This window comes from Haemorhous mexicanus, chromosome 20 (genome assembly GCF_027477595.1).
Source record: "Haemorhous mexicanus isolate bHaeMex1 chromosome 20, bHaeMex1.pri, whole genome shotgun sequence".
In the NCBI taxonomy this organism is placed as follows: Eukaryota; Metazoa; Chordata; class Aves; order Passeriformes; family Fringillidae; genus Haemorhous; species Haemorhous mexicanus.
The window spans coordinates 3,813,117-3,955,837 of record NC_082360.1 but is presented as its reverse complement, the minus strand read 5'-3'; the positions used below and the strand labels follow the sequence as shown (position 1 = coordinate 3,955,837).

Here is a 142,721-nt window from a genome sequence, read left to right as displayed (position 1 = left end):
TGCCTCTCACATCCAGCCCCACTGATCCATCAGCATCCCTGTTCCCCTGTCTGCTCCTGGCTCTCCTCCCTTCCCTTTCCCCACTCATACCCTGAAGCCAGGACAGCAAGGTCCAGATTTGGGGTTTTCATGTCTACAGCAGCATCAGCCAGAGAGCCCAGAGCCTCCTGTCCCTGCCTGCACTGATCTGATCTCAGTGGCTGAGGGTGAATGGGGGGGTGCAGCACTGCCTTGGGGCTCAGGGTTCAATCCCATGTGGAGAAGGTTCAATCCCAGGTGAAGGAGGCTCAGGGTTCAATCCCAGGTGGAGGAGGCTCAGTCTGGCTTGGAGCAGCAGGCAGAAAATCACCTAAGACTGGCTGTCCATGTACCTGGTAACACCCCATCAGTCTTTACTGGCCCTCCAAACAGATCAGCACTAATATTTAGCCTTATCTTGTGTCTAGAGGGGCTCAGGAACCTGCCAGGTCTGGGCTTCTCTCCTCAATGAGAAGAGAGAAGGTTCTCCTCTCTCCTTCTCCACTGCAGTGGGCAAAGCCGGGCAGAGCCAGGCACTGGGGCCAGTGCAGCATGCTGCAGAACGGGCTGCTCTGGGGCTCTGCTCCCCCTTGGCACCCCAGGGCTGCAGGAGACCTTGGCATCACACATTTCATCCCCTGATGGCCTGAGAGCTCTGCTGTGTCACCCCATGTCACCCAAGGAAAAGCCGTGCTGGTGGCCTGAAGAGAGGTGAGCTCTTTCCTCCAGCCAATAATCCAGCCAGAGCAAGATAAGAGATGTTATAGAAACTCCTCTGAGCCTGAGAACAGCTACACTAAATCCCTTTAGTCCCTGGTGAGATATTTGTTTACGGGGAGCCTGGGTTTTGTTACCCGAGGTGGTTCAGTACAGGCTGTCCGTGGTTCCTGCCCTCCCCCGGGGGCTGGGACAGAGAGTGGGGGTCAGGGAAGGGTTCCAAAGCCCGGATGGTCTCTTTGGCATGGAAGAGGTCATCTGGAGGAGGGATGAGGGGCAGAGCACCCTGCCAGGGTCAGCTCACAGTGCCCCTATGCCTAAAACTGGGTGCCCCAGCTGTGACCCCGGGGCTGAGTTTCTGTGCTGGTGGCATCACAGGTGACACTGCTTTCCATGAGCACATCAGCAGGATGTGCCATGAGGATTCCGTGATACCAGCAGGGATGTCCTCCCACACCTCTCTTCAGGGAGGACCCCAAACCCAGCCCCACTCTCCTCCATCCCCACTGACTCCAGCCCGGGGCTCTGGGCAAACCTTAGCCCTCACCTCTCACAACCAGCTCCTCTGAGCCCAGCTGGCCCTGGGGGTCACCAGACAGGAGTTTGTGTGACCCTCTGCAGGACCAGCACCCCGGGTACCCCCGAGCGGGGCTGTGCCCCTCGGAGTGGCAGGTGGCCCTTGGTGGCCTCAGCGGAGCCGGGAACAGGATCCGGGCTGTTCCAGGAGCAGCACGTATGGCTGATCCATCTATGCATCCCCTCGAGGGGGGGTGGCTGCTATAGGGCTCGGGTTTCTCCTCTCACCTGCCGCTGAATCAAAGGCCATTTGGATTTAATCTCCGGAGAGGCAGGTTTAACCCTCTCGGGTGCAGCTTGTCCCCACACCGGGGAGGACCTGCCTCGCTGACCCTGTCCCCTCCTGTGCCTCACACAGCCCAGGCTGGCCCTTTGCTGTCCCACACCAGGCAGCGGCTTCTCCTCCCTCTCCTGTTTCACCTGGGCTCCCTTCCAGGGCTCACTCCAGGTGGGAGAGGCCATGATCCACCCCCGAGGCTGCTGCCTGGCCCCTGCCCGCGGTGAGGGGCAGCAGCTGGGGCACAGCTGGCAGTGCAGGTGGGCTCCCAGTCCTGCCACTTCCTTCCCAGCACCTCAGCTGGGAAACCCAGCTGGAAACACAGCCAGCCTCACATCCACCGTGGAGTTATGGCTGGTGAGGGGCCTGGAGCACAAACCCTGTGAGGAATGACTGAGGGAGCTGGGGGTGCTCAGCCTGGAGAAAAGGAGACTCAGGGGGGCCCTCCTCACTCTCACAGCTCCTGACAGGTGCCTGTGCCCACCTGGGGCTGGGCTCTTTCTCCAGGCAGCACTGGCAGAACCAGAGCACACAGCCTCCAACTGCACCAAGGGAAATACAGGCTGGATATCAGGGAAAACTGTGTCACAGAAAGGTGATAAAGTTCTGGAATGGCTGCCCAGGGAGGTGGTGGAGTCCCCATCCCTGGGTGTGTTTAACAAAGCCTGGGTGTGGCACTGGGGGCCAGGGTTTGGTTGAGGTGTTGGGGCTGGGTTGGACTGGATGGTCTTGAAGGTCTCTTCCAACCCAGTGATTCTGTGAATTCTGTGAATTATCCAAGGGGAGAAGCAGAGGCAGGGGCAGGAGTGGGTGGGGTGGGAGCATCCACCCAGGCTGTGCTCACTGTCAGTGTCTTGCTGTGGGGTGCAAAGGCTGCTGAGGCACTGGGTGCCCATTGCAGGACTCAGCAGCAGCTCCAGCAGCTGGCTCAGGCTCCTGGGAACGCCCCACAGTGCTGCAGCCTGCTCACCAGCACACCCACAGTGATGCTTCACTGCCTGTGAGCAATGGGCCAGGCCCAGGGCTCCGTCACCCCGTGTGTGACCAGCAGTGCTGATCTGGGGCACCGTGTCCAGGGCTGGACCAGTGCCCAGCACCAGCAGCTCTGGTGCTGAGAACATCAGAGCTGCTGTTCCCTCTGAGCCAGGACAGCCGAGCACCGAGGCAGGAGCTCCCCAAAGCACATCCAGGCACAGCACAGGCTGTTCCTGAAGGTGCAAATTGCTTTTCTCCCATCTGGGAGCAGCAGCAGAGCTGGGGAGCACTTGGCCAGTGGGAAGGGCTGCTGTGCTCTGCTGGCTTTCCCCTCACTCAGTCACTTTCAGGCACCAGACAGAAGCTTAAAGGCAAAACAAAAATTAATGTTTGTAAAAGATGTCACAAACCTTGTCAGGACATCAGGGTGTTTTTGGGGAGAGCTTCACTCACACTCCTCCAGCAGTGGAGCTCTGAGGGCTGGTCCAGGGACAGAAGAGGCACCACACAGTTCCACATTCCCACTGGCAAACAGCCCCATGAGGGGAGCAGATCCCAGGGTTTCTGCTGTGCTGAGTGCTGTTGGCTTTTCCCAGGAGCAGGGCTCAGCCCCTTCCTCTGTCCCCGTGCTCCCTGGCCCCTGCACCAGCTCACAGTGGGAAGCAGCAGCCCAAACACCATTTCCCAGCATTCTGACCCAAACTGCCCTCTCCTGACTGCCAAAGGCTGCCCAGCCCATGGGGGCTTTGCTCAGGCAGGGACCATCCAGCACCCCAGGCTGGGCTGATGGCTCTGCCTGAGCCCTGGCACTGACTGGGACCCTGGGGACCATCCTCTCCTCCCACGGGGTACCCCCTGCTCTGTCAGCCCTGCAGAGGGTTGGCTTTGGGGTAAGGGTGACCATGAACTTCTCCAAGCTTGCTCCAGACCTGCCTGTGAACATTGGGGGTGTGACTGCACCTGCCCCAAACCCACCCCACATCTCACCCCTGCTCCATCCCAGCTCCTGCCCAACACTGCTGTCATCCCTTCACCCTTCCCCACACTGCCTGCCCTCCTCCCTGCCCTGCTCAGGGCTCCTTCCCTGATCCCTCTGTCCCTGGGGTGTCACAGTGCCCTCTCCCCTGGGGACAGCCCAGGGCACGCTGTGGCTCAGCACTGGCAGAGGCTTTGCCCTGCCATGCTCCAGTTCCTGTGGGTGCAGGATGTGCCCTGGCTGCGGGATCCAAACTCCACCTGGATTTCCAAACCCCACAGATGGATCCTGGGCACTCCCATGAGCCATCTCAGCCCCACTGGGCAGGACACAGGGCTTTTCTGTAGGGCTCATCCATCACTGTCCCCATCTCCAATTGCCCATAAAGGCCCTGTGAGTCTTTCCCTGAGGGAAGCACAGACTGAAATAATTTATTTTTTTTGGGTAATACCTGACCCAAACTGGCCAGCCTTGAAAAATTCAGAATTTAGGGACTTTACTGTGAGCACAAAGGGCTGCAGTGGAAAACAAGTCACTGTGTTCATCCTTCCCTGCTCAGTCCCCCGTGCTTTGCTTTTCCTGCTGTCAGGGGCCATAAGCTCATAGGGAACTGAGCTATCCATGCAAAAGGCCTTTGGAAATATTCATTGCTCATCTCCTAACAAGATTACCCTGAAATCCTCCATTGCTCTGAGGGAGATTTAAAACCTCTCAGGCTCTCGGTAACCATAGCAGCACAGATGTGAGAACTGAGGGGAGACAAGTGATGTGAAGAACCGTGGGGGCTGCAGAGCCTGGCTCTGTGAGGCTGTGTGTGACTCTGGGTGTGACTGTGCCCACAGCTCTTTGTGCACAGCCCAGGCTGGCCCTTCGCCCTGCCCACACCTGGCACGACACTTCCACCTCTGCAGGAGTGACCCAGACCAAGGACAGTGGTCGTGATGTGACCCAGTCCTGGCTCCCACAGCACCAGGGTCCCTTCCCAAGACCTCCATGGATGGCATTACTGCTCGGCACACTCCTTCCCTGGGTGCCAGCAATAAAGGGGAGGTTTAGAGCCAGGATGGGGTGCTTGGAGCCAGGGATTCCCATTCCCTCCTGGGGTTCCCATTCCCTCCTTCACTCTGGGCCTCATTTCTGCACCTGTCAGAGAAACGCTGGGTGTTGTGAGATTGAACAGATCCATGGCTTTAGTTCCTTTGGAATGAAATGCTGGGAAAACGAGCAGCAGCAAGGGCACCACAGCCCCCCAGCACATCCTGAGAGCCTGCAGAGTTCTGCTGCAGCAGCTGGGAGGGACTGTGGGAAACCCTTTCCATCTCTCTTGAAAACCAAACACAAAGAGGCATTAACCAAATTCTTTCCTATTAAAAAAAAATAGAGGTTTGGCTTAAAACAGTTTCCAAGGGCTGGCTTGAGATTACTTGTCCTGCCTTGCTGCCTTCAGTTCCTCAATTGCACTGGCACCAAACCCCCATCACTGCTTCCTTCATGCACCCTCTGCTCATCCACCCCTTCTCCTGGCTTTTAGCTTGCCATCAAATCTTCTCCCCAGCTCCTTCCAGCTCCCACAGCTCAGTCCTTGACATTTGGGATCTCCTCATGGCTCAGGAAGCGTCCCCAGAAAGAGCTTCATGTTGGTGAGGGAAAATGCAACACCAGGTGATGCTGTGGGGCACTGGACACCAGTCCCACTGTCAGTCCTGCTGGGGACCCAACCTTTCCCTTCTCCCAGGACAGGCTGATACCAGGACAGGACCCTGCTCATCCTGATACAATCTCTTGGCTCTCCTGATAATAAGATTAGCTGGGAAAGCTCCTAACATGGCTAAAATGTACAATAACTGGAGAATAATTCCAGTGGAAAGGGTTTTGGAATCAACAGAACAAATTCATCCAGAACTAAATTCTGGAACTGGTACTTGGCTATGGAAAGAAAACCTGCGTCAAAGCTCCAAAAAATCACACATCCACAAATTTAGGTTAGAGACTTATTTGAACTTCTGTGCAAGGTCCCTTTGTGTTTGCACTTTGCATGAATCAGCTTCTGGGACAGCTCCAGCATGGGATGGGAGGTGAGTGCTGAGCAAACACACCTGGATGGGGGAGCTTGCACCTCCCGAGCAACCCCACTGCTGGGTCAGGGCCGTGGCTCCCCGGCGTCCGCTCCCGGAGAGCGCCGCGCGCCGTCTTCATGGAGATTTTATTTCCCCCTCTGGTTAAATATTTCACAAAAATCACCGGTAGCTGACAGCTGAATGAGGAGGTTATGACAGACGGGAGAGCTTATTTTCCCCCTCCAGCCAAAGATTTCATCGCTTCACTGGAGATTGGCCACGTTCACAGCAACCCTGTCTGCAGACAAGTGCCCAGCCCCGGGCAGGCGCAGGAAACGCCGCGGGTGCCACTGTCCAGCCCTGGCCACCAGCCACTCCAGGGGTGGGGATGGTCACTGAGTGTCCCCCTGCCAGCGAGCCCACGCCAGGCAGCTCCCATGGCTCCGTGGGGAGCTGGCGGTGCCGCGGTGCTGCCGGCTCCCCGCGCTACCGGCGGCGATGCAGCGCTGCTGCTGCACTCCAGGGCCGCAGCGGCTTCCCAGGACTGAACTCTGCGGATTGGCCCGCAGCACCCCGCTCTCCTCCCTCCCTGCCCTCCCTCCTCCAGCACCCACAACCCACGGAGATTGGACAGCTTGGTGCCACATGGCAGAGAGGGACCAGGATAAAAAAATGAGCCGGGCTCGGGGGTTGTAGAGTCCGCGGCAAAGCAGGCGGGAGAAGTTCGCGGAGCGGTGGCACCAACATTCCCTGGCTGCGCTGAGTCAGTGCAGGGAGGACGGACAGACGGACGCACCGGGGCTGCAGCCACCCAGGGACACCTGCAGGGTGAGCACCGGCTGCAGAGCATCCTGTCCCCTCCGTGCCAGCCATGTCCCTGGTGGCGAAGGAGAAGAACCACGTCCGGTTGGTTTTCCTGGGAGCCGCCGGCGTGGGCAAGACCTCGCTGATCCGCCGCTTCCTGCTGGACACCTTTGAGCCCAAGCACCGGCGCACGGTGGAGGAGCTGCACAGCAAGGAGTACGAGGTGTGCGGGGCCACGGTCAAGGTGGAGATCCTGGACACCAGCGGCAGCTACTCCTTCCCGGCCATGAGGAAGCTCTCGATCCAGAACAGCGACGCCTTCGCCCTGGTCTACGCCGTGGACGACGCCGAATCCTTCGAGAGCGTCAAGAGCCTGCGGGAGGAGATCCTGGAGGTGAAGGAGGACAAGTTCCCTCCCATCGTGGTGGTGGGCAACAAGGCGGAGAGCGGCGGCGAGCGGCAGGTGCCGGTGGAGGAGGCGCTGTCGCTGGTGGAGCTGGACTGGAACAGCCGCTTCGTGGAGGCGTCGGCCAAGGACAACGAGAACGTCCTGGAGGTGTTCAGGGAGCTGCTGCAGCAGGCCAACCTGCCCAGCAGGCTCAGCCCCGCGCTCTGCAAGAGAAGGGAGACGCTGCCCAAGGAGCAGGCGCTCAGGCCGCCCATGAACAAGACCAACAGCTGCTCCGTGTGCTGAGCTGGCCGCCCGGGGCAGGCGCCGGCACCGGCTGGAAACTCAGGTGGGCTGGGTGGGAGAGGCACTGCCTCAGCCAAAACCTCCCCTGCTGCCTCCCACCCCTTCCCTCCTCTTCCCCACCCAGCCCACAGGAGCAGAGAGGGTGGGAGGTGACAAGAAGGTGGGATGCTGGTTGCTGGATGGGTGTGGGGAATTCCCAAAAAAGCAGGGGGCTCACCTGGGGAGCAGCCGTGGGTCAACCAGGGCACTGAGGGGGGACTGGCAGGATGGGCAGGGGGGAGAAATGCCAGGGCTCTGGCAGATGTGGGCACCTGCAGCTGCATCAGCCCAACCAGCACTGCTGTCCCAGGGCACTCAGGTCTCATGTCACCTCGTCCCAAGCACCTCCAACCTCCTGGCATGGCTCTGGCACCCACAGCACATCCTGAGTCTGTACCCGGTGTAGAGCATGTGTTAGGGTGGTCTGTGCTTCAGTTTGGTTTTCTCTATTCTCTTTCTGTTTGGTTTTTTTTTTAAGTATTCCAAATAAATAAATTGTTGCAAAGTGGAGCTGGAAAACGTCTCGGTTTCTTTCTCTGGTATTTCAGGTGCTGCAGTGCCTGCTATCAGTGTTTTATGCTCTTATCACTGCATTCTGCCTTCCCTCCTCTACGCTCCAGCCTCATGTGGAGTGTCCTGGCACTGGAGGAGCCTCCCCTGGCAGTGCCAGGACATTCAGAGTTATATTTTTTCTAATAATTTACCTACACTGAAGTTTTTATCAAGCAGCAGAGACCAACAGTAAAACACCTTCTCACCTCTGAGCACAGAAAATAACACCCAGCCATTAAAAGACAGCTGATCCACTGAAATAAAAACACAAACATGTTAAAAGGAGATAATAAATGGCACAGGGGGAGGCACAGAAGAGCTGTGTTTGCTGTGTTGAGTGTGCCCTGAACTGATTTACTCTCCCCTCACACAGCCCAGCCTGGCTGTAATGAGCACTTCACCTGCTCAGCAGCCCCACAGACACACCAGAAATAGAGATATCAAAGCTTGATGGATAAAGAGTCACCCCCCAGACCCAGACCCCCGGGGGATGGGCAGTTTGGGGTCTGCAGCTTTCAGAAGCACAGCCCTACAGGAGGGTGGGTCCCTGATCAGCTGGGGAGGCACCTGGGGATTCCAGCCCCTTCCCAGGGGAGCAGGTGCCAGCAGGGAGAGCCCAGAGCCTCCCCATGGGCATCACTTGCTGGGACACCCTGCTGCCACCTCCCCCGTGGGCACTGGAGCCACAACAGCGACCTCCAGACAGGCAAAACCCTCCTCCTGGAGTATGGTGTGGGATGAGGCTGGGGAGAGCCAGTGGAGGGGACAGGTGGTGGGGACAGGCAGCACAGGGGACAGGCAGGTGCCACCTGCTCTGGTGGCTCAGGTTGCCCTCACCTCTGTCTCACAGCCCTGTACCTTGTGCTGCCACCCTGACACCTTGCCCAGGTGTGTGGCTGTCCCTCACCCAGAGCCTCGGGGACACACAGAGCTGCTCAGGATGGAGCCTTTCCTGGGGAAAGGGAATTCCCTGCAGGGAAGGACCAGGAACAGCTCACTTTGGGCAGCTGACCAAACGTGGTGCCCCCTGCCCGCAGCGGGGCCGGGTGTGATGGATGCAGGCACAGGGATGTGCCCACCAGGGGACACCTGCCAGGGCTGTCCCTGCCCACACCCAGCCCGGCCAGGGGCGCCCCAGCCATGCAGTGACCCCACCTCTCACGAGCAGCCGGCCCTGCAGCAGTCCCACACCTCCCAGGGCGGGTTTTGGTTTGGGGGATGCAGAATCAGGAGCCCCAGGCCCTTTGGTTCACAGCACCGTGCTAAAAACAGAAGGAAAATCTCTCTGCAGTGTGAAAAGAGGAAGCTGGGATGGGCAAGGCTGGCTGTGATCCATGGCCAAGGCCTGCAAACAGCCCCTCTTGGGGGTCCCAGTGGCCTCCCCAGGCTCAGAGCCCGCCGAGCTTCTCCCCTGTGCCCCATCTCTGCCTTCCCTGGGGAGAGCAGGAACCCCCGGGGGCTCCAGGACCCCAAACCCCACCCAGCCCAGCCCAAGACCTGCGGGGTGCAGCAGCCACTGCTCTGCAGATGCATCCTGACCGAGCTGCTGCAACTGCAACAGATGCAGGAACAGGGACGCTGGAGGTGCAGGAGATGCACAGGGAGGTGCTGGAGGCGTCGGAGCTGCAGGAGGAGGTGATGGAGCTGCTGATGAAGGCGCAGGAGCTGCAAAGGGACGTGCAGGAGATGCAGAGGGAGGTGCAGGAGGTGCAGAGGAACATGCACGAGGTGCTGGAGCTTCGCACGCAGGCACGGGACCCTGGGCACAGACCCACCTCCTGCCCCTACAGCGCCGGGCTCCAGCAAAGAGCGGAGCCATTGGAGGAGCTCTCCAGCACCCATCGCCCCTCGCCCAATGCCTGCCAGCCTTGTACAGCCCCTCCCGCCCGCTCCCGGCCCCCCCGGGGCCGCCCCCAGCCCCACTTCCCCCGGCCGGGCAGGGCAGGGGCTCGGGGCGGAGACACAGGGGGAATGGGACACAGGGATGGAGCAGGGACATGGGGATGGTGTAGGGACACAGGGATGGTGTAGGGGTACAGGGATGGTGTAGGGGTACGGGGATGGTGTAGGGATAAAGGGATGGTGTAGGGACACAGGGATGGAGCAGGGACACGGGGATGGTGTAGGGACACAGGGATGGTGTAGGGATACAGGGATGGTGTAGGGACACAGGGATGGTGTAGGGACACAGGGATGGTGTAGGGGTACGGGGATGGTGTAGGGATAAAGGGATGGTGTAGGGATAAAGGGATGGTGTAGGGACACAGGGATGGTGTAGGGACACAGAGATGGAGCAGGGACACGGGGATGGTGTAGGGACACAGGGATGGTGTAGGGGTACAGGGATGGAGCAGGGACATGGGGATGGTGTTGGGATACAGGGATGGTGTAGGGTGCAGGGGGAATGGGCTGCAGGGGTGGTGTAGGGGTACAGGGATGGTGCAGGGATAAAGGGATGGAGTAGGACTGCAGGGATGGTGCAGGAACACAAGGATGGTGCAGGGGTACAGGGATGGTCCATGGCTGCTGTAAGGACACAGGAATGGTGCAGGAATAAAGGGATGGTGTAAGGAACACAGGGATAGTGTAGGGATACAGGGAGAATGGGGCACAGAGATGCAGGGATGGTGGAGGGACACGGGGTGATGTAGGGACATAGGGATGGTGCAGGGATGCTGTAGGGATAAAGGGATGGTGTAGGGATGCAGGGATGGTCTAGGGGTACATGGATGGTGTAGGGCTGCAGGGGGAACGGGGTGCAGGGACCCCCAGCCCTTCAGCCCCTACCTTCACCCTCCCCTCTGGGCACTGTGGGTTTGGGAGGGGGCGTTTCATGGCTCCCATGAAATGCTGAGGCTGGGGTGGCTCTGCTGGGGTTGCAGTCACCTTGTTGGACCTTGGGTCAGGCAGCTGTGGCTGTGCAGGGTGTGGTGTGGGGCTGGGGCTGGCCATGGCAGGGCAGGAGCCTCGGGATGCCTCATCCCCAGGGCTCTGTGCTGGGCTGGGCTGCAGGGGGCTTGGAGAGCAGCTCCAGTAGCACAGTGCCCCCAGAGCAGTGCCTGGGGCCTGTCCCAGGGGGTCTGTGTCAGGCTCAGTGAGTGTCAGCCCTGTCCCAGTCTCTGCCTGTGCCCATCTCACTGCTGGAGCTCCTCTTGGCCAGAGCAGGGCAGGAGGTGGCCCTGGGGTTAAAACCAGGCAGGCCTGAGAGGTCTGTGTGGGACCTGTGCTCAGCCCCAGCTTTAGCAGGGAAGTGCAGCTCAGGGGTGACAGAGTCCCACAGGGGGGGTAGAGCCCCTCTCTGGGCTGTGGAGCCAGCTGTGTCTGTGCTCTGGGGTTTGCTGGAGGGCTGAACACCTGCAGCTCCTTTCCACAGGTGGCACCAGGTGAAATGGCTTTTCCTTCCCAGACACGGAGCCCAGCACAGCTGGGGTGGTGGCTGAGCCCTGCACACAGGGGTGCCTCTGCTGTCCCTGCAGACATCACACAGCCACAGGCCTCAGAGAGCAGCAATCTTTGTCCTTCTGCTCGCCCTGCCAGGAGGAGAGTGTTGCTGTAAGACGTGAAATAACACGACGTGGACATGCTGCTGTTCTTAAGGTAAAAAAGGGGAGTTTATTTTCTGACTGTAACATTTATAAATTTCTAAAAGTGACAGTGGATTGGAGGGTGACAGTGCCACCTCTCCAATGATACAGGACAAACCAACAGTCCATCAAATTTCTCCTCTTTCATAAAAGAATGCAAAACAATGAGTTATTTACAGAAAGTGTGCGAGAAAGTTCCTTACAAGAATGTAAACATCAGAAGGCTTAGAAAACCTTAAAAAATCATGGTGACCTCAGAGGGCAGCTGGGATTCCAGGGGAGAGCCTGGGGAGAGCAGGACAAACTCAGACATCCATCCAGGTTTCCCTGGCTCAGCTCTGCCCTGCAGCACTGGGCTGTCCAGAGGAGTTATCTGTGACCCTGGGTACTCACAGCTCCTGTGGCTCAGGGGAGCAGCAGGTGCAGGAGCTCTGGCTTCAGAGCAGCTGCTCAAGGAGATGCAGCCCACAGCCAGCCTCCAGCCCCCAGATCCAGCCCTGCTGGAGGCCCCCAGCCACAGGAGATGCAGCGTGGGGAGGGGAAGGCTCCCTGGGCAGCCAGGGCTGCTGCAGTGTCCAGGGGCAAGGAATCCAGGGAAAATCTGTCTGCAGTGAGCCCTGTGCAGGCACCACCAGCTGTCCTGGCAGCAGTGGCTGCTCTGTGATCCCATCCCTGGGGCTGGGGGGGTTTCATTGCCTGGCTCCCAGTGATCAGCTGAGGTTAAAGGTGGAGCTGGTTTTCCCTGGGAGGGCTGGTGTGATGTCCCTGTGTAGAGGGATGGGAAATGTTCTGCAGGGGACAAAGGCACAGTGGGACAAAGGCTCTGCCTCTGCGGGGTGACTGTGGCTGTTGCTGAACCTGCTCTGGGGTGCTCTGGAAATCCCAGAGCACTGAGGGATGTGCCAGACACACCCAGCTCCCAGTGCTGCCCTGGCTGGAGCTCAGGTCTCTGGTGCTGTTTTCTCTACAAAAAACATCCCAGTGAACTCTCAGAACCCAGGGCTGCTCTTCCCATTCTCAAAACACCAGAGAGATCTGGGACACCTTCCCACTGTCCCTCTCCTCCCCCCAGCTGCTCCACTTGACTCCAGACTCACCTCCCTGTCCCCACACAGCCCAGGAGAAGAGCTCTGTGTGATCCCTCCTGTTCTGTTCCACATTGTCAGGAAATTAACCCACAAACACCAGAGCTTTCTGTCCAGAAAGGAGACAGAGGAGTCCTTTTACCTTATTCCAATAAAGGGAGAGGCCATGGGGCAATCAGGAGGAGGAGGATGGAGGATTCAGCCTCCTTTTGATCCCAATTTCCCACATCTCCCTCTGTCTTTTCCATTTCTGAGGTACTTGAGAGGTTCAGACTTCCTGAAATTCCTGATACCAGAGATTCCCCTCTAATGTACAACCCTCATTTTTAATTCTTACAGAATTTATGTTTTTTCCCCCATAGTTTCTTTCATCTTTCAATATCCAATTTAATTTATCAGCAAACCTACAAACAAACTATTTGTAAAGGCAAATATATTGTTTTTTTCCAATCATCAGTCAGTGGAATCCTTTCCATCGCTTCTTTTATGCTTTCATCCACCAGCAGACCCACAGCTTGTTGGTGAGGACAAACCCGCCGTTCCTCTCAGCATCCTGTGGCACATCCCCCGAGCGGCCGCGAGGTGCTCGAGCTTCATTTGTGAGCACAAACAGCCGGGGAAGGGGAAGGGGCTGGGCAGGGAGCAGCTCTGCTTAATTGGCTCTGCCTAATTGGCTCTGGCTGCTGCTCTGGGCTCAGGCCCTCGGTGCTGTGAAAAACACCAATCACTTGGTTTTAAATTTTTAAAAGTTTAATAGTAATAGAATAGTTATAAAAATAGCAATATAATTAGAGTAGTAATAATTTGGGCAATTTGAATTAGGACAATATGAGACAATCAAACAAAGAGTTAGGGACAGTGTGGGTATCTCTTTCTGGGCAAAATAAGCCCGAAAAAGGACCCACGTTAACAGAGGATTAATCCTTAAAAGCAACAGCCTGTTGCATATTCATACATCTCATACATGATGCATAAATTCCATTCAAGCACAGGATTCTGTCTGGTCAACTTCTTCCTCTGAATCCTGACAGCTCCTTCATAGCTGAGCGAGGTGGGAAGAACTCGATAATGGGGCAATAAATTCTTTTTCTCTGAAAGATTTAGGTGTCCTGTGGCTGCTATCTGGTGTGAGTCCTCTCTTTAAAAAAGTCTCTTACACAGCATACTTTCTATTTTATTTTAACATTACGTTATAACCCAAAACTACATTTAACACGCTACTTAGAAAATGAATACAGCATGACTTTCTAACATGACACATAAAATACTCATTTCAATATTTGCCAAAAGCCACTCATAAAATACACATTTTTCACAGGCACGAACACCCACGCCAAGGACACCCGACGGCGGCAGAGCAAAACATTCTGAACCCCGGAGCGGCACTCAGGCGTTGAGGGGCAATTAAAGGTGTTTGTCTTTAGGAGCTTTGGCCGAGCGAGGCGCAGCGCCGGGGAAACGCTGAGTGCTCTGCAGAGAACAAACCTCATCACATGAGCCCCATTAGGGCTCTCCCGGCGGGCTGCGATTCGGGGAATCGCGGGGTTGTTGAGGTTGGAAAAGGCCTGGAAGGTCGCCGAGTTCCCTGTGCTGAGAGAGGGCAGCGGGAGCATCCTCAGGGCTGCAGCCCGGGCACGCAGCTCCCTCCCGGCTGCTGCCTGAGAAACGCCCCAAAAGAGGCTGGGGCTGGGAAATCGGTCTCTTCTCCCAGGTGGATGGGAGGGAACGGCCTCAAGTTTCTCCAGGGGAGGTTTAGATGGGATATTGGGGGAAAATTTCTTCTCCAAAAGGTTTGTCCAGCCCTGGCACAGCTGGGCAGGGCAGTGGTGGAGTCACCGTGGCTGGGGGGATTCAAAGGACGAGTGGATGTGGCACTTGGGGACATGGGTTACAGGTGGGCTTGGCAGGGTTGGGATGACCATTGGACTTGTTGGCCTTGGAGGTTTTTTCCAGCCCTGGTGATTCCATGGCTGGATCCAAGCACAGCCCACGGTCCTGGCTTCACCCTCTGCTCGCCGTGGAACCAGCCCCGTGCAGCGCGGCCCCAGCACCCCCTGCTCTGCAGAGCAGCCTCCAGCACACGGAACTCCCCCGACAGCAGCCCGGGACACAAAACCCCCCTGGAATTGGGTCCAAGCAAAGAATTTTATAAAGAAACAAAAAATAACCGGGCCGGGGCTCGGAGCGGCTCCCTGGCGCCACCGTGTGGGGACATCGGGAATTGCAGCCGGGGACAGGGGCGGGACTCGGTGACCCCCGCGACCCTCGCGACAGTGGGATCCTGTGACCAGTGTCCCCTGAGACAATGGGATCCTGTGACCTCTGACCCCTGCGACAGTGGGATCCTGTGACCAGTGTCCCCTGCGACAATGGGATCCTGTGACCTCTGACCCCTGCGACAGTGGGATCCTGTGACCAGTGTCCCCTGAGACAATGGGATCCTGTGACCTCTGACCCCTGAGACAGTGGGATCCTGTGACCACTGACCCCTGTGACAATGGGATCCTGTGACCTCTGACCCCTGCGACAATGGGATCCTGTGACCTCTGACCCCTGTGACCACTGATCCCTGTGACCACTGACCCTGTGACCGCTGACCCTGTGAGCACTGACCCCTCTGACCACTGACCCCTGTGACCTCTGACCCCTGTGACCGCTGACCCCTGTGAGCACTGACCCTGTGACCACTGACCCCTCTGACCACTGACCCCTGTGAGCACTGATCCCTGTGACCACTGACCCCTGTGACCACTGACCCTGTGACCACTGACCCCTGTGAGCACTGATCCCTGTGACCACTGACCTCTGTGACCACTGACCCTGTGACCACTGACCCCTGTGAGCACTGATCCCTGTGACCACTGACCCCTGTGACCACTGACCCTGTGACCACTGACCCTGTGACCGCTGACCCCTGTGAACACCAGCCCAGCTGCCTTAGGCATGGGGCCACTGCAGATTTCTTCCCTGGACAGAACAGATTGCAGGAGCTCAGAGAACCACCCACTGCAGGGCTCCAGTGTTTGCAAAGAGGATTTACAGCCCTTTGCCTTTTAATTGAGCATGCTGAGCTTTGCTTGACACAAAGGCTTTTCAAAATCAGGGGCTCCAATGAGGAGCCCCAGCTGCTCTGCAAACACCTGGTTCATGGCCTGCATCCTTCAGAGTATCCTGGCAGCCCTCAGGAGAGCTCTGACCCTGCAGGCTCATGGCTGTGCCTTCCTAGAACAAGGCTGCTGCAGAAAAAGAGAGGAAAAGTGGGGTTTGTTCCCCTGGCACAAAGCTGAGCCCTGGAAGGGCAGTGCCCCCCTGAGCCTCGGAGGGCAGAGTGGCTCCTGGGGCTGGGCAACCCCACCATGAGCACAGGAATCTCCTCTCCAAGCAGTGACTGCCCAGATTCCACTGCAGAGCTGATCATCCCCATCCTGGCTCTGGCCTTAATCCCAGGGCAGCAGAATCCAGCGTTGTCTGTGCTCTAGAAACCCTGGTGTCCCTCGTGCTGCAGTCTTGGAACCCACAGGGACATGCCAAGGTGCTGGTAACCAGCTCTCGTTTTGCAGACCATGAACTTTCAGAGATTTCTGTGATAAATATGTCAAAGAAAAGGGAAAAAAAAGGTAAATGACTCAATAAATCCTCTGATATGGTATTTCTGCTCTCAGGTCCTGCATAGGGCAGCAGCTGGACACACAGCTGAGCCCTCTGTGGTGACAATGAAACCAGCAGAGCACTTTTAAGAACTTTGCATCAACTCTTGCTATGCCAGGGGAATGCTGCACTTTAGATGTCCGGTATTGGCCAGAACTCTAGGAATAACCCCATCTGAAAAATGTGATATTTGGCCTCCTAACTTTGTTGAAGGTCCAGGTAGAAAAGGAGACTTCAACCAATTCCCTTTGGACTCACTTCAGAAAGTTTTCCTTTCTCATCTAAAGACGGTGCCCACAGTGGGTTCCCATGTCCTAGAATACCTGAATTCTCTAAATCAGATCAAAAATCAGTGTTTGAGCTGCAGGGGCATAAGGATCACTGTCTCTGCTCTGAGATGTCTGCACTAGATGACACAACCTCCCATCTTTCTACTGGGTCCTGTTATTTTTTAACACTGTGCTTTTCTTTCTGCCCTGCCACAATAAAGAAGCAAAAATTTCCTACACTGTGTCTTAAATTTTGTATTATGAGGGTTTAGTATTTTGTGCTTAACTCACACTAAATAACAAAAAATACTTTTGTGCTGCAGACAGAGTTTTGAAGCTTTATTCTCCATTAAACCCAATTTGAGTCTCTGAATGTCTGTGCCCAAAAGCAGCACCAAGGGGTGTCCAAAGACTTGTCCTAGGCTGTGTCACTGGGTTCCTTTGCTGGTCCCAAGTGCCCAACTTTTTGTTTTCTGTTTCAGAAGAGCCCCCAGAAAAGGGATTTATCCAAGAAAGGTGCTGAAGCAGCCTGGGGAAATGATTTTGAAACTTCTCCCAGCTGTGCTCCCAGCCAGGTTAGTGTGGAACCCATAATTCACAAACCAAGAGGCACAGAAAGCTGAGGAGCAGGAAATAAAGGATGTGAGTCCAACACAGTGAGCTGGACACAGCTCCAGAACCACCTCACTGCACACTCCTGTTTACACAGTGCTGCTGTAGAGAAATGCATCGCTGAGCCAACAGGGAAAACAATTTCTTGGTTTTGTTGTGGCCTCTCCTCTCCCTCTCCTCTCCTCTCCTCTCCTCTCCTCTCCTCTCCTCTCCTCTCCTCTCCTCTCCTCTCCCTCTCCTCTCCTCTCCTCTCCTCTCCTCTCCTCTCCTCTCCTCTCCTCTCCTCTCCTCTCCTCTCCTCTCCTCTCCTCTCCTCTCCTCTCCTCTCCTCTCCTCTCCTCTCCTCTCCTCTCCTCTCCTCTCCTCTCCTCTCCTCTCCTCTCCTCTCCTCTCCTCTCCTCTCCTCTCCTCTCCTCTCCTCTCCTCTCCTCTCCTCTCCTCTCCTCTCCTCTCCTCTCCTCTCCTCTCCTCTCCTCTCCTCTCCTCTCCTCTCCTCTCCTCTCCTCTCCTCTCCTCTCCTCTCCTCTCCTCTCCTCTCCTCTCCTCTCCTCTCCTCTCCTCTCCTCTCCTCTCCTCTCCTCTCCTCTCCTCTCCTCTCCTCTCCTCTCCTCTCCTCTCCTCTCCTCTCCTCTCCTCTCCTCTCCTCTCCTCTCCTCTCCTCTCCTCTCCTCTCTCTCCTCTCTCCTCTCTTTTCTATTCCTTTCCTTTTTTCTTTGTTTTATTTTCCCTTTTAATGTAGTTTTTGGTTCTTTCAGCAGTGAGACTCCCCTGTCAATCAGGCAATCCTGTGCAATTCCCTCCAGCCCTGTCCCTGGGCTCTCCACCCACAGCAGCTCCATCCCCCTTGGATGCTGCAGGCTTGGGCAGCTGGGGAAGTGTGCTGGGAAACAATCCTGGCAGCTTTTGGGAAAATACTCATCAAGAAAGGCATCACAGGGTGATCAGAGCTATTTGCAATCTTTTCCTTCAGGATTTGTGATTATCCCAGCACAGACCCGAGGGCTGCTGAGCTGTGGGGGCTGAGGTCTGTCCCCTCCTCTGTCTTTCAGGTATTTTCTGCTTCTGCTCAATCTCCCACTGGGATTGCTGCTCTAATTAGGCAACTTCCAGACTTCACACAGGCAGCAGCTGCCATTCTTTACCTGTGGAATAATCACCTCCTCTGCCTTTATCAGAAGTTCCCTGGCATCTGTAGGTAGGGAAGAGATGGGAGGGACAGAGACAAGTGACAGAAAAAGGCAAAAAAAGTGGGTCCTGCTTGAAATGGGATAAAATAATGAAAAACCATGAGCTTTTCCTGCTCTTGTGGGGTATTCCTGTGAGTAAAACATCATTGTAAAGCCTGAATATTACAACCAAAACAAGGAGGCCTACTGCAAAAATGGAAATAGGATTTGGTCTTTTCCAACACCACCAGTCACACAAATCTGCAGCCTGCCTGAACATGTTTTTAGTAAAAAGGAAGAATAAATTCAGATAAATTAAGAAGTGGGCGAAGGATCCAGGAGGTGGAACAACAGAAAAATGATAGAGGAATCTGCCACAGTTGTGAATATTATCAAGACCGTGCCTTGAACAAAATGAACATTTTAAATGTTAATGTATTAACTCGGGACAGACAGATGGGACACACACAGAGCTCTCCCAGGAGTCAGCAGCCCCACAGGTGGGGCAAGCCAAACCCCCTTTACTAACAACATTTATTGGCAGCAAAGCAGCTCGTTGTGTCAGACACCACTTTAATAACCCTGAGATCAGGACTGCACTGGCACCACGATTTCATTCACAAGTGCATGGGATGGTAAAAAACGAACCCGGGGGACACACACAGCACAAAAATCATCCAAAAATCATCCAGAAGTCATCCAAAAATCATCTCCTCTTGGTGGAACACCCTCCTGGGAGAGCAGGGGCAGAGTGGGCACTGCCTGTGCTGCGGGCACAGGAGAGGGCACAGGAGCTGGAACAGGAGAGGGCACAGGAGCTGGAACAGGAGAGGGCACAGGAGATGGCACAGGAGATGGCACAGGAGATGGCACAGGAGCTGGAACAGGAGAGGGCACAGGAGATGGCACAGGAGATGGCACAGGAGCTGGAACAGGAGAGGGCACAGGAGATGGCACAGGAGCTGGAACAGGAGAGGGCACAGGAGCTGGCACAGGAGATGGCACAGGAGCTGGCACAGGAGAGGGCACAGGAGATGGCACAGGAGATGGCACAGGAGAGGGCACAGGAGAGGGCACAGGAGATGGCACAGGAGCTGGAACAGGAGATGGCACAGGAGAGGGCACAGGAGAGGGCACAGGAGATGGCACAGGAGATGGCACAGGAGAGGGCACAGGAGATGGCACAGGAGCTGGAACAGGGGCTGGCACAGGAGCTGGCACAGGAGCTGGAACAGGAACCTGAGCGATGGGTGCGGGCTAGCAGGGCACCGGGAGCCCGCCGGCGCAGGGGCTGAGTCCGTCCTTCCCCGGGAGAGCCGCGCTGGGGGTGCCGGGGTCTGTCCCGGACTGCGGCACACGGAGGGCAGGGGGAGCTGAGGGCACAGCGCAGCCCCCGCCGCTGAGGTGAGTTTCACCGAGGTGACACAAGGACCTGGGGGTGACAGTCCCGGCTCCCGCAGCTGAGGTGAGTTTCACCGAGGTGACACAAGGACCTGGGGGTGACAGTCCCGGCTCCCGCAGCTGAGGTGAGTTTCACCGAGGTGGCACAAGGACCTGGGGGTGACAGTCCCGGCTCCCGCAGCTGAGGTGCGTTTCACCGAGGTGACACAAGGACCTGGGGGTGACAGTCCCGGCTCCCGCAGCTGAGGTGCGTTTCACCGAGGTGACACAAGGACCTGGGGGTGACAGTCCCGGCTCCCGCAGGAGCTCCCGGAGCCGCGGGCGCTCCCCGCGCTGCCGGAGCCGCGGTGGCCCCGGGCTCGGTGGCACCGTGCGGGTGACACCGGCAGGTCCCGGAGCTCCGCTCTGCAGAGCTGCCCGGCCCCGAGCGGCTCCGCAGGACGCGGGCTTGGACCTCCGGAGCAGCACAGCAGATCGGGTGCGACATCGGGGGATGCTCGGCTCACCTCGGGTCCTCCACGCTGTGGCTGCCCACAACCCAAATCCTAAAATGTTTTCCAATTCCATTTCCAGACTCTTCCAACTCAAGTAATTCTTAACATATACAGATAGCCATATACTTTTTTTTTGTTGTTGTTGTTTTTAATTAAAAAGCTCCTTCACATACACAATCATATATTGAATTAGCAAGAACAACAATATATTTCTGGAAGAATAGCAAAACATCTGCTCTGCCAGTGCCACCCACAAACTAGACAAAGAACTAAGAAATCTGACAGTTTCAGACCACTTAGGAAAGAGAAATTCTCCTGGCCTAAAGACAGGGAGCCATGCAGTGAAGGTGTCATGGAGAGTACAGCAAATGCAATATACAGAAAAACACAAAGTGTTAAAAATGTTTTCTTGTAAAGATTCTGCAGCCAGAGGGTGAATCCAGATCATCAGGAGCTTTCTTTACAATTTAAGAAATCCTGGACAGCATTGAAGCAGAAGAATGACACTGAAAAAAATATAGAGGTGCAAATACTGAAAGATTGATTTTGGCCAGAAGCTGAAATTTCCTTTAATGTATCACGGGAGTGGGGGGTGTTTCTGAATTTTAAGAGTGCATCTGGTTTACAAAAAGTTAAAACATCTGACTTTGTAAGGGACCTCAATGTCTTGGCAACAAAGCCCAGAGACACCAAAACTGAAAGCCCTCCTTGCCAAGGAGAAAATGCCCAACAAACACAAACCCAGGAAAGAGAGAAGGAAAAGAAAAGGCAACTCTCTTTTTAAGTTTCATTACAAAGACCTGGAAAAAAAGAAATGGAGGTGGGAGGTGAAGCAGCTTCCAGTAAAAAACAGCTGTGTGATTTTGGGGCCAGATCAATCAAATTGGCAGAAGAGGCTCCAGACTGGGAGTTTTTGCTGTTTCTATAACAGAAGCTACCCCCAAAGCTGAATTTGGGTATTTTAACTGTTTCATATCTGCCAGAACAACTCAGACCCAACTGCCACTGGGTCTTTCCTGGGAATTCTGGCTCATGGACAATCCCAGTCACTGTGTGGGTGGTGCTTCAGGGCAGGAACAACCCTCAATATCCCAGCTGTTCATGCCAGATTCTCCTTCCCAAATGGATGGGGGGAACGAGCTCCTCTGGACCAACTCACACCCCTGAGACCTGGGGCCAGCCCTGCTGAGCATCACCCCCAGCACCAGTGGGGACTCAGGGACTGGTTTGGGAGAGGCAGGAATACCCAGGGAATGGAGCAAGGCTGGGCTGTCCCCATGAACCCCCAGCCCTGCATTGGCATCTTCGGGGTAAAAGAACCTCCAAGTGGTGAACATCTTCCTAAACTCAAACCCTGCAAGGCTGAACATGAAAACATTTTGCTGTTTCTCCCCTTTTTAGGGGCTATTGCTCACCTCAAAAAGATCAGTGAACTGGCACTTAGGAGACATCCAGGGCAAGAAACTGGGGAGGAGCTGGGGGAGCCCCCAGCCTGGCTGGAGGGGGTAACAAACTCACCTAGTGTGTTATTGGAGACATGGATAAATGAGAAAAAACAGAATCTGAAGGCAAAAATGGGTTCTGCTGCTCCTGGATGAGACGTGCAAAGCGCTGATGGAAAAGCTCATGAGTGCCACCAGCAGAGAGCAGAGGGGTGACCACAACAGGGGGGGGGGGGGGGCGGGTTGCCTGCCTGTACACAGCATTCTCCATCAAAATTAACTCCTTCCATGAAATACCTTCACAGATTTAACAATATATTTATATTTAGTATCCCCTGCATGAAAGAAAAGTACACATTGTTTCAACAGCCAAGAAAAAACTGCAATTTATTAAGTTTCAAAGAATCTTCGTACTCTTGAAAGCAACTTTCGGTGCATGTTCTTTTAACAATCACATTCTATGAGGAGAATAAACATTAAAAGCCACAATTGTTGGTTTTCTTTTTAATCTCAGAGTTACAGACATCTTTAATTCAAAAGGAAAGGCAAAAAAAAAAAAAAAAAAAGCCCCTAAAAACAAAACCCACCCATTCCCCCCCCAACCCCACCAACAGAAATTTTCATTCCCAATTTGAAAATATCAGGAGTTTTTCTACAACTCAATGCTAAACTTCAGCATGGAAAACTGTATGTAAACACGCACATACACACATACATATTTTATATAAGTGTGTGTGTGTATATATATGTATATATAAAATATATATGTAGGAGGCGTGTAATGGCAATGAGATGCAATTACTCTGAGGAAAGGTTATTATTCAGCTAAATACACTACTGAAACTTGAGGAAAAAAAAAACAAGTCTTGAACCCAGTTTGTGCATAGTTCATGATCCTCTATAAAACCAGCTTTTGTTAATTTGCAATCTTGCAGGACCCTTTAAATCTGATAAAACCATTAAAAAGCTAATCTTCCAAAAAAAAAAAAAAAAATGTAATGCACAAGTTTCCTGATCCAAGCAGGCAGGGAGCACAATGTTCATATAATTTTTAAAACATACTTGAAGTGTATGTTATTCCATTGTCTTTCTTCCTTTCAAAACAATCAAAAACATTGATCTTTTTTTAAACATAAAGCGATTTTTTAATATATAAAGCACTCTTCAAACATCTATTTCTTTTGAGTCCATTATTTGGTAAATATGTAACTGCTACACATTAGATTAGGTATTTTTCTTCTTTCTTACTGTCTTTTTTTTTTTTATTTTATTTTGTTTTTTAATAATATCTTCAGTGCTAGGAGTTGGGTTTTAAAAATACATGAAATGGTGTGGAGTTGCTCCTCGGGAAACCCGGCTTTCCTGAGACATCTTCCACCATGTGCAAGATAGTGATCACAAAGTTTTCGCCACTTTGACGAAGAGGAGGAAAACAACAACAAAAATAGTACACAGCAATGGCCAAAGAAAAGGATAATACAACAACACTGTTCAATCCCAGAGCTCTGAAGTAGCATATCTTCATTCTGAAAATAGTTTTCTTTACGATGGAAGTCTTTTTTTTGTTTTGTTTTTTCTCTTTTTTTTTTTTTTTTTTAATTCCTTTTTTTATTTTAAAGTTTGAAGGAGAAAAAAAGGTCTGTAAACAGGTGGGAGCCAAAACTCCTGGCTCCTCCAAAAGCAGTCAAAACGTATGTCCAAGTGCTTGTTTCTGTTCCTGCTTGCAAGGGAACTATCAACTCTTTACAATTATCTATGGCCACAGTTCAACAAGAGTATTTTTTTTTTTAAACTTTATATTCCGAATGGAAAAATGGTGCAATACTCCGGTAATAATTTTCTTGCATTAGTCCACAATAAAAAGCCGCTAAAGGTAGATATACATATTATTCTCCAGAGATACACACTGTAATTTTAAAATGCAATAAGAGTCCTTGAGTAAACATTTACACGTGAATTGTCGCCGGCCCCTTCTATCAGTTTCTTTCCTTTTTTTTTTTAATTTCCTTTTTTTTTTCTTTTTTTGTTTTTTGTGTGTTTTTACCATTACAGGATTAGCTACAAGAAGGGCTGCGGACACTCAGTGCAAAGTTAGAAGCTAATAACAATTAAACATTTGACCAATGAGCAAATAGAAAGCATATACTGAACCAAAGGAAAAAACTTCACACGTTGAGTTAAACCCCACGTGGGCACACGCACACACACGCACACACTCTCACATCTGTCCCAACAAAAACATAGAGTCTGAACTTTTAAAAAACAAAATTCTTAGAGCCTGTTTTTTGTGTACTGATGCTGACCTGGAAGTGTAATAATTCAACTCAGAAAGTGTTCACATTTTGTTATTGGCCTGCTGGATTCAAGTATTTGCATGTTGATATGGTTTGTTGCTTTTTTTTTTTTAAGTATTTTTTTCTTTCTTTGTTGATTTTTTTCTTCTTTTTTTTTTTTTTACTTTTTATATTTTTTGGGATTAAAAAATGACATGAAAAAGTAATGAAACAAGGGTAATGTGCATAGGCAGATCCATGGGAGTAGTGGACACGGAGATACCCCAACCCTGCCCTCCCTCCCCCCCTCTCAACCTGTACAGTCCAGAGTTGCCACTGGGAATCGTCACTTTTCTGTACCAATGGTAAAATATCACACTTCACCCTTTCTGATTATTGGGTCCGCCTCTGTAATGTGCATAATAGTCACAGGCTCATTTAAATAGGCTTTCATTTCCCCTTCCCACCCCCCCCCCCAGTTGATAAAATAACCCTTTCCAGCCCAAATTCTGAAAAGTGCCCTTCATGATAGACCTATTCTAAGCAGCTTTTATACTTGGTTTTGAAAAATCACCATACAAACATAAAAAGACGACATAAACCAAACCAAAACAAAACAAAAAGCCATGAAAAAAGTAAAACCTGTCAATAGCATGTGACACTGACCAAAGGAGCCCATACTGTTTCAGGAACAGTTCACAAGGACTTCTGCAGTTTCAGATTCAATATTGGACAGAGGTACTAAGGAGGGCTGCCAGTCTCATGGGTTAAAGCTGGATTCTTCATCAAGCCCGGGACTGGAAAGGGTTACCATTTTTTCTTTTTTTTTTTTTTTTTCTTTTTTTTTTTTTTAATTCTCTGTTCTCCTTTAGTGCTGATGATTGTTACTTCCACTGCTCTCCTAGATGGACTCCCCGCTGAGCAGATCCCCCGGCAGGAGGGTGTTGAGGGGCGTGGGGCTCCCGATGACTCGGCCGTCGTCGGCGCTGGGGGGTCCCCAAAGGCTGCTGGAGTACTGGGGCACCCCCCCCCAGAGCAGGTCACTGCTGCCCTTGCCCCCCAGGCACGGGGGGTTCCAGTGGCCGGCGTCAGGGCGCACCAGCCCGTGGGAGCTGCCCGAGGAGCCCAGGCGGCCGGGCGTGGATCCAGTGTTGGACTGCCAGCTGGAGGTGGGCGGCAGCGCCTGCCCCTGCGCCAGGAAGCGGTTCACCTCCTCCTCACCAGCAAACTCCGCCAGGATGGTGGTGTTGCCCAGGACACACCTGAGGGCACGAGGAGCAAGATGTGAGGTGTGGGGGGTATAGGGTGCTTTCTGTCAGGAATGGCTGAGAGAATTGGGATTGGCTTCCAGTGCCTCCAGGGAACATGGAGAGAGACTACGGGGAGCAGGGTTACATGGGGTATGGGGAAAATAGTCTTCCCTGTGAGGGTGGGCAGGCCCTGGCACAGGGTGTCCAGAGAGGCTGCCCCGGGATCCCTGGAATGTCCAAGGCCAGGCTGGATGGGGCTTGGAGCACCATGGGATGGTGGGAGGTGTCCCTGCCCATGGCAGGAGCATCCTGGGATAGTGGGATAGTTCCTGCCCATGGCAGGGGTGGGACTGGGTGAGCTTTCATGTCCCTCCCAACCCAAACAATTCTGTGACAGGGATCCACCTCCCCCCAAGCTGCAATCAAGGGGAAAACTTCCACCATATCCACTCACTTTCAGCAATTCCCATCCCTTCAAACAAGCCTGCTCTGTCCTGTTTTCCACCTTCCTACATCCACAAACACCCAAATCCACACATGTGGAGACCACCTCCTCTAACTGACACATCCTGGAGACTCAATTCTCTTCAGGAATAAGGACAGAAGCTCTCCAGCCAAATGATGTTCCCACTGCCTCAGTACTTTCTATAACCTTTTGATAAAGGGAATTGCTTTCCAACTCTAAATACCCAAGTAAGTCTCCTGAAACATCACTCTCTGTATTCTTCATCCTGCCCAATGGCACTGATTTTACCACTTATGCCCTTATGCCAATTAGTCCCAGTGATTTTAAAACTCCTAAAAAGCAGATTTTGTTGTCATACACTTCTCTTATAACTCCTTTAAAAAAAAGGTGTCCACCATGAACACATTCCTTATTTAGCATTGTTTTACCCTCTCTGTTTCTCTCTAAAGCTAAAACCTTGTCCTGTGCTCTCCCTGAGCTTCCTTTGGAATCCTCATCACATCCTACAACTTCTTTGTGGCCTTACAGGTGACAAGTCCTAACTGAGGATATTACTGTTGTACTGTGTTTTCTTTATTTGCCATATTAACTGTTTAATCTGTGGTTTTGCAATCACTCTGTATTGTCCTCCTCCTGTCTTTGGAGTGGCACAAGCCCCCCATTTTGTATATTATGTTTCTAAAATTAAGACTTGCTCCCTCATTGTTATTCTGTTAAGTGTTGGTTTTTCTGTTTGTTACCTGGCCACTCCCTGCAAGTTTCAAACCCTTTCCCCAGAACCTTCTTTACTCCTCCTTCCATTAAATGTCAATCCCTCCTTGAACTTGTCCTTCTCTTTAAAAACTTCCCTGTCAGTTTTGTATCCTTCAAAACCCCATTGGTTTACTTAACCTGTTTTCCTCCCTTGAAATCCCCCATTGGTTTACACATTGTTTTCCCTGTCTTGTGTTCCACCCCCAGCTCTCCCAATCAGTTAAAGATTGTATCCTCCCCTGAGACCTCCCCAGTTTATAAAATGTTGTCTGCTCTCAGTTTGGGGTCCTGGGACCCTGGACTTGGGGAGTTTTGCCAATTGAATAAAGTTACCCCAGTTCCACTGATGCTGCCTTTTTGTTCCTGCACCAAACCTCCCCTGGCAGCTGGGATTCTGCAGAGCTCGAAAGGGGGATCTGCCACACCCCTGATCTCACCCAGCTGGGACTTAGGGTGCACCACGACAATTATTTATGCTGAATAAAGTTTTCTTACACCCTCTCATTCAGTATCTACCCCCAGTTAACTTTTTCCTCTCTCATTAGGTAATCTTGAAAACCAAGACTGAAGTAACTAGTGATCAGTTTCGCCCAAGAAAATCTTTTCTGACTAGAACTGGCTTTGTTACCAAAGAAAGAGGGAGCAGGAACATACATGTGCAGAGACTTCTGGGCCTTGGCTGCTTCCTCCTTGGAACTGTATCGGACCACAGCATTGCCTTGGGTCAGGTTCAAGTGGAATGTGATGAGAGGGCCGTGCTGCAAACACAGCGTGCGCAGCGTGGAGCCATCGATCTGCAGGGACAAGGGCACAAAGGTCACTGCAGCTCCTGCCCTCTCCTCTGCTCCTCTTAAGGGTGGGATGGAAGGCTTTGAGAGGGTGCTTTGTGTTTAGACTTAGATGGTTATTGGTTTTTATCCATGCTATAAGTTGTGAGTTCTGGCGTATTTTACTAATAAGTTACAAATTTTACTTATATTGCTAATAAGTTACTGTAAGTTACCTTATATTTTTCTATATAAGGTTTTTAACTAAAAATTATCTCATTAGGAAATTATACTTAAATTACTTTTACTTTTAACTCAATAACTAATCCTTCAAAGTCCACAATGCAGACTTTTCTGTCTAATTACAAAATATTACCCAAACCTATGGAGAAGGTGAAGAAGAAGGATTAGTTACTATCCTAAAACTTCTATTTTGTTTTATATATATATAACTATATATATATATTATACTGTTTATTTATCTATATTTACATATATATTTACATATACATATATATTTTATTTATATATTTTGTTTATATATAAAAAAATATATAAACTTCAAGGTTTTAAACTTTAAGTTTTTAAACTTTAGGTTTTGTTGTTTAATATTTTTTAAGTTTTATTGTTTAATAAACAAGGTTTTTTCCACTTTTCCCTAAAGAAGTATTTTCTCCTGAACCGGTGATATTTCACATTTTTAATTAAACTACACACCCATAATCCCAGTGCTGTTAATTAATTTTGGAAGCTTTTTTTATGGCCTCAGGTCAAATGTAGTATTTTCTTGTGGGTTTGTGTCTTTTAGTACAGAAAGTTTAAAATTCTTAGCATCCAGGGCTCCAACAGGTTACCTGTGGTATTGTCATCTTACCTTAAATGCTTAATTAGCAAGTGTTTAAAAGCTGAAGAGTGAGTACAAGTGAAAGTAAAGCACTTAATTACACACTTATTGCTCTCTTCATTAAGGGAGATATCCTGTCTTTTTAAGAATTCCCTACAGTTCAGAGCACAATTTTTCTCAATTTAGGTTATACAAATTATATTTATCATCAGACATGAATAGAAATCCAGAAATAAGTCAAAGGGGAAACACACTTTATAAATGTAATTAAATTTTCCCCAAGCTTAATTTGGATGTCTGCAGCCAAGGCTTTGTGGCTTATGTTCTCCCTTTGGAATGACACCATGAAGGACAAGTAGAGGATGTGACAGACATATGAGAAGAATCCAAAAAACCCATAGGAAAATCAGATTTTACATCTCTGTCTGTGCTTTACAAGATCATTCACCTCCAAGCTTACACACACAGAAATGGTGCCCATGAAATGACTAATTACAGGCTTGAAAGTTCATACTTGACTTGACAGCACTTTGAAAACTTAACAAATTCCCTGTAGAAGACAGGTGATAAATGCAGAATAATTATTCTTCTTTCAAATGAATTAAATGGCCAAGGCTGCTAAATGTTGCTCTCATCATCTCTTAAACTCAAGTGCTTTTTCCTGGCCAGTTCTGTCCAGTTGCAGTTACCTGGGGGGTGAGGTTCCGAAGAACCAGCCAGCTGCTTGTTCTCCCTGAGCTGTCAGTACTCCATGCAGAACCTGCAACACAAATTCCACAACAAAACATTTGATCACAGTCTCTGGAGAGCACCTTACAGACAAATTTATCTGCAATCACAACACACTAACAAGCCTCAGTGCTGCTGAAAACAAATCCTACAGCAGTTTCCTCACGTCTTGATTTACTGCCTGCCTCCCTTGGAAGGAAAGGCTGCTGAATGAAGAGCTACTCTTGTTACTTTTCAAAGATCTGTGGCATTTTTCATACTCCCACAGTAACTATTAGGGAACTAACAGATGCAGGTATGGCACTGCAAGAAGCTGTGTCCTCAGGATGCATTAGAATTAATCTGAAAGACACATTTCAAAAGCAATTCTGATGTCCAGGCTCAGATTGCTGCCTGCTAATAAAGATTTTTATGGCACTGCAGCAGTCTGCTCTCTTGTCAATGACAGATTAATGTCTATGACTTATTCAAAGCAGGTATTTCTGCACTGACAATGTCCTGATTGAAGATACAAGAACATAACCAAAAAAAACCTGCCCTAACAACCTCAACCTGGTGCTTTACAGCTTGGTGCTTTACAGTAAAAACTGTACAAGCTTGATATTTATGACTGGCATTTAAGAGTCACAGTGCATCCTGTGGGTGCTCCAGAGAGAATCCTGGGAGCAGCTTTATCTGCCCTTCCAGGTAGGGGCTTGGTGAAGAAATATTCAAAATAAAAGGCAGGAAGAGGGAAGAACATTTAATTCTCAACTTAGTGTAAGCAGACTATTAAAACAGCTTTATAAAATAGAATATCTCTATATTTATGTTGATAGACTTATCTACACATAGATATATATATTTAGCCAGATCCATGGCTTCTCATATTTGTATTAAAGCAAACAAAGGCATATTAAAAAAGGGGCCTGAATGAAAAAATTCAGGCATTCCCTGAGGGCCCTGCAATGCCATCAGGTCCCAAGTGCTTCACATCCATGTGTCCCATGTTACATTCCACAGGCTCCTCTTGGAGTCTTAGATCACACCACAGAACAGGACACATGTTTGAAAGACATTTTTAGAAATTAAAGAACTGGGGGGGGGAAAATCCTAGTTGGGAGTTAAAGAAATTGGGCAATTCCTATGTGAGATCACTACCATGACCAGCTGAAAGATGCTCCATTTACAACCTATTCAAAGTGAAATAGAGACAAGAGATGCATCCCCAGCACAGAACACTCCAGCTGTGTTAGAGCTCTGGTTTCTGGAGCCTCACAGGCAGAGTAGAAGCAAACAATGCTGAAAAGAAAGCAGAAAAGAGAGCTGTGAGTACCAGAGGAGTAAGAAGAGCTGGTCCAGCCCAGGGGACTGGCACCCCACGTGGAGGATGGCTTGGTGTTGGTTAAGCCTGGAGGAGGTCTGGTTGGAGCTGTAGTGTTTCTGGGTACCTTCCAGAGTTCGTGGGACAGAGAGGCTTGGGTGTGAGAGATTGGGCCAGAGGACCACGTGGACTTAATGTCTGACAGTTTACCTGCAACAGAAAAACAGTTTTTGGGTGTTCTTCACCAAAGGGCATCCTGGGCTACATCCTCCCAGCTTCTCAGGAGGAAAAGAACAACTTTCTGTACCATCCAGTGCTATTAATCCTGTATTCTTTGAACTTACTTAAACCACTGTTCACTATTTCCAGTGCTTTTGTGTTTACTGAACCTCACACTACTGCTACACACAAGATCCCTTTTGAAAATATGTTGTTTCATTTTCTTGTAAAAGATGATACATGGAAAGAAGTCCAGAAAATGGACATAGGTTTTTGAAATCTGATTTCACCAAAATTATAATGAAACACTTCAAGACTATCTCAAAGGTTTAACAGGACTTAAACACTTTTTCTTGCACAACTCATTTTACCTAATATAAAGAATTCAGTATATCCATATGTTCTTCTGATGCATTATTAAAATTCTAAAGATCAAAGACCAACAAAAACTTTATGTCTGAATATTTGAAGTAACCTACACTCTTTTTTCCAAGTATCTTTGAGAAAAACTAAGTCTTCAGAAGATCATACCACACCACAACCCTTCAGTCTTTATAACTTTCTGCTGTTGCTTGTTCTTTCCCTGATCAGTTTTCAAACTCTCACTGCTGTAACTGCCAATTCAAAGTTTTATAAAATAACACAAACCCAAGAACAGCAGACACATTACAGCATTCAGAGAGGCAGACTGGATTGATTTAAATAATGGAAAAGAAAACAAATCTTTATTCAGCTTTAGCCTTTCCTCCTGATACAACATGTGCTGTGCAATCAGAGCCCAATTTCCCTGTCACAGCACAGTCCTGCTGTTACCAGCATTGGCAGCACATGGAGGGCTGGACTGGACTGAAAGGGACACAAATCCTGCATCTTCTGCCCCAGCAAATGATGCTGTGACTGTGCTGCCCCAATGTTTTAATGCTGATTGCAGAGAATAATATTTGGTCTGAGAAAGTCCAAGATGCAAAGATCTTGTGAATTTTTATAAAACTAGAACTGGCAGAATAAAGTTTCAGTGCTTTAAGACATCAGGCAGGCACTGAGTAATTTTATGAGTCCCAAAGCCAAATTTACCAGCTGCAAAATCCCAGACTCAGTTACATACCCACACATTCCCCAAATTGCCTCCATTTATCTAAATCGTTTAACTCAGTTACTTCATATTGAATCATAACAATTTAAGTGAAAGGGCAACCACTCTCCAATCTTCTGGCAAGTTGTAGCAACAGAAATAATTTGACAATGACAGTGAGGACATTAATGAGTGTAAAATGGTGAGAGGAGAGGAGGATGTCTGAGTTTGAGAGCTCAGAGCAGCCCAGCCTGTGATGGGGCACCCAAGACAGGCACAGCACCACAGGCCAGGTGTTGCTATGTCACTACTTGTCACAGGGGTAACACAAACATTAGATGACACTGCAAAAAAACCCAAAAAAAAGGCAGCAAATAAAGCAGAAATGCATGGCAGATAAAGAAAAGCAAGCCACTCCTTTCTTTTCCTTTCACTGGAGGAAAACAAACAAGCCCTTTTTGTTTTGCATTCTGCAGCCTGACCCAGAGGCTGCACCTTCAGAGAAGTGGAGGGGTTTCAGTGGATCAGCATTTTCTTATCTAATCCATCTATACAGCCCAACACAACTTTATAATGGGACAAACTGCATATTTAGGCAACCAGTTTGCAAGCAAAGTTTCCATGGTTTGCAAAAAGAAGCTCCAGAATTTAAAGCTCAGTAAAGGAAATGGGGTAATTATTTAGCTCACCCATAGAGGGGAGCATCACGTTTTGGCCTGACTATTAAAAGGCACCGAAGAGCCCCAAACCCAACCCCCAGAGCCATGCAAAAAGTACCCTTGGAGGTACTACTGAAGCTTCTTCTGAGCTGAAGGTTTTGAACTCACTTTTAACAGTGAGTTCTTTTACACAAACTTCACATCAGCTCTTCCTGGAAGGGTCTGTTCCTGCTGAGGCCCTGGGCAGTGTTCCTCCCCCAGAGATCTCGATGCCAGAGTGACACCAGGTGGAATAAATCCATTTTTCCTCAGCACAATCCCCAGGCTCACCATCCACCACTCCCCACCGCAGAGCTGCCAGGAGAGCTGTCACCTAGCACAAGGCCCCAAACACACTTGTGCCTGGGGCAGCACTCCTGTAAGCACTGGGAGAGCACTCCCTAGGGCCTTTTCCTGGGAATGCAGAAGCTGTGGAAGCAGAAAGGCCGTACCTGCAATGCTAGGTGCAGATGCAATGCTGCTGAAAGAGCTACTGTAGCCGGAGGCACTAAGCGGCCAGGCACTCGATGAAGGCAGCGTGGCATTCTGAGATGATGTTGGGGATGACCCTGCAGAACCAGCAGAGAAGCAACTAAGAAAGATGGGCATAATGAAGTTTGGTGTGACATAAGCAAATCTGTTATGTGCAAATACAAACCATGCAAGGCATTCTCCTTAATTAGCCTGGTCTCGGAAGTCTCGGAATGAAATGTTGCTGGGAGCGTGATAAAGTGAGGTAGAATTCTTTAGAAGGAAAGAGAAGAAAGCTGGCACAGGAACAATTCTAGTGCAGGAGGTAAGTTCTGCACTTCCTTTAAGATACATGACTCAAAAAGTCAGTGTTTAAGTGTTTAGTCTCAGAGGAACAGGCTTCATTTATAAATGTCCTCTGCCAGCTGACTTAGGCAATGGGAACTGTAGATGAGCAGAGATGTGCATGATAAACTAACCTCTCACCATGGGTGATCTGTCCTAAATTACTTAAAGTAAACACTTCCCCTACAGCCTAATGCCCACAAGTATCTTTAAATTTTTGCAGAGTTTCAGTAAAAGCAAAGATATATTTCAGCAATCTCTTCTCAAACTGATAACATAAATGAAATAGCACAAAACCACCTCAGTAAATCATTTACAATCTGAGCAGCCATCTAAGCACATGCACAATTTCCTTACTGGCAGCAAATGAAAGAAACTGAACATAAAATCAAAAATCTTCATTGCAAAGACCAGGAGAGCTGGAACTATTCTCTCTAGCCACCAACAAAATCAAGTGTGTATCCTGGGTGACTTATCATTCCTGACACACAGAGATACTGAAACATCTTTAACTGACTAATAAAAACAGGTGAGCTCTGTAGCAAAGAGCACTGTGTTGAGGTAGAAGGGAGGAAGTAAAAGGATAATCTCATCCCTCACAGCTCAATAAAAAACACAGGCTTTATTTTCAATTGGAACAGCAACCAACCAAACTTCACCTTAAGCAGACTCCCTGTGCTCCAAGGACACTGATGCAGACATCAGTTTAAGGCAACAGAACTCTCAATCAGGCCTTGTCTGGAAATAATCTATTCCCCAGGCAGGGACTATGGAACTATAGCAGATTCAAAGGCCCACAGAGCTGAAAATGGTCCTGATTCCTCGTGGCTACAACTCTCAGCTCATAGAAGCTGACCCTACAAAATTTCACTAGCAAACAGGGCAAAGCAAAAATCAACCCAAAAGCTTAAGTTTTACCTGTTTTTAAGTGCACAGGGCAAGGACAGCACACCCCACAGCCTGACCCTCTACCTGGGGAGCAGCTCTGTCAGCACAAGCTCTGTGCCTCAGGCTGCAGTTACACAAGCATAAAGAAACAAATTCTGCAACAATAGTTTTTATTAAAATTCTATTATTACCAAGCTAAAAAGCTAATGAGGAAAAGAAGCACACACTGACACCCCCCCCCCCAGGCAGTGGTTTCAAGAAGGTCTGACCTCTTGAGGGGCTGTTTACTTCTGCTAAGACCATCTCTGCTGACCCTCTCTAGGAGAGGAGCTATTTCTTCATTCCACAGGCAGATTATGCACCAACAGAGCTCGTGCTCCTTCTCTAAAGCAACAAGACCTGTAGTGGGTATCATCTCATTTTACAGGGAGAGCTCTGTAGGTTTAGGCTTCTGGCCAGAGGAGTATTTCTTGGGTGAACTCTATTTGAAGTGTCACTGAATTAAACATTTTACAGCTTTTCCTTTTATAACTTCAAACCTGTCTGTCCCTTTGGAAGCACTCTGGAGTCATTCAAGTTAATTCAACCTGACTCATTACCCAAATACTTCAAGTTTCAGCTGAAAGAAAGGCTGCTTCTTGCTAAGAGACAACCAAAATCACTGCAGGCAATCAGCACCCTGGATTCCTTTCCCTCACGTTTCACAGCCCTTACCTGAAGTAACAAGCCCAGAGCTGGACCCCCACTTCAAGGGGGTCACAGGTTTACAAACTGTGCTGGTATCACAGATATAACTGTTAAAACAAACCCCACATTTTTACTCCTGACAGGTCCTTCTGGACAGCCTGGTTATGCTATTCCTGAGCCAACTGCAGTGCTCTGACAGAGTGCAGATAACTTGGCTATTTTGGCACTCAGATCACAATTAACCAAGCCACCTTTCCCTTGATCAACTTCCAGCACATGTGGCTAACAAGTAGCACAGTCACAATGCTTTCTTCTTTTACAGAATTCCCTTTTTATTCTGAAGCAAGTGCTGCCAAGACAAAAGGAATGGAAATAGCACTGGGAAATACTAGTTTACTTGTCAATTCCCAATTTTTTTTCTTTCATGGTTTTGGAGATAAACTAGTTCTAATTTATTTTACTTATTGATCTTCTAACAAAGCTACAATTAATTAATGTACAGAAGCCTGCTGTCTCAGCAACACTGTAGAACTTTGCATTGAGTCTTCTGAGAATTTCACAAAGTATGAAGGAGGGTGGGCAGTGTGCAGAGCAAAATATTGTTCAAAACCTTGTGATACAGGTCAGAAAAACTTCCAGTGACCACAGAAGTTTAAATTACATCTCACAGCCTTTTCCAATACAAAACTATTTATGTTCCCATGGAAAACAAGAAACTTCTTAATCCCTTTTTTTAAAACAATTATTTCTGGATATTCAGTGACGGTTCTGAGCAGAAGCATTACTAGATTAGGAGCACATGCAAAAATATGTTAATCTGTAACAAATGAGGCCAACCCTTTTTTGGAAGGGAAAAGAAAATATGCCCAGATGTGGAAGCAGTTGGTGTGTTTACCTCCACTCTTGAGCAGATAGCGATTCACATCCTGGATCGTGGTGTTTATGGTAGGCCCAGTTGGAACACTGCCAGGAGTAACATCGGGGTCATTTTCAGGATCAATATTCTGCAGTCCTTTCCATGGCACTCCTGGGTGAAACTCTGTTTCCAACACAATAAAAAGGGAAATGTGTGAGGCTGTAACTCTACAAAGCTCCTGTATTGTATTTACAGGGTGCCCCGATGAAGGGAGGAATGATGAATCTGACTCCATGCTCTCAGAAGGCTAATTTATTATTTTATGATGCTATCATATATTAAAGAATACTATACGAAACTATACTACAGAATACAGAAAAGATAATTCCTGAATGCTAAAAAGATAATAATGAAGACTTGTGACTCTTTCCAGAGTCCTGACACAGCCTGGCCCTGATTGGCCAAAGAGTGAAAACAACTCCCAGCAGAATGCAATGGAACAATCACCTGTGGGTAAACAATCTCCAAGCACATTCCACATGTGAGCACAACACAAGAGAAGCAAATGAGATAAGAATTGTTTTCCTTTTCTCTGAGGCTTCTCAGCTTCCCAGGAGAAAAACTCTGGGTGAAGGGATTTTTCAGGGAATGTGAATGCCACACTCCTGCGCATCAGGAGGACTCAACAACACGTTTGAGGGACAGCAGCCCAACAGCAAGGCTTTGGATTGAGTTACCTGGTGGCCAGTTTATGCTGGAGCCATTGGAAATCTTATCACTATCAGATTTGGCACGTGACCAGCTGTGAGGAACAGCTACGGGCGGGCTGGCAGGAGACTCACTGTTCTGCATCAGATCATAGCGGCCGTAGGAGTCATCGAGGGAGGACTTTCCCGGAGGACCAATACTCAAACCTCCAGGGATAGCACCTGCAAGGAGTCAAAGGGGGATTGTGGGTTTGGAATTTCAGCAGGATGTTTGTTATTGTTTTGTTATTATTTGCTTTTTGTTTTCTTTCTGTGTTACAAAGATAAAAAGAAAACTAAAATGAAAATACAGTAAGCCAAGCTTAATGGCATCTGAAGCCTTAGCAGGGATTACAGCTGAGAGACACATTGCTGGTACAATCTAGATACTCAAGTTAAAGAATTCTGCATTAAATTCCTACCAAAAAGAGACTAAGTAATTCAAATCATCACACTGTTGGTAAATAGGAACTTGCTGAGACAGCATCCCAAGGAATATCCCTCATCTCATCCTTCCCTAGGCATTCAGTGCTGACAGGATGGATGATTTGAAATGGCTCTTCTCATGTTCCTACTAACTATCAAACAACAATTTGGCATCAGCACTGCAGTTACTTGCAGAATAAAAAACTGCTGTAAAAGAAGTAATTCATGCTGCTTAGAATAAAATCCAGGATATAATAAAGTTAACAGAGCCCCATGTTCTAACAGAATAAATTTGATACAGGAAATAGAGGAATAACTGGCTCAGGATACTGGAGGTGTTAGTGATAAAGGTGTTCAAACAGATTAGCAATCACTTCTGTAAAAGTAAGAAGTTTTTGCCCCTAACTCTGGGCTGAGTAACTATGTAATCCATCATACATTTGTACAGGGAGAGGTTGATGATACTGGAAAAATTGTGGGAGAAAGCCAATGTAAAGTTTTTTTGGATTGAAGGTATGCAGGTCTGGAAAAAGGGGAAGATTGTGGGACTTATTTTGCCAACACTAAAGGCTTGTTTTACTTGAACTCCATGTTCTCAGCAACAAAATTCAACACATGAAAAAAACATTCCAACACTGCATGTAGGGAGTGACAGCTGCAAGCCCTTCACTGCAGAAATCATCTATAAAATCTCACAGGCTCAGAGGCTAACAACCTTAACACAAAAAAAGGAACATGAGAGAAATAATTCCAATTGCACTGTGGCTGGAATCACCAAAATCCAGGCAGGCATGGGGACATGGAGGGGACACTGCCAGGGGACATTACCGTGCTTGCTGGAGTTCTGGTCAAGAGAAGAAGCAGCACTAGACAGATTATCCATTGAGTTGGGGTGTGTCCACTGAGGAAGGCGAGACTGGGACTGAGAAGTGTCCTTCACTGACAAACCACCAGTAATGTCCATGTTATTTACATTCATGTTCGGGTTCAGTCCAGCTGGGGGGGGGGAAAGAGATCCTTAGAAATCCACCATACACTGAGGGACTGAAAAGCTGGGTTTGAAATCCAGCCACAAGAATTACTCAACATTGATTTTCAGGTATCTGTATGCATGCGTGGCACCTTTGATGCACATTTTCAAGAACTTTTGCTATTATGGAACACCAACAGAACTCCCATGAATTCAGAAAAAGTTAAAATCATGCTAAAAAGGGAGGGAAACAAGATGTAGAGATAATATTTTAAAGCTGTCAGTGCTTCTACTTGCAGTCTCTTCACTTGTCTCGGAAGAATGCACTGGAATGTTGAATTCAAACCAGTCTGCACCATTCCATGGCTAAGCCAAAATATTCCTCATGTCTCCCCAGCACCCCCCCCACCAATGTCTGCCACTTCATTTTGCTAAAAATCCCCCCAAAAGGGAAACAATTAAAGGTTAGAAAAACAGCTGCTGTTTAGCAGGTTCTGCACTAACTGGTTTCTATTTTGTATACACAGAACAGAATCTCTTAGACTGTTATTAAGGGAATAATTCTGAAATGCTTCTGTGACATGAATCTGGGTCTTTCTTGATATATAATCCTGAATGTTAGCAGATCACAGAAAGCTGAGATATCATAAGAACCTCTCAGACTTAGGCCTTTAATTCACAATTTTTTTTGCATTCTGATGCTCCCAGCCACAACAGCTCACCACAGCAGTCAGAATTACCTTCTTAACTGCTGCATGGCAGATAAAGCTTGGCAATACTATTGTATTCAGCACAAAGAGAGTCACAAAGAGATTAAATTAATTCCTTTATGTTAGAAAGGAAGGCTGCAGCATACATCAAACAACCACACAGCAAACAGGTCTGAAAGGTTGCTCTGCTCCCTCTGTATCCAGGCCCAATCAATTATTTTGACTTAAATCATATTTGACAGATCTATGTCTAACCTACCACAAAATCCTGGTAAAGATTTCAGGAACTTCCTAGATAATTTATTCCAGTACTCTACTCTGCTTTAGTGATCCTTAATGTCTAACTAGACCTTCTTTTATGCAACTTTACCTCTTGCATTAGGAAATGCGAGAAAACGTCTTCCTAGCTCTCCTTTAAATTTTTGAAGATTCTTGCATGTCTCTTACATCTTCTCTTTAGACTTCTGAGCAGAGGATTTTATTTTTTCCTTACCAGTTGTGTTTTTAAAATGTTTAATCACCTCCACTACAATCTTCCTGCACTCCTTCAAACTGATCCATGTATTTCTTGAAATACATTGACCAAAACTGATGCCTCACCAGTGCTGATTACAGCAGAAAGATGACTTTGCACCACATTTTCCCAGATTATATTATTGTTTATCAATATGACATTGGTGTATTTTACAACATGATGCTGTTTATATTTAGTTCATAAATAACAACATAGGGCATGGGTTGGACTCGATGATCTTAGAAGTCTCTTCCAACCTCATTATTCTGTGATTCTGTGGCATATAAGTAGTTAATTAGGCAAATCTTCTGATATTTGTAGGCAGAACACAGGTAAGCAGTTACAGCTACCACAAAGGTATGATTTTGTTCTGTGATTTCAGTGCTATTTAATAAACAAACAAACAAACAAATATACATATATAAATTATAATTATACACATATTTATTTTTCTCTCAATATATCTATATCCATCTATATATCATATCTATATATATATTATATTTCTATGTATATACCTGTATCTATACCTATACATCTATATCTATCTATCTATATTCTATGTCTGTATACATATAGATATGGATATATAGATATATATAGAGAGAGATATATAGATATATATATAGATATATGTATTTGTTATAGTGTGGAGCAAACTACTGAGGTGTGACTGGAGGAGATGGCCTCCCTGTGAGGAGCTGCTGCAGGAGGACACTCACCAAGAGGGTAAGGAGCAAAGGTGTTCGGTGAAGACTGTTGCTCTTTGGTCTGCAGGTCAGGAAGGCCGGGAGCCTGGGGATGGGGTGAAAAGCTATCCATGGCTGATTTGCCTGCAGAGGGGTGCAAAGATAGATGTGGAGGGGGAGGCTGCTGCTTCATAAGCAGGGCCTGGGCCAGCTGGCGCTGGTGCTGCTGGATCTGCTGCTGCATGTTATTGATTGTACGTGCAACCTGCAGGGAGAGAGCCAACAAACACCCGTCAGTGGGCAATCCACACACACACACACTGCACTTCTCTGCCTTTCCCTACAGTGAAACAACACACTGCATCTCCTTACAAACTGCCTGTGCAAAGGACTGAAGAGCTTTCCTCCAGCAAGGCTGTGCATCAGCTTTATTTTTGAATTTATTTTTACTCAGCACCCTCCCTGCCCAGCACTCAAGCCACGCACACTGCATCCCAGATTTAAGGATGCTTTAGCTGCTTTGCTGTAATGTCACTGAGCATCTCCAAGCTACTGAAACCAACCCCTGAAGCAGAGATTGAGCTGGCAGGGACACCTACTTGCTGCTCCTGTTGTCTCATGGGTCCGGAAACGTTACGCTGAGCCTGTAACATCTGCTGCTGGATTTGTAAACGTTGGTACGCCTGCGGGGACAGGGACAGTCAGACACAGCCCAGCTCAGCACGCTCCCTCCAGCTGCTCTGCTGCACCACAGCACAGAAAAGGCCAACTCTGCCGTGCTCTGAAAACACTCCACCAAGCAACAGTAATGATCCTGTTGCAAATGCATTTTAGAATGCATTTTTTTAGGTCCCATGCTCATTTTTAAAACAAAAACAACTAATAGGTCCACATGGCAAAAAGTGGTCATTAAAGAGAGGAAACTGCTTTGTTTCTGAAATAACTGTTAACACAAAGCAAAAATTAAAATAGAAGTTTATGATATTATGCAAATAGTATAAATACTGATTGTTGTTTTTGGTTTGGCCATTATGAGTTCTGCCAACACTTTCTACTAAAATCACTTGTGCTGCTTTATTCCTGAAAAAAAATCCACAATTTTCAAGTAGCTGGCTTGGCAGCAAATCCTTTTGCAAGGTAAGTTTCTCTGAAACACTTTGATGAATTCATCAACATTTTGATGAATTCAAAATCCAAAGGAATTCTGTACAGGTATTTTTCAAGTAGCTGGGTACTGTTTAATTATTATGAGAATAATGCTGTGCTCCTCAAAACTAAAGAAAATAATCAGAAATTAGTAACAGTATCAAACACTGAATAAAAGAGTTTGACTAGCACACTGAGATCAGCAACTGAACTAATCTGCCATCTGTAATTTTATTTTTAACCCTGGCCAATACTGAGTTCACAATATCTCTGTTTAAAATAGTCTCAAAATCCAATTAAGTATTTTCATATGCATTAAAAATATAGATGTAAAATTTGCAAACACAGCAAAAGTACACAGAAGTAAGCAGTTCTTATCACATGACATGTTTAATACACACTCCATTAATTAAAGGAAATTCACCCTAAGCTTTATTTTTCAGTGAGGCAAGTGAAGAAGTTCTGTAGGTAACTCAGGTGACCAGCACTGCCAAGATTTCACTTGTTCTGTTGTGACATGTGTCCAGTTTAATCTTTCCACTGACATGTAATGCACAGGCCAGTGCTGTTTGAGAACACACTGTTATTCATACCAGTAGGAAGACAGCTGATTTTTAGTTCCACTGATCAGCTGTAAAGGGTAATTATTCCACAAATGACTATTTATAAAGCCTGAGGCAAAAAAAAATTACTGTGCTTCTTTAAAAAGAAATTTTACCAAAGAAATCAGCAGCTGATTGTTTCGAAGATCTGTCCTGTCATTTAAAAATTTAGTCATTCTCCTATTTTATCTTCATGCCTTCAATTCTGATTTAGAGCTTGTCTGCCATGGCTTTTAACTTACCAGCTGCAGCTGATAGAGCTGGTTCAACATCGTCATATGCTGAGGATTATTAATTGGCGAGGTTAACTGTGCAGGGCTGAGACCAATGTTTTTTGCTGCAAACTGCAAAAGCTGTGCTTGAACCTAAAGGAGAGAAGAGTGTTAAACACTGCACATTTAACAGTGGCAACTGTGTGAGCCATTAATAAGAGTCACATCAGCTGGAAAATGTTATTATCACCATGAGCTATCAAAAAAATTAGCAAAAGGCTCTAATACAATCATAATAACTGTACTCAAGGGTTCATTTATAAAAAAAGAGATGAGAACAAATGCCTCAGAAACACCATTGTGCAAAAAGGAGCACGAGAACGTGCTCTCAGAGGTAATTACATGACATGCATGTGAGAACACCTCAGCCATGCCACAACTTCCTGCCTAGGAAACAAACAAATAACGCAGACACAGCCAGGCAGCGGCAGCTGCAAAGCCTCAGGAGCATGGCAGAGCACATGGGAAGAGTTCCAGGGAAAGGGAAAACTCTGAGTGAGGTGTTGTCTGACCTGAGGGGATAGAAACTGAGGCACTTGAGCACGAAGACTAGGCTGGGATGAATTAAGAGGTTGCACTGGCGGTTGCTGCGGCTGTTGCATGGTCCTGGCTTGTGCTGCTCCGCTATTGCCAAACATACCCAGATTGCCACTCGGTATCTGCAGCAGGACAACAGTGACACAGGCACTTAGTGACACCACTCAGCACAGAACCTGGGTGCTACTTGTCTGTGCACGCTTTATTCTTAGTGATTACGACAGGCAGGAATCAAGAGACCAGCACATACAAAGTTTAGAATTGGGCAGGGCAAAGATTGCCCTGTACCCAACATTCCAAACCCCCAAAACTTTGTTTTGTTCAGTTGCCTGAACAAAAGGCAGCTGAAGTTGAAGATGCTTTTATAAGGATGCAGGACCCTAGAGGGTCACAAGATGAACAATCAAAAGTACTTGCCAAAAATGTTTGTATTTGTATAGCAAGGGACAGGAGAATGGAGGCATTAAACTCACAGTAACCCCATCCTCCAGCTGGCTAAGCAGTTTTTTACTTAGTCATTTTACAAAGCTACTGATAATGGACATGCTATTAGTGGAGACTGCTTTGAAAAGATGTGCTTAATGGGCTGTATGTGCTGGACAAGTATTGCCTTAAGAAAACTGACTTTAAAAGAATATACATAATAGAGAGCCACAACAGAATGATGAAGCTTTTCTGTGTTGTTATTTCATATCTTTGCTGGGACTTCAATTTGATGGCAAAAATAACCTTGTCATAATCAAGAGTACTTAATGGCTTCTCACTCTCATGGTGGTTACCAGTTATCACCCCTCTTCACCTCCTCTCCTTTTCTTTCCCTCTCAGCCTGTTCTACACAGGGGCCAAAACACCTCCTTAACTCAATGCTCTACCTGACCCAGGTGCTGGAAACCCAGTTGTTTTATTTGCCACCTGTTAAAACTCTGAGATGCCTTGACACTTGGAGCAGGAATAAAAAAGTTCCCATCACATCACAGAATATTTATACCAGCCAGGAAAGATGAATTAGAGCAATCTCACTGCCTTTACAGTCTGGGACAATTAGCAATGCCTCAAAAAAAGAGGCATCTTCTATCAATGAAGGCAGAGAAACACCAGGGTTCAGGGGTGTAAATCCTCAACACTACAGTCTCTTCTGGATGGATATGTGTCATCAGCAGGCTAATTACAACTACACAGTTCTTTTATGTCCTCTAAGGTGAAACATTCACACAGCAGGCAGTTCCTCTCTGATATTTCACATGAACAAAGCTGTTGCACCTCCAGTTTAAACCCATTTTTCCTGGGGAAAGAGGCAGACAGGCACTAGCAGCTACTCCAAGAGAGCCAAATTCCCCTCAGCATCTCCCCCAACAGCCTTACCTGTCTAGAAGAATTCAAGTTTTGCATGCCCAGCCCTGAGGCAATCCCGCCCAGGGTCTGATTAGGGAGTGCACTGTTTGAAAGGGGGAGCTTCAGGCTTGGTGAAGGCAAAAATGGTGAAGTAGTGGGCTCTTCCACTAGGCCGCCATCCTGATTGGAGAAAGAAAGGGTGAGCTGTGTGCGTGCCAGGAGCCCACAGCACCAACCAGAGTCCCATGGAGACACAGAAGGGTGAGGATGAGTAAAAAGAGATACATAAAAAAAGGGATGAGTAACAGGGAATGGAAAGCATGGAGTGAAGGGAGAAGAAAGAGAGAAACAGGATTAAGGTACTGTTTTTGGTATTTTTGTTGTACTTAATCCCCCAAATGCACAATCACCCTCACCCACCTTTCCAGAGGAAAGGAAGGATTTTAGCAGCTGATTGCAGAGCTATCATGTGGCCATTGCCTCCTCCCCACTTAGGTTTTCTCTTTTCTTCTCCACCAGACTGAAAGGTGGAAGGGGAGAGGCCCAGCACATTTCAGGGAAGCCCCTCTGTCAGTCAGGAAAACTCCAGACATAACCCAGCATTTTAACAAACCCAAAACTTGGGAAAGGCCACATCAGCTTATTTGACACCAGTCTGAATTTGGTTCCACATCATAGCTCTGCTTTTAAAAAAGCATTTTTGCATTACTCCCCTTTCCTAACTGAGACACACGAGCCTCTTTTAATATTCACACAGCGCTGAGTTATTAATAGCCCACTCTGAAACATGACACTGCAAGGCAGGCAATGAACACAAACCATCACACCCAGTAATGACAATATCAGCTGGGCAGCCTTCCTGAACATCCCCAGGAGGAGGCAGATTTTAGCAAGGCAGGAGGAGCCCTCTCTGCTAACTGGGCTGGGAGGAAGCACAGCTGAGCGTGGATCTGATGTACAGGAGGCAGCCCCACGGGGGACAAACAGCAAGGCAGAAAATAAAATAAATGAGAGCACCCCCAATCAAACAGGTAGATCTCTGCTCGTGTTTCAGTGGGGCACTGAGTTCTATCTCAAACTGTGCTTTGATGTCTGGGAAGCCTGGGGTAAGCATGATCAAATAACACTGTGTACAAAGCAGGGCTCCAAAAAACAGGCGGAGAGAAAAAGCTTTAATTTGCAATGTGCTGGGTTGGTGTTTTGCAGGCAGTATGATCATTGTAAGGAAAGGCTTTTTAAAAGGTGAGGAGCTTTATTTCAACCAATAAATTCAATGCCCCAAAAGACTGTGAGATACTGGTGAACCATTTTTGTAAAAAAGAAGCCCAGTCTGCTTACCACATACCCAAAGAGATGATCTAATGCAGCAAGCATGCTCAGTGAATTATATGTTTTAAGTTAATCCTGAAAAATGCATTTTCTATAGCTCTCCTTTGATGCAAAGGAAAAGTTTCTTTCCTATCAGGCAAAGCGACACTTGACATCCTATCTGACTATCCTGAGGGGGACACTGACATTTTCTAATGATATCCCCAAGGCCTTTCAGCTTGAGGTATTTTACATTCTACTGGACATCAGTCACACTCCACAAACAACTGCAGCTTGCATGACAGTAACAGGTTCAAGGATTTCTCTTTAGATCACAGACACATGTTTACAATTCTACCCTTCCCCCTTCAAAGTGAAAATAATTTCAAGCTTGGTGCTTGCTCTCCCCTTCAGATGCCATTGTTCCCTATATGAACAGACCTACTGACCATGAAAAACCTTCCCTGCCCCCTAAATTTATTCAAGTCTTGCCTTACTGACATTATTTTTTCTCAATTTGGAAATAGGCAGTGCCAAGGATGGTGAAGGACACACTGGAGACTCAGGGATTTCATTTCCAGACTCCTTCACAAGTGTGTCCCTTGGCTGAATTGCAGCAAATGGCTTTGTGTGAGTTTATAACATTTTATTCATATTCACCCAGTTCTATTTTATTTAATTTGAACTTGTTACTCTGTGCTGCACAAATCTGTGCCCTATAACTGAACTAAAATCAATTCATTTAACATGAAGTATTTTAGTTGGTCAAATTAAAGCACCCTTTAGCATTTTCAAGCCAGACTAGAGGACAATTTTACTGCTCACAGTGGTTTCTGACCCATTATTTCTCAGGATCCTTTACGTAATAATTGATTCCTGAAGAACAATCTTTTCTACCTAACCTTTCCTCTTCAGTTATTTTCTTACAAATTTATGTTACACTTATTCCTCAGGCTACTCAATTAAAAACTGAATCATCACATTAATGCTCAATCCAGCACCGCTTTGAACTTTTTTGAAGGGACTTGGCACAGCCACAAAATCCTACTGGTAGCATTGTTTCCTACTAGAGTTATCTAACAAAAAGCACCACACTGGTGGTTTTTAGGATTTTGGGAAGTCTCTCACAATAGTCTCACATATCAAATGTGACAGAATGCAAGTGGATAACTCAAAGGTTTTTAGTCCTATGAGATATGGACAACTTAGCAGAGGATGCCTGGACACTTTGGCAGTCACCTGCCAACAAATGCCACTTCATGAATCAAAATGTGTCAACAGGCAGATGAGAGGCTGATGAATCTGCCAGAATAAAGTCAGTTACAGAAGCAGCTGGCAGAAAATACACACTGACTACTTAAAAAAAGATTGAAATAAAAAAATCCTTTCCTAAAAGAGGAAGTTAAAGTAATAAAATCTCATCTAAAATAAAGCTATTTTCAAATCAAACAGGAATTAGGCAAAAGGAACCTGGAGGAAATGCAATAGTCAAAGAAATGCTCATCATACAAGGGGTGATGAAAATAGTTTCAGTCATTGGATCACAGGTGGCTGAGATGGAGCAAAGAAGAATTTAAAAGAAAACTTAAAAATCCTTGTGATCATTATCTAATTGTAACATCTAAAAAAAGTTTCTCCATATTAACACAATATTCTCCTCATTGTCCCAAAGATGAAAACCAATCACAGTCCCCAGAGATTACTGGGCTCAGAATGTTTAGGATGAAGCTGAAAAAAGCCCAACAAACACTATGTTCAAATCAGAAACAAGGAATAGGTCTAGTCAGAAGATTTTTGGAAGATTTTTTGGATGCTGAGAGCTATCAAGACTTGTAGACCTGGATTCTGCGGTAGTAGAGCAGAGGAGCTGATCACTGACTATGAGGGATGGGGAAAAGGACACTTCATTTGCAAGGTGAGAATTTCAGAGTCCCAAGCCAAACTCTATACTTGAGAAAAAGATCCCTTTTCTAGGCTTATTTCTGGTATTTTAAGGATGTTTCCAGGAAAATCTGACATGTTTTTCTTACAAATCTGATGGCTCCAGAAGCATGAGGTAACATCTTCAGGCAAACCTGACACCTAAGCACAGCATGCCTGCCACCAAGTGTGACATAACGTGGTTGAGATCACCTATCAGGGCTGCATCTTTATTCCCTCAAGGCCACTGGATATTCTCCCTTGTCCTTTTATGGTGCTACAGGTCAAGATAAAATCCTGAGGAATAATAAATTAACAAAGCGCCGAGTGCTGAAGATTGACTCGGTGTGACATGGAATAAAGAGCAACTGCAGCAAGCACAGAAAGCAAACACTCAAAGGTGATGTTGAATTGCACAGACCACTCCTGATGCAGAGAGAACAGGGAGTTCACTGGGTCCACAGGCAAATGTCAGAGCTGGAAATTTTCCCTCTTCAAATGTATTAAGTTAAAAAAATATTAAGTGCTGGCTTTAGCCGTTTAGAGAAAAATGATGGTGTCTGAATGCAGGTGAGCTGAGAGTGGTAACAATGAGCACACCATCCCAAACTCAGCTTGATGAAGAGGAACCTTGCAGAAACTTATTGAAGACTCAGCAAAGCCAACAAAAGCAGTAAGTAAAACAAGGAATGCTGGCTGGAGTGCTCTGTCCAGCTGTGTGACGAGCTTGTTCCTCACCAAGGATGACCTAAGCAGAAACAATACAGCTCCAGACTCATGCCCTGAAACAGTACCTCAAAGGGCAAAAAGGTTTTGGAGGAATTGCTTAACTAGCATGAGCTGTAAATCTGGAAAGAATTTTTTTGGAGGAATAAAAACTCTGTGTTCTTAGAGTAGAAACTATATTTATTTAATTCACTTAGCAAGTTGCTCAACACTGTGATAGCTAACAAATACAGTGTAGGATTATTTCCTTTGTTAGAGCCAAGTCACTGTGACAGATTATGCCTAGACTGATAGATTTTACTTACTGTATGAATATTAATGATTTTAGTACTCCCTTCTCAATAGTTGTGTTTAACATGTTTCCAGAATTATGCATCATGCTGCACATAATGCACCTCTCTCTCTGGCAAGAATTTCACTGCTGAAGATGTTGTTCTCCAAGAAAAGGAAAGGCTACTGGCATGCATGCATCTTTTGTGGCCTTCAATTAACACATTCATTAAAAAGTCTGCCATGGCAAAGAATGAGCTTTATATGAGTGGATTTCATTACTGCCTCATGCCCTGTACACAGCTGATGTGAAATGAATTGGTTTCAGCACAGTTTGTCAAAGGCACTGATTTCTGTGGTCAGAATCCTCCACCACCCATCTGCACGAACCTTTAAATAACCTGTGAAATACAGAATGGTATCTGAGGTTCTTTTTACTTATCAATAATTTTCAGGGGGATTCTTAGGTGATTTGGTAAGTTTCTGTAGGATTTTCTGTCAAGGCTGTAAATCTCATTTCCTACTAAAGAATTGGCTGCACTTTTCCATATATTCTTGTAGCCATGATATTTTCTGAAAAATCTTTTCCTTAGGATTTTTTCTCCTGAGAAGCTGAGAGGCCTCAGGAACAAAATGTAAACAGTGATTATCTGCTGCTGTGGAATGCATCAGGTGGATCTGGGATTGGTGTCATGTGCTTGTTTCTAATTAATGGCCAATCCCAGTCCAGCTGTCCAGACCATCTCGGTCAGAGACAAGCTTTGTGATCATTCTTTTTCTTTTCTTAGCTAGCCTTCTGATTAAATCTTTTCTTCTATTCTTTTAGTATAGTTTTAATATAATATATATCACAAAATAATAAATCAAACCTTCTGAAACATGGAGTCAACATTCTCATCTCTTCCCTCATCCTGGACCCCTGTGAACATCACCACATATTCTTTTCTTTTGTCACTTTGAATCCTGGACATCACAAACTTCTGCAGCCTTTTCCTCAGTCATTAAATAGTGCTGGAAAATTTGTCATATATGATCACAGAAAGGGAAGCTCATTGGAGAAGCTTTTTATGACTGTGCATGTCTGCTCGGATACTTAACAAAAATACCTGAACTCCTCCTTTGTATTTAGGTACTGAAATTTCACTGAAATTTATAAGAAGCTTGAAACTAAAAGAAGAGAAATTAAGAGCTTAATTCTTGGAAGATTCTGAACTCCTCCTTAGTATTTAGGTACTGAACTTCCACTGAATTTTCAAAGAAGCTCAAAACTAAAAGAAGAGAAATTAAGAGCCTAATTCTTGGAAGATTTTGGCCTTGGTCCTGCCTGATTGTGAATTTGGGCAAGGGTCACTCACTGACTGCACTCCCATAGATTCCTGTGGTTAATTTTTTTGCTCTTTTATTTCCATTTCTAGTTCCACTGTGTTACTGATTCCTTAGGAAGCTTTTAAGTGTAAAACTGGGGATGATCATTCTTTATTTCTATGTGAGAATCAAATCATTGCTCCTTTCCACAAGGACTGAATTCCCCACAAGACTGAAAAAACACAAGAAAAGGAACAAAACCACATCCATCACATTTCTTTCTACGCTTTCTAAGCAGACAGTGGAAATCATCAGCATTTCTACACTGTGCACACTCTGACTTGTGCACCAGGTTCCTGCTGCTGAACTCACCTTGTCAAGGAAGGTGGGGCGGTCCATGGAAGACTCTTTGGAGATTGGTGGTGGGCGGCAGCCAAGGGGTTTGGTGACCATCCCATTGTAGTCGGTCACTCCCATTCCACGCTTGTCCATTTCCACCTTCTTTTCCAGCAGAGCACCTGCACAGAAAAGGGAAATATATTGGAAAAGGTGAGGAAGAGGGAGTAAAGTTGCCAGCAGCAGTTCAGAGAAATTCATCTTGCTTACAAAAGCAAGGCAAGAAAATAAAAATTTTCCAATTAGTCTGAGTATAATCAAATGCTTATAATCATGCAAGGTTCCTGTGTTGCTTTAAAGACAAAAAAGTTACTTACACAGATACTTACTCATGGCCTGATCAAGATTCATACTGTTGCTCTTCAAGGCCTCTTCCGCTGGCTCTCTCTGTCAAAAACAGGAATTATGTTAGGAGGAAAAGTAATCATGTTCATGTGATTTCAAAGTAACCTGAGAAAAAAGACACAACTCTTAAATACTGGGCTTAATGTTTACTCAGCAGCCTAAATAATGTCTGTGTGGTTTTTTTTCTGCTTTCAGCAATTCTCACAATTCAGGTATTTCAGTTTGTTAAGGAAGTACTGGCTCTACAAGGTGAAACACATTGTTCTGTTTAAGCATCGTCCTGTTTTCCATGAACAACTCAAATATCACAATGATGTGACTTTCTCTAAGTAACAACCCAGCTATACTCTCATTTCACCTGTTTAATGTCAAAAGAAGAATGGGAGGGGATTATCACTGCACTTCCAAGTAACACCTGTTGTTATAAAACTATGAAGTTCAAAATCTTATCCCCGTTCATCTCAGAGCATTCTCTAGGTTTAGAGCAGATTTCTGAAATCACAGTGTTTAAATGCAGGTCAGAGCTACTTCCTGGCCTGGAGACTGAAGATCTTGGTGTAACTACAGTCTGAAACAGCCACAGTCAGAAGTACAAGCTGAAAGCTAAGGCACAGTGTGCTGGCTGAGCACTACTCACAGGGAAGCCCATGTCTGTGAGCTGTTTTATCAGACGGTTCATGATCCAGGCCTCATCCTGCTTGCTAGATGTCTTCATGCCCTTAGTAAATAAATGGGAGATTCCATTAATGGGCTGGTTGCCATGTTCATTGTAGTGAGATGTACATAAAAGAAATGGTAAGTGGTTTTTATTAATAGCACATGCTACTGAAAGATGTATTAGTACATTAATTCAGAAAGTATTGAAGAACCCTCCGAGCAACGCGACTAAGATTCTCTTCCCCCATAAGTGTAAAAATTTATCTCAGCTGAATAGGTGTTCAGTGTACTATATTTGATTTGCTGGCCACTGAATTAAAGCCACCTTTGAATTTACGTATTTCATTTTAATCCTTGGCAGAAAAATATAACGAAATCAAGCTGAAATAGTACAACACTTCCTGAAAAACATTCCCAAAAACAAGTTTGCAACCTTGAAGTTAAGAATGTTACTCAGTGTATTTTCTTAAAAACAAACAAGAGCGTCTAGATAAACACCTTTAAAAGATCTTTGTGCAGCTTTTCTATCACAATATCCTTAAGAAGTCTCTTCTTTTCAGTTCTCCAGAAAGTACCAAGGGACAAGCGCGGATTTGTTTTGGGCTGCGGACAGTACAAGAAACAACCATACTTGATCAAATCACCGGCCTAACTGTTGGCTAATGGATTAACAAACAAAGTGGCTAAATGCATTCCCAATTCCTTTAAGTTACAGCCTGGCCTTGTCCTGAAATAAAGACTGTGCAATGGAAAATTTCCTCACACAATTGTCTATGTTCTCGGTTGAGTGCAGCATTAACACAAGTTCACTTTGTTCTCACACACACACACACCGTCCTCACAAATAGAAAACAGCTTTTTGTGTTAAACAGCTCCATCACAATGTTGCTTTTCCACCACCACGGGAAGTGTCTGAAAGCCCCCTAAACACCTTCTTCTCTTTCTGTTAATACATTATCATTTCTTTAGAATACATGGAAGCTTATAAAATTTAGGGAAAACAAAGGCAACAACAACAAAACTCCTGAAGCATCTGACATGCCTAAATTCCAAGATCTCCCATTTTCCCCCGGAAACAAGGTAGGCTGTACTTGAACCACTGTAGTGGCAAGCTGTGCTTGTGTTCAGGTGTCAGAAGTTTAATTTCAGGTGTAATGCACCAGCAAATTTGTGACAACTTATTCTACAAACGTTACACTAATTCCACTCTTGCTAGAGAGTGTCTTTATTTTTGTCTTACCTTTTGAAGTCCTTTCTTCGGGGCATTCCCCCAGGAATTACAGGAGGAGCTGCTCTCTTGTGAAGCAGTATTATTCCACACATCTCCTTCTTCATCTTCCCACTGACTAGTACTGAGATTCACATCATCCCCACCACTGCCCCAGCCTTCTTGCATAGATTTTGAAGCTGGAGGGAAAGTGGGAGAAGAAAAATCTTTTTCAGTTTTCTGCAAATTTCACAGTAATAGTCTTTTGTGCCATATCCAGTGTGCTAACATGAGCATTTTCAAGAGATAAAGAGGTTCATCACATAGTTTATTGGCATTAAAATTATAAGAATGTCTTCTTTTAAGCTAGCAAAAAAAATGAAAGTTCTCTAAATACTCAGAAAAGAAAAAAGAAAACATCTAGCAACTTCCAAGTCCTGCTTTTCCCAGAACCAGTAAGATCTGTGGTCATGGCCACTCCACTCTCCCAAGAACAAGAAGCCAAAGTATGAGCACACATTCAAGTGCTATTTTGCTTTCAATGCATCTCACCATTTTACCTACCACATTCTTCCATGAACAAACCAGATCCCCAAGTCATTAATGCTCACACACTCATTCCCATCTTGAAGAATGGAATCTGAAAGGAAGCTTGTGGGCTGCAGGGAACACTTCACATTCAGTGACGAGGTTGTGTCACCTCAGTCGGTTTTATTCTGTTTACTCTCTTTAAAAGCTGGGATTACTCATCCTGAGAGCTCTCTCTCTCCCTTTTATGTTTTCTGGGAATTCTAACTATGTCTCACTATGGTATTTTGCAGGAGTGAATCTCTAGGCAACCTCCACAGCCAAGAGGAGAGTCTAGAGCAATCACAGTGGCCCTCAGGACATTCAGAGATGGAGGATATTTATCAAAAAACACGAGTTAGGAATCACGAAGCAGGAAGTTGTTCAGGATGTTCCTGAACCTGGCAACAGTTTTAATGGCTGAAGAAAACACCCACTCACTCAGTTTAATCCAACATGAGGTTGTTATGATTAGTGGTTCTCAGGTGTTGCTTTTCCTCCCCGAATCAATTCTATCTTGACTGTTCTCCACTGCTTCTCATCCCAACACAGGTTTCTTTTAGACACCAAGGGTTTAAGTCCTAGTCACGTTCTTCTGCAGTTTCACAGTTTCCTGCACCTCTGCCATGCTGCTTTCCAAACACAAAACTACTCTCCTTTAAATTTCCAGATGGATGCACTATATTCAAATCTTTGAATTTACTGGGTATTTGGATTAGTGTGGCTTTGTGACAGCTAACACAGTTTTGAGAATGAAATCACAAAGGCTGTGCCTGTGACTGAAATGCAGAGAAAAGCAGAAGTGGCAGAAGCAAACCCCCTCCCCTGCCAGGAGAGTGGCAGCCCTGTGTGTACCTGGTTTGCACAGTGCTGGGGCAGCAGCTGGAGCGTTTGTTCTTCCATAGGTCCCTGCTGGCTCGGCAGGATTCTCTCCCCACCCAGTGCCACTGCTGGGGGGCTTCCCCCAGGCCGAAGTGCCATTATCAACTGCAGCAGAAGGGGAGGAAGGCTCTCCCCAGGAAGCTTCACTCTTGGTGTGGACAGCAGGCATCTCTCCCCAGCCTGCTGGATCAAGGCAAGGAGAACAGTGATGAGAGGAAAGGTTTCTTCATCAAGTAATTCCAAAAAAAGTTTAAATTTTGCTCATGAGTTTCTCTGGAACGAACATGACCCAGTAAGTACATACACTGATTGTAGTTAAGTGTGTTTAAAAAAATCCCTTCAGTCTGGTCTCAAGAGTTTTTTCTTAATTCAACACTAAGGGCAAGTTGTCAACACAGAAAGAGGGTTTTTCTCCACAGCCAGGAGCAGCCAGGCTGCCAAGTGAGCACCACACTGGTCCCAAGGAGCAGCTGCTCCCACCTGCCCAGGGCCAGGTGGGAGCAGCTCAGAAAAGGACCCCAGTCTGAGTTGGGCCTTGCTTCACTGAAAGATCTTACCTATTTCAATTCCTTTTCACTGTTTACAAACTATACAATCTCTTTGCTCATGCCCTGGCAGTGAGATGCTGTTTGAGTGTTCCCACTTTGAGTGAAGATTATCTGTGCTGAATGTATTCCTTAAAGCTTCTACTACAGCTCATGGTTACCTACCTATCCCTCATCATTGACCCTCTACATTATAATAAATATTATTTTAAGGGGAATTAATCAAGACTGCAACTAGGATCCATAATCAAACCACAGGGAATGGCAGGTAGAAGCCATTGTTTTCCTACAGAGCATTACATGAACTCACTGGAAGACGTAAGCTACTCCAAAGAAACAGCCTAAGTCTGGCTGGCCTTGAATGTAATGCTCTTAAATCCATCTGACAGGATTTCAGCCCTGCAGCTGAATGTGGCAGCAACAACCACAGGGCTCCTGAGCCTACAGAACAACCTGACCAACACAGCAAAAGGGTAAACTGAATTTACAGCCATTGTTACCAGAGATTTTCTGGAGAGAGGACTTGGATCACACATGGAGTTCAAGGTACTTCGTAAACAAGCACAAAGAGAGGCACAACAAGCAAGAAAAGAAAATTCTTACAGACACCTGACACTAACCTATTTTTCTACAATTGTAAAAAAATTACATCCCATTACATGACAGCTAAGATATTCACAAATATTGTAGAATTTGGTCTGCTTAAAACTTCCATTGGTAATTAGGCTGCTAAATTAGGAACTTGTTCTCTTTTCACTGCAGATGAATGTTATTAAGATGAGTATTTTCTAAGTGAATGACCAGATGCTGCTTTGCCACAGCATTATTTCCTTTTTTTGCTCCACAATGGTATGTGTAAAAATACTCTGGAAAGGTTTCAAAAAGCAGGAACAACATTTTCTCTACAAATTGACACCCAGAAGAGGTAGGCAATGGCAAGGGAGTGTCTAACAGTACCTTGAAATACACTGGAATAACCAAACAATAATGGTTCACTGAACAACAAGTCCTTGCAGAACTCACTGAATTCTACAGAATTCCCCTTAGCAGAAACTGCAGGAACAGCCATTGCCAATAACAACTCAAACATTGCCTGGCAGAGAAAACAATCCAATAGATGGGCCCAGAGCTGAGCATTGCTCCCATGTGTTCCTGCATTATATATTTATTTATTTATTTTAGGCTGTATTCCTTACAGCCACTGCAGCTCTCTCAGACACTGATGCAAGTGCAGATGGCACAGTGAGTGCCAAACTCTCCACTGGTGTGTTGATGCTTCAGAAAACTCCTCTACCAGCAAGAGGCACTGAATTTAAAGCCAGCTCCTGAAACAATCCAAAATGTCACTGTTTCATTCAAGCTATTTCCATTTAAAACAAAAATACCATGGTTTAGGCTCAATCAATGTACCTTACATTTCTGGTTATTTTAAGGTGTGTAAAGAAGATAAACTGGCAGATCCACAGACGTACCTAAATGAACCTGTACTTAACATGACAGCTTCCTTGGTGTTGCACCTGAAATGCTTATTTCAAGGTTCCTGCTTGTATTTTCAAGCCAACTTTATTTAAGGGAGGCTTTATTTGAGTTTCTGCCTCACTACTCAGGAGGCAACTGGCAGACAACTGTGTGTATTAAATCATATTGGCAGCTGAAAAAGATTAACTGCAGGCAAAAGAAACACAAAACAAAACATCTCCACAACACCACCCAGACTGCAAATAGGGACAGTGCAGAGTATTAACATCTCCCTGACTTCATGCAACCTATACTAGAAAGTCTACCTAATTCAATTTATGAAATCATTCTTAAAACACAATTCATATATTAAAAAGCCAAAGTGTGCTACTCTGTAGAATAAAAACCTCAAAACCACCTGGTTCCTCTGCTGCTCTTAGAAATTCAACAACTTCAACTAAAGGCCACAGATGTGTAATGTCCAAATTATTTTAAGTGCTTTTAAATGCACTGAGCAGGAAATAATATGGGGTTACAAATAATGGGGGAACCACTGGAACTAACAGAAAATAGTACAAGTACATAAAAGCAAACAAAATAGATCAACAAGAAGTTTTCCAACCTATCTTACCATAAAATTAAGTGCAGAAAATTAGTAAATAAAACCTGAAGGCTGCTGGAAAAATAACCTGTGCACTGCAAGAACTACCCTGTCTGTAAATTCTGGAGCACTTCTCAATTGCAAACCTGTTTTCCCTCTGTGTAAATACTGCTGTCCCAATGCTACTGTCTCTCTGCTATCCTCCTATGACACCAAATGATTCTGTTTTAGAAAGTTTAAAGATGAATAAAGTTATATTTTTGAATGAATGATGCAAAACTCTTCCCAGCTGGGAAGGCCAACCAAGACCTTTGAGTAGTCTCAAAACCTGAACCTGCCAAACACTTTCTAAGTTCTGCCTGGAGAAAGCTTCCTATTTTCTGATGAAAATGATATAGATTTAGGCTCTCCATGTATAAAGCTCCTTAAAACCCACCCAGATCTGCACAAATGTTGTTTCACAACAGAACGTGCTCCATTTAAAAGCTTCTTTGGCAAGAAAGTGAGGTTTTAGTACTGAAGTTTTTAAACATTGTTAGAATTGCAAGAAATGAAAAGATCCCAGTAAGTAATAAACATGGACACATTGGCAGAGCTTTGTTTTATAGAAATAAAAACATAATTAACATTGGGCCACAGCCAACAGGAAATCCTCAAGGGAAAGTGAAATGTTAACTAAGCTGTGGCAGGATGCAGTTGTTTTCCCTCAAAATAACCCTACAGCTATTTGGATGGCAGAAATTGTTTTCTTTCAAGTTGTTGGTCCGTGATAAATACCAGAGCACATGAGCACAATACAGGCAAACCAAAATATTAGAACCTTATATAGATAAAAAAAAGGTATTAGGCAGAAAAAAGGTTGTTTACTAATTACACACTAGTTATTCTGGGCTTTATATATACAATTAAGAGCTACCTACAAGCTTTAATCTTTTAAATTCTCATTTTCTGAAAGGGATTCCAGTTCATCACTGAGCATTCAGAAAGCTCTAATGTGGGTTTCAGCAGTGACATCACCCTTGTGTGAAATTCGAGGGCAGCTCTCTCAGCATCACTTGGCTGCCCCCCAAACCTGGCTATTCATGGCCTGAGCACCCACCAGAGGGTTTTAGGTTTTCACATGAGCACCCTAAAGGAGCCCAAAGCTGAGCTGCTTTCAAATCCATTCTGATGGAAGTTCAAAGTAAGAAAAACACTGCCATGTGAGCTGCCACTTAGTGGCACAGGATTATAAAAGGAACAGAGATGTTTGGAGCTTTCAGAACTTAGACCCAGTTCAGGTTTTTAAAACTTAAGCTCCTCATTCTCTAGTAACCACAAAGACCTTAATTTGTGACCTACAATCCCCACAGGGAAGCCTGTGTTATCTTCTGTTGTTTCTTTCCTCAGCTGGAAGATGCTGGAACCCTGCCAGGCTCTCCAGATGTAATGAGCAGGAAAGCATCAAGCCCACTCCTCAGCACTTGGAGGGAGGATCTGATGCTATTTGGGATCCAAAAATCTCCTTAAATCATTTCTGTGTGCAAAACCTTTTCTCATTTCTTATTCCCCTCATATCAAAGCTGCATGAGTTAGAAGTGCTAGGAAGAATTATGCACAAGTAATTTTGATTAAACTCCAATCTAACCCAAACCCACCAGCTTTCTGCTTCTCTTTCTGAGTTATTCACCAGTGCCTTGAGAACAAGCTCCTATAACCAGCAAGGACTGTATCTATCATATTACTTATCCCTTTCCCTCCTCTTTTTTTCCTCTTCTTTTCCAATGGAAAATGAAACTCCTTAGAGCATTCTTCATTTTCATCAAGTGTTTACCAACATCTGCTTCCCATCAATGGCTTTTAAGTCCTGCCTTCAAAGGATCTGGAGAACTTCAGGGGATGGGTGACAACTTGAATAACAAGACTGTAACTTGGCCTCTATTTCCAAACTAATAAAGCATACACTTCAATCCCAAAAGGAACTGTTAATCCTTTGTGAACTCCTAACTAGGGCTGTGCAGCAGAATTAAAATCCACTTCTTTGCCTGCAGGACGTGTGATTGTGACAACTTCCATCTGCCAACTCCTCCCTTGTTATACAGGAATGGAATCCATGATTCCTAATTCATTCTATTCCCTGAAAGTGACTGGCAGAGCTCGTTTTGACCCATGCAGGTGACAAAATGCCCATGGTAACTACAGTGTTCAAGAGTTGCAGCATTCCAGATGAGCACTTAACCACGCCCTGTGGCACAGGCTCTAATAACAGAATCATGCTTTGATGGAAAAAAAATGCTGCTGGATGAACTTTGGTTGTGGATTGCAGAAGTCTCCTGGTAACAGGAATCTCTGCAGAGGCTGGAAATGCACAGCCAAGTGGAGAGGGGATTGGAGTAGGAAAAAGAGTTAAACAGCACAACTCCAAAGTGCAGGGCCCTGTCTTCGTGGGAGGCAAGACACTCTCTACTTGCTTCCCATGTTTTGGCTGTCCCAGCTGGGAGATGATTTGTGGATGTTTCAGGTATGTGTACATTTCCACCAGAGCAGGAGGATGCTGCTGTGCAGCTGCCATGTGCTGCCTGCACTGGGAAAAGGGACCTCCTGCCCTCCTGCCTGAAGGGATGTCACTGGGATCCATCCCTTGGAACTGCACTGCTGCTCTGTGTGGGCGATAAGCACAGCTATGGTCCCTCTCTGGCACAGCCACAAGCAAACAGCAGAGCTCAAGACACAAGGGACTGCTCCTCACTTCCATTTAGACAAAAATCCTTCCAAATATTTACATGTTTGACCTTTACACTTGCACTATACCAAGAGTTGGTAATATACCTTTATACTTGTACTATACCCAGAATTGCTGTACTATACCAAGTATAAGGTTTAATTTATGCCTGCTATAATCTAATCTAAATTTTAATGTCAGAACCATATTTTAAATTGTCTTCACTATTACTTGTTTTGTACTTTCTTGCACACTGGCTTAAATATTTTCTGAGAGCTGGCTTTGCTTATCTTGGAAAATTAAAAAAAAAATAAAAGAGAAGATCAAAGATTTGCTTATCTTAAAAGATCTTAGAATCTTTCTAGCTCACATTTTTCAAGAAGCCCAACACTCACTTGAACTTGGTTGGGGGGCAGCTTGAGCAGGTTGGTTACGTGTTCATAGGCAGCTTTCTGAACACGTAAACAAGTTGCTTCAAAGAAACCCTTCCTTTGCTGCTGTCCATGCTCCAAAGGAATCACTGCAGGTTAACAGCAGCTTTTAAATTCCATTTTCAAAATCTGAAGGGCTCAGGACCATTAAGTTTTCCTCTATAAGGTGTTAATTATTTGAACAACATTAACAACGCATTGCTGTGTATGAACAGTTTCACAAGCACAAATGTGATCCTCCAAAAACCACCTTAATGAAAAACAAAACCTTGCCTAAACCCAACCAAAAATCCACTTTCATGATACTTCCATTACAATTCAGGAATGTGAATTCTTGTTTCATGGGTAAAGTTTTAAATGTGAATTAAATAAGGTAGTCACATATGTTGGGCTGACCAAGTACAAAGCCATTTAAAGATTTCTCCTTCTGGAGCACGTTATTTCATTAAAATAGGTACCCCTCTACTGTTAATATATTTGATCAGACTGGGAAACCTAAGAGTATTTTTATATAGACATTAAAGCAAATTTGAAACATTCCAAAACATCAAAGAGAAGAAGGATGGGAATGAGAGAAAAAAATCCCACTTGGAAAAAAACGTGGTTAAAAAGTCAGTACTTAGCCATGACCACGATAAAACAAAAACCTGGAAACAAAACTCAGATGTAGAATTTAAAAGAGTACTGCATGATTAGATTTATTTTGGAGAGGTCTGTGGTCATGATTAGATATGGTCTGGCAGTGTAATTTTTATTTAAATACCTCTCTTTTATGCATTTTTCCCATTTTTTATGCATTTTTATCCCTTGCTGCTTGTCTACAACAGCACCTTGCCTTTGATTAGAAAAATTCCTAAATTCCTAAACCTTGTCTTTGAAACACAGCATAAGTTAGGATAACCTAACTTCAGCCACCCTGAATATCAACACCTTGAATCAGTGCTGCTTTTTGAGAACCACACAAAATCCAGGATGCTGCCTATGCCCGATCCCTAAGAAGTGAACCATTTCTTCATAACAGACAACAAGCTGCACAGAGAAACAGCAGCAGCCTAAATTCATGCAATTGTTAACAAACATCTGTTGCCAAGAGATGTTTTGCAGAAAAGAAACAGATGCAGACTGCCTAAACACACTGAGCTTGCGCAGTGGGGACAGCAAACAAATAACAGAAGAAAGGCTCTGCCAAAATGCCCCAGCCTCTCAAATGGCTGAACCAAAAGGTGTTAAATAACTGTGGAAGAGGTGTTAAAATGAACGTGGATCCACAAACTAAGAACCTACCAGCCATTGACCAAATATCCTTTCAAACCTTTTTTACACTCATTTAGATTATGGAAATTTGTGTCAGGTTCCAGGGGTTCTGTCCTCAAGACAAGACAGCTTCAGAGTAAAGGAACAAACATATTCTGGACATAAAACACAGGATTTCCACCCAACACAGGGACAGGACAGACAGCATTCAGCAAGTGGTACTGGTATAAAGCATCTCTTAAACCTGTTTTATGAAATATTTCACAAAACTGTTGCCATACCTGGGCCAAGCAGCGGGGACCGGTTTGGCTGGGCACTTGACTGGTGCGATGGCTGAGGTTCAACCATGTTGGTGTTGATAATGGTGCTAGTGGTGGTGGTGTTGGTTGTGGTACTGCTCTGAATTATAGGATTATTTCTATCCCACATGTTTACAGTCTTGTTGTTGTTGTAATTTGGGTCGCCCCAAGCTGAGGTACCATCATCGATTTCCATCTTGCGGCGAATGGACGGTGGAGATGGCTCTTCCCAGCCAGTTGCCTCACAGTTCTCTTTTTGTTTGGCTGGCACTGGCCCACCAACCCACCCTGACCCCGTCTGTTTTACAGAAGCAGCTCCTCCCCAGTTACTCACATTGTTGTCCTGGGGTTTATTAGCCCAATTTTGTTGGGGGCCTGGCTTTAAAGATTCCCCCCAACTTGTACCTGTATTAGCCTTGCTGTTTGTGCCATTCCCCCACCCACTGGTCCCAGACTTTGTGGAATCATTCCAGCCAGACCCCGATCTATTGTCAGAATCCCATCCAGATCCATTCTTCTTCCCATCACCCAAGTGTCCAGGAACAGATGATGAATCTGTCCAGTCTCCACCTCCTGAAGTCCAGCTTGGATTTGATTTCTGTCCATCTCCCCAGTTTTGAGATTTGGGTTTCTGAGGTTCACCCCAGGTAGGTGATTTGTCCTCCTGATTTGCGGTCCCACTCCAAGTGTGGCCGCTTTTGGCAGCAGCAGCATTATTAACAGTAGTAGAGCTTGCTGACTCTCCCCACCCCCCTGGGCCATTTGGTGCTTTGTTGTTATTGTCTCCCCAACCTGTATTTGTTGGAACAGCTGCCGGTGGAGAGTTGACCCACCCAGATACTGAAGAGGTATTTGTACTGTTCATGATGGACCCATCGTTCTTCCCCCCTGAGTTTGAAGATTGAGTAGCTGCACAACCCCAGGCCTCAGTTCCATTGTCATTCTTCCGTTCAGACCTTGGGGACTCTTCAAATTCCCAGGCAGTGTTTTGCTTCACAGGGGTCTGTCCCCACCCCGTATTGGACAGGACCCTGGGGTCAAGGTCATTTCTTGGCAACTGAACTTGCCCTTGGTCTATCATCCCTTTGTCTCTCCTCCTGCCCTCTCCAGCCCCCTCCCTCCCAGTGCTGCCTTCATTTTGACTCCCACCGCTGTCGTTGCTTCCTTCACTAGCCGTGGTGCCAGACGCCGCAGCTTTGGCCCAAGAGTTCATTTGTTCATTGCCCTGCTGCATGGCAGGATTCGGACTGGTAACACTCGAGCTATCCCACCCTGTTGATCCTTTCCCATTGATGTCGCTATTGGAATGCTGGTTTGGGGGCTTGCCCCACTCCCCGTTGACACCGTTGCTGGCGCTGCGGTTGGGGTGGCCCCAGGCTCCAGAATGCACACTGCCAACCCCGCCACCGCCCCTGCCCCAAGCCAGGACCCCGGGGCCGGAGGGAGGCCCCGAGTCCCACGCGTTCCCTCCGTTTCCTTCCTTTTGCACAGCGCTGCTGGATCCGTTTTGTTTAGCACTTAATGCTGAGTTCACAGTGTCTCCATTCCCCTGACTGAACCCAGAATTGCTGTTTCCTGCGGCAGGATTACCTGGGGACATCCCCCATACTGAACTGCCCATTCCTTCACCACTGCCCCCGCTGACTTGAGAAACCGCTGTTCCGTTAGCACCAGGAAGGCCTTGCAGGTGGGGCGGGATGATGGCCCCCATGCCCACGGCCATCCCCCAGTTCGGCAGTCCGTTTGTCTGCATTGCATTGATAGGGTTTGGTGAAGAGTTCATGGGGTTAGTGTTATTTGGTCCATCAGTGTTAAGGTTCTGAGGTTGTACGCTGAAAGACACATTCTGAGAAGTGGACGTTTGTGGTTCTGTGCTCTCTTGCGGCAGCAAGTTTCCCCAAGCACCTAAGGTGCCTGTTGGGTTCCCATTCTGGTTGCCCATGTTCTGACCTATGGCACTGACTGGACTGCAAATACTGGAAGGGTTGCCTGCTCCCACAGTTCCTTCATGTCCAAGTACAGGCCAGGCAGCTGGATTGGCATTAGGGTTAAGGTTAAGATTAATGCCAGCATTCGAGTTGGAAGCACCCCAGCAGTTCTGACTTCTACCGTCTCCCATCATGTTGTCCATCTTTCCATCCCCACCACTGGCAGAGCAGTGAGCTAGGCCAGAGCTGGAGCCTGCAGCCACCCCCCACACCCTGGCCGAGCTGCCGTTGCCGTTGGCTCCACCAGCTCCAAGGGCACTCTGGTTAGAAGTGCTTTGGACGAGTGCTCCGTTGGCGCCATTATTGCCATTAGTTTTCTTTGTATGTCCAGTGAAGTTGCCTTGGGCACTCCCTGTAGCCATGCTACTGTTCTCTGAGCCACAGTTGGAGGCAGAGTCAGTGTCTGTAGTACATTCTGAGGCAGACTCAGTCTCAGCTCCGGTAATGGAAGGCCACGCTTCCTTGTCAGTCCTGTCTATTATCACTTTATCCCAGCTGCAGTTGCCTTCACTCCTGAAAGCGGGCTGCTGTCCCCAGTGGGAATTCTCATAATGGTCTCCCAATCCACTGTGGCTGAGATCTGAAAGGATCCAAGGTTAAAAATGAGTCCACTGTTCAAGCACTGCAAAAGCCCTCTATTAAAAGCACTGGTTTACATCACTAGTTACAACACTACATTCTACTAAAATTTAGAGTACATTCTCTAACATAATACAGCAATTTCCCTCACTACAATGGATGGAGCACGATGCCCCTATTAACTTGTTTGGGGTTTTTTTTAATCTGACAAAACTCTCAATTAAAATAACTGAACAATTTCATTTTAAAACAGAGCACGTGTTTTGTAGCCCCCAGTGTACCAGTAAAAATAATAAGCAGGCAATAAATAGGAAGAGCAAATATACTAATTTATGTCAAAAGTCTAAAAAGCAAATTTGGAAAAAACCACAGAAGAGTACCTAGCACACTCTTACCATTTATTTTGACTCAATTCTCATTTTTCAGAGAAACACCATGAAAGTGCATCCAATAAAAAAATTTAAAATGTCATCCTGCCCTGAGATATTACATACACACCCGCATCACAACACTGAATTGATAGAGAATTTAGGTTTGCAACCCTTCATGGAAACAAAGAAACAAATCCAGACAGCAACCTTTATTGTTAGGTGTCACTTATAAACACCAGCAATGTATATTTTAGCAGAGAACTTGGGCATTTCTAAAGAACTGACAGTTTAGTCAGGAAACTTACCTCTCACAGGCTTTGCTCGTGGTTTATACATCATTTGGGATTTGTACACACAATCCCCTGTGTCCCCAAGTCAATGAAAAGTGATGCTGTGCCTTTTCAGCACTGTCACAGCCTCAAACACAGACACTAACCCAAAAAATTAACCAAGAGCTTTGAGCAGCTGCTTGCTCACCAGGGTATGACAATAAACTGGAAGGCACAACACGTCTCATGTTAAGAACTCAAGCTTTGGTCAAGGTTTTGCATTTCCTTTCCATCCCAATTGCTCTGTACAAGATTATTTCTCTCAGTTTCTTTTGACAGGAATTTGATAACAAGTATTTCACTCTGATCCAAGAGAGCTGTATGAAAGACAATCTGCAGAAGAGCTCCTCTTAACTGCTTGCACATATCAAAGTAACAAATTTTGGATGTCAATTATTTTTACTTGCTTTGAATCTGCTGAAACATGGTTTCTACTTTTTTTGTGAATAAAATGAGTATTTTTGTGGGGAAGATGGATGCAACTAATCTCCCAAACAAGTTGCTAACAACAAATGCCTAATATGAATTAATTTAAATCACAAATATGTTGGTGTGATTAGCTCCTCTAATTAGAGGTGTTCTGATACTGCAAAATTTACTCCCAAGATGAGAAAAAGCTCTCTCTGACAAAGTCTTGTTCACACATTTTACCTGTAGCTTTTTAAGGTGGTTGCTTGATTGCCTTATGAAGATTTTGCAAGATGAAGAAATCACATGCTAAACCAACTCAGATTGCTTTTAAAAAATTTTAAATTCATTTAAGCAGAAGAAAGGATTTTAGAGAAAGGAAAGGAAAAACAGTCTTAGTTCATCACCTATCTTCTCATGATACCAGAAAAGACCTAAATAATCACAGAAAATAGAATTGCTTGGGTTTGAAGGGACCTTAAAAATCATCTCATTCCACTCCCTGCCATGGGCAGGGACACCTCCCACTGCCCCAGGCTGCTCCAAGCCCTGTTCAGCCTGGCCTTGGACACGTCCAGGGATCCAGGGGCAGCCACAGCTTCTCTGGGCACCCTGTGCCCTACCACCCTCACAGAGAAGAACTTCTTGCATAATAATTGACAAGCACATGACAAATCTGAAAGAATGTGAACAGAACCACTGGATTTACCTGGATTCCTTCCTCTACATGCAATGGCTGGAAAGAAGAAAGCATCCTGTTATTCCTGGATGGATACAGCCACTGCTACAGCACAGAGCTGAGGAAGCATGTTGAACATTTACCTGAAGATCTGAGATATGCTACACAGGTGTTAAACAGAGACCAGAATCCCAGATAAGACATGGAAGGGGAAGGCAGGCTGTGCAAGGACTTAAAAAGGGTCAGCAGGGTCAGAGAAATGAGCCGATGAACATTCTTAGCAGAGCAGGAATGAACAAAGGGAAAAAAGCAGCAGCAGGCCGGGCCAGAAGATAAGAAGTTGAGGCAACCAAGGAATCAGATAAGAAGAGTTACAGGAGATTTTATTCAACCCTGTGGGTGGTGCAACTCAGGGCTGCCTTTGAGCCTCGACAGAAGGATTTGAAAGTGGCTGGAAATCCATTGTTCCAATGAAAGGTCTCCTCAAAGCTGAAAGCTCAGCTCTGTGTGCAGGTGCTGCCCGAGCAGAGCCCTGCAGGGCAGGCTGGGGAAGGAGGATCAGGAGAGCGCCCAGGACGTCTCCACACTCACAGGAACAGCACCATGGCTGACAAGATGAAAGGGGGCTGCTTGTTTAATCAGCTCCTTTCTCCTCTCCCCCAAAGATGGTGGTTAAAGCAGTGCTCAAATTTGAGAGCACTTAGACAAAATAAAGGGAAGGGGTGGGATTGAAGATGGAAAAATAGCTTAGAATGATTGCTGAGAGTAGGGAGCAAAATAATTTGTTAAATACAAGACCAGATCTCCAGGAGCAGTAAGAGAAAAAAAGAAAATTATGATAGAGAAGAACTATAAAACCCAACAGATGTCCACATTAAGAGTAGAAAATGGCCAAGTGCCTGGGCTTGGCCAAGCACAGCTTGGCAGGATCCCTCCAGGAATGTGCAGCTCCAACCCCCGGGCTTCCCAAGGCTTTGCAAATCCAAGGGCTCCCTTTCCTGTCCCACAGTTGTTCTTCCCGAGGTTCAGATGATTCCCCCAACACTACCCTCGGGCTACCCTGGCAGTGGTGACTGTGGCAGGGATGACAGGAATTCTGTGGGGGGATGTGAAACCAGCGATCCCCTCCGGAGCAGCAGCGGGTCCCTGTGCCGCGCCCTCCCTGCTCCGCTGGCAGCGGGGTCCCGCTGGCACCTCCCACAAGCCATGGCTCAAAAACCACAGAAAAAACTTGCAAGAACCTCAGAGTGTCCAATACCCACTGGAACAATCGGTTGTAACACCAAGGCTGCTGTCATAAAGCTCACAAGAAAAAGGACATATGAACAAAATGGGGAAAAAAATTCACAGCATGAACAGAAACCTGCAAAAACTGAGGCTTAGCTGTCAGACAAACCAAGAGTTTGATTACAGATCTTAAATAAAGTATGTTTGATATTCTTGTCTCTAGAAGCAAATAACAAAAAGGCATTTTTCCATTTTAACTAAAAGGGGCTTGCTGCTATGAAATAAATAATGAGTAACACAGTCTTATCTAATCTGTTAACGACATTAAACATTTGCAGAAAATGATGAATGCAAAATATTTTGTATGATTAAATCTAGAGAACTTTTCTGTTTGTTTGAGGCTTTTTTTTTTTTTGAAAATGCAGATTTCCTCCAACTTTCAAGGAAACTAGCTCTTCACAGAAATTCACAATATTTTCTTTTTGAAGTTGTTAAGATTGAAATGGGAAACCCATTTTTAAAAACTCTTAATTTATGCAAAGATGTGAAATAAAAGCACTGAGTCTACCAGAAGCATTTCTATCCCTCCTCTGTGAGCTGAGCAAAGACTGTAAACAAGGCACAAGGAACAGGAACCACAGGTATTCCGTGTTAGCAAATCCTAGTGCTGGGACACCACAAAGTGAAAACTATTTTTAAATTAATACTTTGTGTTTCAATATCTTAATTATGCATCATTTATAAAATATCGTTCCCCTGATCAACAATATTTCTTCAGCCATCAGGAAGGAAATATTAATTTGAGGATAATGGCTCAAATTTGTTTTTAACAAGCACAGAACTTCTGTCCAACTGTAACCATACACATGACCTGGAAAATGCACAGCTCTGAGCAGTATAAACAATAGCATGAGGGGGTTGTTTTGTTTTGGATTGCTGTTTTTTTAAATAATATCCTTAATGGGGTGGGAGGAGATTGCTGGTTTATTACGTACTGTAGCCAACATACTTGACCAGCTTCAATTCAGTGCTTATTAAAAACAGAAAACATTTTTGGCTGTGTTGGGTAATGAATAATTAGTTGCAAAATCAGTTTAATGTTTACATAGATTACAAGTGCAAAATTCCAGTAGAGTGAAATGGGAGAAGCTGTTGCATGCATTTCTTAGAAAAGCAAAATACTTTGCCTGGACAAGCAACTGACCCCCAACTTCCCTCCTCCTCTGAAAATCTCATTTACAATCAGATTTAATTTTTTTTTATTCAGGTGAGTTAAAAGTAACTGTATCTTCATAGCTTCCACTGCAATAATTAGTTCAAATGTTGTGCAGTAAAACCTGTTTCCCCAATTATAACAATGTTCAGCTGACTTTGGAACCAAAGTACGGACAGGGTACGAAATGGCAAAGCCTGGGATAAACTTTTCATGGAACATTATTAATAAATTGTGCTCACCCCATTTTAAATCAGATCTAACAGTGACTCCTCTTGTATTACTTGTTTTATTTTTCAGCCCACGTCTGTCACGTAACAACAACCAGACCCCCTGGCTCGCCCTGTGCTGCCCAGAGGACAGATGACAGACGGTGCTCCCTGCTCTGACATGCAGAACACAGAAAAATCCCAAGGGCCACTGACAGTCCCACTGGGGATTTTCCTTGGCACATAAAGGTTAGTGATCCTGAGTCAGAATATGAGAAAAAAAGGGCAAATTACTTTCTCTCCCCCCATCAAAACATAATTTTCAATTCAACATGAGCACATCTTTAAAATACTACAAATTAATCTTTCCAAATCTGAATTAAATACGAATCGTCAGGAACATTTTAAGTGCTAAATCAAATGTAGCCTATTTTCATAAAGAAAACATGACATAAGCATCTGTTCTGAAGCACAAAATATAATAAAGCAGAAAATTTGGGCACTATAGTGCTAACATTTCAGGTTACCTGCTGCATCCAGCTCTAGGCATAGAGACAGATTTGAAAACTGGCATCTATCTGAAGCCCCTAAAAAGCTCACTCACAAGTCTCATGGATTGAGGAAGCTGAAATCTTGCACAGCACACATAATGTGGAAAGGCAGAAAAGAGATGGAAGCATTGAATAAAGCAGCTTTATTTATTTTAAAACTAAACCATAGCTAAGCCCACACGGGGAAAGCCTGTTATCCCCTTTTCATTTTCTGCACTACGACATTCAAACGTAGTTCCTTCCCTCTGATGCTGAAAGCTTTCAAATGCATTAAGAGAACAAGCAAAAAATAAACAAGATTTTTCATTATTACTAGAGATTCCACTAAATGCTACCTCTCCGACACAAAAGCAGCAGTAGAAAACACCAAATCATTGCATTTTTCTGCTCAGTGCAACATATCTTTACAAGCAGCTCGCTGCGAAGACGCCATTTTATCAAACCTGAAACGCAGCCAAAAGCTCAGGACGCTGCGCTGCTGCTCTCTCGCTGAAATGTTATGTAATAAATTGATTTAACAGAAGCAGATGCTATTTTCTCAGGGTTAGGGTTACTTTCTCTCTTTTTTTGGCTCTAAAAAGGGCTGATGGGTAATAAAATACCTGAAGAAAGGAGCCGCCCAACCATCCTAGGAGACGCTACATTGTGTGCAGAGCTGTTTCTACTCCTGCCTCTACGTTCTCCAGGGCTCCCGGCTTCAATATGTCGGCTGTGTACAGTGTAAGCCTCATCCTGTAGAGCTGCCAAGAAAATCTCTCTGTGCGAGCGCGCGCCCAGACAACCTGCGAGCTCGGCCGGGCCTCGGCTGCACTGGCTATGGAAATGCCCTTTCCACGCACAGCCCTCCTCCCCCTTCCCCAGCTCCGCTCCCCGGCTCTAGGTGAAGGTATCAACAGAGCAGGATTTTTAAGCTTTGATTATCTAATTGCAGCTGACACTAAACCGATCTTCCTTCCTCTTTAAATTCTTTCAACTGTCACAAAACATTTTCACTTCGGGACCTGGCTACAATTAGCGCCCGTAGCTGCTTTTCTGCCGCTTTTGAAAGTCAGCCAAGAGAAGACGCGGGCGCTGCCGAACGCCTGCCCCTGCTCGGAGTCCTCCTCCTTCCTCCTGCCCCAGAGCTCCTGCCTCCTGCCCAGTGCCTTCCTCCCTTTTCCAGCCCCATCTCCTGCTTCCTCCCCACTGCCTTCCTCCCTTTCCCAGCCCCATCTCCTGCCCACTGTCCTTCTCCCTCTCCCAGCCCCATCTCCTGCCCACTGTCCTCCTCCCTCTTCCAGCCCCATGTCCTGCCTGGTGTCCTCCTCCCTCTCCCAGCCCCATCTCCTGCCCAGTGTCATCCTCCTCCCTCTCCCATCCCCATCTCCTGCCCATCACCCTCCTCCCTGCTCCAGTACCAGCTCCTGCCTCATTGCTCTCCTCCCTGCCCCGGCTCCGTCCTGCGCCAAGCGTCCTCTCCCCTGCCCCAGCTCCCGCCCGCCGCCCTCCTCCCTGCCCCAGCGGCGGCTCCCAAGTCCCAGATGTACCCTGGACTGCTGCCAAGCCCTTAATGACTTCCCTGCCTCTATCTAAACCAGCTCTAAGTGGCAAATGCGAGCGCATTAATCAGCGGCACGGTTGTTTATAGAGGCAGGGAAGAGCTGCCCGAACAATGCGGCAGGAGAGGAGCGGGCGCTGCCTGCGCCTGCACAGCGGGACCGACCATCTTGGAACACCCTGGGCTGGCAGCCTCGGCTCCCTCCAAGGCACAGGAACACTCACAAGGGGGTCAGCTTTACATTTTTAGGGCCTAAAGATCATCATAAATGCATAATTGCACATAGAGGGCTTTTATCAGTGCCCACAGGCAAATCTCAAAGGCTAATTCACACCAACTTCCAGCATGCCCAACACACTCCTTTAGGATTTCCCCTCCTACCTGCCCCAAATACATATTAATGATGTGGTAAATGGGGCACGTTTCAGCTGTGCTGTTTCAGTTCCTGTCCTGGGCTCATCAGAGCAGTGCTGCCCCTCTGTCCTGGATCTCACTACCGTGGCTCTTTAAAGCTCTGGCCACACTCTCAGGGTCGCTGCCACTTCAGCACCAAGGCACAATCGCTGCTGCTATTCTTGGCTCAAGAACTGCTCCACTGAAGGACTCCTGAAAATAGCTGGTTTCCTCCTGAAGACATTTATTCTTTTTTTCTCTGCAATAGTCTCTGAATACCGGTTGGGTTCAACCTCGTCTCAAAAACAACAGATAAATGGAAATCAAATCTGTTTGGTTTTGTTTCTAGCCAAAAAAATTATTTCAAATGCACCCAGGAACTAAGCTTGAGAGTCAATTTTGCAAGAACAGTTTTAAGTGGAACTATTGTTGTGGTATATTACATTCCTTTAAAACTAACTATGCATGATGGAAATTTCCATTAGTTAAAATGATTCGTCAAAACTGGGCTCCTTGTATTTTTCCTATAAATAACACAAACTTCCTATAATCAACTTCAATTTATGAAGGTAAGTACTTATATAGGGCACCTATTGAAGGGGACTGTTTTTACCAGTCAGGGTACACAGAAAGGCAAAGAAGAACCCCAAGAAATGAGTCACAGCCCAGTAAAAAGCTTGGGAGCAAAATAAAGTGCAGCTTCCAACTAAGTGTGCTGGCAGAGCTCATCCGTTCCCTATCTTGGACCAACTTTGATGGGGAATGTGTCTCATAAATTTAAAATTCATAATTATTAATACCTGAAGACTAAAAATGGGGCTTTGAAAGGTGATACTGCCTGCTCAGCTGGTCAAAGGAACTATTCCTGATACACACAAGGTGACATTCTCCCAACCCAGCAAGGAAGGCCTCCAGCAATGGAGCCTGCACATTCCCAAGTGCTCTATCTCACTTCTCAAGATTGCTTTCCTAACAGCAGGATTTTCCTAATGTCCCCCCTCAATCTTCCTTGTTGAAATTTTAGCCCATAATTTTTTATCTGATCCATCACAGGCATGTAGAAAATATAATTTCCTTCCCTGCAGCAGCCATTTAGGTATCTCAGCATTCATAATTCCAATCTTCCTTTAACTCAGGAGCTCTGACTCCTTCTTTCTTTGCAAGGCTTTTCTCCAAGATCTCTACTCATTCCTGTTGCATTCCTCTGCTTCTTCCAAGTGGTTCTTTCTGAAGCACAGTACCCTCCAGCTGGAAAGTTCAGAGGCCTTATCCCACATGTCCCTCAGGAACAGTGCTGCCTCTATCCCTCAGGGTCTGGTCTCTTTTTAACACGTTAATCAAGTTTACCCTGTGACCAGACCCATTTTTGCACTGTGAGACCCACACATCTGTATTTGGGTACAGAGCTGCTCTGGCCAAAATAAAGAAACTTTGTGATTTCTTTATTTCTTACCCAATTACACAGTTGTGCCACCACTATTCCATACTGAAATTCTGCCTTTCTGTTGCCTAGCACTCTTCTCCAGTTGGTCTCAACCAAAAATTTATTGAAGGCTGTTGTTTAACCATCTGGTATAACCTGCTCTCCACAAATCCCAGTGACTCTGCATTTCTCTCCTGAAAAGTTCAACATGCACAGAAATGGCTGCTTTGGGGTCTTTTCCCCCTAGGATCATTCTAACAGTTACTCTGACTGACTTACACTTCCTGAGTTCTAACTTTCTCACCTCTTAACATGAGTTGGCTTTTTTCTCTTTTATAGTTTTCCTATTCTTAAAGTGACCACATTACTCCAATCCCTCCTCTGCTTAGTCTGCTACATGATGAATGATGCACATGATGACATGTCATTATTTCCAGACAACTCAAAACTCTATTTCCTGAAGTCTCTAACTCACTGTAGCTTTAGTTTAAGTTTACAGATGAAGGGGAAAGGTATTTAAAGTATTCCTCATGCCACCCATCAGTGGTTCCCTCTGTCCCACTGACCTTGCTCTTACCACTGACTCACTTATGAAAGAGTCAGCTTTTTGTTCTTTGGGGCTCTTTTCCCTCCAAACTGCTACAAAATGTCTTTATTTCTTTCTAGTAGCATTATATATAATTCTTGAGCTATACAAATTCATCTTTCCTGTAGTTTTCACACGACCTGAGTGTGCATCTGGGACTTTCTCCTCTTCCCAAGCACTAAACTCCTACCTATCCCTGGTCACTTTGACCTCAGTTGTGTTGTACCTTGTACTTCACCATCAGGACAGCTCCTGCTACTTGGTCTCTTCTGATGCTTTGTCAGCAACTGCCGCCTGCACATTTGACCTCCTTGCCAGGCTGTTTCCTGACCTCTCCTTCCTCCCAGACACCTCACCAGGGCAGTTCTGTCCCTGGCTGGCCCTGCAGCACAGCCATCCACAGGGAAGCTGGAGAAGAGCTGCAACTCCTGAAGCAAAAGCAGCCACCTTTGAGCCATGAAGCATTTGCACAGCCCCACTCTTTGAAAGTGAGGACAGCAAAACTACAAAAGCACCTCAGTTATTTATCCTTCCACACATTTCTATTTTTCTTTCTCCCTATGCAAAATTCTAATCACTGTCAAAGAGATTTGAAGCAGCAGATTTATTTTTCATGCTCTGCTGCCTGATGTCAGATGACATCCACAATAGAGAAAAATTTGTTCCAAAGATTAGTTTACTGATGAGTTTTTACCATAGTTTTTCATTTCTAATGCCCTTATTTGGGCTACACAGAGACTGCCATTTTCTTGTATTCAAAGCATTTTAAGGAGTTTTTGAAAATTTTGATGGGAGACAAAATTCTAAACTAGCTGAGGCTCACTTCCCACAACTTTCCTGTTACTGCAGTTCAGAAAATGTTCCTCACCAGGAGGGTTACATCCCTTCTCTGTGTTATCTGCTACATTTATGGCCTTGTGTGGTGTTTAGACTTCCTATTGTCTAAACCCACACCTGGCACCAGTGACCTTTGGGAACACTGCCTGATTTCAGGGCCACAGATCACACATCAAGTGCCACCAAATGCTGAACAAAGCCCTGAGAAACAACACGAGAAGACAGAAACACAATCACCTCTTACACCTGAACATCCCCTCACAGCACTATTTGAGTGAGACTAGTGGCAAAAAATGTAATCAAGTCAAATTTCTCATTCTGATAATTTTTCAAATTTTTCAAATAACCAGAATTTGCCAAGTTCTGGTAATTTTCCCCATGTTTTGATCCCAGTAGCAGGAGAACTTTTCCACAGCCACATTACAGAAATGTGTGGACAGTGATGTACAGTGGACTGCTCTGCAAATTGTGGCCAACAGAGGAGTGTAAGGACTGCAGCTCTCAGGAGTTTCTTGCAGCATGGAATTGTGTGTTTGTCATACACAGTCACCTTCCACTGAAGCAGCATGAAGAGCCAATTCCTGTGGTTCCAAAGAAACATCTCCAGGCTGCTTTCTTCATTTGAGATCAACAGCCATGACACCATGAAGCAAATCATCCAGGTATTATGGAGGGGTTTTTTAAGTGTATTTTCTATATAAAGTGTGAAATTATATACATAGGAAGTGTGCAAACATAATGAATGAATATTACCTAATTTCTACTTTAAAGCTTTTAGTGTTTTAACTATTACATATTAAAAACTCTGCTCTGGGAGATCCAGAATAAATCCATTTTTAAGTCTCTGGTTTTAATTGTGTAAGTTTCCAACTAAAAGCAAAAACACAGTAATGTTTTGCCAGCAAAGATATACTGGCTAATGGAATTGCAGAATATGAGCCCAAAGAGGTGAAGTTCAGCAAATCATTTCCATAGAAGAACTTTTCATATGTGCTTTGTTTGTCAAAGCTCAGCCTGTCTGCAATGCCTCCAGGAGATGAAGCTAAATCTTATTTCAGACTTTTGAAATTAAACTTTATTAATACATTTCAGAACCTCTTTGGCACGTGCATGCCTTACCTAAAGCCATCACAAATCACAATGAGCTGAACTGCTCAAGCTGAATTCTTCAAGCATGACTTTAGCAGAAAGGTCTCTATCACTTTGCTGGATCTGATGAAACAACTGTATGTCAAAGCTTATCAGTGTTTTCCAACTATATTGACTGAAGGCATGATAATCTCTCTCTAAAACTTTTCTCCAAATTTGACTTTACAACCATATAAAATTCTGAGGGAATTCTGAAGTAACTGCAGTTAAAGAATTGGATGGAATGAGCATTGTCAGACATGGTTTTAACAGTCACCAGCAAATTTTAATCTTGCTTCCTAAAAAATTATTAAAATAAAAGGTAATACAAAGAGATTATAAGAAGAGTTAACCTGTCACAGAAGAGCACTCAGCAATTTCCAGCTGCCCACTTCAAGGTGCACACCACACCATGCCATGAGCATGAATCTCACAACTGCAGCTAAAGAAACCTTCAAACACAAAATAAACCTTCCAGCTCCAGAGAAATGAAGAACAAAGTTCAGCACAAAATCTGGCATCAGCCCACACATGGAAAATAAATCTCTGTTTCTAACTGCTGTCAAATTCTCACTTCACAACAAACAACAGATAGAACAAATTAAGAGTGTAGCTCGAGTTCCCACAACACTGGTGTGTTTACTCATTCTGATTTACTGCAGGAGTTGCTCTCATTTCTTTCTGGACTTTGGAAACAGATAATATGGATCTGCTCTGCAAAATACTCTACTTGCCAATAAAAAGATGGGCACAAGTTCCACCCTGACTCCTGCAGGACGTGGTAGGTTGCTTTTGAGTTGACAGATGGTGGTTTCACATTGCTGAATTTCAGGAAAGTCAAAGATATCTTGGAGAACTGATTACTTCTTTTGATCTCTGCTCTAATAATCATCAAACACACTGGTTGCCTGGAAACTCCTATATAAAATTCATCTTTTGTAAAGAAACTAAGAAATCTCTATTACTTGTTATTTTTAATCTCCCATGGTAGCTTCCAGAAATGATCCTAATTCTTTTAGATCACATGGCAAAGGATCATTCCAATAATTCAATTAATAGGAAAATGCCTCCCACCTTAATGAGGGAAATTAACAACTTACTTATTTAGTGGAGTTAGATGACAAAGTGGGGAGGGAAGAGATAAAGAGTCACAACTTTAAAAATAACAAACTAGACTAGATAATAGAATACTGCTCATAAATTAGAGATACAGCTTTCCTTCAGTGTAATCCTGGAAAGGATTACAGAGGGGGCAGGTCAAGAACAAGCTCTGTAGCTCAAGACAGACATTCCAGACAAATAACTATTCTACTCTAAAGTACTTCAGAAAACAGTTCCATAATTGTTAACAATGAATAAAAGACTGCTTTCAAGGGGTAAGATTTCTAAAATATTCTTTGCAATTTGAAATGTTTTCATTCCATAACAGTTTGTCTGGTTAATATTTTAGAGATTACCTTAAGAGAGAAACAAAAAATCCCTACTCTCATCCACTTCACTGATACTTCTAGGTGATAAACCTGACAAAGAATATATTAGTGGCCATTAATTCCCACTTGCCTTACATTGGCAGAACATCCTTTTTAATTCATGACATTGCAGTTAAGTTCTGATAAGTGTTTTGGATAGGCTGAGGCAGTAGATAACAGGGGCTGCTGATAAGAGAATAAAGAGATAAAATAGTGTGATTTTTAGAGTGGAGAGACTGGCAGTGACTCTCTAACACTAACAGTATTCCTTGAACCTGGGGAGTTATAAATAAAGCCTGAAAGGAGCATGGAGGCATAAATTAACAAATTTATGGTTACAAATTAACTCTGAAGGGATATGATGCTGTACGAAGAAAAGCTACAGACATGAACTCACATCAAAAATCTTCTGGGTACAAGATGCTCGTGTAGGGCAACCCTGACTCTTTGATGACACCAGATCATCCAAAAATGGTGTTGCTGTGGTTCATGATAAGCCTAAAGAAGCCAGCCCAGGTCTGAGGGGCTCTGGGCAGGGCAGGACAGGGAGGGAGTCCTAAGCACTGCTCCATCTCTGCCTTTACACCCTGAGGACATTCAAAAATGCCCCTGCAGGGATCCCTCTCCCACACTGCAGGTGCTGGTCAGGCAGACAAAATTCCTCTTTGCACATGGCTCAGGTACCTGCACTGACTCTTCTGAACAAGTTTGATTTTTTTGTTCCTTCCCATCATTTCCCCAGAGAACTTTTACTTGCAAAGATTCTTTAGTAAACAAATACCCAGGGAGCCAGAGACAGACATTTAAAGGAAAACAGTTCCTACTGATGCTAAGAGGAGGATGGCAAAAAACTTCCTTTTGATGAAGTATCTCTTAGTGAGAATTCTCCTGTTTAAAATTCTTCTTTTTCATATTCACAAAAACACACCAGTTGAAGATTTCTGGGAAAATTCTCATTTTTACAGGATACAGAATTCCCTATTTTTTTCTAAATTTAACACTCACTCAAATCCCAACAGCTGAGATGAAAAGGCTTCGGCCTTCCCTGGATACTCTTCCTACTTCTTTGCTCTTTATGCTTGACAAGATGAAAACAAAACCCTGTATGAGAGACTGAGAAAGGCTGCGGATATATGCAATTCATGGCTACAAAGGTCTCTCAGGAGAGAGATACTCCTCCCTTGGCCTCCCAGGGCAGCCAGGCACAGAGCTGCTGTCATTATAAGCTGAGCTGGACATTTCTTTTTTTTCCTCCTGTGCCTGCAGTGAGTAAATAAGCTGATGCTCCACCTGCTGGAAAGAACTACATGAGCTCCAGAATTCAGCAAGTTCTTTCTGTGTGCAAAAGGCCAGCACTGGAATCTTTAAACACCACCTTGTGTCAGCAGACAACAGGTAGCCAAGATTTAGCTTGTTTGAGATCCTGTTCCAAGGGGTCTGTTCAGTGTGCAGATCTTGTGGTGCCTTTGAAATTTTTGCTTTTTGACTTTACAGAGTAAAGAGCAACAGGACAATTGTGACTCTATGGACAAAGTGCTACTGAGCAATTAAAATTGCAGCTTTAGGTTTGAAGTGAGGGAGAAATTATTTACTCAGAGAGTAGTAAGGCCAGAAAGCCATGGAAATGCTCCAAGGGCTGGAGCCCCACTGCTCTGGAGCCAAGCTGGGAGAGGTGGGAATGTTCACCTGGAGAAGACTCCAGTGAGAGCTCAGAGTCCCTTCCAGAGCCTGAAGGGGCTCCAGGACAGCTAGAGAGGGACTGGGGACAAGAGATGGAGGGACAGGACCCAGGGAATGGCTGTAAGCTGAAGATGGGTGGGTTGAGGTGAAATATTAAGAAGAAATTCTCCACTCTAAAGGTGGTGAGATGCTGGTGATAGGTTGGACAGGGCTTGGAGCAATCTGGTCTGGTGGAAGGTGCCCCAGCCATAGCAGGGGGTGGAATGAGATGAGCTTCAAGGTTACTTCAGCCCAAACCATTCCATGATCATGATGCTAAGTAACACTTTTACAAAGAGTTTGATCTGGGTTAACTTGTTTGGGGCAATAATCTAAAATGAAGCTGAAAAGCTGCTGCACTGTTTCTTTTCCTCTCATTTCTACTGACCTTTACTGTCCTCTGAATTTTTCCAATAGTAACATAAAAGAAGCAAAAAAAAAAAAAAAAAAAAAAAAAAACCCCTGAACAAATTCAACAGTGTAAAACATCTGCTGAGGGTTGCCAATACTACACATACAGCAAGTTAAAATAGGAATTGGGAAAAAATAAAGCCTCAAGGTAGAAATGCATCTGGCAAGATCAAAGTCAGACAGCTCGTACTACACTCTTACAAGGAAAGTTCTTTTATGAGTTATGTTCTGATTTACAGTGGCCTTTGTTTCATTAAACTCAAACACAGATGCTTCAGATCCATCTACAAGGATGCCTGGAAGAAGCCTCCTGACCCTCAGGCAGCCTGAGCCACTGCAGTTGGCTGCTCTGTGTGTGCCACATAAATAATGATGAGAGGGGCAGCTCCAATCTCTGCTCCCCAGGACCTGAGGGAACAGCTGGAGCTGTGCCAGGGGAGGTTGGGCTGGATCTCAGGGAAGGTTTCTCCCCCAGAGGGTGCTGGGCACTGCCCAGGCTCCCCAGGGAATGGGCACAGCCCTGAGGCTGCCAGGGATGCCCAGGGTGAGGTTGTTGGGGGGTCTGTGCAGGGGCTGCACTGGGTGATCTTTGTGGGTCTCTTCCAGCTCAGAACATGCTATGATTGCTATGGTTCCAGAATTCTGGAAATAAAATAATCAACATATCTCTGACACAGAGCATTAGTCTGACAGTTAACAAACATTTCCCAATCCAGAAGAAGCCAAGAATGCCAGAACCATCCTTGATGAATTGGGATTTGCAAGGAAGAATGCTGTCAGAAAAGTTAGAGAACTGCTGGGAAATGATTACTTTCCATCTCACCAAAGCCAAATACTTGAGAATATAGAAGAAGAATCTCTTCCCTTCCTAAAAAAGAACACTTTAATAAATAATAAATTGTTTCATTTTGTCTGTTCAGTTTTAGGTTTCTGGAGAGTAGCTGAGTGATATTTTCAAATGTATTTCAATAACCATAGAAGCTGTAGTTTCAGAGAGAGATTATTCTCTTATCCAACTAAAACTTCTAAGGACAACACCAAAGAATTTTCTCTGTTGTAGTTCTGCTCAGCAGCAAAAATAGTGAAAGATTCACTAATGCCCAAAGGGAAAAACTGCAGACAGTTCAGATTCAGATTTTGTGATGTTTGACAGTGCTAATGAGTGATAATGAGTAACACTTGAGATCACACAGAAATGAGTAATAGTCAAGATATCAAACTCCTCCTTTGTGATTTAGTCCAGATCACTTTGTTAAACCATGGATAACTGTATGCCAGAGCAGTCCCTGCTTTGCCTGACATCCACACAAAGCAGAGATGGAAAAGGGGATGTGCAGCACTGAGCTCAACCCCACTGCAAAGCTCACACCATTGAAGAGAGCTCTTAATTCCCATCAGCAGCTTCAGGAAAATGAAGTTAGCTAAGAGACCTACTCCTCAACATCCAATTTCCAACACCCAAAGAAAGGCCTGTGTGTCTGTCTGAGAGCCCACCAGCTCTGGGGCTCCCAACATCAGAAGGATGGAGAGCAGGACAGAGTCCAGAGGGGGCCATGGAGATGCTCCAAGGGCTGCAGCCTCTCTGCCCTGGAGCCAGGCTGGGGGCACTGGGGGTGCTCACCTGGAGAGAAGGCTCCAGGGAGAGCTCAGAGCCCTTCCAGGACCTGAAGGGGCTCCAGGAGAGCTGGAGGGAGACTTGGGATGGAGGGACAGGACAAGAGGAATGGCTTCTCACGGGCACAGGGCAGCATTAAATGGGATATTGGCATTAAATTCTTCCCTGTGAGGGTGGGCAGGCCCTGGCACAGGGTGCCCAGAGCAGCTGTGGCTGCCCCTGGATCCCTGGAAGTGTCCAAGGCCAGGTTGGACAGGGCTTGGAGCAGCCTGGGACAGTGAGAGGTGTCCCTGCCATGGCAGGGGGCTGGAAATAGCTGTTCCCTAATGTCCCTTCCAACTCAAACCATTCTGTGACCTGCAAAGGACAGACTGAAGTGGTAAAAAGGCCTAAAACACTCAACTACTTTTCCCAAAGTATTCTTTTCCTAAGGTGAAAACAATAATTGAGAGCATAAGCAGGCAAAGGTATAAAAATGTCACAGAACATAAGTGAAGTTACTATTTCTTATTTACAAACATGCAAAACAGTGTTCAAGGAGCATAACAATTATCAGAATAACAGCTATAACTTGTAAATATTCAAATTCCCAATGCTTCTGTAAGAATCACCACTAAATATTTACATTTCCTGAACATCCATTATAGCTACCAAAGAAACATGAAGGGAAAAATAAACAAACTTGAGGGAGACCCCACAGCTCTGAGCATGTGAACAACCAATAAAATCTTTTACAAGTGGATGCCAGAAATGGCACATTGTGCCAGAATACGAGTATATAGCCAGGAATTCAAGTAATCCTCAAATATGAGGATATTACAAGTAAAAATAAAAGTAATAGGTGAGGATTGGAATTTTAAAATTGAATTTTCAAATGGCTATTTAAAATGAAATTTTCATATGGCATTTTAAAACAAAATTTTCAAATGGCATTTTAAAACTGGAATTTTCCAATGGCATTTTAAAACAAAATTTTAAAATAGCATTTTAAAACAAAATTTTCAAATGGCATTTTAAGACGAAATTTGAAAACAGAATGTTAAAATGAAATTTGAAAATGGTGTTTTAAAACGAAATTTGAAAATGGTGTTTTAAAACGAAATTTGAAAATGGCATTTTAAAATGTATTTTTAAAATGGCATTTTAAAACGAAATTTTTTAAATGGCATTTTAAGATGAAATTTTCAAACGGCATTTTACGATGAAAATTGAAAATGGAATTTTAAAAGAAAATTTTCAAATGGATTTTTAAAACAAAATTCCAAAACGGCATTTAAAACGGGAATTTTCAAAAGGCATTTAAACCCCATCCCAGCAGTGGAGGAGGCAGCCCCACGCTGCTGCAGCAGCAGCTCCCCGGCCCCGCCCTTACCTGGCTGCGCCTTGCCGGGATGCTGCTGTGCCGCTGCTCCCTGCTGAGGAGGAGGAGGAGGAGGAGGAGGAGGAGGGCTGGCTCCCGCTGCTGCTGCCGTGCCCGGCGCCGGGCCGGGGGCACTGAGAGCCCCGGCGGGCAGTGGCTGCCCCCGCTTTAGGAGCTGCTTCTGTTCCTGCTGGCGGAAGCGGGGAGGCACCTCTCGGGGCAGGTAGCGGGACGCCGCAGGCTGCTGCCCGTTGGCAGACGCGCGCTTGCCATTGCTGCTGTTGGTGAGAGTGCTGGTGGAAGTACTGGTACCGGTACCGGCAGGTTGGGGCTGGCTTAAACTGGTCTTAATAGGTTCTGGCACTAGGGCAAAAGAAAATAATCATCATTGGTTTAGGAACTGAAAAGCTAGCAGGTTGGTTTTGAACTGTAATTGGTAAACTGATGGTTTGCAGCCACCGAGAAGTTACTTTTTGGGTAGGTTTACTTTCTGTGATGGTACTGGAAGCTTTTATGCCCTACTGAAACAAATCATCTGTATGGTTTAAAACAGGAGGGAGGACAAAAGAAAGCTGAGACAACTCAGTATTGAACAGAACACTCATTTCTGCTGCACTCACTTTGAGCCCCCCTGCCTTTTTAGTCCGGGGGCAACCTTGCCAATTTTTTTGAGGTGACCTTGCCAATATTAACATCAAATCCCAGGGCCTACAGCCATGAAAACAAACATTTTCAGGCTTCTAATAAGCTCCCAAACAAACAAGCTAAAAGACCTGATCCACCAGCTTATTCAGCACTCACACAAACTTTGGCTTTCTTGTGGTCTTTATCCAAACCTCAGCATCAAACACTTAGGACATCCCAGCCACCAACATCTGCGCTCCAGGCATACATGTGATACCTCCCACACTAACCCAGCCTGCAGTGAGCCAGCCAGGCCACCCTGGAATGTTCCTGCACACCTGGCATGAGTGACCAGCACGGCCAGGTCCCTTGGGGACAGGCAGGAGGGAGTGGGCATGGTGCTGGGGAATGGCAGCCCTGACTCAGCTCACCTGGCAGCAGCTGCCAGAGCTCTTTGGTCACCCAGAGAAACTCTTGGAGCTTCTGGGATGAACAGAACCAAACATTGCTCCAGCTCATTACAAGCCATGTCCAACAAGTGCACAATTGCAGCTCATTCAGTCACAGAATATGCTGAGTGGGAAGGGACACACATGGAACATCCCCCAAGTGCTGGCCCCACACAGGACCCTCCCCAGGAGTCACACCTTGTGCCCAAGAACACCGTTCAAATGTAGCTTGAACTCTGCCACAGCCACTACAAACCCAAAGTCAGCCTCTCTCCAGGCTCTGACACACCTAGAAAACAGCAACTTCTACAGCTGCAGCAGTGAACAGCACCAAGGGAATGCCCAGGATGGCTTCAAAACAAGCAGAGACTTGACCAACCAAAAATATGCCAAAAAGTCTGAAAGAACCATCAGCACTTCATTTCTCCAAGCTATTTGTTCCGGAAGCCTAAATAATTTCACCTGTGGTTCTGTCTGAACAAAAAAGGAACTCTAAGAATATTAAAAAATTTGAAGTACCACTAATATGTGAACAGCAGAGAACAAACCTTCCTTAGCTTTTCAAAACACACAATCACCTCTGGAAACAAACAGTTTATCCTTACTTTGAAATTTAAAAAAGTAGATAGAAAGTATTGTGTTATATGCAGAGTAATTATATTCAAATACCAAATCTGCATATTCAACAGGCATGTGAAAACTATTCTATTTCCACAATACAAATAGATCATTCACATGAAAGAAAATAAGTCTGACTTCATTGCAATGGGTTTATTTTAGCTCCTATTGCTATTGCTACTACTGCTACAGCAATGTAAGCATTTACCTCTAGTAGCACAACCATCACAGAGATGCAAACATTTACAAACAGTGAGATCTGAAGGACTCAGGATTTCTGCAAAGTCATTTACCACAAGGTTCACCCAGAGCACTGCAGACACAGGCTGATCAACCAAAAATAACCCACCATGGCAGCCAGGGAGCTGCTCCAGCTCGGCTGACAGAGCAGGGACACACCCCCTGGTGCCAGCAGCTGAGAGGGAATGCCAGGGAAGAGGAGGAAAAGGACAAGAGAATGGAAACCACTCACTGGCACGATGCCAGCAGAGCTGGGATTTGTCTGGCCCCAAGATTTTCATGAGGAATATTAATTAACTGGAAACATATTTTAGAGAACAAGACAGGCAGCTTTTTAGAAAGCATTATATTCTCAATATTGTGTATATATAAATCATATCTGATACTTCCAAAGAGGTGTGCATATGGATATATTTTTTTTAAATCACTAATGCAAGTCATAGAATAGACAACACTTTTCACTTTAATGTAAACAAAGGTGTTTCATCACAAAGGTGAGGCCAGAGAAACCCATTTTCCCAGTGTTTGAGACAATGTTCCCTCTACATATCTGAATCACAGATGAGAGAAAAGAACAAAGAAAATCAAAATATCACCGTGCTTTAGAAGTAAAATATTTCTGCATATTCACGCTACTGTTTTTTTCTCTAATCAACACAGCAAAGTAATTTTTATTTTGTACATCAAAATGTCTTTAAAGAGTACTTAAATAGAAGCTCTTGCAAGAATACGATGTCTACAAATCATGGTAGCTGGAAAAGAACTGTTTAATTACAAAATGACAGGGAATAAAGCAAGAAGAGTGAACAACATCACACGAATGAGCTTGAGCCCTAAATTCCAGCTTCATACAAGTCTGGAATTTAGACTTTAAACACAGCAACAATGCTTAGAGAATACACATTACAAAGACAATATGACTGTCTTCTAAAAGCCATCCTCAGCAATGTTTAACCAGCAATTTTCACTTGATATGCACTGTGAGAAATACCAAATGTTCCAAGTGTCTGCCCTGGCTGTCCTAATTCTGAATTGCTGTGTGATATTGGCAATAACAGCATCTTTCTGAATCCTTGAGCCATCCCCCTCCCTGCAGGGCTGCACCCTGAGATGATGGGTGCCCCCTGCAGCACCCACAAAGGGCTTTCCCCACAGTGGGCACAAGGGCAGAGCTGCCAACCCACAGAGAGCCCTGGCAGCCCAGGAGCAGCCTGCCCACCCCTCCACCTGCAAGGAATCCACTGTCACTGCTAATGGCATGTGGGCAGCTGCTGGAAAGGCAGGAATTAAAACACAGAATTTAGCCATTTTATGGCTAAATTTGCCTGAATGCGAAAAATGTTGTTCAAATCGTGTGGGGGAAAGGATTTAACAGTCAGTGATTTTCATAACCAGCACGTGATTAAAGAGCTAAAGCAAAAACATTTAAGTGGAAAGGCTCTTGTAAAAATACAATTAAAGGCATAAAATGAAAGCCTTGAGATTGCTTGCTCTTAAGATGTTTGTGATGGGTATCTGCTTACTCTCCATTCCGAGCTGTACACACACTAAACAATGAGCTTGCTTGTAATAATTATCAGTACTTAATGGTATCTAAACTTCTTAATCCAATTTTACCCAAACAAATCCAATAATTACTCCATATGCTTTTTGATGATTACAATCTCGGGAATCCCAACTGCATAAAAAAGTGTTACGAGCAATTGTAGGTGGATTTTATTAATATAATGAATAGGATCAGTCTAACAGATTTCAATTACAACAATAGCTTTTAAGTACATTTCTATGACATAAGGAAAGAACATGCATAAATGAAAGAAACTGGTTAAGCCACATAATACTGATTTATGGCAGCTTTTTCCTTTCATTCACCTCATTAACATTTCTCTGTATCTCAGAATCCCCCACTCCAGCTCTATAAAACTTGCATTTCTAAAGCCTTCGAGGACCAGACATTCCAGAAGAGAAACAGTTAAACCCAGAAGTGCATTCTTGGCTGCTACTGTGACAGGATTTATTTACAGCTTCTATTAAACACAGCAGCTCCATTACAAAGTGCTGGATGTGAGGAGAATTTTTGATTATACAATGCCAATGCCTCACTGCGTTAAACATATCATGCCAGTGTATTATTTTTTTTCCTTCAGCAATTCGTTCAGGTCATTGTTTGATGGGTTTATGAATTCATTACAGGAAACAGATGGATCCCATAATTCAGAGCTATTCTCCCAGCCAATCATTTGGGCAATTTTTTTCCTCATCTTGCTCCCCCCTCCAAATCAACCTTAATGAAGCCACTTCCTCCACGGCCAGTTCCCTGCACACACACACACACACTGCAGCACATCACTGCTGCTTTAACCTCCCTCCAAACACTCAAGGCTTTCCAAATAAAGATGAGCAGCAGCACAATCCCACAGACACCCCCCCTGAGGTCACACAGAGCACCAGGAACTTACCCAAGTCGGGTGAAGGCAGCCACCAAACACAGCATTAGAGTGGGCAAAACCACAAGTCCTCATTAGTGAGAAACCCATTTTTATTTGCTCACAGAAGTCTGTTGCTGGAAAAATATTCTTGCCTCCCCCCCTCCCCCCCCCCCCAATCTACTTTCAAAGGCTGAATTTTCATTTAGCAAATTACCTCCTTTGTCTCCTAAGTGCTGGGATTTGCTATCCACAGTGACATCTGCTGGCAACAGCAAAGGTGTTCACAACTATTGCATAAAACCCACTTCTAATGTATTTACACAGAAAATGTCAAATTTTCTGCCTGGATCATCCCTTTCCCCAAAATCCTGAACTTCTGGGGAGGAAAAAACTGCAGTCTAAGGCCAAGATAATCCCAAAACTTATAATAGCTTTAATAATGTAACCAGAAGCTGCCGTTTGACATCATAGCCCATACTGAGTGATAAAAGTAAAAATACATTAGCTATTGTGGCTTCAGAACTTTGTCACCATTTATTTAAAGAAATGCCTTGACCTTGGGCCAATTCCTGATGATATCATCTAAATAATACCCAGAACAAATAAAGTCTTTTCCTGGTTTAAGTTCATTTCCCCCCTCACAGCTGACCATGGTGCAGCTTCTTCTGTTTTCTCTTCCAGACATTTCCTCTCTACTTTCTTCTCTTGTCCTTTACAACATTTCCTTCCTTAGTCTTTCACCACCCCAGTTTGAAAATCTCATCTAAAACCCACTTCTCCTGACAGACTTCTCACTTCTACCAACTTGGACCTTCTACAAAGAACTTGATTTTTTTTTTTTGGCCAGACAAGTGGAAGTCAGAGTAGGAATTAGCAGAAAGCTGCAAAGTTCATGGAAAACTTCTAAATCAGTTATTGGAATTTCTCAACAATAGAAGGTCTTATGTTCTGAACTGCTGGTTTTATGCAAAGGTATGAAATAGAGAAGCATTGAGGACTTCAGTTCCCCACCTCCACTCTGACTCTAAAGCAATGTATCCACAAATCCAGCTGACCCCAGACACTGCTCTGTTCCTCCCACCCCTCAGACCCTGTCATTCACCTCAGTTCAAACAAGTTCTGTCTGTTTGCTCACATTTCCCACCCAGGTCCTAACCAGCCAAAGCTTGCTCTACGTATCTTAACTATGGCTTAATGGCTGATGGAATGACATTCTTACTTGATATTGTCATAAGCAAAGTGGGGAAATGTGAGCAAAATGTGAAATTGGTTGAAATGTTCTCTGGGAGAATCAATGGCTTGCTGTCAAAACAGAATATGTTTCAGAAGAGATTCCACAGGGACCTGATCCAAACCTACGCTGTTCAATATTTCCTTAACAGCTGGATGATGGACTGGAGAATATCCTTATTAAATCTGCAAATGACACCAAGATGGGGGAAGGAAGATGGGGGTGGTCAGATCGCTGTGTGACAGGATCAGAGCTCAGCAGTGAGGAACTGGAGAAGAGATGTGACAAAACTACTACAATTCAGTAAGGAGAATCACATCATTAGCAGGGGGAATTAAATTCAGAACAGCAAATAACTCACCCCACAGCAGTTCTGCAGAAAAAGAAGCAATGTTTTAGCAGATCATAAACCAAAGAGGAGAAAAAGATAATAAGGAGATTGTAAAAAGCCAGTTGGTGGAATGGGATAAACACCCAGCAACCCATCTACTGGAGCCTGGCATCACAAAGCCTTCCCTGGCTGTACCCACAGCTCTTCCAGATGGAGCTGGACCACCTGGAAAGGACACAAAGGAAATGGAAATCTGGAAAAGGGACCTACCACAGCAGGCAAAGGTAAGGGAGTAGTCAGTCTACAAGACACTGGGTACAGAAATTTAAAAAAAATACAAAGGGGAGGAAATAATTTGCTCCACCCCCAGTGAATAAGGCAAGACTTGCTGGGCTGAAATGGCAGTCAGGGAGATTTGGACTTACATTTCCAACAATAAGGATGATAAAGGATTATCTGCAGACAAGATACAGGTTTGGTGATCTTGTCTCAGGGCAAGAGGATGGAATAAAAGACCTCTCAAGAACTTTTAGAGCACATTTTCTACCACTCTCCATGTAAAACAGAGCTCCAAATCCATCTTACTCAGTTCTCCCACTTCCCTCAGCCATGACAAAGAAATCCTTTTTCTCTTAGGTTGATAGTCACAGCACTCTCCCCAGCTTCTGCTGGTTTTTAAATAAGTTTCAGATGTGGCCTTTCTTCACTAGCCCTACTTGCAGATCCTCTCCATTTTGTTGTTGATTAATGTAAATTTGAAATGGTATCAGTCCTGAGTGACATTTTATCCCTTCACCACCACAGGGAATCCTCTGTAAGCCCAGCACAGCCCACCCTGAGGCAGAACTTCTGTGCAGCAAAAGGTCAGAGCCCAACTCTATTCACAAACTGAACTTTTTTCTTAAGAGCTGGACAAGTTCCTAACAAAAACACAGATTCTTGAGTACTTCAGAGCTCAGACACAGGATTTTGTTTCCCTTTCTGGAACAGCATCTACATTTTTTCTTTCAGATCTGTCAGCAGAGATGGTGACAAATACATCTTTTGACAGAAAGATACAAAACCTGTTTTGGGTGACTCAACACGTATTTTTAAGGTTTTTTTTCAGTCCTATTTTACATTATTCAGGTTGGTGTCACATGAAGCAATCTTGTGAAGAATACTTATACTTTTAACAGTTTTAATATCTGCCTCACTGCTTTCCCCCATGTTAGCACTGATTATAATTTTAATTTTAAATTCACAATTAATTAGCTGTGCCATTAAAAATGGTACAGCTAATTAGGTTGATAGGTTGTCATCAACAATAGATTGATAATCCAAAGTAAATATGATGCTCTCCCACTGCAAGCCAAACTCTCTCATGTTTATTGAAAGCTCTGAGTGCACACACATGGGGTTTGCCATCAGCTAATTGATGAGCACAAATTGGACTGTACACACCAGGCCTCAAACTCAGCAGCCCAAGCTAGGAACCAGGACTGTGGTTAAACAGTTAAATTCACAGAGCAGCATTCCTGCAGGACGTGAACTGAGAACAGATGGTAACTTTCAAGAATTAACAATTCATCTGTTTCCTTTCAAGGGAGAGTTCTCCAATACCAGTATTAATCATGGACATCTCTGCACACAGACCTGCCCAAATGCTACCCCTGAAAAGCAACAGATAAATAAATGAATGAATTCACCTAACTAGAAGCTGCTCTCTGTCCTGAAGCCTCTGACACCTCAGCACAGGAGTATTTCCTTTAACACATCATCACACATTCAACTTGGAATTCAGACTCCTGCAAACCCAACTCCTACCTCTGGAGAACTTGGCTATTCTAAAGGAAAATAATGAAGCTATTAGAAGTTTTTAATCACCCATATTAATAACATCAAGAAACAACAGCATTAACAACTGTCTGAAAAGGACAGGAGGGAGATAAGAGTCATTGCTGAGATGAATTAACTGGTGCAGGAAATTACTACTGTAAAATTTAAGTGAGAGGGCAGCTCAGAATCAAGAGAAGAATTCTCAGCAAGTGGTTAGAAATGCTGGCAGTATATTTTCAGGTTTTATAACACTTTCCTATAGACTGTTCAGAGCTCTTCACAGAGAATTCACATCTTGTATTCCTTCCCAGAGTATTTAGGAACATCTGAACTCCACCAGCTAATTGTATAAAGACCCATGAGGGAAAAATGTAAGTTCTATCCCACCAACAGGACATCAGAGCATCCCAAACACAATCCCAAACACAATCCCAACAATTCAGGAACACAGCAAAGGATGTCAGGAGCCAGCCATGGGCTCCCCCCTTCACTCCAAACCCTCCTCAGAGCTGCTCCAGGCAAGGTACCCCCAGCAGGAACTACACAGTAAAAGAGTCAGAGAAGACAGGAAAGAGCTTAAAGTTAAATTACACAAAACCAACACTATCATCACTGCAAGTGCCAGTGGGAAAATTCAAGCATATAATAACAGATTAAATAACTTCATACAGAGTCACATAAGAAGTCTGGGCAGACCCAGGAAGTGAATCCTTCAATTTTAAACTGACTGTGTGCCTTTAATCTCATTAGACAATGTTTTACACAGTTTTCATATGCAAAACAATTTTTTAAAAGAAAATTTACAAATGGCACAGACATCACACCAGACGTGTTCTTCCTCCTTTCCACACAGCATTTCCAGGCACAGACTGAGGAGCAAATATTCTTTACAGGAGAAACCAAATTGTTAAACTACACAAACAAATTAATATGCAAATTCCCAGTAAATAATACATTTATAAGAAACTGAAAATGAGGATAGCCTCAATATCCCCTGATTTACTGGCAACAAGAGTTTGAAATTTCCTTCACCTTGAACAGTGATGGGTCTACACATACAGCCCACTCTTCAGCTGAGGCTTGAAGAGTGAATCTGAGTGAAAATGCTTCCAGTTTCACACAGATGTGGCTGGGTACCCCATACCCCACATCCCCATCATCTGCTGGGGTTGTTTTATAGAGATCAGTCAGCACTGGCACACAGTGCACAGATTCTATCCCACTGGAATGTGTGCTGTACCCACGATCTGTCCATGCAGGGTGGATGGTCCTGGAGTTTCAGGGTGCCCCAGGACACAGCAGGTGCTGCCATCCCACCCAGGACAACAGGGAATACTAAATACTCATGCTACAGCAGGTCAGCAGGTACATCACCTCTTTTTCCACTTTGACATTGGAGCTGGAAAGGAGGTATGGACTCCCTGGGTGTTTTCTGGAATGCCTGGAAACCACCAGTGTGTATTTTTATGGCTCAATGTCCCAGCGTGGATAGAGAGATCAATGAGTGCAGGACACCTCTGAGCTGCCAGGTGTGCAGGCAGCCTGTGTGACTTTTTGTGCCCCAAATCAGTGCCCAGGGTGCCCCAGGCCTGAGGAGTGTGGACATGCTCTGGGCCCAACAGCCCAGACACATCAAATCACTTCACACAGGCACATTTTTCTCCTGGAAACCAGAAATGCAGCTCCTCCAGGTATTTCATTTCTGTTTTGGGGGAGCAGGCTGCAGTGATATTTAATTCCTTTCAGACATGCCCATGGAAGCAGGCTGTGACTGCCTGCAGATGACAGGGCTGCTGCTCAGATGGGAAGTGTAATGTTGCCTGACACTGCCTGTGCTGCTGGAACCATGGGACTGGGCACACATGTCACACTGACTAAAGGCTGTGCAAACACTAAGCCTCAGCCCTCCTGTCATAGGCATTTATGGTACTAAATGAATATTTTATGTGTGACACTAAAAGAGCAACAATTCTGTGAGCAACCAGTAACAGGCCTCTGTAATTTTGGCATAATCCTTCCAGTTCACATTGTATCTCAAAAGAAAACTTAATATGTTTATTCTACAGCTCTAAAGACAGTGTAGAGTTATCTGAGCTATCATTTAAAATCAGTCAGCAGGAAAAACTGAAGCAGAGCCAACAGTGCCCAGCATGGACCAGCTTCCCCCACTCCTGGGCAGTGTGGATTTATTCCAAGTTTCAGGTAGCATCACCCTGAGAAATTGTGCATGGAGCCAACTCAATGAAAGGTAAACCTAAAATATTTTTGCCTTAATGTTAAAGTCTTGTGTCCCTACTAGGATAACTGAATATGTGTTTATTTATACTTCACAAAATTATTTTGAAAAACACTGCTTTCAGCAAGTAGGTCTTTAACATACAGAACCCATAGGGACATCATTATCACTTTAGGGGACCATAATAAAAAAATTTCACAGATTTTTTTTATCATAAAAACCTGTTTGGGGCTCTACATCCTTTTTTTGGATGCAGTTCTTAGCATTTGAAAGACATGAAAATGTCATTTCTGCCTTCAGAAAGGAGCAGCTGAGAACTTGAAGCCCAATATGAAGTGATCCCTTACTCAGCTGAACCCAATTAAATTAAAGTCGTGCTCTAGAGACAAAACAAACGAGTGGTTAAGTCTGTATACAGATGTGCAATGGTGGGGGAGGAAGAAAATACACTGAACTTTAAAATTATATTTCAGTTCTTTTAATACTTCCTTCTAAATCTAAACATGACATTTCATATGCAGTAGTTTTTCTGAATGAGCTTCTCAATGCTGGCCTCTTTCCTGGAAGGTTTTTGTTTGGAACTCTGAGCTTATCTACCAGACAGTCAAACCTGGAGAGTCAGAAACAAAGTCTTCCTTTCTGATTGAGAACTGAATCTGAAGCAAACTCTTCATTAATTCATTTATAGCTGAACAGATTTTTTTATGTCTCCAGTGCCATTGTGCATTAATGCCACATATGAAAAACAGGATTTTAGTTATTCAGAAATATGAAGAAAGCACTTCCAGCAGTTTACACACCTTCTCCTACTCAGGTTCCTCAGGAAAATTTCTTAAAGAAAAGCAGACTAAAAGCTGATGGGGGCTCAGCAATCATTTCCCTGCAGATGAGGTGGAACCAAAGAAACTCCAAGTGAGTTCATCTGCTGAGCACATCCTGCAGGACAGCCCAGCCCTTCAGTGAGCAGTGCCCAGGGAAGCTCTTCCTGAGATTCCAGCACCCACATGGAGCAGGAAGAACAAGGCCAGAGGATCCATCCCATGTTTCCAGCAGGGTTGTTGTCCCAGTGACAGCCCTGTGTCACCATAGCAACTTTCACCAAGAAGTCACAATGCACCCAAACGAACTCTGAGCTAAATTAACTTATTGCATGTCACCAGTGAGAAATGACTGTTCAGAGGTAATTTTCTGTACTAATATGTAATAGAGTTAACTCTCTAAATTGAATTAAATTAATTAAATGCCACTCCCAGTAAATCAGATCCTATTACATGAATGTTAAAAGAAATTAAAGATGTTTTAATAAAGATTACTAATAATAACTTAATATTATTACTTCATTTTAATTCAAAAATTCTGCTCAGTTTATTTTAGACACATGTCTTCCCCTCACTAGGAAAGAATACCTAATTACTCCACATGCATTACACACAGTTATTTCATAAAAATGAGCTTAGACTTAGCTAAAAGAAGCAACACCAGAGCTTTAAGAAGAAATACAGCTTGGTTTAATAAGATTCACATCCTAAGATTCTTCCTCCCCACTCACACTTTGGGTAAACTCCACACTTTCAATAAGTGTGTCCAGTTTCCAAAGGGTTTCATTTCTGCTTTTTGCAGAAAAAAATGAAAATGTCTTATAGTAAAGGCAATTGCAAACAAAGAGGAAAACACCATGTCTGCCTAGGCAGGGTACAAAAATAAAGCCCTTTAATGGCTTTGCAGATCTATGTAACAATGCATTATTAAGTTTGTTTTTAAAGTAGATTTTTGCACTTTGGAGGACAGACAGCTGGGATGCAAATCTATAATGTTCCCAATTTCTCATGTAAATAAAAAGTGAAAATTGCAGCTGATGGTGTTTGTGCTGTCCCACCACCCTGACTTGAACTCCTAACACACCATTCACTTTGGGCAAAACCAGGGGCTATTATTTATCAATAATCACTCAGAATGACAAACCACATGATTCAGTTTTACCCATTATTGAGGCTTCAGGAAGAAGCTGTGCTTGGGCTGAGAAGGCAGCTGGTGACAGCAGAGGGAGCACACGGAGCTGTCACATCTGCCACTGGCCACAGGGTGACAATGATGTCAGCCCTATCACCAGCTCAGCTCAACACCCAGAGGAAAGGCAGCACTGCCACTTAAAAAATAAATATGGTAAATAAGGACTAAAACAGTCTCTGAATCTCCAGCAAATGTGAGTTAAGGCTGTGACAACCCCGTGGGGTGGAACTAGATGAACCTCAACATCCCACCTCCATTCCAGGTATCAGTAAAATGGGATTATGGATTTAAGTGTTCAGCGTTGCTATGCATTTAAGTTATTATCCACAGATTTTAAGTTAGAATTATATATTTATTTAAAGTCTTAGTAGCTATAATAAGGGACCAAATCACAAAGTCTTCCACAGATCTTTTCTGGGAAGGAATAGCTGAACAACTGAGGAGGCTGAAGACAACCTCTCACCTGATTTCCCAGAGTGATCACTAGACAAGAATAGAGATAACTATACAACCAAAAAAAAAAAAATTAAATTATTACTCTTGGAAACTGTCAGGAAAATATGGAAGCTGTAGCAAGATATGAATTACGATGGAGCCCATGTCAGAAAGGAGGCACTGAACACATTTTCTTCCTGTTTCACTCAGAAGCCTTTCTCTGTTTTGAAAGGAAATGCTAGGTGCTCACATGTACAGCAGGAAAGAACTGCCAGTGCAGGACAGGACAGCCTGACACCCCCAGCACCTGCAGGAAGGGTTCTCATGGTTTGTCAATCAGGCCTAAACAAGTGCAGTGGGAAATTACAGTGAGGAGTATATTTAAATGTACACTTCAGGGAGATACCTGCAGGGGGAAAATGGGTAGTGAATAAACAGGAGAAATGGGGTGTGAAAAAGAAACTGCACATTATCAAATCAAAGTCTTTATGGGATAAGGTATCTGAAACTTGGGAGTCTTTCACAGCAAGCTGAGTTTAGGGACAGAAAAGTGAAAGAGAAGGACTAGCACTGCCCTGAGCAGCCTGGACTACAGAGCTGTGCAATGGGGTGAGCCTGAAAGGCACAGAAAATAAATCAGCCTCAGGTTTTACCTGTAAACAGCAGCAGGTTACTGTCCACAGATTAACTCAGGGGCTACTCTATAACTCTCCATGACAGTGTGCTGGGTCTGGCTGGGACAGAGTTAATTTTCTGACAGGAGCTGGTGTGGGGCTGTGAGTTGGATCTGGGCTGATAACCCAGGGTGTTTTTGTTACTGCTGAGTGGTGCTCACAGAGAGCCAAGGCCTGCTCTGCTCCTCACCCCTGCCAGGAGGCCGGGGGGACACCAGGAGTGGGAGGGGACACAGCCAGGACAGCTGACCCCAGCTGAGCTGAGGGAATACTCCACGGCAGATGGTGCCATGATCACCACACAAAGCTGGGGCAGAAGGAGGAAGGTGGGGATGTTTGGAGTGGTGGTGTTTGTCCTCCCCAGGCACTGCTCCCTGTGATGGAGCCCTGCTGTCAGGGATGTCTGAGCACCTGCCTGCCCTGGGAGTGGGGAATCAACTCCCTGCTTTGCTTTGCCTGTGTGTGACTTTTGCTCCACTTATTAAACTGTTTTCATCTCAACCCACGAGTTTTCTCACTTTTACTCCTCCAATTCTCTCCACATCCTGCCGGGGGGGGTGAGCCCCAGCTCCTGCCTGGGGTTAAACCACGACATACAGATTCTGTATTTTAAAATAATAACTCTCCACTAAGTAGAAGGACTTCCAAAGAAGAAAAACATAAATTATTATAGTTTGAAAAACAGCCTGAAAATGGTGGCAGCAGGGAAAGCTGTTGAGCAAAAACAGGAGACACAAAAAGGTCTATGCAGTGGAGGGGAAGATCAGCTCTCCTGGGCCAAGCAGCCAAGTCTCCAAGGGGTTCTAACAAAGAAGGAGCTTAAGTTACAGCAAAGACAGACTGAATATGAAGATACCTTTCCAACAATATTCATTACATCTTTCAAGAACATCTGTTGGGCCTTTCTGAGAGAGGGGAGAGGGTTAAGACCATCCCTTTTTGCTCATCTAAAGGGATATATCTAGTGCTGTGATAGCAAGACCTCAAGCTGGCATTTGAATTTTTAACAGAGTTGAAGAATCATCAATTCCCTCAATTAGTAACTCATGTGCTTCAAAACAGATGTTCAGGAGAGCCTGTCTGGCCCCCTAAAGGTGAAAGAATCTGGTAATGAAAAAAAAGACAGTAACAGTAGCCAAATCAGAAATTCTGCCTGAAATGTTAAGAGCATCCTGGTAACAGGAGGACAGGTCTTCAGGAGACTATGCTAAAACAGAGAACAACTTCTGTTAACATGGGAAGGTCACCAGGAAGGAGCCTGAGTCACACCAAGTTCAGCAGTTCCCATGGGGCAGGTGACAATAACAGTGGCTGCCACACCCAGGGCAGGATTCAGTGGTGCTGTTAAACACAGGTCCCACAAGAAGCTGAGCATGAGCCACTGCTGCCACCCCACAGGGGCAGGATGCCTGCAGGGAAAATCACCTCCTCTCTGGATGCTAATGCACTCTGCACTGCCTGAACCAGTTCAGGAATAACCTGAAGGATCAGGTGCACCATGCACACCTGAGCAGAAGCTTTGGAGCATTTACCAGAGTGTGAGCTGGTTAAAGAGACATTTTAAATAGTCCTGCAGGATTTGTAAAGTATGGGCTACCACCTTTAACAACTCAGGAACAACATTAAAATAATCTAGCAAAACACAGGGAAGCCAAGGGTTCTCAGAGCAGAGGAATGTCAACACCAGACAGTCAACAAGAGAACATAAAGGTCCCTCAGGCCAAACGCTTCACACACAGTGTAAAAGAATCAAAAACACGTTTTCATTCCCTTCCTTTTCCCAAGATAACTCTCTGCAGCATTTGTACAGTAACTATTCCAGGAGCACCTACTAGTGTTGCAGTTCAAAGTGGATTTCATCCTTCCCTTTCCTTAGAAACCCAGCATGTATCTCAAAACAATCATTACCAAAGAGAGCTAATGCATTTCCTGATGAACCTCTCCTCCAGCTCACAGTTTGCAGATCTTATCACCATTATATTTATATGCCTTACAAGCCTCCTCCAGGTAGCAAGATGATAATCTAATAATGGAAAGTGGTCAGCACGCTGCAGATAAATCAAAGCTGATAGGTCATTTTTTCATGGGAAACTGTTAGCTGCCTTCTCCATGAAAACCTGCGTGAGCCAGGCCTCAAGACAGAGAAGAAACTCCCTTCATGGACATGTTTCTCTTAAAGAACAATAAAAGTGAACAAGATACTTTAGTTCAGAGAGGAAAGGGAGAAAGAAGTACACTGATGAACAGTGTACTTTTATTTTTGGTATAAAATCACTTCCAAGGAAACAAATCTCTGCAGGGTGGGGAGGAGATGTGGGATGGGTGTTTGTTGCTATCAGTAGATACAAAAGTGGCATCTTACAAAGGAAATACTGGGGCATATATGCTCTGATGGAGGGCAAATATCAGACAACATTCTATTTATAATTGGAAAACAGTTATTTTACAAGCAGACTGAGAGAAGAATAGAGCATTTGCCAATGCCTGAGTTGCTGCAATGCCAAAAGAGCAGCAGTTTGACTATTTCACAGCCCACATGCTCCACACACTGCACTGGGAACAGCAGCAGGGAGCAAAGCACCCACTGTGGGCAGATAAATCCCCATAACCCAGTGTGCAGTTTGATCAGAACCAACACCATTACCACTGTGCAGCTGGGTTAAAATTTATCTGTTAAAATAACCACTTGTCCACAACTGTATTGGCAGTTTTGTTGCTGGGAAAGCAAACTGGGATTTATCTGAGAGCACTTCCCACTGACAATTAGTTTAGACTAGAAAAGCTTAGCTGGTGTTACCCAGTCTGTGCTTGCTCTCTCTTCAAAGGGTATTCTTGGAGAGAGAATGTCCTAGGCTAGAAATGCATCTGACAATGGATCATGTAAAGAGAAATCTGATGATGCATGTATTGTCCTGCTGCCTTCAAGCAGGGTATCAACCCTTACAACCTAGAGCATTTGAAAAGTGCTTTTAACCAACTGTGTCTAGTGTTGGAAAACTTCCACTTTTATCTAATTCTAGAACTAACTACTCACAGGTCAGGCTCTTGACATCTTCAACCCAATAAAACCATATCATTCCTAACTGAGGAAAAAGAAAAAGCAATATTCTGCCTGTATTTATATTATGAGCACATGCCTAAATCTGCAGAACAGCAAACTACAACAGACCATAAAAACTACCTGAGGAGCACTAGGAGTATCTACTTGAGCCCTTACCTGCTTTTCCATTCCCAGAAGAGGAATCTGCAAAGCTCACAAGGCAAGCATAGACCATTGATAGCTTAAGTTTTACCTTTCACATTTTCCAGATTCTGTAAAGCCTTAGTGTGTGACTCTGAACTTCATATAAAGAGTTAGCAGGTTCTCTTCACAGTTTAGTCAGACAAAACAATCCTTTTCCAGCCTGAGAACACCTTGGAGCTTTTGGGCTGTTTCAGGCCCAGAAAGTGTAAACAACAGCAAATTGAGGAGAGCAATCTGAGAGGGTGGGACTTCACAACCTGGAGCTGTAATTGGACAATTAACCCCAATACCAAAATGGACCAAAACTTATGAAAGTGTGAAAACTTGTGACCTGGGGTCTATCTTGGGTGTAGCCCTGGCTGGGCTCTTGTACTGCCCCAGGTGTATCCTCTGAAAGCCTTTTAATAAATGTGGTGTTGTGAGGTTCTCAGGATGAGGTGAGAGATGAGCATCTGTCTCATGTTCTCAGAAGGCTGATTTATTATTTTATTATATTATATTATATTAAAAGAAATAGTATACTAAAACTATACTAAAGAAAGAGAAAGGATACATGAGAAGGTCAAACAAGAATGATCATGAAAGCTCGTGACTGACTCCTCAGTCTGACACAGCTGATGGTGATTGGTCATTAATTAAAAACAATTCACATGGAACCAATCAAAGATGCACCTGTTGGTAAACTATCTGCAGACCACATTCCCAAGCAATCAGATAATTACTGTTTTCATTCTTTTCTGAGGCTTCTCAGCTTCCCAGGAGAAGAAATCCTGGCGAAAGGATTTTTCAGAAGATATCATAGTGACAAATAAATCCCTATTTTATTCCTTTAACACTGTCTAGCCTCTGTTCCAGGCAGCCTCTCCAGGCATCACTAGGACTGGAGGTGCTTCACTGGAGCAAAGCAGCAGCAACTCCAGCAAGGACATCAAAGCACCTCTGAGGGAGCAGCTGTTCTGTAAATCCAGCTTGGAGTACATTAGGAAGAATATATTTCATGGTTTTGTCTTTTATTTTCAAATAACCCCAGAGTTATGTGTTTGTTTGTTTTACTTTAAGAGATAAATGTTTTCCCAAAAGCCTGTACTAATTGCTTTGGTGTGTTGTTGTCTGAAAAGAGCATTTCTTTGAAAGCTGGGGAATCTAGCGCTTCCCAGGAGCTACAGAAGATTTAAACCTTCAGAAGTGTCAGTGCTTGCTTGCAGGGCTCAGGGTGTCCAGCCCTGACAAACCCTCTCTCCTGCAAAAATTATCAATGCAAATCTCTCTCTGGGCACCTTTGACTTGCAAACCAGCAAGACACACACAGAAAGAGCTACAAATCCAAATAATGTTTACCACAGGTTATTTATACATTTACTGTTTACCTTTTCTCCTTCACTTCACAATGGCAATGTTGAAGATACTTATAATAATTCTTGCACTTGTGACAGCAAAAAGTTTATTAAATACCTCACAGTCACTCCACTTGAAAGAAAAGCAGGTAGGAAACCAAAGTATTTTTAATTCCAATTCTCCCAGCTCATCCTTCTTGCTTTGTCTCCTTGACTATGCAAATTGCTCCTCCTGTCTGCTTCAGTCTTTTTGCATTTTCTACTCCTCTTCACCCAGTACTGGACTCACAAATTACCTCCATCCTCTATTCTGTGCAGGCTGTAAAATGGTAATTACTCCTCTATCAGAGAAGTGATAGCTCAGTGGGTTTTATGAACAAATTCATGTTTGTTTAAAGATACTTATAGTAGCAGAACACCCCCATGATAACGTTTATCAAAAAGAAAACATTTTTGTGTTACAAAGCTTTAACGTATGGCCACAGGTTATCATTAAGTTATCAAGTGACTGCATATTAAGATCTAATTGAAGAACTTATTGCAGGGCTCCCCCTCCTTCTGCAATGATGATTTATGGCACATTTTGTCACTACAATGTGCAGCAGTTCAGTACAAACACAGCACTTAACTAACAAGATGACAGAGGCAGATATTCAAGCACAAGCTATAAATACTCAAATGAGTCAGAGGTTGTAAATCTGTTGTAAATCATACCTGATTTGTAGGCTGGAACACATTTTCTAATCTTATGGAAAAAGCCTCTGCTGGTTCCTACAATAATATGACACAAACTAGAAAAACTCAAGACTTTTCTTTTTAAAAAAGACTGATTGTATTACATCTGTCAGAATTCTACTTAAAATCCTCATGAGATTCTGTAAAAAGTTTCCTTTTCCCTTCCTTCCTATGGAACTACCACTAAACATCAGTAACATCTACCACAGCCAGAAGAAGAACATTATCAATATACACAAACTTCATTTCTGTATGAGCAGAATGGAGGTTATAGGAAGGTGATTCACACACACAGGAGCACAGGCAGAAAACATTCTAACAGCCCATTTGGGCAGGGTAAGTAAAGAATCAATTTAAAAATATGCAATAATCTACATGGCTGATTTGGAAATGAAAATAACCCAGCTTTGGAAACAGGTATCCTGCAAATCCTTTCATCCCAACAGAAATGCCAGAGTAGGGGATGGGATCTCAGATATTTTCATCCATTCTTTTTTTCCTCTTAACTCCCTTTTCTAATTGAGCAGATCATGTTCCTCCAGGTAAAATATACAGCTCTGCCTGTGGGATAAGAGATAACCTGAAGGAACTATGCCAACATTTGTGACACCACAACGGTCTACCCAGCAACCACACACTGTTAAATGTTTTCTGATCAGTCCCCCAAAATAAAACGTATGAAAGCATAAACGTTGGCAGAGTAATCTCCCAGTCTGCAGACAACCTCCCTGACTCTGCAAGCTGCATATTAAAATCATCACACACTGAGAAGTCCCAAGGCACACAGCCCAGACAGCCTGGGGGAGGGGACAGCTCCTCACCAGACCACAGATGGAAGGCAATGATGCTCAGCTCAGGTGCCACAGCACCACTGGGACAGAGGACAGGCAGAGCTGGACAGGCTGCTGAGTCCCAGGGTCACTGCAGCCACTCCAGCTCCTGCAATCCTGCTTCATCACTCCCCAGCATGTGCTGAAATTTCCATTTTCTCTTTGAAAAGCCCACCTCTCCCTGCCTGGTCCCATGCTATGAACATCCCAGACAGACCTACAGGGACCATGGAGGTCCAAGAGGCACAGATTGACCAGCTCTGCTTTACAGTAAAGGGATAAAAATATTTTCCACCTAACATTTCTAATCAAAATATATACCAAAATACTTTCTATGTTATACTAATTGCAGTATATAGGCTAAACTGTTTTTACTTCTTGGTTTGCAGATTTAGCACTTACCTTTATTGCATATAATGCTGGTGGGTTTGATGGATACTTTGCCTTTCAATTACCAGGGTGGATGTTTGAGTAACAAACCACTTAAACTATTTCATATCAGCTTTAGACAAATGCATTCAGCTGAGGTGGAAGTGGAGCAGGCAAGGAACTGATCACCTGTGCTGACTAAACCTGCAGGAGGATGGCTAGAAGAGAAGCAGGCAGCAAAACTCACCCTGATAGTATTTATGACAAGCACAGGTCCCTTAAAACCCCTGTAGTTATTAAATAACAGCCATTCCCATACTAGTGACCCTTTAGAAACAGAACAGAGCTCACAATTACAGCTGAATGTTTTCCTTAGAAAAGCCTTTATACACAAAGTTTCTTGATCAAGTGCATATAAACTGGCAAGAGTTTATACATTTAAAATAAACACTAATAGCCTGTGCTCAATAGTCCTGTTCTGAAAAAAATTACCATAAAAGAACAACAATTTGAATGTGCAATAAAAACCTGCTCATTTCCCACCTCATCTAATTCTGCAGTGCTTTTCTCCAGCTGAACAGGAAGACTACTTTCATTTGTTTTCAAGTAATTGAGAAACATTTCAGGTCTTTATCAGCTCTCCAATCTTTCTTCTTTTCACATTCCCTAGAATTGTTGCCAACGGGGTATTTATAAAAGATCCAGCCTCACAAAAATAGTCAGGCAAACAACGTTGCAGGGAAAAAAATAGAAACTGAAGGAGCTGTTATGTAGAGAAGATTGAAAGGGTTGGATCATTGTTAAAAAAGAGAAAAGAATTTGTTTCAGTGGATGCAAGAGCTGTGTGAGGGAGCACTCCCAGCCCTGGGCTCCAGCAGCAGGCACATACCTTTCCCCTAAGGGTGGAAATGCGTGTTTATTTTGGAAGGGTTTGTGCTCCACATCACAAATGGAAACATTCAGCTAGGGATGAGGCCTCAGAGCAAGACTGAACTGACAACACACCACAAACACACCCCCACAGGAAACCTCCTTCCTCTTTCTTCCCTTCTCTTTCCGGAGGCCTCACCAGAGACTGAACCTGCAGCAGCCCAGATCGGCTCGGAGCTACATGAACAAACCACACGAGTTCATTACTGGCCAGCACAGCAACTCCACACCTCTGTGACAGAAAAATCCATGAAAAACTACCTACTAATTAAAAAGAATTAGACCTTGGTCACAGGTTTCTAGAACAGAAGAAGCCAACCCAAAAGGCAACCCCTCCCTCCCTCTCAAGCCTCACCACCTGGCCCTTCCTACCCACTTCAGCAAAGTGCCTTCTCCTCCACAAACACTGCTGAGAGCAAACAAGGGACTGCACAAACACCCTGCCCCAGCCAGCTGAAAAACAAACTGAAAAACCCTTCCAGATCCCACCTGCACTTGCACGATTTCTTTTTCTCCACTAGGACCCAAGTAGTGCAAGCACCTCTCACTGCCATGGCAACCCACTTGCAGAACCCAGCGACACACACATAAAATTAGGCAATTTTTTTTAAGTTACCACAAAGAGCTCAATTAAGTCATATTTATGAAGATCTCACCTACCAAAATCTACATTTTGCAAAATGTCCAGCTCCAGTCCAGCTTTAATCTCTGGTTTAATAAATCCTGCCCACTGGCATGCATTACCTGCTGCAGCCCACTCACTCAGTTTTACTGAGCCATGCTGCCATCACAACTAATTTAATTGCTGTGTCCCAGATAGGAAATAAATTACTAAATTCAATGATAATCCCTGTGTTGCCTTTTAGTTTTAGTAGCATGTGTCACTTATCCTTGAAAATGTATCCAAATAAAGCACTTGGTGCAGCACAGCAATAAAGTTTACAATCGACTCTGAATATTGTAGGAAAAAAATTCAGTCAGATTTTTCCTCTCATCAATTTTGTATTAATATTCTATCTATTTTAGCAAATTCCTGCTACCTCTCATAAGCTCATGCACATCCCTCCTAAAGATAAATGTAAGGAACTGCATGATAAAGTGGAAATAAAACATTTCCACAGAGCAACCTGAAAAGCAAGGAGTATTTACCAGACAAAGGAAATTCAAAGAAGGGTCACTTACAGGACTGTAAACAAGCCCTGGTCCTTGCCCTGAGCATGAGCAAGAGGTTTGGGTTCTCTGCAGGACAGGTCCCCCCTTCCAGTGATGCTGAACCACAAAAAGCTGCATCACTGCTCTGACAGATAAAATAATAAATGCCAAAGCTGCTTAATCTCTAACATAACTATCCTTATCCACTGTCTTCTTCCTAATCCATATTTTATAGCAATAGAAGATGCTTAAATACATGGATAATGAACAAAAAAAAATTAAACAGATGGAGAAATGCAGTCCCTAAATTTGAAAGAAACAAACTCACAAGCATACCTGAAAAACTGAAATTATTAACTAGAAACTTAAACGTGGCAGTTCCAAGCAATTAAAAGCAAAGCTGTCACAACACAGACAGAAATAGTAACATCCCACAGAGGGAAAGCAGAAGGCTCTGTGTCTCACTCGTAACAGAAATGAAGAGCCACTGCATTACCACGTGAAAACGAATTTAGTTACCCTGACAGCAAAAACATCTGCTGCTGAATTGTGATATTAAAAAGTCATTATAATCCATTATAGAACACTGAAACCTTTTCACACAGAAATGAGATGATACAGAGAACAAAACATGCAATACTGTGAAAACAGAAATATTCCATTTAGATAAAAATTGCTCTTATGTATCTTAATTCCAAGGTTTTCATGTACCTAAGTTTTAGTGAGACTCACATACCTCTGCTCCCTTCTCCTGAAAGTAAAATCCAGTGTTATAAATGACATGAGATCTCACAGTGCAGATGCTACAGAAGTCAAACTAAAACTTTCTGACCTCTCCTTTTCTACATAGGAAAAATTTAGAAATAAAAGAACAGTTTCAATAAATTACTGTCACAGTATCTTCATCATGCAGTTATTACTTTATTTTTCTGAATTCATACTAATGAAGTAATAGTTAATTTCTGCTGTATAAATCATAAGTGTTTGAAACATAAATAAATCATAAGTGTTTGAAATGTAAGTTGTTTAGTCCAGCCCTTATGTTAAGCTTGGCTTTTCTCTAATTCTCATTCTTTGGGACTCTGGGAAGCTCCACTTGCCTGTCTGTCACCCAATTACCCACCAAGAAATGACAATGCATTTGAGCTGGCTCGGAACTGAGACACAAAAAGATCTGTAAGCCATCAGATGCAGAAGAAAGACATTACCTTGCCTCTCTTCCTCACCTTTCTGAAAGCCACAGCTTCATTAACTTTTCTCCCAGGGAGCCTGGCAGCCCAGTGCCCCCAAAGGGGAAGGCATTCCTTACCTCTGCTGCTTCCTGACCCTGCTGCAAAGCAGCTCCACTCACTTCCCAGGCAGAAAACCCACACAGAAAGAAAAACAGGCACTGGTGGCAGCAGGGGAAATAGTTTCTTCTAAGCTCCATGAATTGAGTTTACACATTAAATTGAGTTGAATTGTGCAAGGGGAAAGGGGCAATTACTTGTCTTTGAAACAGATAAATAACTACTAACAACTAAATGGAAAACTGCATCTGTCTTAACAAAAGAGATGACACATGCTGTGTTATGGTTCACAGAAAATTAATCCATATATTCTTGTCAAAAGGCTGCCACAGAATACCCAGCAAGATAAGCCAAAGCTCATGCTGAGAATCCCAACAAAACTTTAGGAACATAACAATCCCAGAAAGATATACTCCCCTCATTAAACAGACACACACAATGAATAAAAGTACGAGCACATATTTTTAAACAAGCTTATAAAAATATCAAACATTTCACAGAGAATAAACATGAATTTACCTTTGGTTTTTTGTTCAGCAGCCTGAAAGAAGAGAAGAACAAAACAAATCAACTACTTGTCTATACTGCAAATGATACCTAATAATTATAGGGCTGCAGGCCTAACTTTCTGCAGAAACTGCTTACATATTTCAGGCATTTGTTTCATTTAAGGACCACAGAATTTTAGTTTAACTCCATGTGATAGAAATGTCTGCCTGAAGCCAGAAGCAGATGCCAAAGAGGAAGTGTAAAGAATGACAAGAGAGGGCAGCAGCCCCCTCCACCCACCCAGCCTTCCCTCTCCTCGGGGGCAGAGGCTTTCTGGACCCCCACTCTGTGTGTGAACCCTTTAACACCCAGCAGAATTAACTTCTTTGGCTTTGTCCAGCATCCCTTTGAATCCACCCACACTACCAGCTTTCACAGAAGACCTGTTTATTTTTTAATCTGTCAGGAAATTTTTAGGATGCCTGATTTTTATACCTGAAAAGACAGCATTCAATTCTTATTTCAAATTAAAACTGTGCAATGCAGAAAATGAGGGAGGAGAATGGCCAGCAGTGGAAATGAGCCTGGGATGCCAGAGTGCCTCCAGCACCTGCTGGGCCTGATCCAGGCACTTGAGGCTGAGGAGTGGCCAGGGGAGCCAGGTGTGGGAGCAGCCCCTTGCCAGCAGGGCGTGGTGAGCATGGGCAGTGCCACAGCCCTGGCACAGCTGCTTGGGCAGGATTCTGTGACCACAGCCTGTCCCCAAGCCAGTGGAAATGGTCCAGTGCCAGGCTCACTCCCAGAAGTGAAGCTGCAGCACCAGTAGCCACAGTCACATTTCAAAGTGAAGGGATTAATTACAACAGGAACATGAACAAACCTTTTTCTGAGCACCTTCCTTCTTTTTCTTTTCTTCCTGCTTTTTCTTTTTCTTTTCTTCCATCAAATGTTCCTCTTCTTGTGTTTCTTGTTCTTTCTCCCTGATAAAAACAAAGGTTAGGAAGAGCTTTTTAGTAAGATGAAGTTTCTCTAGGAAGGTGAATAATCCATATTTGCATTGCTAACTTTCTACATCTCATGTCTAAAAAAGGCTGCATCTAATGCTACAATAAAAGCACTAAAAAAAAGCTGTTCCAAAATTGAAACTCACAACAAATAAAATAGCAGGCAGTGAGAATTCAGAAAGGACAGATTTTATTTGGAACCTCTTTCCACAATCACTCATAAGCACTGTTTAATATTAGCATATTCTAGGGAAAGAAAGTTTGAAACAGGAAAAAAAAGGAACAAGCCCAAGTAATTAATGCAAGTTCTGCTGGCTTTCAGCAGCTGTGACTCACAATATACCTTGAAGATCATGAGCAAGTACATTACTTTGCAACTATTTTTCTCTTTTTGATCAAACACATGCTGCATTAATTTTCCATACGCATCAATCTTGTTCTCAAAGGTTGTAAACTACGGCCCAGATGAATTCCAATAATAATAATCATATTTTGTGCTCATCCTATAAATTCTAGCTGAAGAATTTGCACTAATGCAAAACAAGACTGTCCTAGTATCATCTTGATTAAAAATTAACCTGAATCCTTCCAAAGCAAGAAGAAAACCTATCTGAAACCTTCTTTTCTCTGCTTCCTGTGTCCATCACTGAAATAAATGGTTATAGCAATGACCCTCCCAACATCCTTTTCAATAAATACCAATGCAAATAATTCATTTACTTCTCTATAACTGCTTTATCTTCCTTGACAGCTCTTCAGGTCCTGACCATTTATCAGCCTTACAGATCTTCTGAGAAGGCTGCTTCTGATGGGCTGAAGCCATTACCATCACTATTATTAGATTCAAAGCCTTCCAATTACTCCTCAAGACCACTTTTAGCCTAATTTACTATTGCTTTACATTTAACTTGCCAAAGCCTGCAGCCCTCCTCCCTTTTGTTTGGATCTTTATTGCTGTTTAAAAAAAGAGGTTTTTAGTTACAAAACCCTTTATTTTTGGTCACAATCTGTCTGCTCTTTACCTGAAGGAGAAAACAACCACTCTTCAGATTTTGCACATAGTGTCTTTAAACATTCCCTATGAAACATTTTGCCTCTTAAGAAGTTAGCATTTTCCTACATAGTTTCCCTCTGTTATAAAAAAGGGAACATTGTAGCTTCTGATCTTTTGGTGCTGAAGGGCATTCTGGGATTTGGCTTTTTCCCTTGCCTGAAAATACTGATCCTGTCTACTGCAGATGCTTCAATGCTTACACAGATCCTGTATGGAGCTCCAGACTAAATTAAAAGCAGATTCCCTTTCCTTGTGTCACCCCGAACTATAAACACTACAGAAAGCAATTCACAGCTCTAAACTTAGGTGTTAGTGCCTTTTTAAGGCGCTTTACAGCACTCAGGCTATTTACAGAAGTGAGAGATATGGCAAGACCCAGGGTCTGGAATAGCAGCCAGAGGCTGGGCACATCTGGGAGCTCTTGGTGCACCACTGGAGGTCCAGGCAGCTGAAATGGCATTAAGTATCTGTTTTTTATATACTGATTCACCTTCTGTCATGGCCAAAAATTCACCACCTGCTCAGCTTATGCCAGTTCCAAGGAGCCACCTTTTAAACCCTGTACTGTAAACTGAGGTTTGGGAAACATCTGCCCTTGGAAACTGCAGGTGGGGATTTGCATTACACTAAGAAAATGTTCAATCACATTTAAGACAAAGGTGCTTGAAACTGTACTTTTAAATGGCTTCTTCTAGGACTTTGCAAAAAGTGATGACTTGGGTTGCCAAAAGAAACTGAGTTGAAACTGTGACAGATTTGCCTTTATCCCTGTTGGCTCAGTGGAGAACAGAAGTCCCCAGGATCTCAGAAACTACAAAGAAACAACATCCAGTCCCTTCATTTGCAGTGCTCCCTACCCAAGTCACAGCAGACTCTACAAAGGCCCTGTTCCAGTGAACTCCCCCAAGCTCTCAGACTATTGCCAGAGGAAGTTCAGCTTTTTCTGGTTTTTGAAAGCAGGTGAATGAAACAAGTCCATGTAAAATGAGAAACTTTTTGGTTTCCTCTTGCTAGTATTTAAGAAACCCCATGCCATTACAGCCATTCCAGAACACCACAGTTACATTTAAATCCCCTTCAATACTCAGGGCAGTACTTAAAAACAAAAACAAAAAACCACACACAAAAACAAACCACCACCACTTTGCCTAACATGCAGAGTTTTCTTTAAGCTATAAAAGTACATATTACCCAGCTTCCTTGTTAGGCCTCTTTTTTAATATCAAGTTCGTTTCCTAAATAACCAGGTTGAAAAGGATCTTAAAGATCATCTGGTCCAACCATTCTTGGTCCAGCCAAACCTTTTAAGCGTCCAACCCTGGGGATCAACTTTCACCACTGCTAAAATCATTCCTTATACTGGACTCCACTATCAATTTTTATTTCCAGGCAATGCAGTGGAATTTCCAAATAGTCCAAATTTCAGGCCAGCGAATTTTCCAAATCCAAGAAGAGCAAACATTTTGCCCCACTAAGAATACAAAGTATTTTATTAACATATTAGCACAGCAATTACAACATCAGAGGAAGAAGTGGCACTCCTCACAAAAACCTGAGGTTTGGTTGTGGGGTTATTTTTTCATTTCTGAGATTAAAATAGCCTCGGATTAGCTCAGAAAATGATACTGCAATTTTTAATGGAGCTCAATTTTCAAAACTGATTTACATAATGACACTTCTGAATACATGTGCTTTAAATATGCTTAAAATAGAAATAAAGCTCCAAGCGGCCTCTCAGATGGCAACTCTTGCTGTCAGTTTTAGGCAGAAATTAGTCATCTAAGAGCAAAACAAAAGGAAAACAATAAAAACATGGCTATATAGAGTTTGATTACGTTGTCAGAGGCACATGTTGCATCTTTACTTCCTGAGCGACAATTTAATCTTTATTGCAGGAAATAGGGTAAAACATTTATGAACACAAAGCTCATGTTCTAAAGCAGGAGTGTCTCAGAATATCCCTGTAGGAGTTTGCCTTGTTCTTACATATGGATATGAATGGGGAGGGATTTTTATGAGCAAGGAGTTTTACTACAGAATGAAGTGGTGTTTTCACAGATTGCAAATTGCTTATGAAATCCAAGCCTAAGCCAAGGTTATCTTTAAAGTGCATGTGCTTGAGAGCTCTCTCAGAACAGGAAAGCAAGAGGAGCTGCAGGTCATGGCCACAACAACTGCAGCACTGTGGCTCTGGCCTGTCAGTGCCTGCTGCTGAAAGGTTTATTAATCCCTTTAAAAAATTAACAAATCTAGGCTGATTTATTTTTTAAGCTGTGTAAGAACTTGAGTTTTCTAGCTGGATTGCTTCCACAGTTTAAGGCACAGCTGGTATTGTGGATCAGCACTGAGGGGACATTCTGGATGCATTCTGCAATATTCCTTTTGGGAACAGTGTTCTTCAACAACCTTCAGGTAGAGCCTATGTGTATTATTGCCCATACAGCGTTTTAGAGTTCAGAAGTTCCTGCAGTAATTGAGGGCTAAACACAGACCTGTCTCTCCTGTCATTCTGTGTCACACTGCTCCTAACCTCAACAACCTCATTAATTTTGTTGTATAAGCAAGATGCTAAAGGTTTATTTAATAACATAGGAAAACTGCCTTTTCAGCAGAGCATTCCTAATCCTTGCCTACAGATGCCTTCGTCTGGTTTAGCCACCTTACTTTAATTCCAAGATACCTCTTGCACCTTAAATCCTACTTTATGCTGGAATAAACTCCCCTGCCAGCTGTGGAAGTTACTCTTACTGACAGAAATCCTACAACTTGCACACAGCTGCTCAAGCACTGCTCTGGTTTTGGCTTTCCTCATCATGCAAGAGGCCATCGTGCATTCCTGCACAGGCATTTTTCCTAACAGTGATGATGGGAGGGAAAAAACTGTAAAAAAAGAATATATTATAACTAGAATTGTAAGGAACTGGCAAATAATCATCCAAATGCAGGCTGTGGAGGTTTTATGGAAGGAATTAATAGATCCATGCATTGTTACAGGTGATAACAGATAACAGAGGGTTTGGACAGCACAGACATGAGCTCTCAAAGACAAGCTCTCCAAATCTGGTACCACACAGTTTCAAACAGAAAGGAAGAAAATTACTACTTTGGAGATTCTTCAAGATCTCATTGTAAGAAAGAAGTGGCTGAAATTTTGAAGGTGGAAAAGAGCTTGAAGGGTGGTGATGAAATGGGATCAAAAATTAACGTCAAAATAAGAGCATCAAACTCTGGAAAGGCAGGCTTTGATTCCTTTGGGACACCTGAAATACTGTCCCATATGAAGAGGCAGGTTCTGTTTCTTGGAAGCCACCAGGAATCTAAACAACAATGCAGATACCCACAGGTACAGCAGGAATCCTAACAAAGCAGGAGGTCACCAGAGCATCTGCAATCCTTGTTTTCACAAGTGCTGGAACAGATAAACTTAAACTCTGTATTTGCCTATTGCTAATTTTGTTTCCTGCTTCATCTTTACACGGTCTAGCTCTGTGACCTTTGCACAGTAAATATGGGTGAAGGGAAGGAGCTGGTGTGACTGGTAAAGTGCCAGCTTTGTTCCCTTGATATCCAGGCTCAGTCATTAATCAAAAAGAGTCAAGCTGGTCCCTAATTACAAGCTCTCCAATCACCTCAAAAAAGAAACCAGCAGGCAAAACTAGGTCAAATAAGTAAGAAGGAAATATGAAAAAAACCAGCACAAACACAGGGGGACAAACTGAGAAAAGCCAGAAAAACACGAGCACCGTGCCTGTAAAAAGCAACAACAACCCAACCTTTAAGTGCTTCATTAACATGCAAGAGGAAATATTAGTTTTGATTCTTGGTGGGGAAGGGGGAGCAGTGACAGATGACCCTGTGAGGGCTGAAGTGACAGTAGTTTTCTTTCAGTTCCAGCCCCCCCTAAAGAGGTCAGCAGGGAACAGATGGCCAACAACGGCCGCGCTGGTGCGGAGCTGCAGATGACGACACCGATTTCTCCCAGGGATTTCTCCCAGGGATTTCTCCCAGGGATTTCTCCCAGGGATTTCATGGGCTCTGGCCAAGCTGGTGCCAGGAGAAGCAAAGCACCCACAGCCAGGCGGCTCCTGCCCCACCTCCATCCCTGCAAAGGTCCATTCTGGCTTCCTTCCCAAAGCTCTGATGAATATAGCTCCAGCATGTGGGAACTTAGGGGACAGGGAGTATTTTGAACTACTGGTTTTAACTTTTGTTTACAGAGAGGGCTAATAAGACTTTGAGATAGACTAGAGTTTACTAGAGTGTAAAACAGATAATAGAGAATACTGTACTTTGTTATTAGGTGAGAAACTTAAGTTTTAGGATTTTTAGTGTAGATGTAAATAGGAAATAAGATGGGAGCTTCTGAGGGTTGTCTTTGTCTTCTTCTTACAGTGCTTCATATATTTAGTCCTGCACACTAAATCTAGTACAGACAACATACCAAAACTTTTAATAAGATAACAATAAATAACAAACTGAACTTTTAATAAAATAACAATAAGATAACAATAAACAACAAACTGAAGACCAAAAAAGTCCCATATGTCTCTCTTTCCTAACACAAAACTGTTACAAAAAAGCTTCCCTCATCAAGAGAACCCCCAGTGGGACCCAACAAGAGGAGCAAACACCCATACAGGCAAAACACTCAAGATGTGTTTAAAAGTCCCTTTTCTCAAAATTTTAGATGATCTGGCTTCTCAGAAAAACTCACAGAAAATGGCAGGGAAGAAAAGAGATGGAGCTAAACATTTTGCTACCACTCCAAAGAGGAAATCAGGCCAGCAAAGGCAATAACAGCTTAAAAATTCCTGAGAGAAATGGGATGTTCCCCCCCTGGCTAGGCCTGCTGTCATTTTACCACGTCTAAGTCACTGCAGGTTACCTTAAAGCACGAGCAGGTGGATGGATGGCATTCTGGAAGAGCAGCAGATGGCAAAGACTGTACACATTACTTACAAGGGAAAAGAAAAAAATATCTGCAAGAGCTGACAAGGATTGTGGAGGGAAAAAAAAAGCTTGATTTTTTTTTTCCTACAGCATAGTCCCAGGTATTTTTGGAAAAGATGAAAGAGAAGCAACTAAACTACATAACTTTCAATCCACATGGATATTTTTGTTAGTAAGAATATGATTGCTTTATTATTTAATAGTTTTAACAACTATTATTTAGTAATTTTAAGGTACAGAACAAAACTACAATAAAAACCCACAAAAACCCTCCCACAAGGCAGGGACCTGATGAATTTCTGTTGCAGTGTGCCACACGTCCAGCAGTAAAATTTTAATTAACCACTTTGCTGCTGGAAAAATGTGTCCACTTACTTCGTTTCCAGAATATACCAAGTCATGGGGCTGGAAAACAATTAAGGAGGGACAATATTCAGAACTGTGATTAACTCATAATGCAGAAAAAAAGGCAGAGAATCAGTGAGAAAAAGCACAGGGTACCATGTTTGGCAGAAAAAATCCTATATAAATACAGCATAGGGAACAAGTGGCAGAACACCAGTTTTGGGGAGAGAAAAAAGCATGTGCTACAGTGGATTTCACTACAAAAGCAAAGCAACAATATCAGATGGTCAGAAATTCTTTAGCTGATGTGCTGCATCCAGCTTGGGACTTCTACAGCAAAAGAGACACAGGTCAGCTGGAGAGGGCCCAGAAAATAGCACCCAGGAAAACAAAAAAGCACAGGCCCTTGGAAAAAACTTCACTTAATCTAAAGAGATGGCAACCCTGTTATTCAAAAAGGTGTTAAAGACAGAGGTAGAGAAGCAAGGAGTAAAATCTTTCGCCTTCAGCTGTGGTAAGTAGCACTGAATTTAAATTGCAACAAAGAAGATTTGGATTAGGTAAAGAAAAATCCTCCACACTGAAGCATTTAAAAAAAAACCAACATTAAAATGTATACCAAGTCTTTATAAATATACATTTGGAGAAGAAAAGAGGAAAAACATAAAAAGAAAAGAAGATTTATTTTTTTATGAAGCAACGTTGATTTAAGGCCACACCAATTCTCAGACACAAAAACAATTAGAGAACTGAAAGCCTCTACCCATTTACAAAGTGAAACCCTACAATCTCCTTTCCAGGGAATTAGTGGGGGAGAAGCCCCCAGTCACACCCTGTGCACAAGATAAGTCTATGGAGGAGTTACATGTTCAGTTGTGAGCACACAACTTGAAACTACAACTTGTAATTTAAAAGTCTGGGTACAAAAATTGTTCCTGTAGGGAGTATAAATGAAGTTTAATAAGAGTTTTTGTTTGACTTCAATTTATGATTTCTTGATGCCATGTTTTGGGGTTTCTCACTGTTCAGTTATGTCCCTGTCCTGCAATTAGGCCTCATTAATAGATTATTTGCCTTGACAGGAGATTCCTTCCTCTGAAACATCAAGACACCATCCACTGCTAAAAGGTGTAGGCTAGGACTCTGAAAGCTCCAGTTTCTGGTGAACTTATCTTGAAGTGTGTAACAGAAAACTGATCTGAACAGGGGCAGCAGGCAGATTCCTGCAGCCACTCAGAAATTCCACCAAATCTGGAGTCTCTGCAGGAGCAGAATGCAGCTGCCATTCAAAACCAACCAGGAACATCACAGCATTAGCTGAGAACACGGTGTGAAAAGCAACACACTCAATTAAAATTGGTGAAACTAGAGGCACATTTTAGATTGCCCAAGAGATTAAATTAATAATCCTGCTCCTACAAAGTGTAAAATAGAAATTCCAGGATCAGAAAGAATTTCTGTGTTCCATGCTCTGTCTCAAGGCTGTGTTTCCAGCAGTAGCACATGGTGTTTCTAAGATGTCACTTTGGAATATTGGTTGAAAAGCAATAAAATCCTGGCAGGACCCCAAGGAGAGAAAAGGAGAATTCCAGCTGCTGTGTGCTGCAGGACCTGGGCTCCCACTGAAGTTTCCAGCTCACCCAGTGTTAACTTAATGTGACCCTCCTTTGTGTACACATAAGGTAAACAACCACTCAAGCAGATTAGATTAGAACAAAAATAAAGCAGAACAGGTAGTTACTATCATTCAATTCAAGATATTTTTCAAAAGCACACCAACCTGGCCTTGTTTTAGCTTCTCCTGGTTATTACCAAGGACTGGAAGAGGGGGGAAATTCCAGAGAAGAAAAAGTTTTATAAACTAAAGATGCAGATGAAGTAGGACTGGTAAACCAGAAGTTTGAAGAGCCCATATTTGAGCACTGCCAAGTCCCAGTAAAATTTAGCAGGGCTTGGAGTTGGGTTTTTTTTTGTTCATCTAGAGACTTCCTTTTGGTTTTGTTAAACACTCCAGTTTCTCCTGCTGTGTTAGCTGAGAGGGATGGGTGCTGATGAGAGCACTGGAGTAAAACCAGGAATACTGCAGGTGTGGGTTACCCCTTTATTACTGAGCAGTGCACACCAGAGTGGATCTGCAGAGCAAAATTGTCACTGCAGAGGATTTCCTACCCACACCATCCCTGTTCCAGGTGGAGCCAGTTCCAGCCTGCTCCCATGCAGCAGGAAAGCATTAACTGCACCCTTGGAACTCATCATCCAGTGACATTTTATTTAAAAGGCATCTGATAACTGCACTCCGAGACACATGACGCCAATCAAAGCACAGCAAGTGGGGACAATCACCTGATCAATCATGGAAGCTCCAATCCAAATGAAGAGATTCATGTAGATAATCCCACAGGGATGCCACCACACAGGTTCATCCCCTCTCCTGTGGAGGTGCTGCTCTCCACAGTGCAGGGATATTAGTGTAAATACAAGCTCTAACAAGGGGCAGCTCAAGGAGTTAGTAGGTAAATGTGGCCATGGGCTAGAACTGTACACCAAACCTCAGCCATTATGCATTTCAGGCATGAACCATAACAGAATTTGCTCCCTCAATCTGCTGACAACACCCCAGAAGACCTTAAGTACCCCACCATGGGCACCACTCAGGCTATGCAAGGACCAAAAGTAAAAAAGCCCCACGGCCAAAAAAAAAAGCTTGCCTTGAATTCATCACTCAAAGCAGGCTACAAACAGCAAGAAACATGCTATGAAAAACAACTCTCCTCCCCCAGCAAACAGAGAGTTATGGAAAAATTAAGCTACACACTGTGAAGGGTGCAGATAACCAGATTTACATTCCCAGCACCCTCCCTCCCAGGCCTGATGATAGTTACCAGCAGTTGATCTGGCATCTGCTCCACAGCTCGTCCCCAATCTTCCTGGGACATAATGCACAAAGGAAAACAGCTTTGGAATCCAGCAGCTCAGCAAGAGCACAGCATGTTTGTCTCTCCAGATACTGCTGGCTATTTTGGTTTCTGGAAATACTTCAGAAGATGAGAGCCCTGTGCCAGTCCCTCTCAGTGACCAAGTGTCACCCTTTAGCTGACCCAGGAACAGAAGCAACCCACAGACAAGCTTGCCGGCTCCATTTAGCTGAAGTCCAAGAACACTTCAGAGGAGCACTGCTTCCTGGGGCAGCTGCACAGGGATACTGCAACGTTGGAGGCCAGGAAATTGGAACAGGAGCAGCAGCTCCACAGGATGTTTTGCACGCAGACTCAGAGCTGACCACTCCCAGGGACAGAGGCTGGTGGAGCCAGTCAGTCACCTGTCATGCTGAAGGGACAATGAGGTCAGGAGGGACAGGCCACAGCTGGGAGCACTGTGCAGCAAACCCTCAGAGCCCTCCAGCAAGCAAAGCTAAGCCTTTTTGTTCCTCTGTTAAAAAAAACCTGAAAATCAAGTTTGTGTTACTACAATGATGCACCATTTTACCTGTAAGGATTTCCAACACACCTAATCTTCCTTTCCCCCTTCCATCACAGTTAGGTGCCAGTGCTCAATTATTTCTGAGCCAAATCACTTTGTCAGCAGCAGGTGAAAACACAGTAAACTTATTTATTGCCAGAGCTGAAGACCAGGTTGGTGCTCTCACACAGGTGGGGCTGGACAACACAACCTACAGCATCAAAAAAAGGAAACAGAATTTACCCTGAAGACAGGCTTTATGGTGCTGCCCTTATGCTTATTCTGGGAATAAGGTGGTGCTAATACCTACAGCAAAAGACCCCCAGCTCACAGCAGCACAGGCACACAGGTCCATTGGGTGTCCATGTTCATGAGTGGTTCCAGTGTGATTACACAGGCCCAGGAAGGTGAGCAACACCTCCCCTTAGGCAGAGTGGAAAAATGCACACACACTGCCCTCATTCCTAGCCACAGGCAGGGACACTGTACCAGGCATGTCCAAGAATAACACCAGCACAGCAGCACAGTGAGAGCAGCAGTGACCTGACACACACGTGTCACCCGACCCAAACACTCATCTGCCCATCTGAGATGACCTAAGGTCCCCTCCAGCCTGGGCTGTCCTGTGATATTAAAATCATTTCCTAGATGTGTGGCAGAAGCTGTAGAAGCCAATCTCTAGGAAGACAGGAGTGGGTCTCAGCTACCCCAGCACTGAAATCTCCAGGTGTCACCTTGGAGGCACAGGTGGGTGAGATGCAGGACACTGCTGCAGCCCCCACTCCAGGAAGCTGACAGAGAGACCTGGGTGGGGGAATCACAGCACAGCAGCCTCACAGGGAAGGGCTGTCCCCACGTCTCAAATCAGAAAAAAATAAGGACACTGCTCCTCATGCTGTAGAGCTCAGGGTGGGAAGGATGAGGGGCTCTCTCTCCACACTGCCTTGGGAAGCTGAATTCCCTGTGTCCCTCTGTGCTGTGACACCTCATCATACCTGCTCCCACATGCACAGGTAAGCTGAATGCACAGCTACTGACACAACAAGGCAAAACAAGATGAAAAGGGGAAAAGAGATGTCAAAAGAACTCCTTGTCTTAGAAACCAAATGGGAAATACACTTAAAGCAAATATGATGATGGAGATCTAAGTTTTTGTAAGATGTTTATTCTTTTAGAAGATTTCAGAATACACAAACCCATAATTTCCTTCTTCTGCATTTTTAAATTTGCTGAGTGAGCTCATTGAACATTCAAGCTGTTGTCTTCAAGTTTTCCAAATACCATTCTATTTAAAGGCACTGTGAATAGGGAATTCAATTTATCAAATGAATGAAAGAAGAATTCTTAGCAGGAACCCTGGTGAGCTAATCAAGAGTCACAATAAAATGTCAGGGGTCCTGGAATTCTCGGCAGGAGGTTAACACTAAATTTGATCTGAGTCAAGGAAGACAAAACACACTACAGACTAATAAACTGTACTAAAAGTTGTGCACTAAAAATTTCTGAAAGTTTCAACACAAATGAAGAAAATCTACTTCGTCTGTGCACTTTATACACTCCTAGTATTTCACTACAAAAATCAAAACACACTGTTCACCATAATCAAGTAATTTAACTTAAAGAAAATACTTTTGATGCTTTTAAGTTTTTGTTCCATTGAATCATCAGCTGCAAGGCTGCTTTGAAAATTAAGATGGCAGCATAATTTGAATAAGATAAGAAACAATTACTCTGTACCTATCTTTAGGCTGGAAACTGGATTCAGTTCAAGATTTATCCTGCCATCCAAAATTAAGGAACAGCAGAATCTATCCACCTTTCCTTCCACAAATCTACCAGAGTTTAAAAGATTAGTTCTGCAGTGCTGAAAGGGTAATCCTTAAAACTTGAGCTTAATGGAAATAAACTTCTCTGCTCCTCTCTTCACTTTCCATAGTAAAAGCATAAATTAGAATATCAGACCCAGCATCAGAATGGGCCATCATCCATTTTTCAACTTAGCAAATGAATAGCAGCTCCATGGGGGAGGAGAGACAGGGTGGAGGAGAAATGGGGAAAGGAAATAGCCATAAATGATCTTCCAGGACAGGAAAACTAGTTGCAGTAAATACCACTTTGGAAATCAATTTATGGTCAATTATGATCTTAGTAATAACTATTTTATGCCTTCATTTAGTGCATGAAATGCCCAGGGGAGCAAATATTCTCAGAAATATATCCAATGTCTCCAAGTATGTTATCTGATCAGTAGATGCAGCCAGAATTCCAGAAAGTCAGCAGCTCTTGCTTGTCTGGATGCTGACTGAGGGATTTGGGATGGGGCAGGATGGAAGCACAATTTCAGGGCAGGTGGACTATCAGTTGCAATATCACCCAGATAAAAAAGATTATATCTATCAGTCTGGGTTGTTGGCTTCAAAAGCAATGAGTTTTGCCATCACTGCAGTATTTCACCCAGAGATTTGTGAAGTACATTTCATTCTCACAAATGTAAGAAAAAATTCAAGTTAAGAGTCTTCTTTTAGGCAAATCATTACGTAAACATCCATCCACTAAGCCAACCATTGCTTTATTCAATTATTACATGTAAATGTGGTAGCAGAGTACAAAGACTGACATCTCTAAGGCACTGTTGGGGTAATGAGACTTACTTGGACCATTCTTTTCCCAAGTGAAGGAGTTGAGTTCTATGAGATTGATCAGAAGAACAGAAATAGTAAAAATTCACCACATTCACCAAGCTCCACTAAGTTCCAGATAACAAATCTTTCACTTGAAACAGTGCTGTTTATACAGACACTCTGCTCCTCAACAGCAGCAGTTCTATTACTGTGAGACACCAAATTTAGCTCCACACCTGGATCAGACATATATTTTATTATGATCATACTAGATAAAATTAAATAGCATTTAGTTTGCTACCACTAGGCTCTCCTCCTTCCTTATTAGAAGATGTTGCATCCCCCATATTAATTTATTTTTGAAATATTCAAGATAAACATATACTTCATTATAGTTTACATCAGCAAAGAGAAACCAAATAATTTCATAGGCAGGAAGATGTGAACAGCCCCCGAATGCCAACAGGTTATTTTTAACTAAGAGCAATTTCTTCTGCATCACAAAACAGGAATGAGTACTGGGCACTTACAGCATTCCACCATAAGGAGATAAGGATGATTAGATTTGCAAAGATGGAGCATCTTTTGTAAGAGAAAGAATTTCAAGGCAGCACCCGTTTCAAAGCTGATGATGTGGTAAAAACTCAGACAATACAAACACTGGAAGCAATTCTCCTCTGTTAAGTTTGTGCACTTGGTAAGTGAAATTAAAAACACTGAGGGAAGAGGGAACTTGAGACCTGCAGATGGACAGAATGATGTTAGCAGAGGGATAATGAGGAATCCCGCTCCTGCCTTTGGTAACAGGCTGGTGTAAGGAGTGATTTACTTGATTTACACACACCCCCATTAGGTTATGCCTGCAGTGCTACTTCAGTTTTCAGCTTAATATTTCATGGGCAGGATCATCCTCAGGGCTACTGTGAACATACACTGAGTTCAAGCAAAAACACTACAAACACCACCAAGACCACCTTCCATGGTCTATTAATGACCTTGTAGGGGCACAGGAAAATGGCAGTCGGCACATTATGCATCTGGACAGCTGATTTTTTTTTTTTTTCCCCTTGGCAATCTCCCTGAACTGCTCCTTTTTTCTAGAATGGTTTGTGTTAAAGCACTGGGCTGATGCTCTTTTGTTTACCAGTAACCAGCTACTGTTTAAAAACAAGGATCTCCATTGTCAGCACCAATAAGTGACGTGTGCATCAGCCATGAAAACACTTTGGAATTCTCAAGAACTAAAAGACCTGAGAGTCGGAGGCTTGAGCAGGACTGAAATCAAACTGACACGACACAGATATCTGGCTGAGCTTAAAATAGACTTGGCAGAAGTTAGCCTGGACTAACAATCGATCCAGGGACACACTGACCACCAAGAATGTGTTTAAGCACTCTGTATCCCTCCACCAAAACAAACAGCTCTCCCACTTCCCATCAGGAATCTTTGGAAATGCAGGATGAGAGAGCAAACTGTAAACTTTGTGCATACAGAACACGGGAAGGGAAGAAAGCAATAGGAAAGAAAAGAGCACGTCTAAGAAAAATCAGGTAATGCCATTCTAAGAGACTCCTCTTGGGCAAGACCATAACAAAGGCAGCAGCACCATCCCTTCAGAAAATCAGCACGGGAAAACATGCACAGACCCCAGGAACAAGAAGCTGCGGGAGAGAAGTAGAGGGAAGAATGGAACTCCCTCTGAAAACACCCATGGGCAGCAACTAAACATAGCCCAGGGTGGTTGTTTTCCTTGCTGTGGAAGGAGGGTGGCTGTTATCTTTTCCTAAATGAGCCTATAGCTGGTAGCTGCATGAAAACTATTTTGATATATATAAACATATTTTTCTCTGGGGCTTAATTACCACAAAGAATGCCAACCGATTTGACAAGTCAATTTTTCTCTCAAATTAAAAAAAAAAAAACACCTGAAAAATCTTACTGTCTAGCAATGCAGAGCTTAAAAATCAGCCCAAACATCTAAGGGATAAATATTAGGTATTTTCAATACAAAGCAATAAGCAATTGTTATCGTTTCTCATAACCAAGTTCCTAAAACACAGAGGTTCCGGACTGAAATCTAAATAAATGTACATCTGGTTTGCAATTTTTTAAATGGCTGTACATTTCAAACCCCAGAAAAAGCAGGCTGCAGATAGCTGTTTATTACAAATGACTTCCACCTCCTCCACAGCCCTCAAAGGCAAACTATAAAGCTGTGTGCAAAGCCAGACAATCTGGGCACCCAGCCATAAACCATCACTGCTGCAGCACAGATAACTGTTCTCCCTCTCAGCCATCCTTGGCTGCAAACCCACGGGGAAGAGCTCCAGAAACCAGACCTCAGGACCGTCAGGGCTTCTAATATTTTATGAACTTGAATTACAACTACGTTTGAGACCTCAGTGCTGAAAAATTACAGCGCTGATTCACACCCAGGGTTGAGACCAAAAGTCACTCGGATTTGCCTGGTACCCTGAACCTCGAGATGCAAGAACAGCCAGTTATTTTACAGCTGCCTTCAGTGACAGAAGCCTTTTTATTGGGAGGAAGAGAGACATGCAACTCTCTTCAAAAAGAAGACAAAAGAATCAGATGCATATTTTAGAGTAGTGCTGCATTTTCCACCATCTTTGACATGACCTCAAAGAGCACAGTGCCTGCTCTGTGCCAGAACAGGCAGTTTGTTTATGATCAAATCCAGACATCTGCATCTCGGGCGGGAGATTTTAAAACATATTAGGGACAAGGTAGGAAGGAGCACAAATGAAGTTTCAGAAAACACAGTTGTAACTGTACTGGGGAATCCACAGTGAAGTTAACCATGATTAAGTAATGATAAAATAAGCCTAAACACATCTACTTCTGGCATTTAAGATGTACAACTTAGCCATGCTTTCAGTTGACAATTTCCCTAACTAGCACAGATTCCTAAAGGGAGATCAAATAATACTTTGATTCCTCTGCTTTCATACATTAAGAATAACCATCTTTCATTTTACCAACAGCATTTGCCAGTGAAGAGACGGCACAGAGCACATAGATCATTTAGTAATGCAATTTACTGTCACTTCTAGATCATCTCCCCATTCAATAAAGCATACTTCTCTTCTAAACACTATTTGCCCTGGCTGATATCTTCATAATACAGCTGAAAACCTCAAGCCATTATCACTGGAAGGCATCAGCTGATCCTAAATTGGCTAGACTGCAGCGTCACAGGCATTTAAGAGGTTTCCTTATCATTCATCTTTAATACTGAGGGATCGACACACTCCTACCTGCAGCTTCTAGGCCAAGGGGAAACCTTCTAATGGTATTACCATTATCTTGTAATCTGAATTTTAAACAATTAAAACAATAGCACTTTTGTGTTGCAGGTCTCTACTGTTACCAATGATAGATTTTTTTATCAGTTGTCATGTTCAAAGTCTTACATAAAACACTGATTTTTTTTTCTAAAGCATTAATATGCACTCTGCACTAAAGCTGCTGAACCTTTAAAAAGAAGCAGCACTGTAACAAGGCACTTAAATTTAAGCCATCAAGAGAGACCATTTGGTTTACTCAGGAAAGGTTTGGTCATTTTATTTTAAATCTGCAGTTCTTTTAGTCAATACGATCTGGCAATTCTTTCCAAATGAAAGCCTCTTTTTACTGAAGCAGGGGATGGCTCCACCCCTGACCTCCTCCTTCAGCTTGTTTTGGAAAGGGGCCAGATGACAGCATTTGGAAAAGCGCATGTTTATCTCGGAGAGGCCAGCTGCTAAGTTAACATATTACCCGTTCCCACATCCCCCGCTCTTGGTTAAGTCTTCACAGCTAAAACTGAAAGTAAACGCTGCCATTGGGCTTTTAATAAATGTAACACGAAAGAGAAAAGGAGTCTCCATGGCATGGAGCATCTGAAGGGGCTGCAGAGGTCTAGGTCATTTTGAGTGAACAGTAGGCAGTAACTCTGTCAATAAAATTCCTGGCCTTTCTGAATGAAGTGAATGAAAAACTAAAAAATAAGCGGTTTTATTTCTAGATTAATTTCAAGCTATGCTTTCTATAAGACTGCCACTCAGCAACAGTTTGCTTGACTACACAAGGAGATTATAAACCCCTGCTTGACAAAACCTTTCACTTTATCTTGTTTTATTGTTAGTCCTTTCTTGGCAAGGTATGAAACATGGGAGCTTTGAGAACTTCAACAAAGAATCGTCAGATTAAAAGTAGTCTTTTGCCCAATTAGTTTTTCTCATTTTAAGGAAATTCCATTTCATTATTTTCAAAGTCTAAAAAACCTCTTTCAAGCAAAAAGAGTACACAATTACCTTAATTCCCTCAAACATCAGTGAAAGATCTCAATTTATCAAAAGCGGAGTGTGTTATTTTATTAGAAAAGACAAAACCTGGAGAAGAAACCAGAAATTGAGGCGGAGGTGGGGTTTTCATTGACCCCAGCAAGGTCCAGCAGGCTTTGCAATGAGCAAACCCATCCACTCACAGGTGATCAGAGACAGATTTTGGAGGAAGCCAAGATGCCGCGGCTCTGAGGGTGAACCTCCAAGTCCCCACATGGTTTTTAGCCCAAGGGCAGCGTCCCAGAGCAAACTCCACTCTGCTGTGGCCAGCGGGGAAATGGCACAGCCCAAGGCTGCCCACAAGGACATTCCCAGGCACTGGGACTGACGCCCTGCACCGCTGCCAGCTCCAAAATAATCCATGTGCTGCAAAGCTGATGTACAGCACACACAAACCACCCGTGTGTAACACAACAGCTCCTAGTCTGATGGACAGCAGACTTAAATCTGTCAATACGGGAATCCACACATAGAACAGAAAAATTAATATATCTTAAATATATCCTGCTGCAATCCAGAGGAGTTCTCAATAAAAAGGTTTGTCTGTCTTGTTTCTTTCATTGCTACGAACAAAACCTTTATACAAAAGTACAAAATATTGCCTAAAATCAGCCCCTACTAATGCCCATCCCTCTCGCCCTGGAGCAAGTCCTGGCTGCAGCAGTTTCCCCGTGGCAGCACCTGTTCTCCGGGGGCTGGACTGCAATGAACCTTCCTCATCTCAGGAAGCCAGGCAGATCACTTCCACTCAGAAATGATCCGTTCCCCTTTGAAGATAAGGACAAAGCCACACAAGGCATTATTACACTACTGCTGCTACGTTAAGCACCCATTTTCCCTACAAGAAGTTGAAAATAATCTGATTTACTACAGTTTTTGTGTTGTTTTTTTTTTTTTCCACAGACTGAGTCCCGGGCTCGGAAGCAGCCAGGTGAGGTTATCCACCAGGAATCTCAGCTAGAAAGCACCACGGTGCTCCCCAGAGCAGACCGAGCTTCCAGAGGCTGGAGCAGCTTCCTCACTGGGGTATTCAGGGCTGACATCGATGCTTTCCCCTTCTGGAAAGAATTCCAGAAGCCACAGCAGGGACGCCAGCGCATCCGGGGGCTGTTGCTCAGCACACACCATTTTGAGCTCACAAATAACACACAGGAGCAGCCAGCCAGACATCCCAGGGATTCCTGAACCCCAGGAACCGCGGCTGCGGGAAGGAAACTCCGTGATGTGCTGAGCACAGTTTGCACCCACTGCAAGTCACCTCCTTTCTCCCTGGAAAACACCAGGGGAAGCAGTGAGAACCTGTGTGTACCTTCCCACCAGCTTCTCGAAATTATTATTATTAAAAAAATGTAAGATCCGAGAGAAAACCCCATTTAAATTCTCAGTCGTCGGGGAATCCAAAACAAAAAAACCAAAAACCCACGCACCGCAGGGAAGGAGGGCAGGATCTGGAAGCCATGCCCGGCTCTCCCAGTGCATCCAGCAGCAGTGCAGATGTTCTCCTGCTCCTTCGCTCTGGCATTGTCTTCAGGTCCACAGCACCACCGACACCCACCTGATTTAAAGCTCTGCACCACCGGCCAGCCCACTAACAGCGGGATTTATTGGAATTTTAATTACCTTAACCGGCCTAATGTCCACAGCAAATTTCTGTACATAAATTAGCATAATTCGTCAGATACATACATATGCAAACGAGAGGGAAAAATATGCAACAGACACGGGTATGACGTCCCAAAGATTATTTCTAAATTTAAACTGGCTGTTAGAATATTGAATAAATCTCTTCTCGCAGATACAGTCGAGTTGTAGCAGAAAATAAACTAGTCACAAAGACCTGCAGTATTATTTTTAATGGGAATAGAAGGGGGGAAGACCCAATTGAGTTCAATAAATCCCATAATTGAACCTTCAACTAATTACATATTAAGAAGATTAACCTTTGACACAAACTTGTGATACAAACAAAGAAGCCTCGAACAATTAATAAACTTCCAGTGTTTCAAGATTTCTCAGGTTAACAACTGAGCCCTCCCCATTTTCCTCCCCTTCTGCGTCGCAGTTAAAGATGAATAAATTCTGTTTAATATTCGCTCTCCCCCTGGACATTCCAGGTTTAGACGAAGATCTGTGAATACTCAGGAGAAAATTACTGCGGATCCTCACAATCTCATTACGCAGAGGGGAAAAGAGGAAAAATAACCCAAAGCTAGATATTTGAACTTTTAAGAGAAAGCAGCCATGAAGGACAAAGCTGGAGCTCATGAACTCGCCCACAGGGCAGCACTGCTGGCCATGCCCACAATTTTCCAGCCCCGGGATCATTTCCAAGCCGCTCTGCGATAATTTTCACACTTGTAAGTTCTAAAACAACAGCACACGGTCATGCCTTGCAGCAGAGGCTGCCTTCATGTCATGTCAGAATGGCACAACATGCTCACAAACGGCACTTTCTGCTCGCTGTGCGGGGAGAAACAGCGATTCCGGACAGAGAAAAAACACTGAATTAATTCTATATTAAAAAAAAAAAGTCCGGAGGTTGCTCGCATCGTATAAAAATAAAAGGGATTTTGAAATGTTTTGGGGTGTTTCTCGCTTCGGTGACTGAGAAGCAGTTTAAAAATAATAATAATCTAGTTTAGACTTGTGAAAAAGGAGGAACGCACCGGCTTTTGCAGGTCTCTTCCCCTGCTAACTACTCCCGTGCCCGGATTAAGAGAGGCTCTTACCCCTTCTTACCTTTTAGTCTTTTCTTTATGGGGCTCTTTGGCAGCTTTCGATTCAGTCTTGCTGTAAGGAAACAAGTGAGTATTTTGTCTACCGTGTAGGGGTCTTTCTGACGTGTTCCTTTCTTATTTTTAATGCTTCCTTTTTTTTTTTTTTTTCAGATTTTTTTGTAAGTGTACCCGTAATTTCACGAATATGAATACGAAAAAAATCTCACACGGCCAAAAAAATTAATTTTTTTTGTTGTTGTAGTCGTCGTTGGTTTACCCCCCTCAGGGAAAAAAAAAGTCTGCCACACAGGAGATGAAAAAAAACCCAACAGATCAACAGGAAAACACTATCCAAGTAGAAAAGCAAAGAGCTTCAGTGTTATCCAGCCCAGAGGAGAAGTGCAGCAAAAGCGGGTCCAATTCCAAAACAAGCCTTTGATTTCCAGTGAAGCAAAATAAAAATTAAAAAAAAAAAGAAAAAAAATAACAAAAAATAACCAAGACCAAGAAACCAAGACAAAATACACGTTCAAGTCCCCAGCTAAATTTCTGCACGAGTGTGTCTTAAATACAAGTTTGCTTTCATGTGTTGCAGCAAAACCCACGGAAAGCCAGGATTTGGAGTTGATCGGGATGAGTTCTCGTGTGTGTGTCTTGATGGGCTCTCAGTCCACATGGAGGAGCATCTGAGGGTTTTTCAAAAAGTGCAAATCAAAAAGAAAGAAACTGGGATCCAGAAAAGAGTTTTAAGATGGATCCCCCCTTCAAAATAAAAGGAGGAGGGGGGGGTGGAAGAAAAAAAAAAACAACTGAAACACCACGGCGGAGGCACGGGGGGATGCGGAGTCTCACATGGGGCTGCGGGCAGGAGGAGGATCCCGCCGGGAGCTCCGGGGGGGCGGAGGATCCAGCGGAGTCTCTGCCAGGGGAGGAGGGTCCGCGGCTCCGCAGGGACCCCGCGAGCGATCCGGGGCGGGAGGAGGATCCAGCAGCCGCTCCCGCAGGAAGGAGCGAGCGCGGGGAGGGGATCCGGGGAGGAGGATCCAGCAAAGTCTTTCACGGAGGGAGGAGGGAGCGGGGAAACCCGACAGTCTGTGTGCCTGGCTCGCAGCGGGATCCGCGGGCAGGCGGGAGCGGGGCGATCCCGCGGCTCTCTCCGTGTCCTCGGCAGGGATCCGGCAGGGACCCGCCTGGGCGGCAGGGAGCGGGGCAGCCGAGGCGGCGGCGTGTCCCCGGGGAGCCGCAGCAGCGCCTCGGGCAGGGTCGGTCGGTCCGCCGGGGTGCTGAGGGGGAGGGGGGGGAACGCAGCGCCGCTGGCCGTCTCTCCCGCTCGCTCTCGCCTCGTCCGCTCGCAGGGCAGGCGGTGCCGGGCTCAGTGCTGCCGGGCCGGTCCCCCGCTCCTCCGCGCCGCCGCCGCCGCTGCCGCCGGTGCCGCCCTGGGGAGCAGAGGAGCCGCTGCCGCCGCTGCCGCCGCCGCGGCCATTTTGTCGCTGACTGACAGAGCCCCGCCAGGCAGCGCGAGACCGCGGGGCGGCTCCGCGCGCGCCCCCTCCCGCGCTGGCCGCCAACAGGAAGTGCCGCGCTCCCCCTCCCCCCCCGCCCGCTGCCGCCGACCCGGCCCCTCCGACCACGTGACGCGGCCGGGGAGAGGGAGGGGGGAGCCCCCGCCGGTATGCAAATGAGCGCGGCGGCCGCAGCCAAACGGCGGCGACGCCGCGAGCGCGCGCCGCGGGCCACGCCCCCCCCCCGCTGCCTCCCCCGCCGAGACGCGCGCCCTCCCGCCACCGCCGCGCGCCGAGCCCGCGCCACGCGGGGGGAGGGGGGACAGGGCTGGGCCCCCCCCCCCCCCACCACCACCCCCACCCCCACAGCCTGGAGGGGTACAGGGGGGTCACCCCCACAACCCCACCCCGGCAAGTGGGTGTCGGTGCTTACACACACACACACAACCCCCCGTGCCAACGGCGAGCGGCAATTCCCCCCTCCCTCGCACCCCCTCCCCACCGTGGGTGGGGGGAGAGAGGGCGAGAGAAAAGTGTCCCCCCCCCAAGGGGGTGTAGAGGGGCTGTGTCCCCCGGAAGGGGTGCAAGACGTGCACGCACACACATAGCCGTGCCTACGGGCGTCGGAGCATTCACCCCCTCCGTCGCACACCCCCCCGTGGGTGGGGGGAGAAAGATGTGTCCCCCAAAAGAGGTGTGGAGGGGTTGTGTCCCCATATATCCGTGCCTACGGGCGTCGGAGCATTCACCCCTCCGTCGCACATCCCCGCGGAGAGGTGGGGGGGACAGCAGAGCTGTGCCCCACTCCAAAAGGCACAGAGGGGCTTCACCGCCACCCCCTGCAAATGGGGGTCGGTGCATTCACACACACAGCGGCAAACGGCGTTAGGTGTGTTCGCCCCTTACAACCCCTGGGAACGGGGGTGCAGGAGAGCTGAACCCCCCAAATGGATATAAAGGGGTGCAGAGGGGTTCCCCCCCACCCCCTGCAAAGGGGGTTCGGTGCCTTCGCCCCTCCTCACACACCCCCGCGGGCTGGGGCTCTGCGGGGGCTGGTCCAGGGTTGGAAAGGGGGGGTCACACACGTCCCTGCTGCACCCCGAGGTGCCGAGAGCCCCCCTCTTTGTGACAGGTGTGAGCACACACTGCAGGGACACACCTGGGTGACACTCTGGGGTATCCACGGACACGGCCCAGCCCTCCAGGACACCTTCCCGCACAGCCCTGCTGGGCTCACGGCCATCCGAGGGGATCCCCGTCCTACCCGGGTGCCTCCAAAAATAATCGCGGTCTTTGAAACGCACCCGTGGCTGAGCAAGCCCGGGGAGTTGTGCACGCCGGGGAGGGGACATGGAAATGTCACATTTCAGAGTGGCAGCGGTTGACTTGTCCCCCACAATAACCACATTAACTGTTTCTGTCAGGAGAAAGTCGGGATCTGGTCTCAAAATACCACGGGAAGAGTGGAATGCAAAAAAAATGAGTCATTTTTTTCGCTAAAAATTGTTGTGTCTGGGTCTTTCAGCAGATCTCCGGTTCTCTCTCCTCTCCTGTTTCCTCTCCCCCTTCTGCAGCGAACGTTTTGGGAACTGCAAGGAAATCCAGAGCCTGAATCTTTATTTGCTGGGGCTGTTCCACTGAAATCTGAAATGTGGATGGAGCAGGGGTTACAAAGCAGGACTGTTTCTGCTGCCTGGCACCCGCAGGGGGGATTTGGGGGCAAAGAAGCACAATCCCGGCATGATTCCCGTTGGCATTTGTGATGCCAGCCCCAAAGCCACCCTGTGCCAGCCTCTGGGCAAACGACACCGGGAGCCCGGAGCCCCTTGACCACTGGAGGGAGCCCATATTGTGCCAGAATGCAACAGAAACACTATGGGGAAGACAAAAAAACCACTAAAATATGAAATATCAGATCATTGTAGTCAGAACAAAGTGTCTTCTCCAGGTCAGACCGTGATCTATAGCAATGCAAAATGTTATAAAAATCAGATTTAAATGTCCCATTGTACTTCATCAGCACAAAGAAGAGAAAGAATTATTAAGAACAAGGCTCTTTTTTTTCCCCCTCTTATTCTGAATGTCAGTCTGGCACCTTTCACCGGGAGTGAATTCATACGCCAGGATGGTGACAGACCTGGCTTGGAGGGAAAATGCCCTTGTGTCATCCCAAGGGCCAGCTAAGCTCCCCCTCACTCTCCTTACTTGAATGTTGGTCAGCACCCATAGATTCCTTCCCAGCCCACCCCCGAGCTGCAGCAGCTCACCACTGCTGCTTTCCAAGGAGATTTCTTTCCTTTTGGAAAGGAGATTTCTTCTGTTCTGCCTCTCTCGCTCCAGAGAGGCAGAACAGAAGAAACCACATGCCATGCTTATGGCACAACACACACCTACAGGAGGCTGCCCTGCACTAAAAACTCTGCTAGGCAATTGTGTCCAGGAATGCTCCTGGTCCCCTAAATTCTGTGTTGTGAACGTTGGAATATTTGTAATTCAAAACACACTTTTAACACACAAATATTTCTGGCTTTGCAGAGTGATGCCAAGTTGCTGGAGACCCTGAAATGTCAAAATGGAATAAAACTGAAAATGATTTGTGTACTAATCTGTTTTCTTAGCCCTGGAGAAATTACTATCAAAAGCATGATATAACCACAGCCCCATAAACACAGAGAGCTCATTGTGTTTGACACCCCTGTTCTAAAATACTGTCCTTAATGGATAAAAACACATTCTAGTAAACTTTTCCTGTCTTACCTGAGCTCTTTTACCATTGAATACAGGCCTTTATCCAATGTAATTTGATTTTTCCCCCCCTATTTTGGTCTCACTGGGGTTTTGCCCTCCCGCTCCCCTGGTTGTTCTCCTTGGGAGCTCACACAGATCCAGGTGGATTTGCCCCCCCAGCACCTGAGGCTCTGTAGCAGCTGGTGGCTGCTGTCACCACGCATGGCACATCTGTCCCTTAACTTCCCTGAGCTGACAGGACCCTGGCAGGGCACAGGTTTCTCCCTGAGCTGTGTTTTTCCAGAGCTGATCCAGATCCATCACTGCAGGCAGCCCCTGCTGCCTTTGGAGGCTGTCCTTCCCCCACCAGTGCCCAGGTAGTGGCTTTTGTCACACCTGAGTATGAGCAGATGTGAGCTGGGGTGAAGGGGAGGCAAAGGGACAGATGATCCAGGGGCTCAGTGCTCACAGAGCACCAGGAGCTCCTCTGCTGCCTTGTAAACCTCCTTGCCCATTCTGCCTGTGTGGCAGGGAAAGGGCTGTGACCAGAGTGTCCCCAGGGTGTGCTGGCTGGGTGGCTTTGAGCACACAGAGCCTTGCACTCACACAGATACAGCGTTTTCTCTGCTGAGAGAGACAAAGCCAAGCTAAGCAAAGGTCTTCACACATTCAGAGCTGTGTTGGGGAGGCTCAACCACACCCAGGCAAAATATTCCTCCACTGTGGATTTTACATCTCTTGCTTGGTTTTGTATCATCCAACCAAGCACAAAATCATCGCCAAGCATTTCTTACACTTCTTACCCAGTAGTAAGGAGCACAAAAAAATTAAAGCCAAAGCCCAGCTCGAGCACTGGCCGTGCTCCAGTGACACCAACAGCCCCATTCCTTAAGGAGAATCCAGTCTCTGATGCTGAACAGGATTTTCCAGAGCCCCCAGCAAGTGAAGCTACAGCTCCAAGGCTCTCCCCTGTCTGAGGTGATGTTCCAAGGGCAGGATCACTCAGGGCAGCCAGGATCCAGGACACCACAGGCTCTTCCCAAGTTTTCCAAGGAAAACACGAAGGTGCAAGCCATTTGTACAAAGTCCCCCTGAAGGATGCAAACACATCCCTCCCTGGTCACCCTACCACAAATGGTGTCTTTTAGGGTGAACACTTAAATAGAATCACACAATTGTTAAATTGGGAAAGGCCTCAAAGGTCTTTGATTCAACCATTAATGAACTGTACTGAACTCATACATAATTTTTTATTGGAAAAACTTAACTTATGTTTCTTTCCCCACGTTTTCCTCCCACTTGCTGGAACCATGCCCTGCTGTGACACTTCCACATCAGGGTGGTTGTACCCAGCTGTGAAATGTCCTCTCATGGCACTGGCCAAAGTGAAAAGGGCTCATGAAAACCCGGTACCCCATGTTCCTCCTGATGTCTGGCACCGACATTTCACATTAGCAAACCCTCTGTGGTGAACATCATCACAGGAGTCTGACAGTTCACCTTTTACCCTGCACTGGATGAGCTGGTTCCCCTTTTTTTTGTGTGTAACAACCAAATACTTGAAACATTTGCCCAGAAAACACAACATCTGGATTCAATTCCCTCCCCAACCCGAGAGTCTCCAACCTGTATTTCCCAGGAGACAGATGTAGCAGGATGCTAAACAGCAATCTGGCAGGGGGGAAAACATGGTATTTTTTATTCTTGCTCTCCAAGCAGAGCTATTGTACAAACAGGAACACAAGTGTCCTGAGGCCAAAAAGAGAGCAAGAAGCACATGACTCCCTACCCTGCCTGCCACAGCAGCAGTGATAACACGTTCTGCTTATTATCAATAGCTGTTTTACAGTAAATACATAATCTGCCCTGAACAGAAGGCTCAGAGCCCAGGATTTGCTTGCCCCATAGCTCACCCCATAGCTTATTTTGGGGGAGAGGAAGCAATGGTTTAGAGGTTGGAACCTTTGAATGTGGCACCTTGAGGTAAGTCTATAGGCTGGAGGAATGTGCAAAGATGCAAATTTCCCATTGTGCTTCTGAGAATAAAAGTATTGCCATTAATCAGCCTCTCTTCCTCTGTTTTTTAGGTCATCACTTATTGGTGGTACAAGGGGGCTGGAACAAGCAGAGGGAAGACACAGAGTGTTTCAGTGGCACAGGCAGTGCTCATCATCCAGGCACGGCTGCAAATGTTACAGAAAACCCTTGCTGAGCATGTGAACCCCCAGTGAAATACTGGAGTTGTCACCCCTGGCACTGACAGGGGCACCAAGCCAAGTGTTTGTAATAAAAATCCTGCAGCAGAAAGGAAAAAAACCCTGATTACCCAACATTTCAATGAACTGGGAGGAAGCTGCCAGTGCTTCTTTGCTGAAAAGAAGCCTTTCCAAAGAGGTTTTTCCAAGTCTCCTTCAGCTTGTAGATTTTTATCTTCACCCTACACAGAGTCTCCTGCACATATGGGAAGCACTGGACCTGTTTTCATGATGTGCTCAAAAATCAAGGTGCTTTTGGTTTTCCTACCTGTTTGCAAGTCTCTCACCCCAATGGAAAATAAAGCAGAGTTGGGGGCAGGCCACAAAAAAGTGAATTTGCTGTATATACCAGTCTGATCCTTTTTGGCAGCTCAAACAGCTGCACCCAAGCACCTAAGGGATGAAAATCCTTCAGAAACCGGGGCCAGGGAGAATACCTTCTAGCACCCCACCATCCATTAAAGCAGTGGTGAAAGAACTTGCAAATACTTAAGTTAAAAAATAAACCTCGGGCCAGGCACTGCTCCCACGCTGGTTTGTGCAGTGCCTGTGGCAGCCCAACACCATTTCCTCAGGGCAAACCAGCCTTTGGTGGGGTTTTGCAGCAGGACTTTATAATATATGTCAGTCATCTAATGTTGGCAGTGGAACAACAGAACAGATTTCAGCCTCCACCATTTCTGTCAGAGGATTTCTTTATATCACATGTGCTGAGTGTGGCCATCACCCTCCCTCCATCACCTCCTAATCCTGGGAGCTCTCCAGGGTAAAGCATGGCAGAGTGGCAGATGCTTACAGCTGCAGCTCCTTCCTGAGCAGTTGCTGGGCCAGCAACTTCAGTCTTCAAGGTAAAAATGAGTTATGATAGCCCCTGTGGATGAGACAAAAATGAGATTTTTGGACAGTTTTTATGGGACCCAGTGGTTAAAGTTTTTCCCAGTCTGCTGGCTAATACACATGGGAATAATCTGACCTCTGTAAAACCTTCAGAGGGCCATAACATCCACTCCTTTCTTTGATTAAGCTGGGCGTCCTGGCTGCTGCCTTCCTTCTCTGTTGGTGACAGAGGACATTTTGAAGGGGATTGATGCCAATATAATGTACATTTATTACCTGCCTTGGGAACTTTGGGTGAAAATGCTGAGATGTGATGACTGGTGCTCTGTACAGACTCACCAGGTATCAACACTTGGGGTTGGATTGTACCTAGGGCAGCTTCTGTATTCCTGACAGAGCTGATATGACTTATCCCTGGGGTGAGGAGGTGGGAGAGAAAGAATTGCTTCTGACAGATACTAGTCATGTTGCTTAATGAAGTTTTGCAAGGTGTTCAGAAACAGCAGGATGGGGTCAAATCAGGGAAGGTCACGCTGATGGAAGCTGCAATCCTGAGTCAAGACCTGGCTTGTCCCCAGAGCCTGTCACTCTGCTCCCTACCCGGCTGCCGGAGCTGCTCAGATTGCAAAGAATTTATTGACACCCACCCACCATCCCTAAAGTTTTATGGCAATATAGATCCATTAGAAATCCATTTTACAGAGGTATTAAAATAATGAAGGTGAGAATTAAGAGAGCAGCACACTCCTTGGAAAACCCACTGATCATAATATACTGCTTTAAAGGAAGTTATCGTGCAGTCCCCTTAAAGAAAGTTATCAATTAGTCACTGCATCAGACATGGGAGAATTGTTCCCTGAAGAGGATTTTAGGAGGAAAGCCAGTGACTAAGTGATGAATTTATCACTGGGGGTTGCTTGGCTCCATGGATTAAGATGACATGGCACAGAGGGCTTGGAGAGCAGACTGAGCTCCTGGTGGTCCTCGGGGGTTCAGGCAGGAGCAGTAGGGGCTGAGATGTGACACAGCTCCCAGGCAGGGTGATGGCAGCTCAGGGAGGAGACATGACACCAGTGGGGTGGGTCAGAGCTCCCAGACATGCTCAGGGCCCTGGGCAGATGCTCCCACAGCTGCCTGTACCTGCTGCAGTGCTGGCTTGGGCATGGTGCCTCATGCTCTCCTTCCCCACAGCCTTCCAGAGCACCACAATGTGCTGTGTAGGATCAAAACAGGATGGATTTTCTGGTGCAGATGACCCACTGAAACCAGGGGTGTCAGGGCTGATGTCAAACTGGCCCTGGTCAGGGGCTGCGTAGGGGAGGTTTGTCTGTCCCTGCAGAAATGCCCTGGCGTGAGCCAGGACAGCAAAAGCTGAAGTCAAAGTACAAAGTACAAAACCTACTTGGCTCCTGCAGCTGAGATAACTGAACGTGGACAGAGGAAGGAGCCACTGGGACATGGCTTTTCTCTGTGGGCAAACATCACCTGGTAACATCTAGACAAGATGAGCACACCAGAACCTGTTCCATCCCAGCAGTCTGAGGGAGACAGCACAAAAGAGAGACGGTTGTCAAATGAAAAGGTTGTGAATGTTGCCTAAAATTGGGAGAAATCACAGGATTTCCATGGAATTGGAATAAACTTGCAAAATACTTCGTTTTAATCCAAACCATCCCTGGAAGTATTTAAAAGATATGTAGCTGTGGTGCAGAGGGACATGGTCTAGTGGTGGTTTTGGCAATGCTGGGTTAATGCTTGGACTTGATCTTAAAGGTTCTTTCCAACCTAAACAATCCTGTGATTCCACAAATCTACATTTCTCAATGCAGAGGCATTTTGGGAGCCCAAAGCTGCCCTCCTCTATTGCTGCATGGCTGAAAGGGCTCCTGGGGTGACCACAGCAGTCACCCTCTGCCCACACCTCACTGGGCTCAGCTGAGCAGCTCAGCAAAGCCCTGACAAATTGCCAAGCTCTCCTGAGATAAATAATCACAAACAAAAATATTTGTGTTTACTGTGGGGATTTGTCTGTGCATAATTATGCATTAGTCATTACGAGGACTACAGGAGAGTGTTACACATGTAAATATGTTCAGTTAATTAGACAGGACTGCTTTTGGTTTGTTTCTTCTCTGCAGTGTGATCCTGAAGTCATCAAACACTCCTGGATCACGAGGCGGGGTGAAGAATGTGCGTGAGGAAAACAGTTCTCTCCCTGCTTGAAATGCAGCTCTGGGTATCAATATATATTCCTTTAAAATACTTCTTGTAGCTTTTCTGTTACAGCCTCAAGGTACTACACACGATGCAGCACAACCTTCACACTGTTCTCTCATCTTCATGTTTCAAGGGGAGATCAGATGGATTTCTCAGGTAATACAATATAAGACATTATTTTCTTCTGAAACATTTTTAAGTGCAGCAGCTTTTAGTAATCTTCTAGCATCTTCTCCTATGTATGACAGAGTCTATTAATGTCATTTGCATGAGAAGTTCACAATAAATCATTCATGCACAGTTTAGTACAGGTTAAGTGTAACAGCCTAACTGTGATTTTCTATAAGAAAATCAGAGCAGCTCATCAACTGGTGTAAATCAGCAGTGCTCCATCAAAGCCACTGAGTCACACCAACTAATTGCTTGGCCCATGGGAAAGATTTAGGCAAAAAAGCAGCAGGGAAGAGCACGATTCCTGCCTTGCTGGAAGGACCTTCTCCTGAGAGCTTCTCTCCAAAAAACCTTTCCAAAGAAAATCCAGAGTGGATTTTCTGTTAATCCTGTGGGGCTGGCTCAGCCTGGCTGGTCCAAGGTCATCGCTGTCCCGCTGAAAGCCCTGGGCTCTGCTGTGGCCACACTCCTGCAGGGTGTTGAGCGCTCAGGGGAGCCAGCCTGGAGCAGGGCCAGCAGCTCAGTAGGAAACCTTGGGCTTGTCCAGGCCCTGAGAGTGGCAGCAAGATCAAATTCCCCAAGAACCTGCAGCTGTCATTTAGGCAAAATCCTGGAACAACAGCGAAAGCACTTCCAACCCCCCCATGGTGGGGGGTTGATCCAAATGACCTTTAAAGGCCCTTCCAGCCCAAACCTTTCTGTGACTCCATGATTTAGGACAGTGTGGTGCCCACTACCCGTCTCCATTTCACTGCTTGGTTATCCTCGTGTTTGGAGAACTGACCCTATTTGCTGATGGCAGGAGGAGGAGGAGGAGGAGGAGGAGGAGGAGGAGGAGGAGGGGGAGGAGGAGGAGGAGGCATTCCCTGCTCCTGGAGCAGCACAGCAAACCCCCTCGGGAGATGCCAACAGGGAAGAGGCCACCCTGCTGCACCCAGCCTGGTCCGTACCTCGGGAAGTGAAAGGAAATTCCTTTGCAATGATGTGGAATTTGTCACCCGCTCTGGAAAGGGGCCATGTGGGCACAGAGGAGCGAAGGGTCCCTGGAGGGGGGTGGCTGATGGAAAACCCCTCACTGTCCCCGGGCAGAGCTGGCCGGTGATGCTGTGGCTGGGCACTGAGCGGCTCAGCTTCGCCCAGGCAGGAGGCGAACACGGGCACGGCTTCGCTCAGAAATGAAGATCTTTCTCCTCCCCTCCTCCTGTTTTTGCTCTCTGTTTTTCGGCCTGGTTCTCGTTCCCGCTGAGGCGGCGTGTGGGACAGAGGCTCATTGTTCCCGCGGCTCGGGGAACGCGCCGCAGCGCTGATCTTATTAGAGCTGGGGCGTGCCCGGCCGGCCCGGGGAGAGTCAGCACAGCCTGGGGGACAGCCCGGGGACAGCGGGGGGGACAGCCCGGGGACAGCGGGGGGGACATCCTAAGGGGATTTCATGGGGGACATCATGGGGGACTTCCTGGGGGGACAGCCCGGGGTACATCGGGGGGGACATCATGGGGGGACATCGCGGGGGACATGAGCAGGGACATCCCGGGGAACATCCTGGGAGAAAGCTTTGGGGGACATTGAGGGGAAATCCTGGGGAACATCCAGGGAAACATCCATCGGGGGAGACAGCCTGGGGGACAGCCTGGGGGATATCGGGGGGGACATCGTGAGGGACATCATGGGGGTACATCATGGGGGACATCCTGGGGGACAGCCTGGGGGACATCCCGGGGGCACATCCTGGGGGAGATCCTGGGGGGATTCCATGAGGGACATCATGGGGGGTACATCCCAGGAGGGCATCATGGGAGGACATAATGGGGGGGAAGCCCTCGGGGGTACATCATGGGGGGCATCCTTGGGGGCATATCCTGGGGACACATCCTTGGGGGGACATCCTGGGGACATATCCTTGGGGGGACATCCTGGGGACATATCCTTGGGGGGACATTCTTGGGGACACATCCTCAGGGGGACATCCTGGGGACACATCCTTATGGGCACATCTACAGAGAAGCCAGGAAAAGGTTTAGATCCTACAAATGTGGGGGAGAAGAACTAGAGGAGGGTCTCCACAAAGTGCACAGCAACTCCCTGTCTGTGTTCCTGGTTCCACTGAGAGCCAGCCAGACTGATTGAGATGCAGCTTCTAAATGCTCAGATACCAGAAGGAAATTGCACAATCTCAGGCTATTTATTTGTTACTTATAAAGAATATATTTTTAAATGTACTGGTTAAATAAAAATTAATTGTGTTTAAAATTCAGGTTAACAAATGCTGTAAGGAATTGTCTTAGGGGAAATAAAGGGGAACAAACCAAAAAAAAAAAAAAATCTCAGGGAACTAATGATTAGAGCAAAACCCTGATGTTAAGAGGACTTTGTCTCAGTGGAAGCAAGTTACTCATCTTTTCCAGAAGATACATGCATGCATTGCAAAATGTTTATTTTGTACTCTCTGAAGTGGTTAATCTACATGCAAAGCAATGAAAAGGTGCCTTATTAGGCTAATTGCTAATAAAAAAAAAAAAGAGAGAAAAAAAGCCCAGAACTTGTGTGAGCAAATATTTAAAAACAGATGCAGAAGGCTGTGAAAACAAACACAATCTCGTTTTTCCATGAAGTTTTCCCACCAGAAATCAGAGAGTTCAAAGAGACGTCCGGTTAATGCGCTACCTCCAGGCTCCTGGCGCTGGAGCTGTTCATTAGCTGCTGTGTAATTCTGTGATGCAGAACTGGATTAATGGAAAGGTGACTGGGAAGCCACCGAGGGACCTGCTAATGATACTGCTGTGTCCTTAGAGAAGTCCTCTCTAGCCTTGCCCACGTGCAGCAAAACACACACACACCATCAGGATACAATGCCACATTATCACAAGAAAACACTTTGGAGAGGGGAAGAAGATGTCATCACCGAGTGGTGCTGGGAGCTGCTGAAACCCAAGATGGAAAAATAATTGCATGCGTGTTTTTTAATACAACAGGATTCCCCCAAGCTCATTAAAGCAGATGGAAGTTTTAAAACCTGTATTACTTTAAAAATTAATTTACAGCTGTGGGGCTTGGTGGCCCAGAGAACACTAAAATGATAAATCCAGAAAGGTGATGTGAGCAGAAAGGAGGATTGCTTTGGTCACAACATGGCCTTGTGCAGCTGGGAAGGGGAGGTGGCACCGTTTTGTTGCTGTTTGGCATTTACCTCAGCTGAGCCATTTCTGGGCTTAACCCAGATTTTAAAACACTGCAACAAACCATCACAATTTCCTCCCAAGTGATGTGTCAGCCAGAAATGATCTTGGTGCCTCTTTGCTTCATTAGATACTGGCTGGCATGGTGAGGGAGCTGATATGGACATCTGCACTTTGGACCACAGGAGAGCCCTGTCAAAGCTGGATGTCTGCACTGGGCTGTGGCATGGGGTCACAGCCTGAGCATCCATGGCACCGGGTCACAGCCTGGACATCCACACCAGCCCATGGCACTGGCTCTTGGCACCAGCTTTCCACCTCTGAGGGCTGAGCAGTGCTGCTGCTGCGCTCCCCCTGCTGCAACCCCAGCCTCCAGCCCCAGCCATGCCCTAATTCCCCTGCTCAGAGCTGCCTCCCAAGACAAGCTGTGCCTGTCTGAAAGCACAGCAGTGTGGCAGCGTGCCCAGGGCCAGGACGGGGCAGGGGGCAGGAGCTTGGGGCAGGTGCTTGCACAGCTGCTGGCACACCAAGCCAGTGCCAGGAGGGGAGTCCTTCACCCTGCACAGCCACCACCCTCAGCTGGGACATCCCTGGCTCTGGGAAAGGCCATGGGTGGATGAAGTGGTGGGACAAAGCCAGGCAGCTCCTCTGAGCCCTGTGGGGGCTGGACCATCTCTTTCTTGCTGTGTATTTTTCCAATGCCGAGCACCAAGTGCTGGGATGGGCGAGGTAGCACGGAACAAAGGCTGGAGGCAGGTTGTATTCAGCTCACACCAGCTACCTCTGCTTGCTGGGAAGAAAGGAGCCCTTTGTTTGGAAAGAGCAGCTACTCCCACCCAACCACGCACAGGGCCCTGTGCTGCAGAACCCCATGTTACACACAGGAGTGGTTGGTACAAAATAGTCCCTGTTCCCCCCTCCCTGTGCTATACTCACCTCCACAGATCTGTGCAGGGAGCATGTCCTGGCTCTCCAAAGGCTAGAGTGTGTGGCCAGGGATGGGGATGAAATCACAGCCTGGGAATGAGCCCCTTTGTGCAGCCCCACAGAGCCCACCCACCCTGTAGGCAAACCACAGCTGCTGTGGCTGAGGTGCTGCCTGCCCCTGCCTGAGCTGCAGCCCCCAAAACACACACCAGGCTCACAGCCAGCTGGGACTGACACGGATCTGGGGCTTGGGTGCCAGGCTCAGGGCTGTCCCCGGTGCCAGGCTCGGGGCTGTCCCCGGTGCCAGGCTCAGGGCTGTCCCCAGGCAGTGCAGCCATGGATGTGGCCAGGCTCATGCCCTGGCATCACTCTGCTGCTGCTCCAGGGTGTTCCTGGGTGAAGGAGGTTTCTCCCTGCTGAGAGTGTTACTGGGATCCCTGGCTGTGCCCTTGTGACAGATGAGAAATGGGATGGTTGACTCTCGCAATTAAATGGCAAATATAATGTGTATATGTTAAGAGAAGTTTTATAGATTTATAGTTATGTTTTACACCCTTGTGTTGTTATCAGGAGGTGGCCTGGGTTTGGGACATTTGGGAGGGTTTGCTCGTTACTGTGGCAACAGCTGACATCCAATCGAGATTTGAGGAAGTGATGTCCACCACTGGACAGTGAAGAAGCAGTCGATGGACAGAACTTTAGGAGGGGCAAAAGGGTTAAAAGGTGGAACATCCATTGTGTGGATGAGCACATGGTGGGAAAAATACTTTGCTCCTGGTGCTGTATGTAACATTTCCTCTATCCAGTCTTCTGTTGTGTTTTTGATGAGTTTTAATAAACCTTTCTAAGTCTGTGGAAGCGAGCAGCGTCTCTCACACCCTGAAGCACCGTGAGACCCAAAGCCAGAGCAGCCCCATTACCCGGGCACGGGGCACAGCCCTCACTCAGACACTCCTCCCGCAGCCTCTCTTCTGCTGTGTTTATTATAACATGCTTCTCGTTTCCCTTCTCTCGCCCAGCAAATTAACTTTAACGATAAATTAACTTGATTCTGTTGCTGGTCAGCGGTGGGATGGGAGCGGGGCGGGTTTTCCCCCTGGCCGTTCCGGAGGCCCCGCAGCCGTGCCGTGACTCACCGGCTTTCAGGCTGCCTATTGAAGGGACAGAGCCCGAACAAAGCCCCCATTCACTCCCCGGCCTCGGCTAGTTTTCCTTTGAGCCCTCACTGCTTTATTTTCATTCTTTCCCAAACATTGTTGGCTAATTTCATTGACAAAATTCATAACTTGGGGTTGGAGAGCTCGCTCCTATTCAGCTGCGAGCGCTGGGGGGTTTTGTTTTTCTTTTCCATGCTGCCCGTCCTTCCTCACTCTCCACAGCATCCTGAAGCCAGTTTCCAGCCTGTGCCATGCCGAGGGATGGAGCTGAGGGTCACAGCCCTGCCCAGAGAGTTTAGGTGCTCCTCAGATTTTGGGTGGAGAAGAAAAAGCACCAGGGCCAGGTCTGAACCTGGAGCACAAGGGTGACTCCGAGGGCAGCACGGACAGGACTGAAATCATGCACTACAGAGCTGAGTGACCCCTGGAAGTACACAGCAAATATTTCAAATCAAAAGCCAGTTAAACTTTTATATTTGCAATACTGTGCGTCCAATCCAGTTAATTAGAGCCCTTTAAAAACATCTGCATTTCATAAAGGACTAAGTTTCCTTCCCCTCAGGCTGCCCCTCCTGAGACATCCCTCTCCAGGCTGCTGGGTTACACAGTAATTACAATCCACAAGTACCTGACATCACCACCAAGTGCAGTGCATTATGGTTTTGAAAACAAGAGAAACAATATTGCTCAAGATGGGTTTGAGCCAAAACCCTAGCTCCAAACACCATCATTTTTTCTGGCAGAGCTGAGAGCCAGGGCCCTGCGTGGCAGCCAGGGCCCCCCTGGAAATGTCACAGGCAGAGAATGGAGGAGTCACTTTGAGCTTTGGGAAGGCAAAGGATATTTCTTCTGCCTGCTGCCTGGAGGGGTTTAAATACATGCAGGGCATTACTGGGAGACCTGCAACCCCTCTGCCACTTCTGCCCTGCAGCCAGAGCCCCCTTTGTCCCCTCCAGCCCAGAGCACATGAAGGTGCTGGAATTGCCAGACCATCATTTTGGGAAGGGATTTGTGCTGGACCCAAAGCAGCTCTGGGATGGGAGCAGGCAGCAGCACCTTCGTGAGCTGGCAGCACCAGCCTCACAGCAGCACAGACAGCATCCCAGGGAGCCTGCTGTGGGGAAGGCACAGGGCAAGAGGCTTGGGTTTGTTCCCTCCCTTGGGAGGAGGCAGAGCCTGCCTTGAGAGAACCTGCAAGGAGCTTATCTATGTTCCATACGTACACACATAATAGATTCACATCATTTGGCTTATGGCCACCAAAGTGCACTCAGCTGGCACCTAAAGCAAAGTCCTTAATGGTGTTTTATGTGGTAAATCCCTCTTCTCCTCCTCTCCATAGACAGAGGCTGGTTCTGGGATGAGAGCAGGGCAGGAGCATCGGCCTCACCAACCTGCAGGAACAGCTTCTATGACCCACCACCTTCTTGCTTTGCTAAGCTCTTGAGGCCAGATCTCCTTCCTTGTTCATTTATCAGCTTGTTTCCCTGCAGAGAGGAGCTGGTTAGAGGAGAAAGAGTGTGATTTTCAGTCCACAGAGCAAGCAATTTGCTTTTTAAGGTTGTTTGCCAAAACCACATTCCTGCTTCAGCTCCCAGTCCAAGCAGAGAGGAGGCTGAGATCAGAAACAGGAGCCAGGGACTGATTTTGCTCAATCGCTTGTGCTCTCTCTGCCTCGTGTGAGAGCTGAGCTCACTCAAGGGTTGAGGCATCCTCTGTACCTTCACATCTGAACAACAAGCAGGGAGAGCAAAAACCACAGGATTTCCTCTGCTGTCAGCAATACCCAATAAATTCACAGGAGGAGTGAGCCTTTAAAAGAAAAAATAAAACTAAAAATCCCCCAAACCAAACATTTTATCCTTTCCTGGTCTAATTGGGGAATAAACTTAATATCTAATTTTAAGGGTGATGGGAAAAGGAAAGCGATAAAAGGGAGTCGAGGCACTGCACCCAGCTGTGATCACAGGCAGCAGGCTGGGGCTGCAGCTCCAGAGGAAGCAGCAGCTCTGCCTTGATGTGCTCTGAGTCAGTGGGGCTGGGGCATGAGTCAGGCCCTTCTCTGCCCCATACAGCTGGTGGGAGCCTGTGCCTGCCACCACCAGAGCCTGGGAAACCATGGGAAACAAGGAGCAGCCTCAGCTGGGAGCTGCTGTGTGCTGGGAGGAGCTGGGGCACCAGGGTGTGAGGGACTGAGCTCAGCCTCCCTTATCCTGGGTGCAGCCCCACTCAGGTTAGTGGGGTGGCTCCTGGGTGATAATCCATACATGGATTATCCCTCTGTCCCAAAGCAGCCTTAAAAATGCCTTGGAACCCAATTAAAGGGTGCTCTGGTGATGCAGGGACACCAGAAGTGCTGCTGCCATGCACCTGTAGGGAACCAGGCTGGGGGTGGGAAGCCCAGATGGGGACATTGGGCCTGACTCCTCTTCTCTCACTCCCCACTCTGCTGCTCTCCAGGCTCCCTCTGCTCTCCTGCTGGCTCAGGACCATCTCTCCAGCTGGATGAGCCCAGCTGGTGACACAGGAGTGTCACAGGAGTGTCCCTCACCATGGCTGCTGAGCACAGCCATGAGGCCTGGAAGCTGCACACTCAGCTTTCCCCCAGCATCCTCACTTCCTCCCAAAGCCCCACCAGGCTTCTGAGCACCACAAAGCTCTCCCTGCTCCCCATAACAGTGGGGACAAGGGGGTGCTCCTGGGAATTCCTGGACAGGTCACCTGGGGCACTCCTGGGGCTGTGCAGGTGCCCTGCTGTGTACCCCAGGTCCCCTGGGTTCGGTGCCACTGAAGCAGTCCCCAGGGAGAAGTGGCATAGCCACAGAGTGTGGGGACCTTGCTGACAGCCAGCCACCCCTTGCAGCTCTCCCTCAGCTTTGCAGTCCTCCCAAAGACAGTCTGCAATTCCCCAAATGGGGGTGATTCCTTAAGGAAAGAGGAGAAGTCAGTGCTAGCTTGTCTTTAAAGAGCAGTTTACCAAAATACCTACTTTTGAGATCTGTTTCTTCTTTCCTTGCTTTCTCTTTCACAAACCACCCCCCCACCTCTGCTGCCTCTGGAGCAGCCCAGCCACCCTCCAGAGCAGTCCTCCCATCCCAGGGTGCAGGCCACCCTCTTGTTTCTGGGTGTGATATCACTTTAAGTACAATTTAACATGCATTGGATGCTGCTCCTCAAAGGGTTTTCCATGTGCATGAAGCTCTGGGTCCTGCAGGGAGGTGCTGTGAAGCCTCAGGGATGGGGTGAACAGAGTCCTGGCACCCTGCTCCATCCTCTGAAAGAGCTGATGGCCCCTTCCACCAGCAGTGCTGGGGTTGTTCTTTAAATGAGTCTCTTGGCTAATTATTCTGTCTCCCAATTGCCCTTCCCTTCTCCTGTCTATAACTCTTCCATCCTGTGTGTTTGCTTTGCTGCTTCAGCCTCTCCTCCTGCACGGCTGCGCAGACATCAGTGGGCTGCAGCAGCTTTTGTCCAACCAGGAGCATCCCAGAAGAGCCTGGTGCTGCGGGGGGAAAGCCATGGTGCTCCTCAGTCCCCCTCACAAAGCCAAAATGCCACCCAAGGGCACAAAAGCACCACCGGGCTGATGTCCCCCTGATGCCTCAGGTTTTGGCTTTTATGTTTTTCAGATTCTGTGCTGCTTTAGTGTGTGGGTCTGGGCTTCATGTCAGGGGATGGTGAGCTCTCTGCACAGAACAGGGAGACAAAACAATTCCTGCTCCAGATGGGCACCAAGGACAAATGATCCAAATCTCAGGCCAAAGAGAATGAACAATGTGGACTGAAGAGAGAGAAAAACAAGCAGGGTGGGACTGCCTGGGCTAAAGCTGGAATGGGACAATGAACTGCAAGGTGCAAATGGAGCAGAACTGATCCCAGGGAGAGACCCCATGCCCGGCCGTGCATTTTGGGGCCATTTTGGTTCATCTTGGGGGC

General features: G+C 45.4%; 2 protein-coding genes across 13 annotated transcripts; one reads left to right on the top strand and one right to left on the bottom strand.

Annotated features, from left to right (window-relative positions):
- The first annotated feature begins 5,979 nt into the window (after window positions 1-5,979).
- LOC132336619 (GTP-binding protein Rhes-like) lies at window positions 5,980-7,634 on the top strand. The gene has a single exon (XM_059864299.1). The coding sequence runs from the start codon at window positions 6,468-6,470 to the stop codon at window positions 7,092-7,094; it is 627 nt and encodes a 208-aa protein (XP_059720282.1). The 5' UTR covers window positions 5,980-6,467; the 3' UTR covers window positions 7,095-7,634.
- Window positions 7,635-21,743: 14,109 nt separating this feature from the next.
- TNRC6C (trinucleotide repeat containing adaptor 6C) lies at window positions 21,744-125,005 on the bottom strand. Of its 12 annotated transcripts, none has more exons than XM_059864581.1 (24): window positions 123,842-124,999; window positions 104,203-104,302; window positions 103,353-103,374; window positions 79,868-80,218; window positions 59,806-62,391; window positions 52,508-52,717; window positions 51,119-51,285; window positions 50,377-50,481; window positions 49,859-49,939; window positions 49,194-49,263; window positions 48,853-48,998; window positions 42,982-43,155; window positions 41,595-41,741; window positions 41,053-41,175; window positions 39,662-39,745; window positions 39,096-39,327; window positions 37,008-37,175; window positions 35,745-35,936; window positions 35,047-35,190; window positions 32,213-32,329; window positions 29,784-29,981; window positions 28,429-28,499; window positions 26,783-26,922; window positions 21,744-24,921 (listed from the first exon to the last, which is right to left on the bottom strand). In XM_059864581.1, exons 2-24 carry the CDS (start codon window positions 104,263-104,265, stop codon window positions 24,561-24,563), a joined length of 5,952 nt encoding a protein of 1,983 aa, XP_059720564.1. In that variant the 5' UTR covers window positions 104,266-104,302; window positions 123,842-124,999; the 3' UTR covers window positions 21,744-24,560. The 12 variants fall into 12 exon arrangements, with proteins under 12 accessions (XP_059720564.1, XP_059720565.1, XP_059720566.1 ...); XM_059864582.1 differs by having other exon boundaries at window positions 52,508-52,714; window positions 123,842-124,998; XM_059864583.1 differs by having other exon boundaries at window positions 49,206-49,263; window positions 123,842-124,996.
- Window positions 125,006-142,721: the final 17,716 nt, after the last annotated feature.

Excerpts from the sequence above, each read along its gene's own strand:
- TNRC6C (XM_059864581.1), bottom strand. The coding sequence starts at position 104,265 with ATGGAAGAAAAGAAAAAGAAAAAGCAGGAAGAAAAGAAAAAGAAGGAA. Across the intron at positions 41,742-42,981 it reads ACTTGAATTCTTCTAGACAG|ATACCGAGTGGCAATCTGGG; the intron begins GTAAGGCTGTTG and ends GTCCTGCTGCAG. Across the intron at positions 28,500-29,783 it reads CAGCTCTTCTTACTCCTCTG|GTTCTGCATGGAGTACTGAC; the intron begins GTACTCACAGCT and ends TTTGTGTTGCAG.
- LOC132336619 (XM_059864299.1), top strand. The coding sequence starts at position 6,468 with ATGTCCCTGGTGGCGAAGGAGAAGAACCACGTCCGGTTGGTTTTCCTG.